The 139,902-nt window shown below is 52.9% G+C and overlaps 1 protein-coding gene across 4 annotated transcripts; it reads right to left on the bottom strand.

Annotated features, from left to right (window-relative positions):
• Positions 1-31,737: 31,737 nt before the first annotated feature.
• On the bottom strand, positions 31,738-115,239 carry LMX1B (LIM homeobox transcription factor 1 beta). 4 transcript variants are annotated; one of them, XM_010365876.2, is made up of 8 exons: positions 115,057-115,239; positions 114,069-114,255; positions 37,161-37,393; positions 35,108-35,289; positions 34,828-34,905; positions 34,578-34,683; positions 32,465-32,608; positions 31,738-32,155 (listed from the first exon to the last, which is right to left on the bottom strand). In XM_010365876.2, exons 1-8 carry the CDS (start codon positions 115,193-115,195, stop codon positions 31,998-32,000), a joined length of 1,227 nt encoding a protein of 408 aa, XP_010364178.2. In that variant the 5' UTR covers positions 115,196-115,239; the 3' UTR covers positions 31,738-31,997. The 4 variants fall into 4 exon arrangements, with proteins under 4 accessions (XP_010364178.2, XP_010364182.2, XP_010364179.2 ...); XM_010365880.2 differs by having other exon boundaries at positions 34,617-34,683; XM_010365877.2 differs by having other exon boundaries at positions 31,998-32,155; positions 34,584-34,683.
• Positions 115,240-139,902: the final 24,663 nt, after the last annotated feature.

Below are 139,902 nucleotides of genomic sequence, written 5' to 3'. Positions count from 1 at the left end.
AGAATTAAGCTAATGTAAAGAATCCATGTAGAATTCTGAATGCAGCAAATGGAGGATATACATTCTCTTCCTGAATATGTGGAATTTTGTAAAAATCGACCCATTCTGACACATAAATGAAGAAACAAAAGTAACCAAGAAGCACTATTGTGCAGACCTCATGAAATTAGCATTTAATTGTAAAAGGCTAACTAGAGTGCAGGACTACCTGTAAATAGCTAGTGGGTCAAAGAAGGAACTATAACATCCCTTACAAAAATTTACAAATATTTACCACTAAAGAACAATAAAAGCTCTACATAAGAAAATGTGTGGGTTTCTGCCAAAGTGGAACTTAGAACATTATAGTCTTAAATACCTGTATTAGAAAAAACAAGATGACCAACAATCGAACCAAATTTTCAACTCAAGAAGACAGAAATGAACTAGAAAACAAAGAAGCAACAGCACCAAAGTCAAAAATCCGTTATCTGAGAAGACTAGTAAAGTGGACAACCTCTAGCAAATTTAATTTAGAAAAAAAGAGAATATTTTTCAAAGGGACATATACAGTAAAGATGAAAATGATCATAAGAGACTACTTTGTTGTTGTTTTTGTGGTGTGTGTGTGTGTGTGTGTGTGTGTTTGAGACGGAGTCTTGCTCTGTTTCCCAGGCTGGAGTGCAATGGCGTGATCTTGGCTCATTGCAACCTCCGCCTCCCAGGTTCAAGTGATTCTCCTGCCTCAGCCTCCCAAGTAGCTGGGATTACAGGTCTGAGCCACCATGCTGGGGCCATAAGGGACTACTTTGACTCTTTGCCAAGTCATTTAAAAACTTGTATGAAGGCCAGACGCGGTGGTTCATACCTGTAATCCCAGCACTTTGGGAGGCCCAGGTGGGCGGATCGCCTGAGATCAGGAGTTTGAGACCAGCCTGGCCAACATGGTGAAACCCCATCTCTACTAAAAAAACAAAAATTAGCTGGGAGCTTCTGTCTCAGCTACCTGGGAGGCTGAGAGAGAAGAATCACTTGAACCCGGGAGGTAGATGTTGTAGTGAGCCGAGATCGCACCACTGCACTCTAGCCTGGGTGACAGAGTGAGACTCTGTAAAAAAAGAAAAAAAAAGAAAAAAAAATTGTATGAAATAAAACCTTTTTTAGAAATCTAAAAAGTGATCAACATCAGCTTTGGGAAAAAAAAAAAGAAAATTCAAGTAGATCTATAACCACTTATATAACCACTTAAGAATTTGACCTACAATTAAAACTTCATGGCTGGCCAGACACAGTGGTTCAGGCCTGTAATGACAGCACTTTGGGAGGCCAAGGTGGGTGGATTGCTTGAGGTCAGTAGTTCCAGACCAGCCTGGCCAACATAGTGAAACCCCATCTCTACTAAAAATACAAAAATTAGCCCAGCATGGTGGTACACACCTGTAGTACCAGCTACTCAGGAGGCTGAGGTGGGAGGATTGCTTGAACCCATGAGGTTGAGGTTGCAGTGAGCTGTGATTACACCACTGTACTCCAGCCTGGGTGACAGACTGGGACTGTTTCAAAAAAAAAAAAAGACAAAAACAAAAAAATCTCAGAACTTGGATTTATTTTTAGGTGAGCTTTACCAAAATTTTAAGAAACAGGTAACTCCTGTCTTATTTAAACCATTTCATGAATAGAAAGAGAATGAACCCTCACCTCCATCTCTACTGTGGTTAAGAAAACCTTGATATCTGATTAGAAGAAACAGTAAGAGAAATAAAAATGACAGGCCAATCTTACTTATGAACATCAATGTAAAAATCCTTTAAAAAATGTTGGCAAAATGGCCGGGCGCAGTGGCTCACGCCTATAATCCCAGCACTTTGGGAGGCTGAGGAGGGCGGATCATGAGGTCAGGAGATTGAGACTATCCTGGCTAACACGGTGAAACCCCGTCTCCACTAAAAACACAAAAAATTATCCGGGCGGGGTCGTCGGTGCCTGTAGTCCCAGCTACTCCAGAGGCTGAGGCAGGAGAATGGCCTGAACCCCGGAGGCGGAACTTGCAAGTGAGCCGAGATTGCGCCACTGCACTCCAGCCTGGGCGACAGAGTGAGACTCAGTCTCAAAAAAAAAAAAAAAAAATTTGGCAAAATGAACCTTAAATCTTATACTAAAAATACACCAAGACTAAATTGAATTTATCACAGGAACACAAGAATAGCTAACTGCTAGTAAATCTATTGGTTCAATCCACGACATTAACAGATTAAAAATAAAAATAATTTTTCATATCAATAGATGGAGAAAACCATTTGCAATAATAATAAAATATTTTAAACTCTCAGAAAACTACATATTACTAGAAAAACTATATTCGTAGAAAAACTGATATTAAAGAAAATGTTTTAACCAGATAAAGTGAACCTATCACAAACCTACTACAAAATAAGTGGTGAAATCTTAAAAGCAACCCCTTTGATTTTGTACTGAAGAGGAATAAGGATTAGGGATAGGAAAGGAAATACTAAATTTGATATTATTCATTTAAAAATGATCTATTGAAATAAGCACTGGGAGATATAGAAGTAAGTAAAACAGAAAAATTTTCTGCTCTTAAAGAGCTTACAAATTCTAGTGCAGGAAGCAGGCAAAAATAAACGAACAATTTATATCAGTCCTAAGAAGAAAAATAACGTAAAATAATGGAATAAAGAGCACTGTATACATGTGTATTACTTTATATAGGAGGTCAAGGAAGGCCTGACTGATTAAATGATATTTGAATAGAGACCTGAAGGTTGTGAAAAAATGAACTATACAGATATCTAGGATAAGTAAGTTCCAGGCAAAATGAAGAGCAAGTAGAAGCATCTTTGATATGATTCTCTGCATTGAAAATTTACAAAATATATTAGAATTAAGAAGAGAATTTAGCAAGGTTGCTAGATACAAGATAAATGTTCAAAAATCAGTTGGGTTTCTATACAACAGCAGAAACCAATTAAGACATATAATGTAAAAAAGAAAAATATTTAATTTACAATGGCAACAAAATCCACATAACAATAATTAAATGTAATGGAAGATACACAGACCTATGTATAACATAAATGACAAATATTAATCTAATAATATTGAATGAAGCCAAATCTAATAACATTTAATAATTAGTATCTAAGTAAGTGGACTGTGTTTATGAATGAAAAGACTTAGTATTATAAGAATAGTAAGTCTCCATAAATTAATATAGAAATTAAATGGAACTCCAACCAAAGACATAGCAAGTTTTTTTTTTTTAAGGAAGTCAGTCAATTGATCTTAAAATTCCTGTGAGGATAAGAGCCAAGAACAATCGAGACAATTTTAAAGAGGAGGAACAAGGGGGAGGGTAGGTACATATTTAGCTATGCTGTATTAGGGTAACACTAGTTGCTGAAACAAACAAACCTCAAGACATGTTTAAGGCTCAAGCATAATAAGTTTATTCCCAGGCCAAGGGCGGTGACTCACGCCTGTAATCCTAGCACTTTGGGAGGCCGAGGTGGGAGGATCACGAGGTCAGGATATCAAGACCATCCTGGCCAATATGGTGAAACCCCGTCTCTGCTAAAAATACAAAAATTAGCTGGACATGGTGGCATGTGCCTGTAGTCCCAGCTACTCAGGAGGCTGAGGCAGGAGAATCACTTGAACCCAGGAGATGGAGGTTGCAGTGAGCTGAGATTGCGCCACTGCACTCCAGCTTGGCGACAGAGTAAGACTCCATCTAAAAAAATTAAAAAATTAAAAAAAAAAAAATTCCCAGCTGGTGTGAAATCCAAAATGGTTGTTTCTGTCCAGTGGGCAGCTTTCTTTATGTAGCAATTTGGAGACTCAGGCTTCTTCCATTCTGGGATCCCATCTTTCAAGGTCATCATACTTGTTTGCATCAGGTTGTGGGAGGGGAAAGAGAATGAAAGGTCATGCATGGGAGATTTTATGGGCAATGCCTAGAAATGGTGTATGTTGTTTCCATTCACATCAGTGGTCAGAACTCACTTAAGTGGCCACATCTACTTACAAGAGAGGTTGTGAGATGGAGCCCAGTTGTGGTACCAAGAACAAGCAGAAATAGGTGTAGTGAGGAGCTAGCCAGTCTCTGTTGCATCTGTCCACTGTCAAGATTTCTTATACAGATACAATCATTAAAATTGTGTGGGTGGGGCAAAGGATAAATAAGTAGATCAACAGAACAAAAAGCAGAGCCCAGAAACTGACTTCCATATGTCAGAGAAAACTCTGCATATACTCTTGACAGCTTCACTAATCAGTGCAGAAGTGGGGAACCATGTAATATATAGTGCTGGAGAATTGGCTATCAATATGAAAGCCAATATAAAGTAATATATAATATTTGGAAGGTCATATAGAGCAATAAATTCTAGGTGATTGAAGGCCTAAATGCAAAAAAAAATCGAAGAATTTAAAATAAAAGAAATCAGCTGGCTGAGGTGGCTCACGCCTGTAATCCCAGCACTTTGGGAGGCCAAGGCAAGTGGATCACCTGAGGTCAGGAATTTGAGACCAGCCTGACCAACATGATGAAACCTCATTGCGACTAAAAACACAAAAATTAGCTGGGTGTGGTGGCATGCGCCTGTAGTCCCAGCTACTCGGGAGGTTGGGGTGGAAGAATCGCTGGAATCTGGGAGGCAGAGTTTGCAGTGCACTGAGATTGCACCACTGCACTCCAGCCTGGGTGACAGAGTGAGACTCCGTCTCAAAAAATAAATAAAATAAAATAAAATAATAGAAGAAATTATTATTATTATTATTTGAGACAGAGTCTTGCTCTGTCACCCAGGCTGGAGTGCAGTGGCATGATCTTGGCTCACTGCAAGCTCCATCTCCCGGGTTCACGCCATTCTCCTGCGTCAGCCTCCTGAGTAGCTGGGACTACGGGCGCCCGCCACCAAGCCCGGCTAATTTTTTGTATTTTTAGTAGAGACAGGGTTTCACCATGTTGGCCAGGCTTGTCTTGAACTCCTGACCTCAAGTGATTCGCCCTCCTCAGCCTCCCAAAGTGCTGGGATTACAGGCATGAGCCTCCGTGCCTGGCCACCAGGCATCCATATTTAAAAAAAAAAAAAAAAATCAGCAGTGGTTCTGATGGAAACCCTGGATAAAGAACAATCATCTAAGACCCTGGGTTCCAACCATGGTGTTGAATCCCTGGCTCAGGTAAGCGGGAACAAGCCTTTACCTGCCTAGCATGTGCAGGGGTAGGATCTCTTTCCTTATGACAGACAATCCCTGGCCTTTCCAGCCTGTAGCCACATGGAGACAAAGGCGAGGGCACACACAGGTGGACTGGTTCTGGGAAAGCTCCACTCTCAGACTTCACCCTCTAGTAATACCCTTGGCCATAACCACCCATGTTGGCTCCTCATGGGTGTGGCTTCGCGGTAGGTTAGGGAAGAGAGGAACCTGAGCTTTCCTAGAGGCTAAAAGTGTTCAATGTGGTGATTCTCCAAAGCTCCACTGTGTGGCGAAAAAGAATAGTAACGAAAACAATGACTTCCAGAGCACTTCCGAAGTGCCAGAGACTGTGCAGAAATGACGTACCCAAAGTCCCTAAGCCAGGGGGTGGCAAAGTCAGGATTCAAGTCCAGGTCCTTCATTCAGACTCCCTAAGTCTTAATCATTAAGTCTCTCTTAATCACTGTGACATAGGAACCTTGGGTCATTAAAAACCCTTCATGGTATGGCCCAAACCGGTTTCCTCTCCTTACTGCCTGCCTGCCCCAGAGAGTGTACTCTCCTCCAAGCATATGGAGCACCCTGTGGTGGCGATGATGCTGCTGAGAGCTGCACGCCTTTCTTCTTACTGTGGTCCTTCCTGTCTGGTGCCATCTATGTGGCAAGGCCTCATTGCTCCTCAAGGCTCTGCAGGATGCACCAGGCTCTTGACTGCTTACCTCTCTGCCTCCTCTGTTTCAGCTGTGCACTCTCAAAGGTGGGGACCGACTGACTCATTTCTGTATCCCCAGCTGATGAATAAATTGAGGGGATGAGTGATACACGAATGAGTGAATGAATGAATGGTAATGGTGATGGGAATCAAATGGCAGCAACGCAGAAGAGGGAGATGCGGTGCCTGTAACCATGGTAACGATGATATCACTGAGTGATAATGCTAGGAAGATGGTAACCATGGTAACACTGATGGTGAGACCTGCTCGGACAGTCCTGGCGCCGCAGCTGCGGTGGTCCATGCCAAGCCCGACCTGCTCAGTGGCCGAACAAAATGCTGAGCACAATTGGCGACTGCTGTTCTGTTCCTTGTCCCAAGACCCCTGCCCAGGGCTGAGTTTCACTGTAGTCACACCCTCTTCCTGAGTGGTTCCAAGACTTAGGAAGGAACACATGTTTGGTGGGCGAGGGGAAGGGGGCGTGCAGCCTGCATGCATGTGTATGTGCGTGCGCGGAAGACGCAGTGTGATGGGCAAGTGGGTAAGGTAGGTGGTGTGCGCTAAGGGCAGACTTGCTGGTGCGAACGCCAGGGGACTGGGAAGAGGAACGGTTCCCTGCGTGCGCGCCGGGTAGATGCGTGGGGGTCGCCGCGTGAGTGCGCCGGTGGCTGGGAGTCCGGCGGCCGCGTGTGTGGCAGCGGGGTGGTGTTTCTGGGAGGGGCGCCAGGTTCCGGGCTGCGGGGCGGGGAGCTCCGCCCCATCCATCACCCGGAGCGCAGCGAGCCAGGCGGATATCACAGTGTCAGGCGGCTCTGCTCGCAGATCTTATCCTCTTCATTTCCGCCCGAGCCGAGCCCGCCCGCGCGGGCTCCCTGAAGGCTCCATCCATCACCTGGGATCGACGGGGCGGCCCGTGGGGGGTCTCAGACTGTGCGGGGAGGGAAGGAGCGGCGGGAACCAGACCCACCATGGACACCGAGAAAGGAGAGGGACAAGTTGTTAGTGGGGCGGGGGTTTTGGGCTTGCTTTTCCACGTGGGGGAGGGGACGCTCTCTGCGGTGGACGGGGAGAGCTACTCCGGCCAGCTCGGCCCCAGCCTGGGACTGGGGCCGTTGGCTGGGTCCCGATCCCCGCGTGCCTGGGGCAGCGCGGGGAAGGGAGAGGGGCCTCGCCCGCCCGGGGAGAGGCTGCTGTGCGCGGGGCCCGCACCTGGACCCTTCGGGGTGACCCGGGGCCTGTGCAGCGCGGGCGGGGGCGGGCGCCCCGGGGGGGAGGCCTTATTTCATTTCCCCGCGCCGCTGAGGTTTCTGCGAAGTGTCTCTCTCACCTCTTTAAATTTTACGGCGCTTGGCCCGTGGCCGCCGGGCCCCGCCCTGGGGAGGAAGCGGGTGCGGGCTCTGGGAGCCTCCCCGGCCGAGGGGTGGCCTCACCAGGCTGGGCGTGGGTCAGGTCCGGGACGCCCGGACTCCGAGGGGCGCCTGGCCTGCGCCCTACTCTGGTTCCCCGGGCTTTCCCGGAGGGTGTCTGGACTGTTGGGGCCCAGGGGGCTGGGCTGGCCTCGGAATGTCTCAGGCCCGGCCCCGCCCCATTTCTGGGCTCCTTCTCGGGCCACGCCTCTTCCCTGCTCCCGGGGAGCGCAGCGGGGTGGACGGTGGGAGTGGGCTGCTGGGGGAGGGAGTCAGAGGAGCAGAAATGCGGGCCAGCCTGGAAGCCCAGTTGCCACCGCCACCCCCAACTTCCCCTGGAGGCAGAGTGGTGTCCCCAAGACCTGAGTCAGGGCGGAGTATTCCAGTCGAGCCAGGCAGGCCAGCCAGGTCCCTGAGGCCGGCCCGGGTTGGCACCTGTCTGGAGACCAGGTTGGGGGCTGGAGGTAAAGAGAGGGGCGTGGGGTGGCCTCTGGGCCCCAGCGCTCTTTCCTCAGAACCCTAAGGTGACTGACCAGTATCGATCTTTAGACAGTGGGGAACCTGCCCTAGGTGTGGGCGTGAGAGGCGTGTGGCCCAGGGGTGGGGTCGAAGGAGGAGAGGGGCCTGAGGGAAGATGGTCTGTGAACCACAGAGGGGTGAGGGAGGAGGAAGGGTGAGCAGAGGGCACGGAGGGTCTGAGGAGTCACTGCCCAAAGACACAGAGCCAATAAGTCAGGAGTTGAACTTGGTTCTGTCTGACTCCCAAGCCACCTGTCTTAGAGTTGCAGTCACGAACTTGATTCCTCTACAATGTATTCCTTATTAATTCAGCCCCAGGCTACACAGCAAGCTGCCAGAGACATAACTTTGTGACATGCATGTAACCAGAACAAGGAAATGGGACACGGAACAGAAATTTGGTTCCACTGGTTTGGGAGATGCAGGGGCCAGTGGCCCGGAGGTGCCTGGGGTGCCCCCTACAGAGGCTATGGGATGCCAGGGCTGGTGCAGTGCAGAGTGGGTGGGGCCCGGGGGCAAGATTGCAGCTGTTACTGCAATCTGTTACAGAGTGACTGGAACCTGCCAGAAGCCTCCAGGCTGAAGAAGGCTCTGGAACTTTCTTTTTCTCTATTGACCTGGAGAGAAAATGTCCTGGATGTCAGACTCCAGGGAGCTCAACTCTAGTATCTGTTTGAGGAAAACTGGTCACTTTCACATGACCCAGCGGGGTGGTGAATGGCTGCCACTACCCTAGTCCCTCCCTGCTCCTGTGCTCCTCTCAGGTTGATGCTGCCATCCTTTCTGCCCCAATATCTCACCAAGTCCAGCTGTTCTGTCCTCCTAAACATCTCTCCAGGCTGCCGCCCCCTCTTTTTTTTTTTTGAGACGGGTTCTGGCTCTGTTGCCCAGGCTGGAGTTCAATGGCCTGATCTTGGCTCTGCCTCCTGGGTTCCAGTGATTCTCCTGTCTCAGCCTCCTGAGTAGCTGGGATCACAGGTGTACACCACCACGCCCAGCTAATTTTTTTGTATTTTTAGTAGAGATGTTGGCCAGGCTGGTCTCGAACTCCTGGCCTCAAGCAATCGACCTACTTCGGCCTCCCAAAGTGCTGCAATTACAGGCGTGAGCCATGGCACCGAGTCAAATCTGCTCCTTCCTTGCATATCCCCTCAGCTACACCCTTTGTGTTCGTTACTGTGACTTCTCTTCTGCATTATCGCAAGAGGCTCTTTGCTGGGTTCCCTGTCTCCTGTCCATCCTTGATGCCATAAAGACAATAAGGCCATGTCATACTCTCCTAAAACCATTTAAGGCTGCCCACTCCTTCCCGGATAAAGCCCAAGTTCACAGCAGTGTCCTACAAGCTCCGTTGTGACTCTTCTCTGTGGTCAACTTTCCTGCCTCCCTCCCCTTGTTTTACTAAAGTCACTGCTGTTTTGTTCCTCTGAGCCCACCACGTTGTGCTTCCTTCTGCCTGTAACGCCCTTCCCTCCTTTTTTCTTTTCTTTCTTTCTTTTCTTTCTTTTCTTCCTTCCTTTCTTTCTCTTCTTTCTTTCTTTCTTTCTTTCTTTCTTTCTTTCTTTCTTTCTTTCTTTCTTTCTTTCTTTCTTTCTTTCTTCTTTCTTTCTTTCTTTCTTCTCTTTCTTTCTCTCTCTTCTCTCTCTTTCTCTCTCCTCTTCTTCCTTCCTTCCTTCCTTCTTCCTTCCTTCCTTCCTTCCTCCTTCCTTCCTTCCTTCTTCCTTCCTTCCTTCCTTCCTTCCTCTCTCCTTCCTTCCTTTCTCTTTCTCTCTCTCTCTCTCTCTCTCTCTCTCTCTCTCTCTCTCTCTCTCTCTCTCTTCTTTCTTTCCTGCTTTCTTGCTTTCTTTTTGAGACAGAGTCTCACTCTGTCCCTGGGCTGGAGTGCAGTGGCACAATCTTGGCTTACTGCAACCTCCACCTCCCAGATTCAAGCGATTCTCCTGCCTCAGCCTCCCAAGTAACTGGGAGTACAGGCGCCCGCCGCTATGCCCAGGTAATTTTTTGTATTTTTAGTAAAGATGAGGTTTCACTATATGATGGCCAAGCTGGTCTTGAACCCCTGACATCGTGATTCACCTGCCTTGGACTCCCAAAGTGTTGGAATTACAGGCGTGAGCCACCGCACCTGGCCCTTCCCTCCCTTTTCTACCATGCTTTTTTTTTTTTTTTTTTTTTTTTTTGCGGCTTGGCTCAAATATCTTTGCTTTGGAAAGTCTCCTTGCAGGGAGCACTCGCTCTTCTGTGTTCTCATGGCTTCTGTGCTCTCTTGTCTCCTGGTTGTAATTGGCTTTTAGGGCCTGTCTGAGTCTTGCACTAGCCAGATAGCTCACCGCAGGCAGGGACCTTCATCTGTCAGAGGATCCTGGGGACCTGGCCAGAGAAGGCCTGAAAAGGCTGTTGCTGAATGAAAAAGGTAGAGCTGGTATTGTGTGGCACCTAGCAGCAGGCCAGCTCCAGCCTGTTTCTGGACTTCCCTGGACCTGGGACTCTGGGGCCATCATAATTGGGGTATGGGCAAAAAGAAAGGGGCTAGCAAGTGGCATTGTGGCTAGTTTGAACATGACCCCTTCACACAAATTCTTTCTCTTCTGAGCCTCCCTCACACTGTCCCCAAGGCTGCAGGAGACCCACCTGTAATGAGGGCTCCAGATTCAGGAATGTTCCACTCACTGCCTGTGGCTTTTGCATCTCATCGCACAGGGTGACTGGTTGCCATGGAAACCCAAGTGCCGGAAGCGCCTGCTGGCTCTTTCCCAGGGTGGGAGGAGGTGCAGGCTGAGTGGCCCGTGCAGACTGGCTGAGTTGGTGCTGGGTGCCTGGGGCCTGCTCACTCTGGGCTGGGCTGGGTCTCCTCATTCCTCCTTAGCAGAAGTTTGTGGGTTTATCCCCGAGCATTGGCCAAGGCTGCAACCCTGAAAATACATTTCCTCTTATTTGGGGAGCAGCAGCTTCTGGTTAAACACTCACCCTGAGTGTTGTGTGGTCTCCAGCAAGATATTTGATTTTATGAGCCTCGGTTTTTGATCTGTAAAATGGGGATCCTAGTAGCACCATGGAATTTCTACTTTTGGCAAGATGGCGGACTAGTGCTCTCAAAGATCACCCCATGAAAATATAACTGGATTCTGCATGAATTAGAAAAACAAGGCTGTGTGTGGTAGCTCACGCCTGTAATCCCAGCACTTTGGGAGGCTGAGGCCGGTGAATCACCTGAGGTCAGGAGTTCAAGACTAGCCTGGCCAATATGGTGAAACCCCATCTCTATTAAAAAAAAAAAAAAAAAAAAAAGGCCGGGCGCGGTGGCTCAAGCCTGTAACCCCAGCACTTTGGGAGGCCGAGACGGGCGGATCACGAGGTCAGCAGATCGAGACCATCCTGGCTAACACGGTGAAACCCCGTCTCTACTAAAAAATACAAAAAAACTAGCCGGGCGAGGTGGCGGCGCCTGTAGTCCCGGCTACTCGGGAGGCTGAGGCAGGAGAATGGCGTGAACCCGGGAGGCGGAGCTTGCAGTGAGCTGAGATCCGGCCACTGCACTCCAGCCCAGGCGACAGAGTGAGACTCCACCTAAAAAAAAAAAAAAAAAAAAAAAAAATACAAAAATTATCTGGGCATGGTGGCGAACACCTGTAATCCCAGCTACTCGGGAGGCTGAGGCAGGAGAATCACTTGAACCCGGGAGGCGGAGGTTGCAGTGAGCTGAGATCACGCCACTGCACTCTAACCTGGGTAACAAGAGCGAAACTCTGCTCTAAAGAGAAAAAAAAAAAAGAATTACGAAAACAAAACAAATAAAAAAACCATTATTTTAATACATGCTGGACTCCAGAGAGTAATGGAAATCTCTAAGGACTAAATGTCCTCTGCCAAAAGCTGGCAAGACAGTGGGAACTGAAACTAAAGCATGGAGCTACTAACAGGAAACAAGAATGAGCTAGTGTTAATAAGCACTGCAATAGACAAATTAAATGTAGCACTAGGAAGGACGATAGGCAGAGGCAGGTGAGAGAACTTGAGACTCCTGCCTTGTGCCAGGGTCACTCAAGGTGGTTAAGTCCTCCCAGGTTAATAGCAGCTCCTTGGCTCCTGGCAGAAGCAAATGCAAATGCCTCAGTAGGAATGTACCTCCAGTGTAGGCCCTCAGGATTCCCACAGATTAAGTTCAACAAAATATGAGCTCACAGTCAGTGGTCACCAAACTGCACGGAAATAGCCGCTATGAGTGAGAGTCAGCAAATAAAACAATATGTGTAGACATCCCTTTAAATACTTCAAGCGTTGGAGTGACCAACTACAGAAAGCATAATTTGTAGAATATTTAAAGAAATGAAGATGAATTCACACACACACACACACACACACACTGAATGCAGATACAAATTTATCAAAAATGTCCAGGAAGATTAGAAAATAACCAAATCTTGCGATAAATGAAAGTTATAATTGATGATACAAAAATCTCATCAGATGATTAAATAGCAGATCGGATGCAGCGAAGAGAAGAATGAGAACAAAATAATGTTATCTTCACATGAACCAAAACTGAGGGAATTTACCACTGTTAGACTTTTACTAAAGGAAATGAAAGGAAAATGATCCCCAAAAGTAATTCTAATATACAAGAAGAAATGATGACAAAAGAGTTGGCAAACATGTAGGTAAATCTAAGTAAAAATTGTCTGGACAAAATAGTATCAATAGTAATAATAATGTCTACTTTGAGGACAAAAAAGGGCAGAACTCAAATACTGGATATCAGTTGTATGCAAGTTGGACGGCATGATTGGAGTTAATACGCTTTAAGCTCCTTGCATTATTCAGGAGGATAAGCTAATTATTAACTTTAGACTTTTTTAAATTCGCAAGGCAAAATTTCCAGGGTAATTACTGAAAGAATAAGAAAGGAGTATGAAACTACCAAATATGTACAGGAAAATAAGTGGAATAAAAGAGAGAAAATCGTCATTTTTTTTTCCTTTTTTATATTAAGTTTAACTCCTTCCTTCCTTCTTCCTCCTTCCGGACATTGTGCTAGCCAGTAAAGGAAGAACAAGAAGGTAAAGGCTCCTGGTTCCTTCGTCCTTCAGGCCTTCTTCCTTAAATTCGCCCGTACCTTCCTTCCTTCTTTCCCTTCCCTTCCCTTCTCCTTCCTTCCTTCCTTCCTTCCTTCCTTCCTTCCTTCCTTCCTTCCTTCCTTCCTTCCTTCCTTCCTTCCTTCCCTCCTTCCTTCCTTCCTTCCTTCCTTCCTTCCTTCCTTCCTCTCTCTCTGTCTGTCTCTCTTTCTCCCCTTCCTTCCTTCCTTTTCTCTTTTCTTTTCTATTCTTTTCTTTTTTTTCCTCTGTCACCCAGGCTGGAGTACAGTAACACAATCACAGCTCTTTATTAACTTGAACTCATGTGTTCAAGGAATCTTCCTGCCTTAGCCTCCCGAGTAGCTAGGACTACAAGTGCATGCCACCAAACCCAGCTAATTTTTAAAATTTTTGTAGAGACAGGGTGTCCCTGTGTTGCCCAGGCTGGTCTCCAACTCCTGACCTCAAGAGATCCCCCCAGCTTAGGCTACCAAAGAGCAGGGATTACAGGTGTAAACCACCACACGCCCCCGGCCACCACCAATTTTTTAAAAAGTAAAAGAAGTAACAAAAACTATGAAAAAGATGGGTGAATCAAGAAGAAAGCACTAAGTTGGATGGCAAATGCAAGTCCACACGTATCACTAGTTTTTGGGGAATGTAGATGTGCTACTAAACTCTTTAGTTAAAAAAAAAAAGAGGATTATCATATGTAAGATGTAATTTAAAACTTCAGTATAGATTGCCTACAAGAGCCACTCCTAAAATGCAAGGACACTGAAAAGCTGAAAATAAAGATATTCAAAGGTGTATGTCAGAAAAATACCAATAAAAATAAGAGTGCCTTTATTAGCATCAAAAAATAGTCATTAAGGTCAGTATTAGTATAAGAGATGAATAAAGTTCCTAATAATGATAAAAGTTCTAGCACACCTGGAAGATAGAACAATTCAACTAATAAAGTAGCCTCAAAATATACAAAGCTAGAAGGGATAGAACCACAGAGCACAATTGATAAATCTATAATTATTATGGAAGAGTTCAACATATCTCCTCTAACTATTGATATTTCAAAGTAAAAATTAAGAAAGATATAGAAGGTTAAAACTACTTAATTAACAAACTTGAACAAACGGACATAAATCCTAAATCCAACAATTAGAGAATACAAATGTATTCATAAACATATAGGGAATTTATAAAAAGTGACTGCATATTGTGGTCAGAGAACATAATGTAATTCTCAGCAGGGCATGGTGGCTCACATCTGTAATCCCAGCACTTTGGGAGGCAGAGGTGAGCAGATCAGGAGGTCAGGAGTGCGAGACCAGCCTGGCCAACATGGTAAACCCCGTCTCTACTAAAAGAACAACCACAAAAAATATATAATGTAATTCTGATCAAATTATAATAACTAGTATACAGATCATGTTTCTGTGACTCACAATGCAACTAAGTTAAAAGTTAAAGACAAAACAATAAAAAAATTCCCATATGTTTATAAATATGAAAAACATCACATTGAAATTTTTTTTTTTTTGAGACCGAGTTTCGCTTTTGTTGCCCAGGTGATCCACCCACTTCGGCCTCCCAAAGTGCTGGGATTACAGACATGAGCCATCGCGCCCGGCCCACACTGAAAATTTAAAAGATACTTAGAACCGAATGGAAATATTACATATCAGGCCAGACAGGGTGGCTCACATCTGTAATTCCAGCACTTTGGGAGGCCGAGGCAGGCGGATCACTTGAAGTCAGGAGTTCGAGACCAGCCTGGCCAGCACGGTGAAACCTCATCTCTACTAAAAATACAAAAAAATTAGCCCGGTGTGGTGGCACGTGCCTATAGTCCCAGCTACTTGGGAGGCTGAGGCAGGAGAATGGCTTGAACTCGGGAGGCGGAGGTTGCAGTGAGCCGAGATCGCACCACTGCACTCCAGCCTGGGTGACAGAGCAAGACTGCATCTCAAAAAAAAAAAAAAAAATTACATATCAAAACTTATGTAATGATGCAAAAGCAGTAATTTGTGGAAAATTTAGAGCTTTAAATGCTTTTTTAAAAAGGCTAATAACTAATGAGCTAAAGCATGCAACTTAAGACATTAGAAAAAGAACAACAGAGCTCAAAGACAGTAGAAGAAAGGATACAATAAACCAATTAAATAGAAAAATAAAGACAAAATAGAGCGAATCAACAAAGCGAAAAATTGAAAATCTTTGAAAAACTAACAAAATAGATAAACATTTGGCAATATTTATAAAGAATAAAAAGATACATGACATAAATAAATATCATTAAGAATGGGAAAGGAAATATTGCTACAGATGGAGCAGAGATTAAAAAGATAAAGAAGAGAATATCTTGAGCAGCTTTGTATTAATACCTTTAAAAACAGGCAAAATGGATAAATTCTTTCAAACACAAAACCTACTAAAACTGACTCAAGAAGAAATAAAAATCCTGGATAGTTTCATAGCCATTAAACATAATTAGGTGGTAGTTAAAATATTTTTACATAGAAAACACCAAGCACTGGCCAGGCATGGTGGCTCACACCTGTAATCCCAGCATTTTGGGAAGCTGAGGCAGATGGATCACTTGAGGCCAGGAGTTCCAGACCAGCCTGGCCAACATGGTGAAGCCCCATCTTTGCTAAAAATACAAAAATTAGCCAGGCCTGGTGACGCAGACCTGTTGTCCCAGCTACTCGGGAGGCTGAGGCAGGAAAATCGCTTGAACCCGGGTGGTGGAGGTTGCAGTGAGCTGAGATCGCCCCTCTGCACTCCAGCCTGGGTGACAGAATGAGATTCTGTTTCACACACATACACATACACAAAAGGTTTAAAAAAAAAAAAAACACGAAGCCCAAATGATTTTAAACATTCAATGATTAGATATTATAATTTTATATAAACTCTTTTAGAGAAAAAAAATGAGAGAACACTCATCAGCTTGCTTTGTGAAACAAATATAACCTTATCACCCAAACCAGGACAACCTTATGCATGTACCTAGGTGCAAAGATCACGACATAATAGTAGAAAACTGAATACAACAAAACACTTTAAAATGCATGGCCAAACTGGGTTAATACCATGGATGCAAGGGTGGTTAAACATTAATACATGTTATATAGCAACATCATATTAATATCAGAAATGTAGCTTATATATTGTTTATATATAACATTATATTACACATTAGAATATCATATATGTCATATAATACTATTTTTATGTGTATGAAATGTGTAAATATATGCAGTGACAGCGGGTTGAAGGAGAAAGTCTGTACAAAAATGCATTTAATAAAAAGCAATACCCTTTCATGATTAAAATTTTTATCTCACTAGGAATACAAGGGAATTTTTTTAAGTTGCAAAATTTAGCAAAATCACATCTAGTAGTAAAAAGTAAAAAACATTCTCCTTAATAGAACAAGGCAAGGATCCCAACTGATAGCTACCTAATCAACATTTTATTGGAAGTTCTAGCCAAGGTGTTTAAAACAAAAGAAAGAAAGAAAAGGTATAATGATTAGAAACAAACAAAACTATCATTACTTCCAGATTATATGATTATCTACGTAGAAAAATCCAAAGTAATGTACTGAGAGTTATTAGAATTTATGAAAAAGTTAATCGAGGTGGCAGGATATAAGACCAATATTCAAAACTAAATTGCTTTTCCCCACACTTGTTTATAAAAGTAAACAATTCAGGAAAAGACAATATTTAAAATAGCAACAGACAGAAAGGAATCTAAAAATAAATCTAATAAAAGTTGTGCAAGACCTGATACAGAAAAATGACACAACTTTATTTTAAAAAATTAAAGAGCTGGGCATGGTGGTTCACGACTGTAATCCCAGCACTTTGGGAGGCCGAGGCATGTGGATCACTTGAGGCCAGGAGTTTGAGACCAGCCTGGCCAACATGGTGAAACCTCATCTCTACTAAAAATACAAAATTAGCCGGGTGTGGTGGCTCACACCTGTAATCCCAGTTACTTGGGAGGCTGAGGCAGGAGAATCGCTTGAAGCCATGAGGCGGAGGTTGCAGTGAGCTTAGAATGCACCACTGCACTCCAGCCTGGGCAACAAGAACGAAACTCCATCTCAAAAAAAAAGAAAAAAAAAAAAAGAAGACCTAAACAAACAGGGAGATTTATTCTTTTCAAGGAAGGAAAGACTAAAATTGTCCATAACATTATCAATTCTCCTTATATTGATCAAAAGAGTGATTACAATTTCAATCAAATCCAAACCGAATTTTTCAAGGTACTTTACAAATTTTCTAAAACCTATACGGAAGAGAAAAAGCTCAAGAGTAGCTGTACACTCCTGAAGAAGAAATGGTGGAAGAACCGGTTCTAAGTGCAATAGAGACATTATAAAATATTAGTAGTTAAGATTATGTGGGACTGGCACAGGAACAGGCCAACAGAACAATGTAACAGTAATAAACACACTGATGAGAACCTGACATATGACAGGATTGGTAGTTCAGATTGCCAGGAAAGTCTAGACTATTCAATGTAGGGTGCTGGGATCATTTGTTATCCACATGGAAAAATAGGACATTGGATCCTTCCTTCATCTCTACCCAAAAAATAAATTCTCGTGAGCTGCGATCGTGCCCCTGCACTCCAGTCAGGGTGACAGAGAGAAACTCCATCTCAAAAACAAAAACAAAAACAAATACAACAACAAAAACAAACAGAATGTCATTAATATATAGCTTAGTGAATGGTGGCAATGTGAATGCAGCAATGTGGGTGAAAGCTAGAAACGATCTTGAGGGAAAAAAGAAATTAGCAGAAGACTGCACATATTTGATATCACTCATAGGAAGCTCAAAAACAAAACTGAACAATATATAATTAGAGGATCAGAAGTTATTTTTTAAAAAGCAAGGCAACTGGCCAGGCACGGTGACTCAAACCTGTAATCCCAGCACTTTGGGAGGCTGAGATGGGAGGGTCACTGGAGCCCAGAAGTTAAAGACCAGCCTGGGCAATATAGGGAGACCCCATCTCCACAGAAAAATAAAAATAAAAAATTAGCTGGGTGCAGGAGTGTGCACCTGTAGTCCCAGCTACTTGGGAAGCTCAGGTGAGAGAATAATGTGAGCCCAGGAGTTCAAGGCTGCAGTGAGCTGTATTCGCCCTACTGTACTTCAGCCTAAGGGACGGAGTGAGATTCTGTCTCAAAATAATAATAATAATAATTAGAAATAAATAAAAACAACCCACTGATAAACATACAACGTACGATAGTGATTATCTTCAGGGGTGCGATAGGAAGATGGAATGGAGCGGAATACACAGGAAGGCTCAATGTTTCGACAATATTCTAGTTCTTATGGTTGGCATTGGCATAGGTATTCATTTTATTATGCTTAATAACTTATGTCAATTGTATATTTTCTTTGTGTATGTATCAAATACAACACAGTGAAAATAAACTCCAGTATTGTGCTGCTTTTATTTTATTTTATTTTTTCAGACGAAGTCTCGCTCTGTCTCCCAGGCTGGAGTGCAGTGGCGTGATCTCGCCTCACTGCAACCTCCGCCTTCCGGGTTCACGCCATCCTCCTGCCTCAGCCTTCTGAGTAGCTGGGACTACAGGCGCCCACCACCGTGCCCAGCTAATTATTTGTATTTTTAGTAGAGATGGGGTTTCGCCGTGGTCTCAATCTCCTGACCTTGTAATCCGCCCACCTCGGCCTCCCAAAGTGCTGGGATTACAGATGTGAGCCACCGCACCTGGCCTTGCTTTTTTTTTTAAGAAAGATAAGAAACAAACCAAAAGGCAAAGAAAGATTGTTAAATAAACGGCTGGACAAAGACAAAGATATAGTAGATTAAGGTAAACAAAAAATAATGTAGGAGTATCAACAATATTATCAAAGTGGAATTCAAGGCCAAAAGCATTCAACAGAACAAAGAGGGACAATACTTAATGAAGAAAGATACATCCTTCTCCAAGGAACATGAAACAATAATAAACTTTGTTGTATCAAACAACATAGCAGCTACATATATATCAGCAGCTGCACACACAAATATATACATATACACACATATATATGTATATATGTATATGTGTATATATACACACATATGTACCTACCTTCTACCTTCTCCAGTGATTTGGAAAGGGGCCAAGGAGTATGGCCACGCTCCCTAGTGATCCCAGTCTAGCCTTGTCCAGCCTCCCAATCCCAGCTCCTACATCCGTTCCTACACCTGGCCTCCCCATGGGATGATCCCTGCTCCTTCCTGCTTCTCCTGACCTGCTGCATTAGTTGGTTCTCATGCTGCTAGTAAAGACATGCCAGAGACTGGGTAATTTATAAAGAAAAAGAGGTTTAGTGGACTCACAGTTCCATATGGCTGGGAAGGCCTCACAATCATGGTGGAGGGTGAAGGAGCAAAGGCAAGTCTTACATGGCAGCGGGCAAGAGAACGTGTGTAGGGAAACTGCCTTTTATAAAACCATCAGATCTCATGAGACTTAATCACTATCACAAGAACAGCACCAGAAACAACCCCCCACCCCGCTACGATTCAATCAGCTCCCACTGGGTCCCTCCCATGACATGTGGAGATTAAGGGAGCTACAATTCAAGATGAGATTTGGGTGGGGGCACAGCCATACCATATCACCTGCCTACTGTTGGCCAATTTTTTTTTTTTTTTTTTTTGAGATGGGATCTTTCTCTGTCACCTAGGTTGAAGTGCAGTGGCATGATCTCTGTTCATTGCAACCTCCACCTCCCAGGCTCAAGTGATCTTCTGCCTCATCCTCTGGAGTAGCTGGGACCACAGGTGCATGCCACCACACCTTGCTAATTTTTTGTATTTTTGGTAAAGATGGGGTTTTTCCATGTTGCCCAGGTTGGTCTCGAACTCCTGAGCTCAGGCGATCCACGTGTCTCAGCCTCCCAAAGTGCTGGGATTACAGGCATGAGCCACCATGCCCATCTGTTCACCAACTTTCTAGGCTCCTACACTACCCAATGCCCTCTCCTGAAGAGCCTTTATTCTGTAAAAAGTGAACCCATCCTCTTCCTTTCTCTTCCAGCTCTGTAAAGCATTTCCTAGCTGTGCTTGGTCATGTGACCTTAGCAAGCTGCTGACCAGTCTGAGCTCTGCTTTTCCTCTCTCAACAGCACAAGGCAAGGATGTAAGGAGCCCAGACTGTTCCTGTGTAGGGCTGGGATGGGCCAAGAGAAGGAGCGTGGCTCTCCAGCCCTCAGTCTCCCTCTCTCCCTGTTCCTCTTGTCTTGTCATGTCTGAACCAACCTGCTGGCTGGTGCCCAGGGAGCAGCTTAGGAGGGGCCACACCTCCCAGCCCTCCCTCTGAGTCCTCACTGTAAAGAGGCCTTTACCCCTGTCCCTCAGGCCACTCCAAGGCACTCCTGGGCTTGGAGCCTGGGTTGGTGAAGGCTGCCCCATCCCACAGAATGGCATAGTTGCAGAAAATTTGGGGCTTTTCCTGTCTGGGTCTGTCCTGGCTTTTCTTCTAGGCAGAGTTGCTTATTTACGCTGGTAACCTGCTCTCAGGAACTGCTGTCCACAAGCTCTGTGAACTTGAACAAGCCCTTTCACCCCTCAGAGCTTTGGTGTCTTCATCTATGGAATAGGGATAATAATAACACTCTGAGTGAGAATTAAATGAGATAATGCCTGGGCCAGGTGCGGTGGCTCATGCCTGTAATCCCAACAGTTTGGGAGGCCAAGGTGGGGGGGATCACTTGAGGTCAGGAGTTTGAGACCAGCCTGGCCAACATGGCGAAACCGCCGTCTCTACCAAAAAATACCAAAATTAGCCAGTGTGATGGCGTGCGCCTGTAATCCCAGCTACTTGGGAGGCTGAGGCAGGAGAATCACTTGAACATGGGAGGCGGAGGCTGCAGTGAGCCGAGATCGCACCATTGCACTCCAGCCTGGGTGACAGAGCAAGACTCCATCTAAAAAAACAGAAAACCAAAAAAGAGATAATGTCTGAAGCACTGACCCATCGTGGTAAGTACTCAAAGCCCAGCAGCTATCATCGTTGTGTTCATCTTCGTTATTACCACTATTACTAGGTGTTGGCCAGGCATTTTATAAGCAAAAAGATCAAATGCAATAAGTTGCCTTCTTACAGAATTGCAGCTTCACTTCATTTTTGCAGAGCATGATTGTAGTTTTCTGCCCTTGTCACAATCATTCTGTTTGTGGACATTTTTGTGATGGGTATAAACTGATTATTTGCTTATAAGTAACTCAGCACCAATAATTCACTTTTTCAATTGAACTCTGTAGCATATGAAGTACCCCGCTGCCTGTCCCTGAGGCACAGACTCAAGTTCCAGCTGTGGGTAAATCAGAGCTATGCCTACTCTGTGTGTGTGAGGGGAACCCGAGGAGACCCCACACCAGGCAGGTGCCGGTGGACCACGAGAGCTGTGATGGCAGGAACCTCTCTTGCAGCGATGATATATGTTGTCCATTGTGTATTTTACATCAAAAAGCATCATTTTCATTTGTTCCCAGGAAATCTCTTGGCAATATCCTGTTGGATGCAATTTGCAGAAAAAATGTCTCCAAAGCAATGCCTCCTCTTAAATACCAGCTCAAAATCTGTGCACAGGTGAGGTGTAGAGTTTTTGCAAACCGTATTTGTATAAGTGAGGCAGAGTGATGTTGTAAAATGTGAAGGAGAAAGTGCAAAGACAGTTATTGTGTGCTGTTGAGAATCATTTTAGCTACTACTTTTTTTTTTTTTTTTTGAGCACTGATTTTTATACCAGAAACTTAAAAATATCTCATTTATTCACTCCAAAACTCTGTGAGATGGTGTGGGGTTTAAACCGGACTCTTTGGTGACAAGTGACAGAGACTCAAACTAGCTTAAGCAATTAGTGCTTTATTGGCCATTTATTTGTTAGCCCTTTAATGCCTCCATAAACTGAAGCCTTGGGGCCGCCCCTCTCTCTGACTCTTCCTTCTGTCTGTGAATTGGCCGTGAGCTCTAGGGCTCCCCCGCGTGGCGAGGAACATGGCTGAGCGCATCCCTGCGCTGTCATCGAAGAAGGGGCCCCGATTTCAGCTTTGGACGGGTCACAGGGAATGAGGTGCTCTGGCCACCAGGCTCAGAGCTGACTGACTGGCACTCACAAGCTCCCACTGCCTAGGCCTCGATGTCGCCTCTGGCGCGCTCCGTGCGGTCCAGGGAAGCCCAGGTGTCTGTTCCCTTGACAGCTGCCCATCAGCCTCAGAGATGGGGCAGGGAAGGCTGGTGTGACAGGAAACACAGCTGGCAGAAGCTTCCCTGGCCTAAAGGAGGTATCCACCTGCTCTGGAGGTATCCACAGGGGACGGCTCATCCCCTGGGTGGATAAGCCTTGCTGTGGTCGGGGACCCCCCTCATGTGCCCCGAAGCGGTCCTGGGGAAGGGGAAGCTGGTCTGGGGCCTGGGGAGGGCCTAAGCCTGCTGACCTTGCTCGAGGGAAAAGGGGCCGGCTGGGCTGGGGCTGTGGGTGGGGGTAGGAGGTGGCAGCTCAGGGGATGAGGTGGGAAGTGGGCGGTGGCTTCTCAGCTGTCCCCTACTTCTTCCTCATGGCCCTCCCTCTGGGCTCAGGGAGCGCCGTAGGCAGGGGCCAGGGTGCTGCGGGTAAGCAGCGCCCCCCAGGCTTTTAGCCTTCCTGATCCTCACCATCCCCAGCAATGAAGCGGGTGGCAACAGTCCCCGCCGCACAGGTGGGCGTGAGGAGTCCGTGGGTCGGGCATAACAAGGCTCCAAAGCGGTTGCTATCGTTTTTGGTTTTTCCCTGCCCATCTCCCTCTGTTTTCCTCCAGGACGTTTGTCTCTGCACTGCCCCAGCCCTGGTTCAGACCCCAGCCTGCCGCTTCCCAGCTGTGTGGCCTCAGGCAGGCTCCCTAACATCTCTGAGCCCGCTCTCCTGTCCTGGGAAATGGGAATGCACACTTCCATCCACTCAGGGTTGCGTGACGAATCCACGGTGTCCTCAGTGAGCAGCACCCATGCAGTGCAAGGCTCACAGAAGCCTCTGCGGAGGCGGCGTCCTCGCTCCTGCCTTCTTTGGCTACGATTAGGAGCCCCCGCAGTCCCCGCCGCCCCTCAGCGCTCCGCCGGCCACGTGGGCTACACCTGACTGACTCCTGATCGCCACCTCGTGGCCCGACGGGTGACTGCAGGTTTGTAGCGAAATTCAAACGCGCTTCTGGTCTGTTCTGGGGATTTAACAGCAAAGCGCCCCAAGATTTGATACGGGGAGGGGGGGTGGGGGCGAGGAGTGAAAGCGGAATGCTCCCCACAGCAAGCCACCTGCATGTTCGATGCAGAGGGAAGATGCACCAGGGGCCGCTTGCCCCTGGGCCCGTTCCCACGAGATTCTGAGCTTTCTGTGCTGTGGCTGAGCTACTGGGATCTGTTTTCCCAGTGAAGGAATGAAGGCTCTTGACACCATGGTGGGGGAACACCCAGGACTCTAAGGAATTAAAAATGTACATTTTCTTTAGGAAGTGGGTAAAGAGGTTTTTGTCATTCCTCTTTAGGCCATGAATAGGTGTGTTTGAGAATACATACACTCCTTTGTATTTCCAGTATCTCATAGTGTGCTCATTTTATTCCCTGCTAAATCAAAGAACAGGATGTGACGTGTTAAGTGTCTCTTGCTGCCAAGGACCTGACTGACCCTGGCATGCCCCGTGTGGTAGTGCGGGGGCTCTCACCTTCTGCCATCTCCAGCCTTCAGACTCTGAATACAAGTTGGCTGTGCCCTGCTGCCCCAGACTTCTGTAGCTCCCGCCTCTGAGCCTGTGCTCCACCTGCCCGCCTCCTCTCACCCCACGCATGCTGACTCATCTTTGCAGGCTCAGCCCGAACGTCCCTCCTTTAGGAGGCTTTCTCTGCTTTCCCAAGCACAGCCATCAGCCTGTCATTCGTTGAGTCCCTGTAAGTCTTTCTCCTAACTCCTTCTTAGGCTCCGCCCAGGTGGGCTGGGTCTGAGGAGGATTGGCCAAGCCAGGGCTGAAGGGCAAAGTGAGAAGCAGCCCATGGCAGGCCTCCCTTCTCCTGTTAGGCTGCAGGGGTTGCTCTGAAGTCAAAGCCATGAACAGAGTCCCTGTGTCCATCAATGCCTGGGGTCAAGGTCTGCCTGGCATAGAGTCAGGGGACACTCATGCCAAAGGGGGCTTCTGGGGCAGACGAGTGGCAGTTGGAGGACAGGGAGTCCTGGAGGAATGGGGATTGGAGGGCAGTGTCCTCGTCTTCCAAATGGACATAATTTGCCCCCAGGGCTGCAAGGTGTCAGTGAGGCAGGACACAGGAGGCTCAGCCAGTGTCAGGTGCGTGGGAGTGCTTCCTGGGTGCTCCCTTGCCTGCTGATGAGGAAGCAAGGGGAACCCAGCAGCCTTCTCCCAATGCTCTGCCTCTCCACCAGCTGACCACCCTGCAGGCCAGGCATTGACCTGCCACTGCACTGCCTGTATCTGGGGTGCCACTTACATGGCGTTAGGGATTGCATGGCCCTATGCGGTAGCCCTCCTCCTGACCATTCCCCACATGCCCATCTGTCCAGGCTGATTGTCAATCTGTACAGCTGCTGCACATACCTCACCTTCTCCAATCTGGGATGCGCGACAGGGGCTGGCAGCAGTGAGGGGTTCCAGAGGCAGGACTGGGGGCTCTCAGAGTCATTGAAGATAAGTTTTGTAGGGTACCTCAGAGCAATGTTCCTTGCCTGGGATCTCTCCTTTCTCAACTCCACAGGATCCATGGCCTAAACCTCCAACCCCAAATTCCTGGGAGGAATCATTCCAGAACAAGTTACTCTCCAAGCCTCAGTTTTCTTATCTGTACAATGGGCTAGGAGCTGTTCTGAGTTGTGAGGGCCAGTGGGCCAAAGTCTGAGACTGGCAGGGGCAGGCATTCCACTAGTGCCCGTCCTGTTTAACATTGGCCCCTGGGCTGGGCACAGTGGCTCTCTCCTATAATCCCAGTGCTTTGGGAAGCCAAGGCAAGAAAGTTGCTTGAGACAAGGAGTTCAGAACCAGTGTAGGCAACATAGACTTCAAGTCCACAGAAAAACTTCAAAAATTAACTGGGCATGGTGACGTGTGCCTGTAGCTCCAGCTACTCAGGAGGCTTGGGTTGGAGGATTGCTTGAGCCCAGGAGTCTGAAGTTTAGAGTGAGCTATGATTGTACCACCTCACTCCAGCCTGGGTGACAGGGTCAAAATAAAAAATCTGCTCCCAGGCCGGGCGCGGTGGCTCAAGCCTGTAATCCCAGCACTTTGGGAGGCCGAGACGGGCAGATCACGAGGTCAGGAGATAGAGACCATCCTGGCTAACACGGTGAAACCCCGTCTCTACTAAAAATACAAAAAAAAACTAGCCGGGCGAGGTGGCGGGTGCCTGTAGTCCCAGCTACTTGGGAGGCTGAGGCAGGAGAATGGCGTAAACCCGGGAGGCGGAGCTTGCAGTGAGCTGAGATCTGGCCACTGCACTCCAGTACAGAGCGAGACTCTGCCCCCCCCCCCAAAAAAAAAAATCTGCTCCCAGAAAGGGGGTTCAGAGGGTGACCGCTTATTCCCCGGGACTCAGCATACATTTTCTCTACCAATCCATGACTTTACCTTCTGGGCTAGGGGAAGAAGACAGGCAGGTGACAAGGGAAAGACGGATTAGCACAGCTCCTCCCCTTCACCCTTCACCCCTCACCCCACATTTTTCAGTGACAGGATTTTAAATGGTTGCTATAGGCAAGAGAGCTGTCAGCCCATTATGGGCGAGGGTGGAGCTTAGAGGGCTCCTCACATGGGCCCGGCCTGTGGCTTGGACAGGAAGCCTCATTAATCCTGCCTCTGTGCTGTGCAGTCTCGGCTGAGCGACTTGATTTCTCTGAGCCTCAGTGAAGCACTCTGAAGGTAGGAGTTCCCTTGTTCCCGGGGTCCTAGGCCTGATCTGGAGGACCGGATTGCCCGGCCAGAGAGTCTGGCCTTGGGGAGGCAGCTGGGATGGTGGCCAGGCCATGGGTTTGCAGCTGCACCTGGGTTCAAACCCTGGTTCTGCTGTCCCTTGCTAGCTTTGCTGCACTGGGCTGGTCGCTTTCATCTTCCGAGCCTCGGTTTTCTCGGAAACAGGGGGACCTGCCTCTTGGGGTTGTCGGGTTATAGATGGGGACATGAACCAGAGGTCCTCCACGTCGTTAGACTCTGGAGGCAGCTGGAACCGCCCAGGGCGGGCTGTGAATGGCGAGCCCAGAAGAGGGTGCAGGGCAGGGCCTGCCCCTAGGGGTCACTGGTGCCCGCGGGCATCCAGAGGGATGAGAGGTGGCCTTTGGGTGGTCTGCGCCACATGTGTGGGGAGAGGAGGCCAGGGAGCAACCAGAGGGCTGGTGGAAGGGAGAGAACACTGGGGCGTCAGGTCTGTGGACAGGAGGCCCAGAGGCCTCTCAGATGCAGACATGCAAAGATAGGCAATGACGCCCCGTGTGGGATGCAAATATCCCCACCAGCAGACTGCCACATCAGGGATGCGCGTCTCCAGGTGCAGAGACACGCGGCCTCGCCAGGAGACACAGCCATGCACGATGGCCTGTCACCTGCAGACCTCCAGCTTCATGCAGGACATATCCAGGCAAACCGGTCCATAGAGCTATTCCATAGACACACACACGTCCACACATGCACACACACCCTGAGAATTTCAAGGAACGCACCTTGAAAACCAAATTCCCTCGAGTCTCTGCCATCACCACCACACTCCCCATCCCTGCCATCATCTCTGGAGACCCCACAGCTACATCCCATCCCAAGTCCTCACGATTCCTCAGGATTTGGCTTCAGCTTCTTCCTTCTCCCATGTCTTACTCCTCTGGGGACCTCATCCATCCCAGGCCCCAGTGGCCAGCCACCTGGTTGAAGACCTGGGTGCTCAGCATCCCGTCCGGTCACTTTGACGCCCAGCCCTGGCCCAGGATGTCTCCACTTGGATGCCTGGGAGACCCCCAGCTCACATGCCCAGACCACACATCACCCCACTCCCTGTGCCTGCTGTGCCCCCATCTCCGTGATCCAGGGACCTAGATGTCGCCTGGACTCCTCCCTCACCAACATCTCTGGAATCTGCCCCCTCTTTTCTCCCCACTGTTGCCACCCTAGTCAAAGCCATCATCACCTCTCACCTGGTGACCCAACCGACCTCCCAGCTTCTATCCAGTCACCCTGATCTAATCGGATCTATTCTCTACTCAGCAGCAAGGCCCTGAATGGTCTGGCCCTGCCCTCAAACTTTGTTGTTCTTGCAGTTTAGGAGATTCACAAGATTTTGCCTGCCTCTGAGGTTTTGGACAAGCCTGGAATGTTCTCAGACACCCCTTCTCACTCCCAGTCCCCCCAGTGCCAGGTAACTTCAGATCTCAGCTTAATATGTAGCTTCTTCCAGGAAGCTTTCCATGATTCTCCACCCTCCAGACGAGGTTGGGTACCTGAGTAACAGGGTTTCTTTGTACCTCAAGTGAACTCATATCACACTGTTGATCTCCTTGAAGCAGGGATAGCCAATCCCCAGTTCTCAGCTTGGTGGCTGGCACTTAAGGGGCCTTCATAAACACTGGTTGATTGAATGAATGCAAGTGTTGGAGAATGGGGTAGAGTGAAATGGAGATGGGGCGAATGCATTTCTTTCAAGGTTGGAGATGGCTCGGGGCTGGGATGAGACAAGGGTGGAAGAGAAGAGAATCACGGGAGGGTTGGGCAAGAACAGGGACCTCAAGGCCTCCCACCTCCTGACCTGCTGTCCCGGGTGGCCATCAACAAATCTGCTAATGTCGCATGCAGGACCGGCCCAGGCCCAGGACAGCCCCTTCCTCCACCCAGGCCCTGCCCACCAAGGAGAAGCACCACAGGCGTGTACAGGTTGGTTTATTTACAAATATACTGATGTCTCATCTTTTTGTTGTTTGCATTTCTGCTGTTGTGGGAAGAGGTGGAAGGCGAGAGTGGAGGGCAGGGTGGGGGTGGTGGTGTGGTAAACGCTAATAAATAATTTAACAATGACAAGTTATTAAATAAAATGTGTCTGGGGATGGCAGGTGGGCAGTGAGAGTCTGTCTGTACAAGGAAAACAGGAATGGCCGGTGGCCCATCCCCACACCTGGCTGGGCTGGGCTCCCATGGGACCCCCAGGTAGGGTCGGGGGATCTAGCAAAGAGGCTCATTGGCAATGGCGCCTTCCAAGGGCCAAATGTTGGAGTGGTCTTTCCTGCTCCCCCAGTCCCCAGGCCACATGTGCCTGCGTGTGGGTCCATGAGCCTCCGCGTGCATCCAGGTGTGAGTGTGTGTGTGCGAGCGCGTGCGTACGAGCGTGGAGCCCTTTCCCCACAGGGCAGACTTAGCCCTAGAGCTGCAGGCTCTCCCTCACCCTAGGTGGTGCCCAGAGCTCAAGGATGGAGCCAGGCAGGCCTCAGGCAATCCTCCTTCCCGAGGCTCCCTGCATGCGACATGAAAAGGGCATTCAGATGGGGGCGGTGGGGAGGCAGCCTCTTGCTAGGAGGCTGCAGGGCTTCCCAAAGGAGAAGAGGCTTGTCCCTGCCGGGCTCTGCTCATCTGATGCAGCGCCAGGGCCTTCCCACATTCACCCACCCTCAGGAAGCCTCCAAAGATGCCCAGCCACATGCACCAACCCCCTCTCCAGGCTCTTTCCAGGCTGTGCTGGTACCTTGGTCTGACCCTTGTGAGCAGTGTCTCTGTGTGACCTCCCTGTGCGTTTCCCAGGATAGCAGAGTACCTGGGAGGCTTCACAGAGTAGGTGGATGAGGAACTCTGTGGCTGGGGCCATGAGCCCGGCTTCTTGTCCCTCCTCTGCCCTGTGTTACCCGGGGTGATTCTGTCCTCTTTCTGCGGCTTGACTTCCACAGCAGGGAAGTGGAACTTGGCCTTTTGCCAAGACATCCCCTGCCCACCTCTCATTCTTTTTTGCTCTGGAGACCACACAGTTATCTCCCTCTTCCCGCCCCAGCCCTCCTAGTGATGAAGGTTCCATGTCATGGCAGGGGTGAGGGGTGGTCCTAGCTACTCCCTGCCCAGCTCCCAGCCGAGGCTGCAGCTGCTCCCATAAAGTGGGAGAAGGCTGCCCGGCCCTGCAGGCTTCTGCTTGGTGGCCCTGAACACATTGTCTCCCTTCTCTGAGAAATGGGTCCCTGCCATGTCTGGACTCTCGCTGGGCCGGAGAAGAGTCTCCTAGAAGAGGAGGCCCCCCAAGGGCAGGCCCTGCAACTTGCTCATCTGTGTGCCACACAGTCTGGGGCTGGGCGGGGTGGCCGCTGGTGTCTGGGAGCCTGTGGGCAGCAAGGCACAGCACAGAGCAAAGGGCCCCGAGCCACCGCTGACAGGGTGCCTGCAGCACGAGTAGCTCTCTGAGGTCCCTTCTGGCTTTGTCTGTGGGTCACAAGTGTGCTGTCCCTAGACCAGCTTCTGGCACAGGGTCCCGACTGGATTTGGGGGCTTGTGAGGCCCCAGAATGGGAAGATGTGACCCCAGCAGCTGGCAAGTTTACTAAGAACAATTTGTGACCCCCTGACCTGGGTCAGTCACAAACCACAGGGGACAATGGGGCACGTCCCTGTTCTCAGCTCAGCTCTGTCACTAACCTGGACCTTGGACAGGCCTCTTTCCCTCGCTTGCCTCAGGGTTTCCAGCTATAAAATAAGGGGCAGATGAGATGTCCCTTCCAACTTATCGGGTCTGAGAGAGAAGGGCCGGGTCTTCTGTAGGGGTACGGTGTCTGCCCCTGCATCTGCCCAGAATGTCCCTGGCATGATTCAGATGGTGCATGTGCAAAGGGAGAAAGATGGGTGTCTCTCCAGAAGCCAGCGCAGCTGCTGTCCAGGGACCCATGGTGGCACGGACCCTGGTGGGCTGAGGCAGCAGAAGGACCAGGACATCCACTGAGGTCCTTGGAGAAGCTCTGTTTGTAAGAGCTGCTGGGGACCGATGGGTGACACGAGGCCTCATGTCAGGCGAGGAGGTTGGCCCAGGACACTCTGGGGGCACTGAGTTCCCCAGCAAACAGGGGAGCAAAACCACAGAACAGGTTGAACTTGGAGGATTCCAGAGATCCAGGCAGAGGGCCCCAAAGATGGAAAAGGACATTCATCATCCTTACTTGCTCAAAGGTTGGACCGGGCAGACTTTAGGGTGGTGGCCTAGGGCTTGACTTCAGAGTTAAAGGCAGGGTTGTGAGCACCTGAACAAGGGGACGCAGTGGTCACCAGGGGACAGGGTGGGCTCACCAGTCAGGTCCCAGCAGCCCAGCCTCCTTGCTCTGACAGGGTTAGAGTTGAGCAGACTGGGGCTGGGGATGGACCTAGTGCACCTGGCTTCCAGCAGGGCACCTGACACAATCTCCTGCAATCGCCCTGGAGGAAGGGGGCAGGAAATGCAATTGGAATGTGTCTCCCAAAGAGGGTGGATTAATGGGCCAATGTCAAACAGGGAGAGGCCACCGTGGTCCACAAACCTCAGGTGAGACACCCAGTGCCAACTCCTCACTGGGCAGATGTGCTGGGAGAGAGTAGAGCAGTGGTCACACAATCAGGGTGCAGAGAAATTCCACAGGCTGGAATCAATCGAGTAAGAGGGAACGGAAGAGGGAGATCACAGTGCCTCCCTCAGTCTAAACAGTAAGTGCCCCCATCCTGCATATACACAGAGAAGAGACGTGGCTTAGCTGTCACTTGTGTGTGGGGCCCGGGGATTTAGTTACAGCAGGGCAGCCTCAATCTCTTAAGGTCATGTGGCCAAATCATTGTGTTTTGGGTCACATTAACAGAGGCAGGGCGCCACAGCAGGAGAGGTGATGTGCCTGCTCACTTCTGGCCGGCTGACATCAGTGGGAAGGTGAAGTGATACCTGTTCCACACCTTTAGAGGGACAACTAGAGGCCCGCAGGGGGACAGTGTTAAGAGGGAGAGCCAGGGAAGCCTGGCTCTGGGATGCGGGACGGCACAGCTGCCTTGGGCTCGCTGACCTAGTGAGCTCCTTGTCCCTGGAGGTATGTAAGGGGAGGCAGCGGTGGCTGGGGAGAGGACCACATTGCAGATGGGGTGCCCAGCAGGTGCTTTTGAAGTCCCTGACCACATGGAGGCTCTGCTGTCTGGCCTGATGCTACCTGGTTCTGGGGGCTCCATCTGCCTCTAGAGTTGGCGGGGCCTGGGGCTGCCCTCCCTGCCCCCCATCTGGGCCCAGGCTGGGATACAACTGGGTCCAGTGCTTCAAGCTCCCCTCTTCCTCTCCCTTTCCTCCCTCTCCAATAGCTCTTAAGAAGTGGGGGGTCCCCTGCCCCTATCTGGCCTCCTTGTCCCTTTCTGACAAGGCAAGGCAGACCCGCTGAGCATCCCTATCCCTTCTGGTGTCCCCACACAGCTGTGTGTGTGTTTTCCTGGGTTTGTCTGGGAGTTTGCATGTGTCTGCATGTGGCTCTCTGTCCCTTTGTGCCTGCCCAGGCTCAGGCCCCGAGCCTGCCCCCTGACAGTGCCTCCCCCTCAGGCCCCTCCCCACTGCTGCTCCAGACTCAGGCTGGGGGGCGGTTGCGGTTCCAGGCAGTGGGCCTGTCCCCAGAGGCCACCCCTGCCCTTGCTGGGGCACAGGTACACACGCTTCTCAGGTCACTGCCTCATGACGCCATTGTCCTGGGGCTTGCATGGAAGGCCATGGACACAGAGAGGACATTTAAAAAAATAGAGAGAATTTAAGCTTCCCAAAAAAGAGATGGGGAGGAGGTGATGGAGGCCAAGGTGGGGCTGGGAGGCGAGTGGCCGTCGAGAGCTCTGGGTCCCTGGGGATGACAAGGTCTCTGTGGGCAGGACACAGCCCCTGCCCAGGCTGTGCCCATCTACCGATCTGGCTGTACCCAACGGGCAGTGGTCAGGCCCTGCCGGCCGAGGGGAGGGCACCGTATGGCTGTCTGTAGTCTGTGCGGAGAGCAGGGCGGGGGTGGCCAGGCTGGCCGCAGAGGCTGGCGGTCCCCCCCAGGCCCCTGCCCAAGCGTCCGTGCGCCCGGCTGGCTCTCAGGAGGCGAAGTAGGAACTCTGCATGGAGTAGAGCCGGTCGATGGGGTTCCCCACGCGGGCCTGCAGGGAGCCCACGTCTGAGGAGCCGAGGAAGCAGTCGCTGAGGCTGGTTAAGGAGGTATCGCTGTCGATGTCATGGAAGATGGAGTCGTTCCCTGGGGGGGCAGAAGGGGTGTCAGGACCGCAGAGCAGGCTGGGGCTCCTGGGGGCCCTGTTTGCCCTGTAGGCTGTGTGACTGGAGGCCAGGGAGAGACAGGATGGCCTGCTGGCTAGTGTGGGCCAAGAGGGGCCGGGGCCCTTCCTGTCAGCAGGAGGCAGGAGGGCTGTGCTGGCCATGCTGCCTGAGCCCTGGGGCAGCAGGTGGCTTTATGTTCCCAGGTCTGCCTGGCCTGGCAGAGGGCAGGGCTGTGCTGGGGTGGGCGGGCGGAGGTAGGGCGGCTTACCATAGGGGTTCATGTGGTCACCTGGCATTTGGGGCGGCGTGAGGCCCTGCTGGAAGGGGTCGCTGCTGCCATACGGGCTCTGCTCCATGGCCACGATCTGCTGCTGCGGTGGGGCCAGTGGCGTGTAGGAGGCCATCATGCCCTCCATGCGGCTGGACAGGACCTCTGGGGGCACAGTGAGCCTTCACCCACTGGCCTGGCCCACGCCCTCCCAGCGACACCCCATGGCCCAGCTTCACCGGCAGCCTCCCCAGTCTGACCCCCTTCTGACTGCCCAGGCACCCCACTCTGGCTGAAGCTGTCCGGACACTGACTTCCCATCCCCTTCCCCAGGTGCACATTCCAGCTCCTCCTCCAGACACAGTTTATCAAAAGCCAGAGGCCTCCCCTCCCCACCTTCCTTCCTCCCACCACTCCACCCCTCCAGGGGATCCAGGGAGGAGGCAGACCCCACACAGGCAATAGTGATGCTGCCCTGCATCTGGGAGCACCAAGGTCCCAGACCCAGGCCAAAGAGGCCCTGGGAAGACTTCCTGGAGGAAAGGGCCCTCACCCCGATGTGACTTAAAGAACTAGCAGGGGCTCAACAGGCCAGAGCAGGGAAGGCAAGCCAGGCTGAGGGGCGGCAAACGCATGGACGAGACAGACCGCCAGGTAAGTGAGGGTGCAGCACGCGGGGCCGAGAGCCAGGGAGACAGGTCGGTGCCGAGAGGGACCACAGGTCATGGGGAGTCCTGGGGCGCTGAGCTGGGTGGGGGTCCCCGAGGCCGCTGGGAGCCGCAGGAGGGTTTGGTAGACAAGGGTGAGAAAGGCTGGAGGAGGAGACCCAGGCTGGGGCCAGTGGGGGAGGAAGCCAGAGGAAGGGTGGGATCTCTGTCAAGGTAGCTGTAGAAGAGACAGCTCCTAGGAGGGTGCGAGAGACATGAGAAGACTTCACTCCCCAACTTGGCACCTCAGCGGTTCAGCAGCATGGGATGAGAAAGGTCAGAGGTGACTCCTGGTTCCTGGTTCGACAGGGCGGATGGTGCTGCCATTTGCAGAGAAGGGTGGGGAGGAGCAGGGCATGCCATGTGCATGTGGGCAGGATGGAGGCAGGATGGAGGGTATGGCATGGGCTGGGATGAGCTGGGGGGACTGTGGGACCTTCTCAGGGAGGCTGTGTCCAGGAAGTAACTGGGAACACTGAGGGGTGAGACACAGTCCAGGACCTGGCTGGGAGACCAGAGGCAGTAACTGCAGCCCCAGGAGGGGCAGAGGGGGAAGCGAGGAAGAAGCAGGCGCTAAGGCTGTGTCCTTAGAAGCCCAGTCCAGCCTGGGACACTGGCCTGGCCCCCAGTGCCCGGGTATCTGCCCATTGGTGTCCTGGCACCTGCCCAGAAGCCTCCCTGTCACCGAGGCACAGGCAGCTGTCTCCCACCCGCTTCAGCAGCCCCAGGGAGCTCCCTGCTCCTCCCTCATGGCCTTGAAGGCCCAGGAGACCAACCCTGGCTCGAGATTCTGATATGGAAACACAGTGTTTGGTAAAGCAGTGATGAGGGGGCCTGACTCATGCCCCTGAAACTAGTCCCTCCCAACTCAGCAGGCCCCTCACGCCCTGACAAGCTTTGTCTGCAGAATTCCAGCAGGGTGGTAGCGCCATCCTGTTAAAGGTACAGGCTTTGAGCTCCAGGCTTGGGGCTGAGGTCCAACTTTGCGCCTTACTGGCTGAGGGATCCCAGGCAGTCCCTCAGTTTCCTCATCTGTGAAACGGGACATGGCGATACCCTTCCTTGCAGTGATCTGCGAGGACAGGGCAAGATGGGGTGTGCTGAAGGCTGAGACCCATGTCTGCACGCAGTGAGTGTGAGGAGACCGTTGCTGTTTTGACTGCAGAAATTCTGCCAACCCTCCAGGCCACCACTCTGCCATCTCTCCTCCCTGGGTCCCCTAGTCCCCATGGCTTCTCTATTTCTCTGTATCTCAGTGGTTTTAAAGCAGAAGTTTCCTGGGATCTGATGGCCTTGGTGGAAGGCTTTTCAGAAGTTTTGTTAAAAGAAACACCCCAGGCCCCTCTGTCCCTAGCCCGGGGACAGGTGCAGCCCTGGTCCCAGCCCTGGCCCAGGCTCACCCAGCCCCAGCCCCTGTCCCAGCTCACCCAGGCCCAGGCCCAGCCCCAGTCCCGGCCCTGGCTCACCCTGGCCCAGCCGCTGGGAGTTCTGCTGCTCCTGCTGCTGCTGGTGCCGTCGCGCCAGCTTCTTCATCTGCAGGGATAGCGCAGTTCAGGCCGGTGCTGCCCCTCGCCTCCAGGCACAGCCAGCCCTACGCCCCCTGGACCATAGTCTTCTGGCTGCCCCCTCTACTCCCACCCTACCTGGGGCCAGTGGGGGTAGAGGGTGGCCTCTTACCTTTGCTCTTTGGTTCTGAAACCAGACCTGGACCACACGTACACTGAGGCCCGTCTCAGCTGCCAGTGTCTCTCGGACCTGGCCCAGAGAGAGGGGGATCAGGTCAGGCCATCCAGGGGCAGCAGCTGGGAGATGGCGGGTTTAGGGGGATGATGGGATGTGGGGGGAGATGGAGGATGGAGGGATTTCCCTGCCCCCAGCAGGAGCAGGGGGTGGTCTCCAGAAAGGCAGTGGGTGTGTGGGCACCAGCCTCAGCCCTGCTCCCCTGGCCGCCCCTCACCTTTCGGCAAGGCTTGGACGAGACCTCGAAGGAGGCCTTGAAGGCTCTTCGCTGCTGCGTGGTGAGGATGGTCCGGGGTCGCTTGGGCCTCCGCGGGTCCTTCCCATCATCCCCGCTGCCCTTGCTCTGGCTGCCCTGCCCCTTGGCCGGCTTCATGTCCCCATCTTCATCCTCGCTCTTCACTGTGGGGGACACAACCCGGCCTGTGAGGAAGGGGCAGGGGCAGCCCGGGCCTCAGCCTTGTCCCCTTAGGCAACCTGCTGCTGCCCAACAGGAGCCTGTCCCCTCTGTTGATACCTGCCATGGCTCCCCAGTGCCCCCAGGATAAGGTCTCCTTCCCTCCCCTGGCCCACAGGCCCTGCCTCGCCTGGGCCCTCGTCTCCTGCCTGCTCTACCCTGCGAGTACACATGGTTATGCACATGGCTGTGTGGACACACACCAAAGTGTGCAAGCAAAGACATGCGCCGCAGATATTCACACAAGAGTGCTAGGGACCACGGCGTATGCACGCACACACTCAAGATGCACACTCACCCGCTGGCACATGCACATGGGCCCACAAAGGCCTCGCGCATGCAACTCACAGGCGTATTCACACACATGGGCCCATGCTCACGGGCAGGAACGTACAGGCATGCATGTATCTGGACAGACACAGACAGTGTGCGGAAGCATATGCACTTCAACCAGCGCTACAGCCACACCCACCACACACACACGGCATTTCCCTGCCCCAGGTTTGGGTCTCAGAAATGTCAGCAGCCCCAGATGGATGGCCAAGCCTCCCCAGCCACCACTGGGCCTCCCACTGCCCCCACCCAGGCTGGTCTTCCTGTTCTCCTTGGAGTGTGAGAAGGGTGATCTGCTCCCACTGAGACCCCCTCTGCTGGGCCTGGCCAGCCTCTGCTCTTCCTCAGGAGCCATGGGGCTGGCTGCAGCGGTGCCCTGCCCAGGGATGGGTAGGGACAGATGGTGGTGGGCTCACTGCCTCCACGCAGGCCCTGGCCATGGAAAACCCTTTCCATGTGGCAGATCCTGTTGCCAGAGGGCTCCAGGTTACCCATGGGGCCTGGCAGACCAGGACAACTCCTCTTCATGCCCCCTGTTCCAGTCCTTCCCCACTGTTCCCAGGACAAGGGCCAAAGCCACCTCCTGGCCTTTCCCTCCTTAAGGCTCACTCCTGGTCGGGCTCGCCCTGTCTGCCAGGAGGGCTTCAAACTGCCCTTGTCCTTTTGGGGGCTAGAGCAGAGCAGGGAGGGTCCTTCACCCTGGGAAATGGGGTCTTCCCCTCTAGCACAGAGGCCTCAGTCCCCTCCCCTCAGCTGGGAAACAGAGGCTGGCTTGGGGCTGTTTGCTTCCCACTGCTGAAGGCTCCAGGGGGCTGAGGAGGGGAGGGCACATCAGATCCCTGCCTCTCAGGCATCCCCAGCCTGTAGGCCGGGTGCTGGTGAAGACCCCTGTGGCGCTGGGCTGCGGGTTGGGGGGGGGCATCAAAACAGAGAGGGCAAGGGGGGTGGGCCAGAGAACAAGAGGTGTGTGTGCACACAAGCACAAGCCACAGGACATGTGAGCATGTGGACAAACATGTATGTGCAGCCATGTGGATCGGTGTTTAGTGCACAAGTGTGCGGTGTCTGTGTGTGTGTGTGTATGCTTAAGTGTGTACACTTGTGTGTGTGTACCTGGGTGTGGCTTTTGCATTCCCAGATATGTGAACACATATCTCCACATATATGTACATGTATCCATGCTCAGGGTAGGGGTATTCAGGCGTGCATTTTATGTGCTTATGTGTACACATGTGATCACACATGTGTTTATGTGTATGGATGTGTAGGTCTCAGGGGTAGTGTGCCTGGGAACATGCACGTTCGTGTCATGTGCACGCAGGTGGACACATCAGTGCGCGTGTGCATCTGGATATACATGCACCATCTGTATGCAGCTCAAGTCCTGGAAGCAGGAGGTGGCTTCTCCAGCCAGGACTCCCCGCCAGGACACCCCAGTGAGCCCTGTCCCCGAGGCCTGCCCCCAGCTCAGGCCAGGCCTCACCGGAGTCGGACTCGTCGGGGCTCACAGAGCTGAGCAGGTCCTTCTCCTTCTCGTAGTCACCCTTGCACAGTAGCTGGCCCTCCTTGAGCACGAACTCGTCGCCCTTGCGTAGCTGCCGCTCACACACGCAGCAGCAGAAGCAGCCCAGGTGGTACACGCACTCCAGCGCTCGCATCACAAACTCTGTAGGGGCGATCTTCTCCATGCAGCCGCTGCACTTGGCCGCGAAGAGCCTGCGGATGCACAAAGCGGGTGTGTTGGCTGCACTCACAAGTCCCTCCCAGGGGCCACTCCCCTCGAGGGCCTCTCCCTCTTGCCGCCCTGACCCTCAGGCCCAGGTGGGAGGGAGAGGCCCTCCTTGGGCACTGGGCCAGACAGTAGAAGGGCCCTGCAGCCCTATTCTGCCCACAGGCCCCCAGAGGCCCTGGGGTTAGTGTTGGCATCCTGCCTAGGGTCACCTGTCCCAGGCATGGCAGCTCAGGGCCCTTCCAGCTCAGAGCCATGGTGGCCACTAGAGGGCAGTGTGCAGGCTCCACCCAAACTTTCCCTGGGGGCCAGATCAGCCCCTGTCTGGAAAGGATCCTTTCTCCCTCAGCTCCCTGGTCTGCCTCTCCTCTGATCCTCCCTCACCAACACATCCAGCCAATTCCCTGCCCAACCCACTGCCCAGCCTGGGCCCCTCCTCTCCTGCCTGAGCAATTGCCTGGTCCCCTCTCTGGGCTCCTGGCCCCTTCAATCCTTCAAACCACAGCCCACACAGGAGCCGTCATACACACAGGAGCCAGGGGATCTTTCTAAAATACAAATCGGATCAAGCTGCTTCCCTGCTCCAGACTCTTCCATGGCTCCCTAGTGCCCTTAGGAGACCATCTGAGCTCCTGAGGCTGGCACTCAAGGCCCTTCATGATCCTGCCTCTTCCCTCTCTACCCTCTGCCTCCCCAGGCTGCAGCCCCAAAGAACAGCCTGCAGTTTCTCCAGAGCACCATCGTGGCAGCCTTTCAACACATCTTCCTCTGTCCTTTGGCTTGGCTAACACCTTCCCATCCCTCCGTCTTGGCTTATGCATCTCCATCACGAACAGATATTCACTGAACACGTACAGAGTGCCAGCCCGACTCTAAGCATCTTACGTGCAGAGATGCATTTAATCCTTGCAACAACCCTACAAGAAGAGAATGAACATTAGCCCCATTTTAGAGATGAGGAAATTGAGGTGCTAAGAGGCAGAGTCACTTGCTCAGAGTTACATGGGTAAATGCTGGAGGCAACTCCCAGGCTGGGCCTAATCCAGCTCCCGCATGACAACGTGGTCCCATCTCCCATCATCTCTGCAGACAAACGAGGGCGGCGGGGGCTGGGGGGGCGGTCTCTGGGCCCTGGCCAGCACTAGCGGGAGGGGCTAGGTACCACGGCCCCTCCTCTGCTGTGTCTGCTGACCGCTCCTCCCGACACTCCTCCACCCTGTCACGTGTCCTGCTCTGTGGGAACTCAGCTCAACAACACTTTGATGGAAAAATTTATGAAGAATCAAATTATTGCTGCTGGGAGGGAATTAAAATCATTTTTCATTCCCGGCGTCCCCGGGCCACGTCTGCGGGCGCCACCTTGGGAGCGCTGTGCACATCCCATCCCTCTTTATGGCCCGCCATCACGGGCACAGATTACAGCTGCAATTCTCTACTAATCGGTTCTGGAACAGAAATGGCCATAAATGGGAGGCACTCGCCTGCCTCCCTTCCCGGGGCTGCCATCAGAACCGCCCACGGTGAGCTGGTGGGGCGAAGTGGGTAGGGCCGCTTTGAGCTCTGCATGCTGCCTGGGCACTGGCCAGAGCACTCAGCAGGGGGCACCCCCAGCGACCCCTGCCACCCACCTCTATTCTACCCAGCAGGCTCCTACTCATCCTGCAATGCCCAACTCCAATGCCACCTCCTCTGGGAAACCTCTGATGCCCCAGTCTGGGGGAGGTGGCCTTCTCTATGCTCCCCTGAGCTTCCCCCAGCCTCAGTTTACTCCTGTAAAATGGAGATGTCAAGCCCTTCCTGAAGGCTGTTGTCAGGATTCGAGGATGCTGAGCATGTAACTCAATGCACGGGTATCACAGCAGAATGACAATGCATGTCTCTGCTGGTGCCCAACTCTACCAACTTTACTGGGGTTCCCTGAGACAGGACCTGGTCCCATCTGATCCTCAAGGGGGCCTCCGTGAATGTTTACAGAGTAGGTGAGTAAAGGCCTGGGGTGAGCTGAGGCTGAGGCCAGGCTCTGCTCTGGGCATGCTGGACCCCACCAGCCTGCAGGGCATGGCTCTGCAAGGGGAATGTGGGCTGGATTTTGGCTTTAATTTGGCCCTCTGGCTGAATCCCCTTGTTCGAGGCACAACCTACCCAACTGTCAGGGATAGCTTTAGGTAGAGGCCCTAGGAATCTGGCTGGCTGTCCAGCTCTACCGAGGGGCTGAGGAAGGAGCCTGGGTTTGTAGAACCTGGTGCTCTGACATGGAGGGTGGTCCTCCCCCAACCCCCACTTCCCCTCTGTCCCCTCCCCACACTCCATCTGACCTAGTGGCCACACTAAGGTCTGCAGCCTGACCTCTGTGGCCTCCGAGTGAACAGACACTGGCCGTGTCGCTGCTAGCATGGCAGAGCCAGGGTCTCAGGGTCCCAGGCCAGGGTCAGCACACCTTGGGTGACTCCCGGAGAGGAGACCTTCTTAGGCTGGGGAGAGGGCAGCAGGGCGGGTGACCTGCATTTGCAGTCAAAGCCACAATGCTGGCTGTGTTCAGAACAGCCGCTAATGCCTTGGCAGCAGGGGGTCGATTGCTACTTTCTCCAAACTCATCAACACAATCTATTATTAATACTTCTCCAAAGGCTCGGTGCCGCCATTACGGAGGCAGCGCCAGCCACTCAGGGCACCATCTGTTATCTAGATTGCAAAAACTCGGGAAATAAAACAAACTGCACGCACTTTATAAACAGCGTGCGCCATCCGTTTGGTCTCCAAGCATCTCTCCACCCAATAAAACATCGGGGGGGAATGCATGAAATACTCACTCCCAATTATGGGGCTGCCTTTGTCTACTGTGCTGGGGTGAGAGCGACTAATGGCGTGTGTGGGAGGGGTTGGGGATACCAGCGGGGTCCCCTCTTCTCTGTGGGTCCCCATTCCCCCTCTCTTCGTGTTTCCCACCATGGAGGACTATGGAGCCAGCCACTGAGAAGCAGGCCCAGCCACAGACAGGTGGCACTGGAATCACATGGACATGAGTTCCATGCCTTGTCCCACCACTTGCTAGCTGGTGACCGGGCGAGTAATTTGTCTCAGCTCACTTATCTGTACAATGGACTGGACAACATTGCCTGCATCTCAGCATGAACATGTAGCGAGTTGTTGGTGTAAAGCAGCAGCTGTGGCGGGCACAATCTCCATAACTTCCTCACTGTGTGGCCTTAGGCAAGGCATTTGACCTCTCTGAGCCTCAAATTCTTCATCTATAAAATGGGAATGATCAGGCCAGCGCGGCGGCTCACGCCTGTAATCTCAGCACTTTGGGAGGCCGAGATGGGCAGATCACGACGTCAGGAGATTGAGACCAGCCTGGGCCGGGTGCAGTGGCTCACGCCTGTAATCCCAGCACTTTGGGAGGCCGAGATGGGCGGATCACGAGGTCAAGAGATCGAGACCATCCTGGCTAACACGGTGAAACCCCATCTCTACTAAAAATACAAAAAAATTAGCCAGGCGTAGTGGCAGGTACCCGTAGTCCCCAGCTACTCGGGACGCTGAGGCAGGATAATGGCGTGAACCTGGGAGGCGGAGCTTGCAGTGAGCCGAGATCACGCCACCGCACTCCAGCCTGGGTGACTGAGAAAGACTCCGTCTCAAAAAAAAAAAAGAAAGAAAAAGACCAGCCTGGCCAACATGGTGAAACCCCGTCTCTACTAAAAATACAAAAATCAGCCGGGCGTGGTGGTGCACGCCTGTAATCCCAGCTACTCGGGAGGCTGAGGCAGAAGAATCGCTTGAACCCAGGAGATGGAGGTTGCAGTGAGCCGAGATTATGCCACTGCACTCCAGCCTGGGTGACAGAGAGAGACTCCGTCTCAAAAAATAAAAAAAAATTTAAAAAATTAAAAAAAAATGGGAATGATCATCCCGACCATGGGGTTTTTGGCAGGGGCTGGATGCATTGAAAGCCCTCGGCACCACGCTGGCATGAAGAAAGTACTCCATGTTTCTTTCGTTCGGTGTGTGCCCAAAACGCATTTGTTGCTCACCTTTGCTAGGGTCTCCACAATTCCTGGAGGCAGCCTCCCTGACACTGACTGGGTTTACAGGGCCCCGCTGTGCCTCCTTCTCACCACCACCCCGGGTCCTGGCCAGCCCTTCTAGCTTGTTTGGCCTGATCTGGACAGAGCACTCCTGGCTCCATTATCAGTCTCAGAACATTACTGAGGACTAATAATGCTCAGTTATCAGCTACCTGCATCACTTCATTCAATCCTCACAGAACCCTCAAAGGACGATGCTGTTTCCATTCCCATTTTACAGATGAGCACAGAAAGGTGCAGAGGCCGGATCACTCCTTCAAGGTCACACAGCAGCGTCACCAGATACTCCAGATACTCCCTTCCTGATCTGTGCATCTCCGTGTGCCTTTGCTCATAAGCCGCCCTTACCCTGGGCCCTGGGTATCATGCCCATGTCTGTCTGTTCCTGAGACTTGGGGCCCGATTCACCCCAGGTTCTTATTACTTAGCATGAGCCCGGCCTCCAGAAGGTGGGGCTGGCCATACACATCTCCCCCACCTCCAAACACATTTTTCCCCTCCGTGGTATCATCTGATATTATGGAGTAAGAAATTCCATCTTCAGGGATGTCCCTCCTTTGAAGAGTCCAGGCTGTGAGAAGATAGCTCCATATCCTCTGAGTTTTTATGGGTTTATTTGTTTAATGCTCAATTTATTAAACTCATAAGGCTAATAAACAAAACTCTGAAAACCAATTTTTTCAGGAGCATTTGAACACGGATTACAAATCTGATTAATTTCTTTTTTTTTTTTTTTTTTTTTTGAGATAGAGTCTCGCTCTGTCACCCAGGCTGGAGTGCAGTGGTGCGATCTCGGCTCACTGCAAGCTCCGCCTCCCGGGTTCATGCCATTCTCCTGCCTCAGCCTCCTGAGTAGCTGGGACTACAGGCACCCGCCACCACGCCCGGCTAATTTTTTGTATTTTTTAGTAGAGACGGGGTTTCACCGTGTTAGCCAGGATGGTCTCGACTTAAATCACTGACAACTGCAGAGACACACAGAGTATGGCTGATTCTTTCACCTCCAATAACATTGGCTTTCCTAGTGTTCTGGGAGCACTCCAGCTTCTCCAAGCAGGTCTTCATGCCCAGATCTGAGGGTCCAGACAGCATGCACTGGACTTGGAATCCCAGCTCTATCACTTCCTGGCACTGGAATCTTGCACAAGTCCCTTCTCTTGAGCCTCTGTCCCCAACTGTCCAGTGGGGATGATGACAGAGACTGCCTGACAGGGCTGGGCACAGGAGATGGGCTCAATAAACGGCGATCATGATCACTGTTATCAGCTCTCCAGGACTTCCTGCTTACCGCCCTTGCTGAGTCCAGATCTCCTACCCTCCTCTGAGGGTGCCATTCCCATACCCCATCACTGCCCTTTACAGTTTATGTGGCTCTTCCTTAGGTTCTCAGAATAATTCACACTTCACACTCCACTCAGGTCTCTCTACTCTCAATGGGCCTCTTTCACCCCTCAAGGCAACCCCATCCAGCCCCTCTGCCACAGCCTAGGGGCAACTCCCAGCCTTTGTCCAGGACACTGCTACCTCCCTCTTCAGAGATAAACCAGAAGGTTACGAGAGAGACACCCAAAGTTTGGTCTTGCCTCCTCATCAAGTTAAATTAGATTACACACCCTCTTCATTTCTGAATGTCCAAGAGCACCCCAAAATGTCAGGATAAGCCCAAAGACCTCGCTGTGGCACTCGAGGCCCCACCCACCCCGTGACACCCGGCTCTCACTGCCAGGCTTCTCACTGCTCTCTGAACATAGCAAGCCCTTTCTTGCCTCCTTAGTGCTTAAAATTCCATCTGCTTCCAAGGCCTGGCTTCTCTGCCCCCTTCCTTTGCTTCTTGCTAAACTCCTCTTCATCCTTGAAGACCCAATTCAAGTGTCACCTCCTCTGTGAAGCCTTCCCTGATACCCAGAATCCCAGCCTCTCTCTAGTTATTTGTGCGTCTGAAGTCCCGACCAACCTAGAAATCAGACACTGGGTCTAATTTACTGGCATGGAGGAGGTGGTTAGTGTTTGTCAAATGAATGCACAACCTTGTGTGAAATGAAATGGGCAGCCAGGTAGCACAAGAAAACGCCAGGTATTCTGCTCCTAAGGGTCTGAAACTGCCACCGCGTAACAAGGTAAGTGAACTCGCCCTCCGGCCCCCAGCCCCTTCACAAGGACACAACTTGGGTCCAGTTTGTTAAATTTGTATTGGTGGAGTTCCACGCATGCTTCCTGCAGGACTGGGAGTCCCCAACCCCAAAAGCACCCTCATCCCCTGTACCAAGGGAAAGACCCCGGGGGTACCATGTTTGTAATGATTCTTGTGACCGGAAGTGATTGGACCAGGCCTGGACATCTGATTCAAGAGGGGCCAGTCAGACCCTCTGTCCTGTGTGCCTTCCTTCCCCTGCTCACTCAAGAGCTCTGTCAGCCCCCACTCCATCTTCAGTGGCTCCCACACCTCCATCGCCAGCTGCACAGCCCCGGGTGATTCACATCCCTTCTCCAAGCCTCAGATTCTTGTTCTGTCAAATGGGGGTTTGACCTGTCCCTCCCTGGGTAATTGAGAATCTGGTGATTTTAACCCATGTGGGAAGGCTTGGCCCAGCATCTGGCACAGGAAGGATCTCAATAGGTGTGTGCTGTCTTCTTCTCCCCAATCTAAGTCTCTGGAACTTTCTCTTCCCCACCTCCGATTTTTATCTGAAGCCCCATAATTGCACTGTTGGGTTTGTGCTCTCCCTGTCTGCCTGTCTGTCTGTCCCTTTATGGGTATGCGCCGCACTGGGGACCAGGCAGATTCCAGGCTGGTTTCCTTTAGGGCCGCTCCATGCCCAAGACCCATGGCCCCTGCAGCAACCACTGCTGGGAACACCCTCCTGCCTCCAAGGGGACCACGAGGTTTGGTCCTGCAACTGCAGCCCTTCTGTTCCCACCGGCTACACCCTCTCACATTCACCCAGCAAACACCCGTGGAGGCTGACTCTCGGCTGGGCGATGGAAGACACTTAGGGCATGGAGTTAGACGGAATCTCATCCTGTAGAACACATGCTTGGATGGGGTACTGGGGCATGCTGGGCAAGCAGAGAGGCACAGAAAGCACCAAGAATCTATCTGGGAACTTCCTGGAAAAGGTGACATGACACATACTTAAGAACCTGGTTCTGGACAGAAGGAATGGGTTTGAATCCGGGCTCTGCCACTTCCTGGCTGCCTGACTTGGGACAAGCCACCGCTGCTCTCTGACCTGGTCTTCCCATTTGAAAGCTGGCGATCCCAATTCCCACCTTACGGGTAATCATCATAATGTGTTGACCTCCCTGTGTCACACCTCCTTCCTAGGCTGGTGGCGAGGTGCCCAGGACAGCATGGCTGTAGAGCATGTCGGACAGTAAGCACTCAGTGTGGTGGCTGAGGTTATGACTGTGGGCGGGACTGGGCTCTGATGATGCGGGCTGAAGGATGAGCTGCAGTTCACAGGAGCTAGGGGACAGGACCCTAGACACTCCGGGGGTCGCGGCTGCTGCTGCTAGAGTCAGCCTGTCACTTGGAGAGGGAGCCGCCTGGCCTCCTCCCTGCCGGACTCGCTGACATCTCCCCCACGTGCCTGCCGCGTCCTTATCATTCCGGGCGTAGCTGTTTTTTATTTTGAGACAAAAAAGGGCCTGTTGACGGGGATCCAACTCAAACCAGCTGCAAACATCTGCTTTGATGCGGCGGCCGCGGGCCGGGCGGGCGGCGGCGGGAGCCGCGGGCTGGGGCCCCGGTACGCGCGTCAATCACGCGGCTGGAATGCGAGGCGAGGCGGGCGCGCTCTGCGGGCCTCGGGGGGCCTCTCCCAGCCTCCCGGCCTCCCCAGGCCTCCTCGCCGCGTCGGGGCCGGGCCTGCAGCGAGGGCTGCCCCGGCGCTTCCTGCGGCCCGGGCGCAGACGCAGCTGTGCGGGGCCGCCGGCCCCTCGGCCCTTTGATCCGCGCCAGGAGAGCTGTCGGGAGCCCCCAGCCGGGGCTGGAGGTCACGGGCCAGGGACAGGGAGGGACGGGCACAGCCGGGAGCCCGGGGAGCCATCCCGGGCCAGCCTGGCCAGGGAGGCCCACATGCACATTTGGCGATTCCACAAATATTTTTCTTTTCTTTTTCTTTTTGTCTTTTTTTTTTTTTTTTTTTTTCTTTTTTGAGACAGAGTCTCGCTCTGTCACCCAGGCTGGATGACACTGCAGCCTCCGCCTCCCGGGTTCAAGCGATTCTCCTACCTCACCTTCCCCAGTAGCTGGGACTACAGGCACGCGCCACCGCGCCCAGCTAGTATTTGTATTCTTAGTAGAGACAGGGTTTCACCATGTTGGCCAGGCTGGTCTCGATCTCCTGACTTCGTGATCCCCTCGCCCGCCTCGGGCTCTCAAAGCGTTGGGATTACAGGCGTGAGCCACCGCACCAGGCCCCACAAATATTTCTTTACCGCCTGCTATATGTGGGTCAGCGCTGTCTGGAGGCGGGGCTAGAGCAGCTAGCAGAGTCAGCCCCTCCCAGTGCCCCCACCCCCAGTTCCTTCTTATCGGTGGAGGACATTCTCATAGGCGGAAGGACAGTAACAATGATCTATTTTAACACGTAGATAAATCCATTTCATACAGAGTATGACGAATGGTGACTACAAGGCAAAGAAGAGTGAGACAGGGAAGAGAGATGGGGCTGCAGGTTTAGAAGGGACAGTCACAAGCATGAACGAGACACACATTCCAGCAGGCACCTGGGGGGCGGTATCTACAATACTGGGGGAGGTGGTTCCTTGCAGAGGAACTGCTTGCCCAGTGCAAAGGCCCTGGGGAGGCCGGGCTCCGTGGCTGACCCCTGTAATCCCAGCACTTTGGTAGGATGAGGCTTGTAGATTGCTTGAGCCCAGGAGTTTGAGACTAGCCTGGGCAACATGGCCAAAGTCCATCTTTATCAAAAATAAAATAAATAAATAAATAAATAAATAAATAAATAAATAAATAAATAAAAAAGAAGGGCCCTGGGGACCAAATATCTGGGGTGTGGCTGGAGCAGATGAGTGACAGGGGACAAAGTGCAGGTAGAGCTGGGAGGCAAACGGGACAGATCACATGAGATAGGGACCCTGGGAAGGTTGTGGGGGGGGGGCTGTTATCTGATTGGCATTTTATTTTTTAAAGTTTTTATTTATTTATTTTTTGAGACAGTCTCGCTCTGTGGTCCAGGTCAGAGTGCAGTGGCGTGATCTTGGCTCACTGCAACCTCTGCCTCCTGGGTTCAAGCGATTCTCCTGCCTCAGACTCCCAAGTAGCTGGGATTACAGGCATGCACCACCACACTCGGCTAATTTTTGTATTTTCAGTAGAGAAATACAAAATTTCTCTACTGAGAGAAATTTCACTATGTTGGCCAGGCTGGTTACGAACTCCTAACCTCGAATGTTCCACCCACCTCAGCCTCCCAAAGTGTTGGGATTACAGGTGTGAGCCACTGCACCCGGCCCTGACTGGCATTTTAACCAGGTTCCTTAGGCACCTGTAGGGGGAAACCGGGTTAGAGGGAGGAGCAGGGAGTGGCTTTGGGAAGTTAGCACAGCGAAGGTGTCGGCTCAGAGCCAGGAGGGCGGGGGAAGCCTTGCGAAGGCAGACAGGGGCCCGAGAGGAAGCAAGAGAAAGGATGGCATTGGGGATGAGTCCAAGATCTCCCGGCCTGAGCACCCGGAATGACGGAGTTGCCACTAAAGGACATGGTGTCTGTGGTGCTACCAGGGGAAGAACAGGGAGGGCAGTCCTGGATGTCTTAGGTCTGAGTTGCCTTCTAGGCAGCCATGTGGATAGGTCCAGGGGCAGCTGCTTGTGTGAGGCTAGAGTTCAGGGAGAGGTGCAGGATGGAGATGCTGTGTGGGGGCTGCCAGGATGCAGACACACCCAGAGATATACATCACACAGACACACTGCTACAGGGTGGGCAGCCGTGTCCATGTGGCTTGGCACCTGACCACTGGTTTCTCACCTTTGGGGTTCTGACTTCTGATAGGTGATGGGGATATTGAGGCTTCTGTGGGAACCAGAACTTCCCTGGTGACAGACAGGTCAGGTGCAGATAGGAGGTGGAGCATCACATCCCTCTGACCATCCTTCCCTGCATCCTTTCTGGCTGAACTTGGGACTCTAGTCCAGGCTAGAAGAGTCACAGGAAGTCCCGGGCCAACGGGGCATCAGGGAGGTTGCAAGCTATGATGCGCCAGGCACTGTGTGAAGGGCTTTACCTGTACTATTTCATGACCTTTGGGTTCACCCTCTTCCCCCTTCTTTCTGCCCCTTCACTAGTGAATTCAATGCATTTGATGATTTGGTGATTCACCCACTTATCTAACATTTACCGGGCACCTACTATGAGCCAGGCTCTCTCCTGGTCTGCAGTAGGAACATTCTCTTCCCACCTGCTCATCAAACCGTTTGAGCTAGTCCCAGGTACCTTCCCCCATTCTCACTGAGGTCACCAGCTCCTGGTCGCCAAATCCAACATTTATTATTATCATTATTATTGCTTACTATAATGTACTGACTGTTTCCCACATAGCAGGCTCTGGGCTTTATTTGCCCATGGCTCCTCCTCTATAAGACCCCTGCGAGACAGGCATCATTGCTCTCTTTGCTAGAGAAGAAGGTGCTGCTTGAAGAGGGTACACAGCTACTTAGTGTCTGAGCTGGGGTTTGAGCCTGGCACGTTGGGTCTCCCAGCTCCTGCTCATCCTCCCAGTCTCTGTGCTTGGTTTCCTGGACCTCCCTGTTCTTGAAGCCCTTTCCTGCTTTAACCTCATCTGCCCTGGTCACCTCCCAAAACAACTCCACACTTGCTTCATCAGCACGGAGCTGCTGGGCCTCTCTGGCCTGGGCTGGGGGCACCACGGTTATACGGTGATGATGGCACCCACAGTCCAGAGGGCTGACAATGCACGTGGAAGGTGAGAAACCCCGGGCCACGGGAGGCAGACGCCTTTGGATTTCTCTCCAGGGCCCTGCATGGCCAGAATAGGCCAGGCCCAGAGCCAGGTGCCCAGGAAGGGGTGGGGGATCCACGGCAGTCTGAAGACATGCAAACTCAGCCGGGTGGAGGGCGGAGTGGTGTGGCAGGAAGGACTTTCTGGAGACTTCAAAGAGTTCAGAGGATTCCAGTAGGGGAAGTGTTGGGGCTGGGATGGGAATGTGTGTGTCTGAGGCCAGAGTCAGGCTCTGTGTAGAGGTGGAAAAGCAGAGAGCCCATTCTGGGAGGGAGAAGTTGAAAAACAGCAATGGCATGAAGGAAATGGAGGCCATTTTCAGGGTTAGGAAGATAGTGGCTCAGGTTGGGAGACAGTGGGTCAGGTTGGAGTGTGGGCGAGAAAGAAAGATCAGGCTGGACACCTTGCATGTTGGGCTAAGGAGGACAGGTCGTATCTTTCTTGTTCTCATCAAATCATCCATTTATCCACTCATCCATCCATGTATCCATCCACCCATGCATCCACTCATCGGTCCATCCGCCTACCCATCTATCCACCTGTCCCCCATCCACCCACCCCTTCAACCATCTATCCACCCATACAAATATCCACGTGTGCATGCATCCATCCTTCCACTTACCCATCCATCCCCTACCCATCTATTACCCATCCCCCACCCATCTATTACCCATCCCCCAACCATCCACCCTCTCAACCAGCTACCCATACAAACATCCATGCCTCCATCCGTCCAACAAATACTTAGCCACTTGCTCTGTGCCAAACCCCAAGTAGTGACTCAGTTCCTCCTGAAAGGGCAGAAACTTTCGCTATATGATTTGTATGATTTGTCTATTCTGTAGGCACTAGCGAGCGTCCATCATGACTAAGCTCTGTGCTAGGTGATGGGGAGTCAGCAGGGTCACAATCTTCAGGGGGCTCCTGCTACAATGGGAAAGCAGGTATTCCATGTGAGCGGAGTGTCAGATCTCCAGGGTACCACTAGAGTGTCCAAGTGGCTGACCCAGCTGATACTTTGACTCCGCCATTATGACTTTAAGGATTTTGGACTGCTGTACATAGACCATAGCATTTTAATTAGGGTTATAACAACACTAATAAACTTTCTTTGAGCAAGTGTTTTCTGGAACAAACTCCATTAAAGCAACTTTTTGATCAATGTTCTTTCTAGTACAGTCAAATAATTTTCTACTTTGCCCATTATTTCCCTAAAATTATTTTCATTGAGATAAATTATTTTTCATGAAAAATTTTCCATAAAGCTTTGCTCTAGCATCAGGTTCTTGCCTGTATTGGATCCTGCTGATGGACTCTTTGGTTAATTTGTGGCCAGTGACACATCTTACCATGGTCATTTCACTGTTGTTAGTTATATTTTGTATGGATGATTTTACCAAGTTAAATTTTCCCCAGGATCAGGATGAGTGGTTTTCAATGTTAACAAAATTACCAAAGTGTATTACTACAAATTTTACCAGGCAGGTGATAAAAACATGCTCAGGGTAAAAACCATGGGGTTCAGACAGATTCGAGGGTGTCATATGTTGGGTTCAAATGTCTGGCTTCAGCGGGGGCCCCACAGACTAAGGGAGCTCCTTCTTGCCCTTCAGAGACTCAAAGACAGTGACATGTCCCTTTCTTGGTTAGGCTCCTGTGGCAGCTTCTCCAGTCTTTTCTTTTCTTTCTTTTCTTTTTTTTGAGATGAAATCTTGCTCTGTCGCCCAGGCTGGGGTGCAATGGCACGATCTTGGCTCACTGCAACCTCCACCTCCCAGATTCAAGCGATTCTCCTGTGTCAGCCTACCGAGTAGCTGGGATTACAGGCACAGGCCATCACGCCCAGCTAACTTTTTGTATTTTTAGTAGAGATGGGGTTTCACCATGTTGGCCAGGCTGGTCTCAAACTCCCAACCTCAAGTGATCTACCTGCCTTGGCCTCCCAAAGTGCTGGGATTACAGGCGTGAGCCACCATGCCCAGCAGTTTCTCCACATTCTAATCACCCTCTGAATGAGCTGAGTTTATCCTTACATGTAAGCCCTTGAGGCATGGAGTCCAGTAGCTCTGTCCTCCAGAGGGAAAGACCAACCATCTCCTCCCTTATTTCCCAACCTATGCTCCTCTGAATGCAGCCAGAGATAGCACCAACTTTGTTAGCCTAGTCATGGAGGGCCTTACTACCAAGTCTCTTTCCTGAGATCTGGACTAAGCTTCCTCCTCCCCGCAATGCCCTTGAGTACATGCCCTGTGCTCCTGCTCAAATGTTTGAACCCAGGCTGTGAAAGAAGCTAGCAGATGCTCCTAGTACACCTTACACTCATGGGAACCAGCCCAGCCCTGTGCTCAGAGCTTCACACTCAGGGGCCTCACCGAGACCACTACCGGAGGCAGTCTCTTCCTTCCATGGGTCACCCAGCTGGTGAAATGCAGAGCTGGGGTCCCAAGTCAGGGCTGTAACCACCACACTCTCCTGCCTTCCTGGAGGTTGGGAAGGTAGTTGGAGACCAGGAAGCAAATGACCCAGAGGTTTGGGAGCCTGATACCTGCTTCTAGCCAGTGGCCTGTTGGGCTGGGCTTTTTGTGGGGACATAGCAGTGGTGGGTGGGCAAGATGAGTCCCCTGGCTGAGTCATCCACAGAGGCCTGAGAGAATATCCTGAAAAGGGGGTGCCAGAGAGGGGCAGGACTCCCTGCTGAGCCCAGGGGAGCCCGGAGAGGAGGGGACAGGAGCAGGAATTAAAAGGAGGTATATGAAAGTGTGTTGGCCGGGCGCGGTGGCTCAAGCCTGTAATCCCAGCACTTTGGGAGGCCGAGGTGGGCAGATCACAAGGTCAGGAGATTGAGACCATCCTGGCTAACACGGTGAAACCCCGTCTCTACTAAAAAATACAAAAAACTAGCCGGGCAAGGTGGCGGACGGCTGTAGTCCCAGCTACTCGGGAGGCTGAGGCAGGAGAATGGCGTCAACCCGAAAGGCGGAACTTGCAGTGAGCTGAGATTCGGCCACTGCACTCCAGTTTGGGCGACAGAGCGGAAAAAAAAAAAAAAAAAAAACCAAAGTGTGGGTGCCACTCATTTCCTGCCAGAGACAGGGACCCTCTCCCAGGGCTGGAGAAGAGAGTCTGGAGGACCACATCCCTAGGTCTCCTGCACTCTGGCTGGGGATGGGCAAAGGGCAGGCGAGGCAGGTCGGGGCCCGGCCTCCGGGACAGGCAGGGCAGGCCGCCCGCCCATTTAGTGGGTAACTGATCACTCCACGCCCCGCCCCAGCCGCCCGCTGCCTGCCTCAGCCGCTTAATCACCGCCCGCCCGGCTGCATTAGCATAGTAATGGCCTTTAAATTGAGCCTCTTTGTTTTTTAATTAAGCTCCCAGCAGGTACAGAGAAGAGCGATTATTGAGGAAGCTGCCAGTGCTAATCGCCCGTAGTCATTTGACAATTAAAAAGCGCCTAGCTTTAACCCTTTCCCCTCGCCCGCAGCAGTTCCCCAGCATTTACCCAGCGCCAACTGTGCGCATGCTCTCCCTACGGGATCTGCGGACCCTACCCCTGGCAACTCCGAGAGATCTGAATGGTCTCTGCCAACACCTCCACTTTGCTGATGAGCACACTGAGGCTCAGAGAGGGCAGGTAACTTGTTCAAGACACCCAGCTTGGGCATGGAAGAACTCGAGGGGCAGACAGGTTGCTAGAGAAAGTCAGCCGCCTGGTCTTTGCACCTTGTCTTGCGCTCTGCTTGGAATACTGTCCCGCTGTGAGTCTGGCAAAATGCTTCTCATCCTTCAAAGGCCAGATGGGCACTTCCCAAGCCCCATGGCATGGAGTTCCCAGGGTATCCTCCTCTTCCTGCCAGTTCATCCATTCCCCCGAATACTGATGCAGCGCTTACTGTGTGCCAGGTGCAGTGCTGGGTGCTGGGGACAGCAGCGAACAAGTCGCTGGGAGACAGCCCATCCTGGGGACTGTGGTGGGGAGCAAGTCAGAGAAGGCCACTTTTCGGAAGACAGAGATTTGGGCTGAGACAGGGAGAGGAAGGCGAATCAGCCAGGCAAGGATGGGAGGTGACGGAGAGGCCAGGCAGGAGAGAAACACTGAGTGCAAAGGTCCTGAGAAACAATGAGAATTAATGAGAAATAAAAGGTGCAGAGGGCTGCAGGGAAGGGAGGGTGCCTGGAGCAAGAGGAAGCTGGGGGAGTGCAGGAGCCTGCCTGAGTGTGCAGGGTCTTACACACTATTTACTTAACATTTTTTATCTTAAAAATAATTGAATTTGTTTTCGAAGAGGTAATGCATTCCATAATTTAATACTGAAATGTACAAATACGAAAGGGTGTTCTCTGCATCCTCCTCTACCCCATGCCTAGCCATCGGTCCCCTCTCCAGATGCAACCCAGGTCTTTCATTTGACCCTCCTCCAGAGATATGTCACACATACACAAACCCACATACACCAAGCTGAGTGCATCTGTCATTCCCCTCCCTGGCCTGGTTTGGGGCGTATTTTGGGGGTTTTGTTTTAGTAATGAGGACTGATTGGGATTTTTGTCCACTTTGTTTTTTATACAAACACTAATATGCTCTACAACCGCCACCCCCACCCCATGATTGGAGATGACTCTACGTCGGGACAAGAGCACCTGATTTTACAGCTGCCTGATCCTCTATTGCAGGGCAAACCCTAATTTATTTAACCCATGCCCTGTTGATGGCCTTGTGGGCCATTTAAAGGATTTTTGTCTTAATCTCAAGAGCCATGGGAAGTCATTGAAAGGTTTTAAGTAGGGAGTGGCTTGAGTGATTTACATTTTTGAAAGATTCTTTGTGGGGAGACTCGCTAAGAGGTTCCAGGCTGGTGCCCTGCAGGTGAGAGGCACAGCGGGTCCTGGCTGGGGTTGTGGGAGTGGGAGGGGTGGGTTACCATAGAGCCATGTAGGGAGTTCCTGAAGTGGACAGGGGCTTTGGGGGTGAATGGGAGAAATGGGGTGGCCCCCTCGGCCCTGTCGGGTGCCTGATGGACATGGATGGGGAAGCCCTGCCTGAGATGGCAGCACAGGGTGGCAGATGGGGGACCACGTGGAGATGCCAGGCAGGCAGTCACCTGGCTCACTGCACTGACTGCCAGCACAGCATCCGTTCATCCCTGGGTCGGGGACTTCGCCACGCCAGGCTCTCTGATGCCGAAGAGGAGACAGATGGAGCTTAGCTGCCCCACAGGTGGCCCCAGGCCCGGTCTCTGCCTGTTCACACTTAGCAGGGGCCTGTTGCTGGTGTCCCTGAACACCCCCCCAACCTCCTCCACCTCACACCCCAGGCGGAACAGGAGTTCCTGAAGAGGAGCAGCCCTGAGAAAGCCTGGCAGTGACTTTTTAATAAAGGAAAAGGAGCTTCCGCAGGGCACGGTGTTGGGGAGAGGAGGGCTCCAGACACTCAGAGACATATTCTGCCCCTAGTCACCACTGGGGGAGAACCCCTTCTCCTCTGTCCTTGGCTCCCTGGTGGGGGGAGGAGCAAGCTGTTGATGCCCTGGAGCCCTCCTCACTCTGTCCCTGACTCAGAACTAGAGGTGTCCCCCTAGAGAGGAGCTGGGGGCACAGCCAGGACCACCTCTGGCTGCCTTGTACCCCACAGACATACATAGCAGTGCAGGCAACAAGGGGTTAACAGTCTGCCCATCCCCATCTATCAGCCAGCATCTCCCAAACAGACGGACAGACAAGGCAGCTGTCCAAACAGGCCTGTGTACCTGGCCACGGCCGCAGAGAGGACAGGGCAGCGGCTGTTTACTCTGCTCCCACCACAGGCGCACACTCACACACACACTGGCAGGCCATTTCCATCCAATCTCCCCGTGGGGATGTGCCCTCCACCCCTGCCCCTCCCACTACCCCTGCACAAGCAGATTCCTAAATGCTCATCTCCCAGACAAGGGCTGGGAATCTCCAGGAGTCAGGGAGGAGGTGAGGTGCCCAGGGAGCACAGTGCTGGCCCCTAGCCTTGCCCCTGATGCTCCCTCTCTGCCCAGAGCGGGGTGGAGTGTCTCAGAGCCTGGGGACCTGGTGAAGCTGGGTGCCTGGGGAACGACCCCCTCAAAACCCCTCTGGTCTGTTTGGCCCCAAATCTGTGTCCCCTTGTCCATCTCCATCTCCCTGATGGTGTGAAAAGCTACCTTCTACCCCACCTGAGGGAGCCCTAGGTTAGCCTCTTTCTACACTGGGCCCTGAGCTTGACCCCACTGGCCTCCTGTGCAGCTCTCAGATCTGCCCAACTCCTTGGTGCTGAGTTGTTTGTGGGGCCTGGTGTGTCAGACATCCAGAAAGTCCAGCCAGCAGCACGCAGAGCCCTCCCTACCCTCTGTGGGTGGTTCCCCATTCACTCTGACAGGTCCCCTCTATGCCCTTTCCCTAGAGAGGGGCTCCCTGTGGTGTCGGGGGCTCCCCCAGACCCCAGCATGGATGCCTGCTGTGAGCCAGGCTCTGGGTTGAGCTCCTGGAGTTCTCATCTCCTCTCCACCCTGGAAGGCAAGGAGAATGAGTCTTCCCATTTCTCAGATGAGAAAACTGAGCCTTGTGCCAAGCCTCACAGCTACAAAGTGCCAGAGCCCCCAGTAAGAGATAGGTCAGCGTGTGGTTGGGCAAAAGCCGAAAAGAGCCTCTTGCTTTGTGTGTGCAAGTCCACAGGCGGGCAGCAAGAGGTGCATCATTCTGACCAAGTCCTGTGCCAGGTGCCATGTGCCTGGGCATGTCACTGGCCTCACTTCTGGCATCACTGGGGCCGGCAAGTGATAAAAGCCAAGGCTCCTGCTTACCAGTGTCTCTGGGAGGGAAGCTCCTGCCAGCCTCAGCTGGCCGGGACATGGTGCAGCCAGGATTCTGTCCTGGGCTGTGTGCGCCCCCCTCCCTAAGGCCAGGCCCTGGACTGTTCCTCAGGCCCCCGCACCCCATGTGACATCTTTACGGCACATGCTGGGTCTGAGAAGGCCTGAATGGGGCGAGAGGGAGGCAGGACATCCCTCAAGTAACGGATTGTAAATTCCTGGGCCCCGGCTTTCCATCCCTAACAGCCCCTCCCGAGCTCACAGTGCCTGTCCCTTCGCAGCCAATTTAAATGAGGGCTCCCAGACCCGGGGCGTAAAGCATTCCAGACTCGGGAGAGGGGCAACTATTGTTTCTCTGGGAAATAAAATAAAATAAAATAAAATAAACTGAGTCTCTGCAGCTTCTAATCACTCTCACATGTGCTGCGCGGGTCCCGCCAAGGACAGCCCTCTACAGTGTGTGAGCCCCGCATGGGCACAAACCCTGCCTCACCCTACAGCCTGTGAGGGAGGCCCCTGATCTCCATTATTCCATGGGAGAAACTAACTCAGGGGGAGCTGCCAGACACTGGCTCTCACTTGGTCCCTCTAATAACCTCACACTGTCACTCATCATCCCATTCCACAGAGGGTACAACTGAGTGCCTTGCTCAAGGTCACCAGCCAGTACTGGGCCAGCCGGGATGACCTCCAGCAGACAGGCCCAAGGGATTTGAACCCGGTCCTTCCGACTCCAGAGCTGGAGATCTTCACCCCTTGCGGTGTGGCCTCCCTATGTGAGAAGCATCCACTGATCGCTTGGAAGGAGCCCGGCCCCAGCAGCCCTGCCCCGGGCAGGTCCCACCACAGCCACAGCTGGGGCCCGGGAGCATCAAGGCTGGTTTTTAATAAGGAAGATGAATTTACTTGGAAACCCCGGTCCAGGAGAAGGGGGCGGTGGAGACTGCCGACCTTGATTCCCTCTGCCTTTCTGGAGGGAGGGGAGTGGAGGCCTGGCCAAGTGGCCTCTGGGCCGCTGGGGGCCTGGGCTGTGGGGGGCCACTGCCCCGGCCTGGAGGGAGCTGGCTCACTCTCTCTCCCCGAGTAAGCCCACAGGATATTACACTGCCTTTGTGTGCCTGGTGACCCAGCTGCTGGTTATTGAAAAATTCCACCGCTCGGCACAGGGCAGGCCCGCTGACCCCTCATCCCGGGGCGCGCCTATCTTTCAAAAGATACAGGATTAGAGAGCCAGAGCCGGCCTGGAGCGGTGCCCCGCCTGGGGTGTCTGTGTTTTTGCGGCCTCTCGGGATACTGGCTGGAGTGGGCTCTTGGCGCAGGATTTAATTAGTTGGAATCAGCCTGCGATTACTGCGGCGACTATTTACCCAGCCACTCTGCAGTCTGAGCTCTGCTCCGAACAAAGATGGGCCCCTCGGCCCTGGCTGGCCAGGCCAGGGGCCCCAGCTGAGCCCGGGCCCAGCTGCCGGGAGGGGAGGGCTGCTGGCCTGGCAGGCCTTCTGCTGGCGCACCTCATTTAGCTGATATTTGTGGGTTTTCGCAATGCAAAGCATCTACATGGGGCTTTTAAAAAATTAAAGCATCTCAAGAAATTTATGACCGATTTCCGAGCGGGGTCCCCTCCCCCCAGCTCAGAGCTCGGTGGTGGCGAAGCAGAGCTGGGTTTACTGGGGTGGGATTGAATTCTTGTTGACGGCTGGTGAGCTGGGCATGGGGCTGTGCCCGGGGGCCAAACTCTGGAGAGTAGGGGAGGTGCCCCAACTGACGGTTCTCTTGCCTCCTCTGCCGCCTGGGATGGCCCCTGGCTGTGTATCTGTCCTGCACTCCCCTCCAGACAACCACAGTGGTGGCAGCTAGCGTGGGAGGTCTGTGTGAGCTGTGCTCCCAATCCTCATGCCTACCCACAGCTACGCCCACACCCACACCCACAAGAATTCACCTGTGACATGCACAGTAAGTCTTCACTTACCCTTGTGGATGGGTTCTTGGAAACTGCGACTTTAAAAGAAATGCCATATAATGAAATAAACTTTTTTCATCTGTGTTATATGGAAACGTTATTCGAGGACCTGCTGTCTGTGGTTTCGCTTAATGTCACAGTTTCCAAGAACCTATCCAGGAGGGTGAGGGAGGACTGACTGCACTGCCACCCACAGCACCCAGGTAACATGTATGTGTGCACACCTGTATTGCCTGTGCCAACAGTCCAAGCCCTCACCCGTGTCCACCCACACATGCCTGCCAATACATACGTGTATGTTGACAATATGTGTGCATACCTGTACTCAAGCATGTCTAGCTACTCACACCTACCTGTCCATCTGCATCTGCCCAAGCCTGCTGTTTACATGTGCCCACATATGCCAGCACAATATGCTGGCAAATCTGAGCTCGTCTGCACCCATATGCACATATACTGGCCACATACACTCACATGCACGCTGATAAGCACCAAGGATGCATATGTGCACAACTCTACAGGCTGCTCTCTGAGTGTGCTCGCACATTTACACACACACACAACTGCTGATGTATTTGTACATGCACATGCACATGTTTCCACCCGTGGGGAGTCTGCTGCCTCTACTCATGTATGCACATGTCTAGCCATGGGACGCAGCTATGGGGGCTGTTTCAGGGCTCTGCCCCTTGGAGGGGGTCACTCAGACCCAGCATCAGGTGACTGCTCTGGGGGCCCAGCTGGTATATTCTGGGAGACTGAGGCACACGCCGGGGACTCTCTTGGGAACTGGGATTTGGGTTAGGGGCCTCTCAGTGCCAGGTTTCCGGAAAAGTTGCCAGGATGGGGGTCTCCTCACTGTCTGCTGGGTGACCTAGCCCCTAGTTGTCACCAATCCTCCGCCCAGGAGCCCTGCCCTCAGCCTCCTCGGAAGGCTTCATTTCTCTCCTGCCTCCTCTACTTCTAACCGTGGCCACTGTGGTTCCTGTCCTGCCTCGTGGCCTGGGGAGTACCTGGGGGCCATCCTGGGGAAAGGACAGAGGAGAGGACTGCCCAGATCCAGAGGAACTTTGGGCGCTGATGACCTCCTTTTCTCCCTGCCCTGGAGACAACTGACCCTAGCCCTCATCCCATGGACATACACCTTAACACATGTGCACACATTTGAGGTGACCAGAATGGCACCTACTTACACAGAGAAACACACTGCCATATACAGAGGCACACACAGGCACCTGGGGTCACATGCACAGACACACCCAGAGGAGGACAAAAGCCCCAGGCATACACTCACATACCTTAACACGAGATGCTGGACGAACAAGGACACATCAAAACGAAGACCCCCAGGCCCACACAGATGCCCAAGCAGGCCAGACACATGTGAACACACGAACACACACACGCTCATACAAATACACAATGCAGACCCCAAGGAAACTCTTTTCTCAGAAGTCCAGGGAGGCCCAGGCAGAGAGAGCAGTGACCCACCCACAGTCTGAGACTGGTGGGTGGCGAGGCCAGGGCCCCCGACTCACGGGCTGGCCCCTCCCTCTCCCTAGCCCTCATCTGCCGGGAGTCCTCATATCCACAGGAGCCCTCATCCCTGTCTCCACCCTCATGGCCAGGCCCTGTTTCAAGCCTCACTGTCTTGGCCCCAGGCAGCCCATGCCCTCTCAGGTGCACCCTCGCCGCGTGGAATGCCCTTCCACCTTCCCTGCCCATGCGAGCCACAATCTTCCTCTCATCCCCTCACCCTCTGCCCTCGGGGTCCAGGACTGCTCAGGGCTCAAGCTGCCAGAGAGCCCCTTGGCAGGGTTGGATCCCAGGCCTGCTGCCGCTTCCGTGTCCATTTCTGAACAGCAAATGAGTCTGGCCGTGACTCAGTTTCCTCACCCAGTCAAGCATTCTTGATGGTGTAACAAAGGGCAAGTGCAAACATGCTTTTCCCAACTGTGGATACAAAAAGCCAGGTTCCAGAAGGCCCCTCTCCCTGCCTGTCTATCATCCCCTGCCAAGCACCACCCAGGAGGGCCTGGTGGATGTGGGGGTTAGGGTGACAAGAGGTGAGTGGGGCCTCTTTGGGGTCTGAAAGATGTGGATTTAAATCCTGCTTCTGGGCCAGGCACAGTGGCTCATGCCTGTAATCCCAGCACTTTGGGAGGCTGAGGTGGGTGGATCACCTGAGGTCAGGAGTTGGAGACCAGCCTGGCCAACATGGTGAAACCCATCTCTACTAAAAATACAAAAGTTAGTTGAGTGTGGTGGTGCACGCCTGTCATCCCAGCTACTCAGGAGGCGGAGGCAGGAGAATTGCTTGAACCCAGGAGACAGGTTGCAATGAGTTGAGATGGTGCCACTGCACTCCAGCCTGGGCAACAGAGGGAGACTCCATCTCAAAATAATCAATCAATCAATCAATCTCGCTTCTGTATTTGTGTCTTAGCTTTGTGACCCTGGGCCCATGACTCCCCTTCCAGATCCTCAATTTCCTTGTCTGTAAAATGGGAGGTTATGATCTGCCTCTGCAGCGTTCTGGTGAAGGTGTGATGAGACAGTAAGCACTGAATGGCCAGAATGGTGCTCAGGAAGCGACAGCTTGACTCAGCCACCTTCTCCAACCCAGAGGAACCTTTCCCTGCAATGCTGAGGTCTCTGCAGGCCCCTGGTCTCAGTAAGAGTCTCTGTCCCTGAGCCCCAAACAACAAAGTACTTCCTCAGCAGCTCTTCTTCCACCCCCGTTTCCTAACCTGCAGGACACTCAGCTCCTTTCAACCCCTCAACCTGCCCTCCTCTCACCCTCCCTGGCCAGCCCTGCTCTGGCCACACCCAGTGCGACTACATCATCACCTGCACTTCCTTCCTCAATAAACCTGCTTTCAGCTGCCTCTGCTTTCCCTAAGCCACCACTCAGCTAAAAACAACACCTTCCAGACCCAAGTGTCTCGTTCATTGATTTATTTATTCAACCGGCCCTCGCTTACTGAGCAGCTACTATGGGCCAGGCACTGTGCCAGGGGCTGGACAACTAAGCTCACACTGCCCTCTGCCACTGGCCACCTTTGGCCATCCCTTTCTTTTGGAAACTCTATGAAGGCACATGGTCTTGGTCTCTCCCCAGAGACTTGCAGGTTGCTAGTTCTCCGTCTGCTCTTAAATGCCAGGACCCTCAGGGTTCTTGTTCTCTTATGGCTTTGAGTGTCATTTAATGCCAAAAGCTCTCAAACCACCACCTCCAGATCTATAGCACTGACCCCTCCGTCAAGTTCCCACCCTCTCTGGAGATCCAGACCCCTTTACTGGCCTGCTTCCTGGGCTGCTCTGTAGATGCCTCCAAGGCAGCACCGCCCAGTGTGTTGACACTCCAGCTCCCGTCATGTGGCACATGTGCCTAAAGATATATGTACCAGGATGCTCACTGATGTATGGTGTGTGTGACAGCAAAGCACTGGCAGCTGCCCAAAGGGCTGTCAATAGGGAAATGGGTTCATAAATCAAAGTTCACCCATTCCCTGGACTGTTATGTCGTGGCTGCAAGATACAGCAAATCTGTGTGTAATGATATGCGCAGGTGTTCTCAGTGTGTGCTCAGTGGGACAAGCCAGTACAGAGCAGAGCAGTTTAGAGAAAACATGGATCCCGTCAAAAGGAAAACCAAGTGGATGTGCACAGAACATGCTCCTACATTGTAGGAAAGGCCTGGAACATTACCCATCTATCAACTGACTGCCTCTGGGAGAGGGGTGGGGGAAATGGATGAAGACTGTCCCATTTTATTTGACTTCTGCTTTGCCTGAATTTATTTTATGAGCAACATGATTTTGTAACATAAAAAAGAACAAATCTATAAGAAATACAGAGAAGAAAAAAATGACCCATTTGTCATTTCCGCCTAAGCTCAGTTCCCTCTGACCAGCTCTTCTGGAAGTGACACCACTGTTCTCCCAGGGCTGAGAGAGAAGAAACCTTAAATCCTTTGCCCAGGCCTCTTCCCCTCCCATTCTTCCCACGCGGCCCCTCTGCACGCCCTTACCCCTGTACACCTGCCCTGCCCAGGCCTCCTGGTCGCCTCTGCTGTCTCCTGTCTCTTTCAGAATGAAAATCAAACTGTATCACAGCCTGCTCAGAAGTCTTCAGAGTCTCTCCACTTACATGCAACAGGACAGAGCAGCCCCGACTACCCAGTGTGTTCTCAGCATACAGCACATAGAACACGCATACGTAAAGCACGTAGAATGGCACCAGCGAGGTTATTATTAGCATTGCTATTATTATTATTATTATTATTGTTATTATTTCTTTTTTTGAGACAGAGTCTCGCTCTGTCACCCAGGCTGGAGTGCAGTGGCATGATCTCAGCTCACTGCAAGCTCTGCCTCCCAGGTTCACGCCATTCTCCTGCCTCAGCCTCCCGAGTAGCTGGGACTATAGGCGCCTGTCACCATGCCCGGCTAATTTTTTGTATTTTTAGTAGAGATGGGGTTTCACCTGGTCTTGGATCTCCTGACCTCGTGATCCGCCCACCTCAGCCTCCCAAAGTGCTGGGATTACAGGTGTGAGCCACCACGCCTGGCAGCACTGCTATTTTAACAACCTGTTTTTCGCACTTCCCTTCTTCCTTTTGCCCTCAATTTCCTTTCTTTCCCCTCACTTTTCCACCCTCTGTCTCTCTTCCTGCCTCTCTTTCCTCTTTCCAGAAATGAATCTGCAGCTTCAGCCACACCACAGCAGGCTCTCCCTAATCCCATCAGCCTCCATCACCTGGCTCAGCTGCTCTGGACTCTGAGGTCTGTGCCCTCAACTCCGCACCTTGGCTCTCCCTGTCCCCTCTACTGGGCCTGCCCCCTGCCCCTCCAGGGCTGTCAGCTGAATGCTTTTCATCCTTCCAGGCTGGATTCGATGGGCGCTTCCTTCAGGGAGCCTGCCCGCTCCCAGCATCTTCCAGCGGGCTGCCCCCAGGAGGTGGTGAGCAGAGCACCAGATCTGGGTTCAGACCTGTCTTGTGCCTCTCAGCAAATCTCTCAAACCTCAGTTTTCCCATCTGTAAAACAGGCCGGACGTAGAAGCTGCCTGGTAGGTTGTTCTGAGGGTTACTGAGGCGCAGGGCAGAGCGCCTCGGCACAGCGCCTGGCTCGGGAACCTCTGCGTGGGAGCTGTGATGACGGGCCTCCTCCTCTGATCTTTGTTCACCAGCACATCTCAGCCTCTTCGCGCATGCTGCCTTCTGGGTTCCGGTCAGCGTCTGCATTCACCCTGGAGACAATGGTGTAGCCCTCGGGGAGGGCCCACGTTGGCCTTGTTGGGGCTGTGAGGAGGTCTCCATGCAGGGGGACACAGCTGAGCTGCCCCGGGCTGGCATGGGTTGGCCCCACCCCCGGAGGGTTGGTAGGGGGCAGCTGGTGCCTACTCTGTTCAAAGGCCAGCGATTCTCCACGGCTGGTGAAGCGGGTGGGAGGATGTCCTGTGAGCCCCTCCTCCCAAAGACACACCACCCAGGGGAAGGAAGGGTCCAGATCAGAGACGGCAACCCCGCCCCTGCAGACCAGCACAAGGAACACCGGAGGTGCTTTTGTTTCTCTGGTAAGAGGAGCCTCCCGCCTCCTCCAGACTCACCCTCCCGGAGCAGCCCCGCCGGCCGCGGCCGCCGAGCTCCAAACTGGGCGAGCCTTTTCTCCAACACTCAGTAAATACTCAATACTGCATTAAAGCAATAAATAGTCATTTTAAGGAAACCGAGACTCAATTTAGCCACCAGAGTCAGGAGCAGCGGTTAGCAGGGCTGCGGAATGTCACTGCACAGCTGGCAGCCCCGCCCCCGCCACCCCAGCCCCGGCTCCAGGGGGAGGCCCAACAATGGGCCGTGCCAGGCTGCACCGCCCCTCCCCCCAAATCAGGTTACGATGGACCGTGGAGGAGGGGGACCGGCTCAGCCAGCAGCTCCAGGGAGCTGGAGGAAGCCAGAGAGGCGCGAAGGCATGGAGGAACACCCCACCTCCACCTGGGGATAATAATAATAAAACTAACAAGAACAGCAGCACAGGCAGGAAGAAGACAAGCAATTCCTGAACGGACTGGACACTTGCCCAGCGCAAGCACAGCGCTAAGGCCGGTACAGGCATCCCTGTGTTTACCGCTTCAGCCCCTCCAGTGAGAGATACCTTCATCCCAACCTCATGGGTGGAGAAACTGAGGCTCAGGAAGCTGAATTACTTTGGTCAAGGTCAGGAAATACTTGCACAACGTGTGCATTTATTTATATTTTTCAAGATGGAGTCTGTCTGTCGCCCAGGCTGGACTGCAATGGCATGATCTCAGCTCACTGCAACCTCTGCCTCCCAGGTTCAAGCGATTCTCCTGCCTCAGCCTCCTGAGTAGGTGGGATTATAGGCGCGCACCACCACGCCCAGCTAATTTTTGTATTATTTAGTAGAGATGAGGTTTCACCACATGGTCAGGCTGGTCTTGCACTCCTGACCTCATGATCTGCCCACCTCAGCCTCCCAAAGTGCTGGGATTACAGGTGTGAGCCACCGCGCCCGCCAACTTGTGCATTTATTAAGTACCTAGTACGGGCCTTGTGCTATCTCCGTGACATGTTCCCATTCTACAGACAAGGGAAGTGAGACTCCCAGCAGGGAAGGAACTTGGAGGTGACACCTCTTGGCTCCTTGCCCACATGGTCCCTTGGCCTGGTTCAAGGGGAAGGGGTATACTGCCCCCCCCCAATCCCTGGGCCTGACCGTCTGTTTGGGTGGGGGATTGGGCTGGGCTGCCGGGCGGAACTTGGGGGGCCTGGTCCTGTGATTTGGTCTCCAAGTTATGTGGGCGAAACAAACAAGGCTCCTCTGTGCAGGGCTGGGGGATTTGTGCTCCACCGCCATGGAAACTACACAGAACATGGGGGGAGGGGAGTGTGGCGCGGCTCCCCTTTACAGATGTCAGACGCCCCCCACAGCCTCAGACCTGGGGCCAGCTGTGGGTGGCCTGGAGGCGGCTGGAGGCAGACGAGGGCTGGCTGGACAGGCATCCTCCACCTGGTATCCCCTGGGCTGGGGTTGGGAGACAAGAGCCTGGCACAACACTCAGACTTGGGCTCCGTGGGTGCAGCTGGCATGGGAGGCAGAGGAGCCCTGGCAGTCAAGATGTGCCAAAAATACCAGGCAGAGATAAGAGCAGCAACTCCTACCCACCTGGCTAAAAATAGCCCCATACTGGGAGGCAGAAAGGCCCCCGGGGATTTCCCAAAGACAGCTGGCCTACTGCCCCTGACCCATGGGTGGCCTGGTCTGGGATGAGCCCATTTCCCAAGCAGGGCAACCAAAGCCAAGGAGAGGGCAAGGGCCAAGCACATCGTCTTGGGAAAAGCATTCTCAAGTACCGTGTGTTGACTATGTGCCAGACACTGCCTGGCAAGGGATCCACAAGCCTGGTGTCAACCAAAACAAATTGAAATGGTGATAACAATGGAGGCAGGCGTTAATGTTTACTTCATACTCATTAGGTGCCAGGCACTACTCCAAACATCGTATGTGTTTATCTCATTTTAGAGACAAGGATTACTATTATCCACATTTTATAAATGAGAAAACTGAGGCTCAAAGAGGTCAAATCCCTTGCCAAGGTCACACAACTGTGGAAGTGGCAGAGCTGGGATTTGAACCCAAGTTCCTCTGCTCTCAAAATTTTTTTTTTCTTTCTTTTTCTTCTTCTTTTTTTTCTTTTTTCTTTTTTTTTTTCTTTTTCTTTTTCTTCTTCTTCTTCTTCTTTTTTTTCTTTTTCTTTTTTTTTTTTTTTTGAGAAAGAGTCTTGCCTTGTTGCCCAGGTTGGAGTGCAATGGTGCAATCTCGGCTCACTGCAACCTCTGCCTCCCAGGTTAAGTGATTCTCCTGCCTCATCCTCCCAAGTAGCTGGGACTACAGGCATGTACCATGCCTGGCCATTTCTCTGTATTTTTAGTAGAGATGGAGTTTCACCATGTTGGGCAGGTTGGTCTCGAACTCCTGACCTCAAGTGATCCACCTACCTCAACCTCCCAAACTGTTGGGATTACAGGTGTGAGCCACTGCACCAGCCTCAACATTCTTAAGCCTTAGGTTGTTCAGCTGAGGCCAATAAGGCTCAGAGAGGGACATTCGTTTGCCCTGGGTTGCACAGCAATAGAGCCAGGACTGGAACCCAGGGTTTTCTGACTCCCAGGTTCAAGCTCCTCTCCAGATCCCAAGTGAGTCACCATTGCCAACGCCACCCTGCTTGCCAGCAGTGTGTTTGGAATGTGTCTGTCTGTCTTCCTGACGGGTAGTCCTGCCTCTGCTCCAGCCTCCTCTGTCTGTCAGGTCCCATTTGAGCTGAGGGCACAAGGCTCCCTATCTGCCCCCAGTGGCACAGCCCCACCTGGAGGAAGCTTAGGCAGGGCCTAAGCTGCCCTGTCTAGACACTTCTTGAAACCCGACAGCGGTGGCCGCTCTCGTGGGCCTGGCCTGGCTGAGTCCAGCAACAATGGGCCCTCTGTGCCCAGCTCGGGGCCTGCTCCAACAGGCCGCCCACCGGCTCCCAGCCCAGCCCACACTTCCATCCATACCTCTCTGGGCCCCTGTGCCCACCCTGGGAGCAGGCCTCCTTCTTCCCGAGGGCAGGGCGTGGGAGCCTCCCACGGTTAGACCAGGGAACTGGTTCTGCAGAATTCTCAGGGCTGCTCTCCCAGGCTGGGCTGGGAGCCAGGAGGTCTCCAGGGGCAGGAACCAGTCCCTGCCACTACCCTCAAGCAAAGAGATCCTGGCCCCACTTTATAGCCGAGGAAACTGAGGCTCAGAGGGAATTCCCTGACAAGGATCACTGGGAACTACACACAAACGAATGTCTCCTGAGAAGGTATAGTGATGATAATCATTATTATCAGGCCACTGTGTACTGAGCAGTCACTTGCCCCAGGCCTGTGCTAAGCACCACACAGGGGCCACGACTCTTAATCAGCACAGGCTCCCAGTGCAAGGCACCATATTAACCCCATTTGTACAGACGAGAAACCTGAAACCCGGAGAGGTAAAGACACTTGCATAAGGACACACAGCAAGCAAACAGCAAAGCAGGGACTGGTAGCAGCAGCCCTGTGTCTGTCTGACTCCAGCTTTCTTTATCCTGCAGGGTGCTAGGTGGGGGAGGACTGAAGGGGGCTGGCTGCCCCGCAGGTGTCCCATGCCCAGTGGGCCTAGCCCAGGAGAAAGGCCCTTTCCTGCTGCAGTTCCGCCTCCACAATCCCTGCATTGTTGATTCATTAGGTAATTTCCCTGGAAGCACCAGCTGTTTGGAGGGTAGGGAGATGACTGATTGAGGCGGCTGAGAGCTGCAGGGGCGACTGGGTCAGGGGGCGCTGCAGGCCTGGCCAGGTGTCCCCCCTCCCCTCTGCAGCAGCCACACCTTGCAGGGAACCCTCAGGTCTCCAAGGATAGAGAGGGGCAGGCCCAGCACCTCCCACTGGGGCCTGGCATTCTCAGGTGCCTGCTCAACTCGGGCCACAGCCACACTGCAGGCTGGCGGGTGGGGAGGGCGGGGCCCCACTGGGCTCCACAGAGCCCCAGGCTCCTGGTGGCCCAGCTGAGCTGGGGCAGTTGGGGCAGGAAGGAGGGGCCTCCCTCGTCCAGGGTTCCTCTGAAAGCCGCCTCTCCATGGCCTCCGGGGCTGGCCCATTAAACCTGCTCCTGCTGCCCCACAAACAGACAGCAACCATGTGCTTGGGCTCAGCCTCCGTGCCCCCAGTGGCCCTCCGCCCACCATACCCAGAGCAGCTGCTCCATCCTGGCTGCCTAGTCTGTCCTACTGCTCAGAAACCCACTCTGGCCCCAACAGACAGAGTTCCTGGAGAGAAGCCAACAGGGCCTTGAAGGGGGTCACACATGAGGTGTCCGCATTGGCCTGAGAGGTCGCCCTGCACAGGGCGTCCACGCTGGCCTGAGAGGTCGAGAGGTCACTCTGCACGGGGCATCCACGCTAGCCAGAGGGGTCACCCTGTGTCAGGGTGTCCACACCGGCCTCAGCGGTTGTCCTGTGTGTGGGCATGTCTACTACGGTTAGAGGCTGTCCTGTGTGAGGCTGTCCCATGTGGGATGTTTTCCAAATTTCCCTTCTTCTTCCCCTGGCTACCTCTTACCCATCCCAGATCTCAGCTCTTCGTTTAGATGTTGCTTTTGTAGGGATATCCTTTTTGAGGTCCCTTGACTGGTTGAGCGCTCCTGCTCTGACTCTCCAGCAGCCGCCTGTGGGTCCCCTATCATGGCATCTCCCGAAATGCCCCGTCACTGCCTGTTTCATCATGTGTGTTGAGTCCAGCCCAAGAACCACAGCAGGCATTGACTTCAGCTGGCTTGGTTGGAGCTGCCTTCACAGCCACACTAAGGGCTCCGGAAATACTGTTGTTAGGCGAAAGAAGGGGCAGATAAATAGAACAGTTGAGTGGAGATCACCCCAGGGGTTCACGCCAGCCTTTGCAATCCCCCTGACATGGATTTCAAGCTCTTCTATGGGGTTACCATGTTCTAGGCTTTGATACAAGCCTTTCACAATGTTAACTCAGTTAACTCTCACAGTGACCAGTGGAGGTGGCTGCTGCTACTAACTCCAGTTTACAGATGAGAAAACTGGGGCACAAAGAGGGTAAGTGACTTGTCCAAAGTCTCACAGTAGTCGAGCTGGGGTTTGACCCCAGGCCACCTGGCTGCAGCATCCACATTCATTGCCATACTATTTACACTGGCCTTAGAAGTCACTTCTTGGGCAGCTCCAAGCAGTTGTACATGGACCACAGAAAGCTTACATGGCCTCGGCCACACCAGGACAAACTATAAGGTCGATGTAGACACACACATAGGACAACCTCTGAAGCCAGTGTAGAGACACACACACAGGACAACCTCTGACGCCAGTGTAGACACCCCCACACAGGACAACCTCTGACGCCAGTGTAGACACCCCCACACAGGACAACCTCTGACGCCAGTGTAGACACCCCCACACGGGACAACCTCTAACGCCAGTGTAGACACCCCCACACGGGACAACCTCTGACGCCAGTGTAGACACACACACAGGACAACCTCTGACGCCAGTGTAGACACACACACAGGACAACCTCTGACGCCAGTGTAGACACCCCCACACAGGACAACCTCTGACGCCAGTGTAGACACCCCCACATGGGACAATCTCTGACGCCAGTGTAGACACCCCCACACGGGACAACCTCTGAAGCCAGTGTAGACACCCCCACATGGGACAATCTCTAAGGCCAGCGTAGATACCCCCACACGGGACAGTCTCTAAGGCTAGAGTAGGTGCCCCCAGATAGGACGATCTCTAAGGCCAGTGTAGACACCCTACACAGGACAATTTCTAAGGCCAGTGTAGACACACACACAGGACAATCTCTAAGGCCAGTGTAGGTGCCCCAGATAGGACAATCTCTAAGGCCAGTGTAGACACACACACAAGATAACCTCTGAAGCCAGTGCAGACACTCCCACATGTGACAATCTCTAAGGCTAGTGTAGACAAACACACAGGACAATCTCTAAGGCCAGTGTAGGCGCCCCCACACAGGACCACCTCTGAAGCTAAGCCAGCATCATCAGGGCCAGCAGAGCCCCTGGCCTGAGAGTGTGTGGAGAGGCTGGATGGGCCATGCCCGCCCTGATAGGATGAGGAGGGATGGGGGTCTGCAGGGCCGACCTAGCCCTGGCCCAGCTGGAGCACAGGACAGCCTCCTGGGGACAGCGTGAAATTGCCATTCTCCACTAAGGGGCCGCTGCTGGAGGGAGCCTTCCCAGCCCAGCTGGGAGAGGGTCAGCAGCGCCCCTGGACATGTTCTGCCCAGGCCTGGGACGCTCCTCACCACCTGCCCAGCACTGGTGGCCAGGACAAGAACCAGACAGGCTTGGGGCACGAGTTGCCTGAAGCTGTCACTCTCTACGGGGGTAGGGGGCCCATTCAGGCCTATGACAGGGCTCTTCTGGGGCTAGACAAAAGGCCCCGGCTCCCAGCAACAGACAGTAAGAAGTGTGCCTGTGAGTGCGTCTGAGCGTCTGCATGTGTCTGCATGCCTCTCTGTGCATGCATGAGGGAGAGGATGCCTCGGCAGACCCCAGCCCCAGAACACCCGCCTCTCAGCCCTCTGAAGGGCCTCTCCCACCCTGTATCCCAGACTTGGATCAGGCCTGCCTCATCCTATGGGGGGCCTCTGGGTGCCTCCCGTATGGACTTCTCATGTCCCCAGGAAGTCCTCATTCCCTCCACAGCAAACTAGGCCTCTCAGGGACAGGGGGCTTTCCGAATTTGAACCCCTGGTCTCTCCTGCTGCAATTAATGCAAATGACTCTCCCAGGTTTGGGCTTGATAATTTGATTATTTGTTTGGCATTTATCTTAAGCAAAGTGGATGACAAATAACTGCAAACTAATGTGATAAAAGCCATTTATAAAGCTGCCTCGTTCGGGGGCCTTCCCCTAACTATTTATGACAAGGTAATAACGCTGCCGCGTGCGGCCGCCTGCCTTTAAATTGGTTACTTAGAGGCATGATGGATGAGGGGCGAGGCCACCTTCTTCTGAGGAGAGCTCCTGATTTCTGATCTCATTTTTGAGGATAATGAATTATATCTAATTAGTCCTTCCCAAATCTAATCAGGAGCTGGGAATGTGGACCAGAGGGAGGGGGCTGGCAGGCGGCAGGGAGGGCAGGGGGTCAGCAGGAGGGGTGCCCCGGGCCTGGCAGCCTGGGGGAGGGCCAGCCCAGTTTGAGGCTGGCTTGCTGCTACCCACTCCCCACACCCTGGTCAAAGGGATCTAGAGCTGATAAGTCCCTCCCTCATTTTAGAGACTTCTTGACTCCCTTTCTCCAAACCCCAAGCCTGGCATTTGGTACCCTGTGCAGACTCACCCCCCCTGCCCTGTTCCACTCCTACAACCCAGCCCCCACATTCCCCAGACACAGCCCCCTGACCTCTGCACTCGGCTGGGGATTCCCTCTCTGCCCTTCATACCCAGGAGTCTCCGGCTTGGTTGTTCCCACTCAGGTCCCTTGGTCCCTCTTCTGAGACCTCCCCATCCCGCTGCTTATTGCCCCAAGCAAGGACCTAAGTAGAGCCTCTTGCCCATCCGCCTCTGGAAACTCTAATCACTGAACAGCTAGCCCACACTGGACTGTGCTGCTAAGTGAGGCAGGCACCCCTTCTTCTGGCCAGACACAGCCCTGTGCCAGGTGAGCAAAGTACCAGGTGGAGTCCAGTCCCCCACTCACCCCTAGGCTGGGTGCCTTGATGCAGGGAACATCCTGCATCACAGAAATGGACAGCCCTAGGTCATCTCACAAAACCGGGAGCTCCCTGTGGTTCCTTGCCTTATCTTGGTACGTTCTTCATCTCATATGCTGGCTGGCGCATAAGCAAGTCCTCACTGGTGGCCGAATGCTTGCCTGAATGAATGAACGGACGCATCAAGATCCTCCCACTTCCAAAACTCTGGCCGGGAGCTGCAGAGCCAGGGCATGCGTGCCCCTGTGGAAATGGCAAGGACTCTGTAGTGAGGACGCCCAGCCAGCCTTCCTGAGGAGGCTTCTGGGATCCAAAGTCTGTGGATCTCCTCCTGCAACCCCAGTTCTGACCCCAGAGGCAGGCAGGCAACCCCAGCTCCCAAGGATAAGGTGATCCTGGAAACATGTCACCACTGGGGAGCAGACTTGCACATAAGCAGAGTTCTGCTTGCAGAGAACTGAAAGTATGGTCAGATTCTCAAATATGCTTTGCCTATTTCATGCATTTTGTGCGTCATATCAGATACCTGACCAAGAAAGATACTTGCTAGCATTTTATGCTCTACCATATTCATGTGTTTAAATGTCATTATTTCTCTTCACCATCAGACAATCTTATGTTCACTTTGGCAAGCTGGTGATGTCTACCTTTGCGGGAAGAATGTTTCTTCTTACTGGTGGTAGTGCTTTTATTTTGCCCAGTTCTTACTTGTTTTACTTTCTCAAAATCTCAGAACAAAATGCAATAAAATATTGGAAAAAACTGCACAAGTGCTGTTTAAAAGGTGGCAGTAGGGCCAGGCAAGTGTTAGGTGATCAGGGCCATCCCTAAGAGCGTGAATCCTTTCATCAGGTGATAGGCAAAAGCCAGATCTGGGCTAGAGGGAGGTTTGGGGGTCTAGCACATAGAAAGTCAGAGGGCCTGGTGTCTTTCCCTACTCAGTGCTTCTCAGTTAGAGGTGATTTTGCCTCAGGGGACATTCAGCCATGTCTGGAGACCTTTTTGATGGCCATGGACTAGGGGATGCGGTGCCAGTGGCATCCTGTGAGTGGCAGCTGAGATGCTGCTGAATACCGTACATGCATAGGATAGCCTCCTGCAAAAAAAGCACGAGCTGACCCACCATATCAACGTGCTGAGCCTGAGAAACCTTGCAGTCTACCTGTTTTAGACTCATGTCAGAGAACTCAGCTCTTACCTGCCGAGAGCGTGAACGCTTGAGGGATGGGCAGGAGGAACATGCCATTGCCCTACAGCTAGGCTCCCACCTCTCCCCATGTCCCAAGAGTTCCCTGAGACATCACATCCCTTCCTTCCTCAGCCTAGTGACCTTCAGAAATGTCTCCTCCAACTGGCTTCTGAGGCCTTTGTCCTTGTCTGTCTGAAACCATGAGCCTGGGGAGATAGCCTCTGAAGATCTATCTAGCCTATCTATTCTATCTATTCTATCTATCTACCTACCTACCTACCTACCTACCTACCTACCTACCTACCTACCTACCTGTCTGTCTGTCTGAGACCAGATCTCACTATGTTGCCCAGGCTGGTCTTGAACTCCTGAGCTCAAGTGATCTACCTGCTTTGGCCTCTCAAAGTGCTGGGATTACAGGTGTGAGCCACTGCGCCCAGCCTGAAGATCTTGTTTAATATTTCACTTCAACAGAGGTGCTCATTGACACCTGTCTATTTTCCATTCCTCGTCTAAGGAAACTGCAAAAAATAAATTTGGTAAAAGAAAAAAAAGATTCTCCCAATGAACTCATCAGCCTCCTGTGGTCAATGTGAATTCTCTCTCTCATCCCATTTTTCCTTCCATCTGGGCTGCCAGGATGCTCAGAGTTCAATTTAATCCTCGACTTTAGTGGAGATTGGCCTGGGCATTTGACATACTTCCCCAGCACACTCTAGGGATTTGATCCTCTGCTTTTATTTTTGAGAACCTGACTGACTCTTTGCCTCCTCTCGGAAGCTGTCTATACCCGTTTGGGAAGTAGCAGGTGTGCATCATAAACGAAAAGACAGCCCAGCATCCACAGTGCAGCTGTGCCAGGCACTACTTTCAATGGTCAAAACGGCAGCACTCAACTTTGTGAGCACCCTAAAAACCGCTGAATTGTACACTTTGAAATGGTGAATTTTATGTTATGTGAAATTTTATGTTATGTAAACAATACCTAAAATAAAACAAACAGCATAATTACATCTCCATTTCCAGGGAAAGCTTAGCAAAGTGATTCAGCCAAGGTTGATTCATTCATTCAACAAGCACTTTTTTTAGCCCCTACTATGTGCCAGGCATTGCTCTGGGTGCTAAGAATACATCCGTGAACAAAACAGGAGAAACCTCTCCCTCCTTGCTGCTTCCGTGGTGGAGGGCCTCTCAGCTAGCAGGGGACAAAGCCGGGATTCCACTCCATGACACAGTCACCTTAAAGCTCCCCTTCCCGTCTGTTTGTCTTCCCTCTTGAGACAGAATTCCTCTGTGCTGGGCAGGTGTCCCTGGCCAGCTCCCTCAGCCCCACCGGCATCCTCCTCCAGCAACTGCCACTGCCTCCAGTGCTGGAGGGGTGGTCTAGGGCAGCCGGGACCCTTAGATCCCCCCATCGAAGGGGGCCACCACATCGGGTGAGGGGCAAGGCTCACAAGGCCTCCAGGGCCGAGCAGTGGTGAGGGCTGAGCTGTGGACAACCTCCTGACAGTGGCCTGAGGCCAGTGAATCTTTGGGTACCTCCAAAAAGTTGATTATCCCATGGCAAAGCACAAGTCTTCATCACATTCACTCCTACCACCTCTTCTTCTGCTTCTCCCAGGAGTGCATGAGGAAGATCCTACCACCACCATTTCACAGGGTAAAGGGACTTGCCCCAGATCACAACAGGAAGCAACAGACCCGGGACTGGGTGTCACAACTGTGGGGGATTGGGGTATGGCAGTGAGTGCTGGGTAGGTTGGCAGGACCAAGCCTGGGGGCTGGGAGCCCAGGTCGAGTGGAGAGAAGGGGAGAGTTCCAAAAATGATTAGTAGGGTGAATGTCTAGGCCTGGATGGCCAACCATTGACTTGATGCAGGGGGTGGGGAGTAGAGATGAGAGATACTGAGCCTACCCCCTCCTCTTCTCATGGGCCCACCCGGCTCTCCATGGTATGCTCAGAGTCTGGCATCCAGCAGGCACTCAGCAGTTGCTCCTCATTTCCTTCTCTAGAGCCAAGTACTCAGACCTCGGCAGTGGAGTCACTGGGAAAAGACAGAGGGCACATGGGAAAGGCTCCATTCTGGGATGTGTGGCTACAGTTTGGACAAGAGAGAAGCAAACAGTCCTTCCTTCTACCTGCTCCAGCCCCTGGCTGATTGCCTCTACCCTAAGTGGGGCATGCCAGGCAGACCTGGTAACTACCACCAACCTACCTGTTCATCATTCACACAAACTAGATTCAGGTGCCCGTTCCCCACCTCATAGACAAGCTCACCACACTAAACCAGACACAGTCTCTGCCTCCAAGTTATTTGCTCTCTCTGGGGAAGGCTGCTGAGTAAACAGACCATGACAATACATGAAACCAGGGCTGGAGTGGGGGAGGCACAGGGGTCTGTGGGAGCCCAGCCAGGGGGCAGCAGCCCTGAGCAGAGTGTCAGGGATGGCTCCCGGGATAGGATGCTCGGCTGAAACCTGCGCCAAGGGCAGGAGCTGCCCAAGAGGAGGAAGCTGCCAGGACAGTGTGGCATCTCGGGAGTGGCTCAGAAGGGCTGCAACAAACAGAGTAGAGACTGGTGGGATGAGTAGGGCCCCAAGAGTGGTATATTCCACATTCTTATCCTAAGAATGGTGAAGCTACAGGGGATCGGGGTATGGCGGTGAATACTGGGTGGGTTGGCAAGACCAAGCCTAGGGGCTGGGAGCCCAGGTCCAATGGAGAGAAGGGGAGAGTTCCAGAAATGATTAGTAGGGTGAATCTCTAGGTCTCGATGGCCAACCATTGGCCTGATGCAGGGGGTGGGGAGTAGAGATGAGAGATACCAAGACAATGTCCTAATGTTCAGCTTGGGGGCCTGGGAGGTGGAGGTGCCATTTAATAAGATTAAATAACAACACAACCCAGGGGGCTGGGGATGGAGGATGGGAGTGTGGTCATGAAAGGGCAGCAGGAGCGATCCTGTGGGGGCAGATCCAGAAACGTTCACATGTGATGAATTTGCACAGAACTCCACGCACAAACACACGCAACACTGGAGAAGTCTAAGTGCAATCGGCACTGTGTGGATGTGGACGTCCTAGCTGTGATGGTGTCCCATAGCTGTGCAAGACTGGGCAAAGGGTACAGGGACCTCTCTATTATTTCTTGCAATTGCCTATGAATCTACAGTTATCTCAAAATAAAAAGCTGAATTAAAAAGCATCTACTTAGGGCCAGGCATGGTGGGTCAAGCCTGTAATCCCAACACTTTGGGAGGTCAAGGCAGGCAGATCAATTGAGCCCAGAAGTTCGAGAACAGGTTGAGCAACATGGCAAAACCCCATCTCTACAAAAAAATACAAAAATTAGCAGGTGTGGTGGCGCTCACCTGTAGTCCCAGCTCATCAGGGTGAGCTGAGGTAGGAGAATTGCTTCAGCCTGGCAGGTCAAGGCTGAAGAGCGCTGTGATTGTGCCACTGCACTCCAGCCCGGGTGACCAAGTGAGACCTTGTCTCAAAAAAAAAAAAAAAAGCATCTACTTGAAACAAAACACTGAGAGGGGAATGGGTTTGGATTTGGGATGGGGGATGGGTTTTAAGCTAAGTCAGCTCCTAGCACAAAAAGACCCAGGCCCCACTCTGTTCCTATCTTCGGGCAACCCTGGGCCCCTTTGCTGGGTTTGTTTTCAGTCTTGCCCAGCTCTCAGCTGGCCCATCCTGCTGCCCTGATCTAGTCCGTGCCTTGGCCTCTCCACAGGCTCTTTCTTCTCCATCAACATTTTCTGGGGCCACACCTCAGCATCCATGGAGCCCCTTCCCCATTGTCCCTGCTGTGCCCACAAGTGAACTGTGATGCCACAACCTCTGCTCCTGACCCATCCCCTTGTTCCCACAGGGTCCAGGTATTTCACTCTGGAGACAGGACACAGGTGGGACTGGCAGGGACCCCCATCATGACGGATGCCAAGCAGTGCCCAGTCCAGTACAGGCCCAGATCTGAGTCCCTTCTTTATCTTGTGCCAAGGGCAGGTGTACTCTGTGCCCACCCACACACACACTGTCACGCACAGGTGGGAGCACAAACTGGCCTGGAGACATGCACACACAGATAGACCTGCACATGCAAAGACCATAGGGTGCACACTCATGTAGCATTAGCGGTAGCCATGTTCCTGCGTGGACACCCTGGAGCCAGCTCCGCCCAGGCAGCCGCGCCCCCACCTGCAGGAAGGCTTCCCTGCCAGGTGCAGTTATCGCTCCAAACAAATCCCCAGCTGATAAGGAGACTGCCTTTGAACGGGAGCCCTTCCCTCCTCTGTGATCAGATAAGCAGGCCAGGAAGAAAGAGAAAATCCCCCCCTTTCTCCTCCTCAGACTCCTGCTGCTCCACACAGGGGCTGCCTGGGGGCCTGCAGCCCCTCTCCTGCCACGCCCCCTCTCAATCATGCCTTGGATCACAGGATCACAGGCACCGTGACAGGCAGCTCCTCCGGTTTGGGTTTCAATCGGGGGAGCTGCAGCCTCAGGCAGCCAAGCTGGGCCCCTCCACCTGGGTCTGAGGGGCCACTGGGCCTCTGTTGTGAGGACCCTGCCTCAAGGGTCCTGGCTGTTGGGACCCCCAAGCCTTGGAGTATCCCACTGCAGACAGGCCCACACCATCTCAGGCCACTATCTGAGACCTGTGGTTTGGTTTGGGTTTCTTTTTGTCTTGATGGCCCTGGCTTGCAGGGTCCCCATTCAAACTAGATTGTGGGATCCTCCACCTAGGACCCTGACTTGTAGGGTCCTACTCACAGGGGACTCACCAGTTTGTCGGATTCCAGTTGCTCAGACCCTGGTCTGTGGGATCCTCATCTCAGAGATGCTGGGGACAGGGACCCTGTTCTCAGAGGCTCTAATCTCTGTTCATGTTCCTGAATCTGGGTCTGTGGGACCCCTCTCCTCCCTGCAGCGAGAACTGAGTCAGCCTCAGGAGAGGAGCGGGGGCCCAGGGGAGAGGGGTCAGGCAGTGGGTTATAGGGCAGTGTTCCCACGGCCCTGCCTGGGGCTAAGGCGTAATTAGAGGTCTCAGGTGTGTGTGTTGTGGGGGGTGGGCTCCAAGGGCCTTCGTTTTGTTTATCCTTCACAAAGACCCCCAACAGGAGGCCACTGTCCCCTTGAGACAACCCTGCAGTCTCAGGTCTAGGCTGACCCCCGCCCCCTGTGCCCCACCCCCTGCACCTGCCAGTTGCCTGCTGAGGAGGATGGCAGCCCTCGGGGTCTGGGGATGGATAGGCCAGGCTGCCCTGCCTGGGGCAGCTTGGAGCCACCCCCAGTCCCTCCTTCCAGGTGCCTCCCCCACTCAGCTGACTCAACAGAAAACCCTGTGATTTATTTATGCCCAGGAGCGGCCTCTGCCCAGGATGGAGGAGGATCAGTCAGCCCCAGCGAGGAGAGAAGGAGGGAGAGAGATGGGGAGAGAGATGGGGAGAGAGAGATGGGGAGGGAGAGGGGGCAGGCCCTTCTCCTCCACCCTGGAGCCCCATTCAGGCCCTGTCCCCATGTCCCTACATCCTACGGAGTCCTTCCCCATCATCGCCTCATCTGGGCCTTAGCAGACCCAATTACTTATAATAAACAATTCCGTTTATCTTTATCAGAATCATTATCTAAATTGGCTACATGACACATACTGTTCTCTAAGTGCGCCCCGGGGAGGAGGGGCCATAAAAGCTGGGTTCTGCACTCTGTAATTATCCCTCTATGGGCCATAAACCATTACACTGGTGTTTAAAATAGGTATGCCGAGCAGTTTCCCTGCCCGAGGAGGGCCGCCCAGGGCACCCACAGAAAGGATGCCCAGCAAGTTTTGCTGCGGCCAACAACTTCCAGCTGCTTGGAGGCTCCTAGTGGGCTCCTGCCTGCCCCGGTCACACTGGCCTCAGGAAGGGTGAGGGACTGGCCTGAGCGGTGGGCAGTGCTGACAGGCCAGGAGTGAGGGGGCCACTGGGCCTGCCTGGGGCTTTCCCGCTGCCCTCCCGGCATCATTAACATCCTCTTTCCAGGACGACTGGCTCTTCTCCCTGACCACTGCTGACTCGGGTTTCCCTCGCTGTTTGCAGAAGCGCCTCCACCGCCCGCCCGTGGGGCTGGCCTCCCCTTTATCGTCCCCAGGGAGGGCCACATCAGCATTTCACCCATGATTAAAACAAAACAAGGCTGCCCCCTCGGCGCTCCTGCCTGCCTCTCAGCTGACCGGCCAGAGCTGCGGCTCTGGTCTCAGCTTCCCAGAGGCCTCCGCTCCCTCCGGTCCCTGGAAAAGATGACCGAGGTCTGTGACCCTACAAATGGCCCACATCCCTGGCAGTCAAGTCCCTTGCTTGACGTGCCAGGACACGCTGCCAACTTCGGGGCAGGGCAGGAAGCTCCTTATCTGAAGTCTCCTATGCCCAGCCCTCCTCAGTGGGCTCAGGAGTCCCCAGCGTGTAGGACCAACAGAGACAAAAGGCTGCTGAACAGAGGGGCTCCTGGCCGCTGCCTCTGCTGAGGGTTGTAGGAGAGGATGAACAGGGGCTCACCAAGCTGAGAAGGGGAAGAAGGAACATTCTCAACAGCAGGCACAGCAGGTGCCAAGCTTTGCAAGCAGGGATGAAACTGATGTTTGAGAACAGTACAAAATTTGGTGTGCTTGCAACAGTGGCTCTCTGCCAGGCTCGGTGGCTCACACCTGTAATCCTAGCACTTTGGGAGGCCGAGGCGGGTGGATCGCTTGAGCTCAGGAGTTTGAGACTAGCCTGGGAAACATGGTAAAACCTGGTCTCTACAAAAAAATATAAAAATTAGCCAGGCATGGTGGCATATGCCTATAGTCCCAGCTACTCAGGAGGCTGAGATGGGGAGGATCACTTGAGCCCGAGAGGCAGAGATGGCAGTAAGCCAAGACTGCGCCACTGTACTCCAGCCCGGGGGACAAAGCAAGACCCTGTCTCAAAAAAATAAGAATAAAACAATGGAGGTTCTCAAGATAAGGGTCCCCCATCAGTGGCCTCAGCATCACCTGGGATCTTGCTAGATATGCAAATTCTTGGGCCCTAGCCCAGACTCACTAAATCAGAAACTGGTGAAGTAGGGGTGGCAATCCATAGTTGAACAGGCTTTCCAGGGGATTCTGAGGCCTGCTCGAGTTGGAGAACTCTGGTTCTAGAGCACACAAGGGATGGGGCTGGGAGGACACAGGGAGAAAAAGCAGGAGACATGCCTCTGGAAGATTCCTAGAGGTCTTGAGTCTAGGGTGGTAAGAGCATGGAAGGCTTTTAAGCAAGCGAGTGACAGGATCAGACCTTAAAAAGTTCACTCTGAGAAATGTCTGTTCATATCCTTTGCCCACTTGTTGATAGGGTTGTTTGTTTTTTTTCTTGTAAATTTGTTTGAGTTCTTTGTAGGTTCCGGATATTAGCCCTTTGTCAGATGAGTAGATTGCAAAAATTTTCTCCCATTCTGTAGGTTGCCTGTTCACTCTGATGGTAGTTTCTTTTGCTGTGCAGAAGCTCTTTAGTTTAATTAGATACCATTTGTCAATTCTGGCTTTTGTTGCCATTGCTTTTGGTGTTTTAGACATGAAGTCCTTGCCCATGCCTGTGTCCTGAATGGTATTACCTAGGTTTTCTTCTAGGGTTTTTATGGTATTAGGTCTAACATTTAAGTCTCTAATCCATCTTGAATTAATTTTCGTATAAGGAATAAGGAAAGGATCCAGTTTCAGCTTTCTACTTATGGCTAGCATACAGCCAACAGACACATGAAAAAATGCTCATCATCACTGGCCATCAGAGAAATGCAAATCAAAACCACAATGAGATACCATCTCACACCAGTTAGAATGGCAATCATTAAAAAGTCAGGAAACAACAGGTGCTGGAGAGGATGTGGAGAAATAGGAACACTTTTACACTGTTGGTGGGATTGTAAACTAGTTCAACCATTATGGAAAACAGTATGGCGATTCCTCAAGGATCTAGAACTAGAAGTACCATATGACCCAGCCATCCCATTACTGGGTATATACCCAAAGGATTATAAATCATGCTGCTATAAAGACACATGCACACGTAGGTTTACTGCGGCACTAGTCACAATAGCAAAGACTTGGAATCAACCCAAATGTCCATCAGTGACAGACTGGATTAAGAAAATGTGGCACATATACACCATGGAATACTATGCAGCCATAAAAAAGGATGAGTTTGTGTCCTTTGTAGGGACATGGATGCAGCTGGAAACCATCACTCTCAGCAAACTATCGCAAGAACAGAAAACCAAACACCACATGTTCTCACTCACAGGTGGGAACTGAACAATGAGATCACTTGGACTTGGGAAGGGGAACATCACACACTGGGGCCTATCATGGGGAGGGGGAAGGGGGGAGGGATTGCATTGGGAGTTATACCTGATGTAAATGATGAGTTGATGGGTGCTGATGAGTTGATGGGTGCAGCGCACCAACATGGCACAAGTATACATATGTAACAAACCTGCACGTTATGCACATGTACCCTAGAACTTAAAGTATAATAATAAAAAAAAAAGTTCACTCTGTCTTCAGGGCCAAGGAGGCATACAGCAGGCAGGGAGGCCAGGAAGAGGCTGATGCAGTTGTTCAGAGGAGGGATGAGGAGGCCTGGGATAGGGGAGGCGAAGGGGACGGAGAGAAAGGGACAGATTTGAGTGATGGTCAGGGGATCAAATGTTCAGCCTGTAGGTGAGGGAGAGGGAGGACCAAGGAAGACACAGGTAGCTTAGAGGTAGGAACCTGGGAAAATGGTAGGTGCCTCTCACCAAGGCAGGGAGCAGGCAAGCAGGCCAGGTTCTAGATGGGCAGGTGTGAGGACCCTGACTTCAGATCATGCTGCCTCTAAAGGAACACCAGAGCCTCCCATGCAGCATGGCTCGATCTGGGTGGACCTCTGCCTCTGGGAGTTGCCCATGTGCAGAGGAGGCTGCAAGCCATTGCCTCCCTCCACTCAATTACCTGGTCCCAACTTCCAGTCCCTACTGTCACAGCCTCCTTAGTCCTGGTAACCTCTATGGTGCTAGGCAGCCTTGTCACCCCTGGTGCCTCCAACGGGCAGCCCAGCATCCCCCAGATTCCAGCCCTCACCTTCACCTGAAGAGTCATCACCCACGCACCTGTCCATCAATCTATCCATCCAGCTTGCTGTGCCACAACATGCCCAATCTCTGTGCTCCTTGCTTTATATTAGTGATCGTCCCCAGTCCTCTCATGCCCCCTGAGATGGATAATTAACACCACTTTACAGATGAGAAAATCAAGACTAGGAGAAGCCAAGTCACCTGCCCTGGGTACCACAGCTCACAGGGGGGAGGAGTTGAGATTTGAAGCCAGATCCTGCCCCCAACACTCCATCAAGATGGTGCTTGCATTTTGTTCTAGCACAGAGCCTGGCATGGTTCTCCCAGGGCAGGAAGGAGCCAGTGCCAGGGTGGGCAGACCTGCAGGGCTGGGACCTGCCTTTGAGGGAGGACAGGGAGCCTCGAAGCCTCCTTAATGCACCCATAACTCATTTCCTGGGCTCACTAATGTTCCTTAGTGCTGAGCACAGTTAAGCAAACTACAAAATATTCCTCCGACTCAACAATCAATTTCCATATTGTTACAAATGGAGTCCACGCCTGCCATGGTTCATTTTTCTTCCAGGCCCTTTTTTCTCCCTTCCCTTTTCCCAGTTCAGTGAGGAAGTCATTACTGGGTGTTATGAATTTCACAGAGTGCTGAAAAAATAAAAATGTATAGTGCATAGAGTCAGGGCCACAAGCTGGAAAGCTGCCTTTCCCATCACGCAGGGAGCTGCCAGGGTCAGGAGAGCAGAGGGGGAGGGCACAGATGGCAGCTCCCTGGGGACAGGAGGATGGAGGGTTGGGGGCAGATGTCAGATCTCTGGGGAGAGAGATCTGTGTCCCTGTGAACTCACCCAGTCCATGCCTGGAACTGCCACGGGCTGGCTGCTCTTGAGGCTTTGGATTTCCCGAAGGACACAGCGTGGGCTTGTGGAGTTGGACCTGGGGTTGTGCTAACATCCCTGGGCTTCCCCAAGACGCTAGCAACCTCATGCTTGGGCCAGGGCTCCACACTGCCCTGTGCAGGAGCCATCAGTTCCAAGGGTCCTCCCTGCGTGGCTTCCTGGAAGGAACTGCTGGGTCACGGATTTCCTGCTGAAGCACACAACGCTTCAGCAACCTGAGCCACTGACCATTCTTAAACCAGGCAGGTTTGAGTGAGAGTCAAGGGGTCAAAAGGCCAGGATGCAAACCCCACTGTCCATCATCAGGAGACTAGCTAAATGAATGCTGTGCCAGCACACGGTGAGGAGGAGCTGAAGACGCCAAGGTGAAAGGAACGGGGAAGTGAAAAATGCAAGCTGCCAAACAGCGCGTGCGGCACGGTCCCGGTGTGTCCCAAAGTTATGCATGTAGAACAGAATGTAAATGTATAGAACAATGTCCAGAGGAATTTATTCCACCTTCTAAGGGAGTTTATCTTCAGGGACTGGGCTTGGCTGGAGTAGGGGGAAGGATCTTTCATTTCTTTGCTTATATAGTCTGTATTGTTTGAATTTTTCCTAGCATTTTTTTTTTTTCTTGAGATGGAGTCTCACTCTGTTGCTCAGGCTGGAGTGCCGTGGTTACTCACAGTGTGCCCTCATAGCACACTGCAGACTTGAAGTCCTGGGCTCAAGTGATCCGCCAGCCTCAGTCTCCTGAGTAGCTGGGAACAGGTGTGCACCATACTGCTTTTGTAATAATTTTTAAGAGGATATTTGATCAAAAGAGTCATCTCATTTGTTTTCTCTTACATAAGACCTTCCCTGATCCACCAAAGCAAAATGTGTTAGTCTTTCCTTTTAGCAACCCCTTGAACCTTAACGCTAGAGCACCTATCACACTGTCTGTGTGTTCCACTCCCCTGCCCCCTTGTTAGACTGAGACCTCAGTGTTAGGAGCCGGTTGTTCAATGTACCTTAGCGATTCCAGAGCCAGCACAAGGAGCAGAGGGTGAGCATGAACAGGAACCTTGTCTGCTGTGTCTCAGTGAAAGGGCAGGGTCTGCACAGGGCAGGAGCTTGACAAAAATTTGCTGACTGGACCAAGACTCTGTTTCTGGGAACATGGTCTCTGGCAGACTCTGCTCATCCACCAGAAATAGAACACAGGGGCTGAGGGGCTTATCTTACAGGTGTGCAACCTGGCTCTGGCCCCATGGGAGAGGGGCAGGCTGCACCTGGCCACCTGGCCAATCTCTCCCCTGGACTATGGGCCCCCGAGGGCAGGTGATGCCTGTAGGTTTCACTGTTGCGTCTTTATTTGCCTAACATGGGGTCTGTATGAAGTGGATCCTCAGTGACTACTGCATGGATGGAAAGACAGATGAGGGGAGGGAGGAAGGGATGGATGGATGGATGGATGGATGGATGGACGAACGGGTAGACTGATGAACAGGTAGGCAGATGAGCGGATAGATGAGTGGATGGGTAGGTAGATGGATGGATAGGTAGGTGACTGGATGAGTAGGTGGGTGGATAGATAAATGAGAGTGGGAGGGGTCAGCACACACCTTCCTGCTTTTTTAAGACATGCAGACTTCCCTCTTGACATCCATGTTGTTTTTTTTTTTTTTTTTTTTGAGACAGAGTCTCGCTCTGTCGCCCAGGCTGGAGTGCAGTGGCCGGATCTCAGCTCACTGCAAGCTCCGCCTCCCGGGTTTAAGCCATTCTCCTGCCTCAGCCTCCTGAGTAGCTGGGGCTACAGGCGCCCGCCACCTCGCCCGGCTAGTTTTTTGTATTTTTTAGTAGAGACGAGGTTTCACCGTGTTAGCCAGGAGGGTCTCGATCTCCTGACCTCGTGATCCGCCCGTCTCGGCCTCCCAAAGTGCTGGGATTACAGGCTTGAGCCACCGTGCCCGGCCGGTCATCCATGTTTTACCCTAACATGTCACTTCATATCACCATAGAGCAAAAAGGTTTTCTGAGAGGAGGAACAGAGTTTAGCCCAACATTCTGCCCTGATCACGCTGCCAAGAAGGCAGGGATCTCAGACCTCAAATGAGAAGTGAGCCAGGATTCTAACCCTTTCCCCTGGTTTAATAATCGGCTCAGGAAGTAGTTCTCAAGTGCCTAATAGGTGGCAGATACGGTACCAAGCATGCTCTGTGAGCCAGAGCAGGCCCTACCGGCACTGGACTTCTATCTCAGGGGCACGATGGGGCTGTTTCCCTGACCTCCCTCCCTCAGCAGCTTCTCCCCTACCCCATCCTCCACAAAGCAGTTTGGGTTTCAGAGCTCTTTTGCTGGAAATCCCCTGTGGTTCCCTTTGGACTCGAGAGTCAACTCCAACTCTTAAACATGGAATTCATGAATTTTGAGGACAGAGCCCACTTCCTCACTAGCTCCTCCTGAAATGGTTCTCCGGAGACATCATCCCCTGCCCTCCCTCCTTGTGTGCTCCTTGCCAGCACCATCTCTGACTTAAGGGATCTACACTGTTGACTTCTCCTCCAAGGATCTTGTTCCCCCAGCAGGCTGCCCTGTGTGGTTGTGTAGGTTGTTCACTAAGCAAGATGCTCCTCAGAGGGGTGAGTGGGTTGAAATTCAGTCTGTGCTCAGCTTGGGAACAATGTCCCTTGCAGGAAGGGGTGGGTTAGAGATGGCCCTGCTCCCTGCCTGGCCCGAGGGCAGACCTCAAGTGCAGCAGGGATTTGGGATCCATGTATGTCTCCCTCACAAGACTGACAAGACTGGGTGCTCCCCAAGGACAGGCTCTGGGTCTGAGTACTCCCCATGTCCCTCCGCAGGGCTGACAGGGCCAAGGGAGATGCCAGGGAAGAGGTCTGCCAGGGATCAAGTGTAGAGTTCTGGAGAAAGGTGCGCATCTGGTGTGGGAGAGGTGGTCTCTGGGAGGTGGGATCCCTGGTCTGAGCGATGCTCTTCCACAGGGACCTCCAGCGGGGCAGGGGAACAGCGGGGGCAACCCAGCCAGATGGACACGATTCCAAGCGAGCTGGAACAACGCAGCGCAGCAGGACGCCTATGCCGCTGGGCCAGGTGGGACAGAGGAGCCGAGTGTCTCCATAGGGTGGGGGCTCTATCAGGGCAGACTGATAGCAGGTGGGCTGGGAAGGCAGGAGAAGCCCCCAGGCCCTCCGTCCTTGTCAGCGCTTGGCAGGAATTCTAAGGAACTCAACATAATTGCTGAAAAGGCCTGTCTTGGTTGAGAGAATCGCAGGTGAAACACGCCTGTCTCCACCAGCTCCCGCCTAAGGAAGCTGCAGCCAGGAACTTCCCTCAGCTTCAACCCCCGACTACATAGCCTGCGAGGGTTGTGGTCCCATTTTACAGATGAGGAAGCCGAGGCTCAGGGAGGGGCAGTGACACGGCCAGGAAGTGGCAAAGTAGAGTTCTCACTCGGCTGAGCCGGAGGGCAAAGCCATTCTCTTCCCCACGCAGTTTCATGGAGGGGCCATTCTGAGCATTTCACTCTATAATCCCACAATGCAGGGGGCCATGGGCTTTGCAGAATGAAACAAGGAGGCTCAGACTAGGGAACAACTGATCCCCAAAGATAACTATCCTAAGGCTGTGAGAAGGGCGGGCACTCCCTACCCCCGTCCTGGAGAAGGGAGCCAGTTATGGGGGAGAATAGTGTGGGAGAGAGTGAACTTTCCCCCCTCCCTCTTCTGAGCCTGACCCCACCATCCTCTGTTGGCCATTAAGCTTAAATGCTGACTTGGGAGGGGCCAGTCGGTTGATCAATAGCTCACCCAACAAACAGGTTTTTCCAAACTCGCACTTTATGGATTTCTCTCCTCATCTCATTCTTTAATCCTGACAGCTGCTGAGCTGATGGGGGAGACTCTCCAGCCTGGGAAACGACTTCTGCAGATGCCCCGCCGGTGGGGGCGCAGGACACCGAGGACCCGGAGAGATCCGCGTGGGCCCACCAGCCCCGTTACCTGGCAGGGTGAGATGACTCCCACCTGGCCTCCAGATGGCCTTTATCAGCCGGGCCTCTGCTCCTCTCTGCTGCTGGGCAGTGCGGGCCAGTGGCTGAGACTCCCACGGCGGAGCTGGCCAGAACTGCTTCTGGTTCTGCCCCTTTCTGGCTGTGAGACCTTGGCAAGTCATTTGACCCTGAGCCTCAGTTTCCTCATGTGCAAAGTGGGCATAAAAGTGTCTATCTGGTAGGGCTACTGTGACAATTCAATGAGAAAACACAGTGCCTGGCATGCAAGAAGTGCTCCATAAAGGTTATACAGTATTGATTCAAGTTCATTCCTTTTTAAGACCCCAGGAGCCCTTCACCCACCAACAAGTACCGGGGAAAGACAGGGGAGTCCATGGACACACCCTGTGGCCCTGTACTGACAGGTGGCCAGAGATCCCAGGATGCTCAGGACAGTCCTGGCTTATAACTGTGGTCCCAGCATAATTACTAATGACATCCCCTTTTGCTTCAAAAGTGTCCCAGCTGGGATAATGAATGATTGATACATACACCTAATTTGCTGAGCTGCTCAGTTGTGTCAGGGACAAACAGGATATCACTAAATCTTGTCAACAATCCAGGGGAGTAGAGATTGTGCTTCCCAGTTACAGAGGAAGCAACGGAGGTTCAGAGAGGTTTTGTGATTTGCCCAAGGACACACAGCAGGAAGTGACTGAGCGAGGGTCACACTGCTGAGTCTGCATGACCCACTGCACTATGCCGTCCCCATTCATCTGTTCTGCTGGCTCTATCAAAGGTGCATTGAGCCTCAAAGTCAGAGAGTTGGCACTCCCAGGGGCAGACAGAGGCCCGGAGACCCCCAGTTCCTCCTGCAGCTGTCTGGAATGTACCCAGCTCCTCACCCCACCACAGGCAGGTTACTGAGAGCTGATCCAGCTACCTGAAGAACTGCCCCCCAGCCTCCACCCCTAGCCCCCAGCTGTGCACACAAGTCAACCTGACCCAGGATAACAAGCTGTGAAGATCTTATCAGGTCCCTGATGGCTCATACTGACACCAGCAAGCTGTCCCCCTGCCCACCGCAGCCTCAGCTCCTCCCAGGCTGGGGAATCCTGTTTTCTTTCCTAAGTAGAACATCAGATTACTCAGGTTTGATTTCACTGACTGGGGGTGGGAAGAGGGCGCAGTCCACTTAACACCTAGACACAGGGTGAGGTCGATTCCCGATTTTCCGGGCTGCCAATCCGTCATCCCTGGACGGGGTCCCAGTCCACACCCAGGAATGATGGGGTTTCAATCCATTTTCCCTTCCACCCCAGGGTGGCAATTTCTGAAAGAGCAGAAAGCCAGTCTGTCTCATGCCTCCAAGACAAGGAGAACGATCTGAGATGATCAACAGAAGTGTTTCTTCCCCCTTGTTTCACTCCGTTCACTCAGCACACCCTCCCCAGTGTCTATGTTATGGCAGTAGAGACCCACCCTCAGGGAATGCCCGCACAGTGAGGGAGACGGTGGCAAAGCCACATGACAAGGGCTGGGGCAGCTGGGGGTGCCCAGAGGAGTCAGGGCCAGCCCCTCCAGGCAACTGAGGCGGCTCTTCAGCGGATGACCTGGGAGAAGCAGAGTTTGCCCAGTGAAGAGAAGAGAAAAAGCGTTCTTGGTGGAGGGAACAGTGTAGACAGGGAAAGTGGGAGTTCGGGTGGCACTGAAGCTCTGGTGATAGCACTGAGGGCGGGTGGAAGAAAGACGGTGAACCACCTGAAGCCCTAGCATCGGGGCTGCAATCTGTCTGGAAGGGGCCAGGAGATCTTGAAATGGCTGTGAGGAGAGGTTTGGGACACAGGCTCTGGGGACCTCGCTCACTCACGCACACATGCACTCACTGGTCCGCTCAGCCAGCTGCATGCCCAGGAATCTCTCCCAGGCCCAGGTGTGCCAGGCCTTGTTGTAGCAGCAGCAGGCAGACTGCGAGCAGGACAGACCCTGCTCCAGCCTCCTAGACTGGCCAGGGACAACATATGAGCACAAATTGCCTTGGCATTAGGTGCCACGAGACACACCACAGAGCTGTGGGGTGGAAGAACTGTTCCAGGTAGGGGGAAGGGGTTGTTGGGGGGAAGCTGTGAGTCCTAGCTAGGACCCCAGCAGGAATGGGTCTGCTCTGAGGCTATTGCGTCATCTGTAAAACCGGGATAAGCTGGTCCCTACTCAGAGTTCTGAGAGAATGTGGGTGAAGTGTGACCACAACTGCTCATGCGTGAGTGGCAAGAGGCTGGGGTGGGGCTGGTGCTGTGGACAGTAGCTGTGTGGAAGGTGGATTGGATCCAGCAGAAACCTGGGAGAGATGGTGAGACTGGAATCCTCCAGGAGGAGGAAGATAGCCCCCCTGGGCACAGGATTCCCTTGAAGACAGAGCCTCCCCAGTGCAGCTTAGCAAGCAGCCTCGTGGGTTCTGGGGGTGGGACTGGCTCAAGGACAGAAACTTGAGCTGCTGAACAGGAGTGGGAAGAGGCAAGATGGGGAGGAACCCAGCTGGGTGGGGGTGGTCTCCCCCTGAGCAGGCACGCCTAGCCCAGCCCAGCCCAGCTCAGGCCCGAGAAAACCATACTATCAGGCACCACGGCTAAGTGCAGGGCCTATGAAGATATGCATACATGGGTTCATGTCCTGTTCCTGCTATTAGCTATGACCTCAGGCAGGTGACATAAAATTCTCAGAGCCTCAGTCCGTGCCTCCATAAGACGAGGATACTGATGGTACCTATGCTTCCTGAGGATGCAGAGAGATGATGCTTGCAAGCACTTAGCACAGTGCTCAGCACACAGTAAGTGTTCAGTCAACGGCAGCTTGAATTATAACTATAATCTCAGAGGCCTGGACTTCAGACTCCTCTGCGCTCCAGGAAAGGGGGCTTTCCAGACCAGAACTTGGGGCCCACAGACCACAGGAGCCTGCACAGACCTCCCCAGAAGGCCCACGGCTGTTTCCCAAAGCTCCCTCCACATGCCCCCATGCCAGGCTGCCTGCCCAGCTCTGTGCCCCATGGAGAAACTCAATGTACTTGTCTTGGACCATTTCCCCTGGTCACTTCCAGGCAGGTCACTTGGAAGTGCTTCCGGAGTCTCTCTCAACTTCTTTTCCCCAGAGGCTGTTTTAGAAAGTCCAGAACAATTGCTGGTAGTCCAGCCCAAGCTGTCCTCCTATATGGCTCTCCGAGTGTCCCCTCTGACCCCACCCTCCTATCTGAGGGCAGAAGGCCATCCCTGGCTGGCCACCCAGCCTGCAGACTCTCTGTCAGGAAAGCAGGAAGCTTAGCTTGGGGGAACTGCCCAAAGAGATGGGAGCCTCCAGCTTGCTCTGGGACACCAGCATCCTCTCTGCCCTCAGTCCAGCCTGAAAAAAGGACCAGCACAGCCTCCAGGAACTGAGCTCTGGGACTGTAACCAGCCCTGGTCTATCCTGGCCACGCTCCCACACCTACCCTTCCCAAGGAGGTCAGGACAAGGAGAGATGCAGGTGGGGACAGAGGTAGAGACACCCCTGGCCTGGGAACTTGGGAAGAGGACACAACTGGTGAACATGGGGAGACCCCACAAGGACTTGTCACATACATGACAGGCATGTCACAGAATCACCCCCACCCTCAAAGGCCCAGGACTGGTGCAGCCCCTGCCCTCAGATACAGGACCCAAAAACTGGTGCCAGTGGAAGGACTGGGCTTCTCGGCTCTGCAGCTGCCCAGACTGGGTAGGACAGTCACCTGAAGCCACTTGGAGGGGTCCCATAACAAGGCCTACAGGGCACAGAGCTCAGGATACCTGAGGCACAGGGCTGCCTGCTGGCCCCTCTGCCTGAACCTTGGTACCACCACCAGCACCCCCACACCTCAGCCCCAGCTCCCTAGGCCAGCCCTCAGAGGTCCCTGCTCCAGAGGCAGCAAACATCCGGGCCCCAGGGCCTAAAGGGCTCCCTCTTCAATGGACACATCTTTAAATATATACAATGGGGTGTTCTCTTTTTTTTCTCCTCCCTTCTTTCTATACATTGGGTTCTAAAATCTGGGCCATCCCGCCACCCGCATTAACTGCGTTAAGGAGGAATTATAAAAAGAAATCAAATTTCCCATAGCATTTGAGCGCCATTAAAATGCCAAACAATAAACTACCAGGCTGCAAATTAGATCAGTGAAAATATCAAACACATTGAGGTATAAAATCCATAATTGCATTTAGTGGCAGCCGTCCCTGGAGAGGCCCTGCTAAAGATCATCACAGCCCCGCATATGAGAAGCTATTGACAGAAGAATAAAAATCGACAGGCCAACCAAATAAACCGCGCGGGCCTCATTAAATATTCAGCAACGGAAATTTGACTATCCTGGGCCTCTCCCCTTGGTCCCATCCTGAGCCCTCCTCTGCCCCTCCTCAGTCACTAACAGCTTGCACAGGCAGGGCCAGGGGAGAGTGTCAGCCGCAGTTGGTGGGAAGGGGCCAGGCTGCGCAATAACAGGGGGACTCCGCCGGGATTATTATTGCTGGGCGCGTGTTATTAGCTTTCACCCCAGAGTAGGTGGCCCGAAGTCTTTAATTAGGTCATTACAGGGTAATTTCCAGGGAGGTTTTAACTCCTTAGCAGCTGAAAAGCCTCCAGCCCAAGCCCAGTGGAGCTTAGGGCGAGACCCTCTAGGCGGGTAGAGGGGTGGAGCATAGGCCAGGCTTTGTTCGAGGCCCCTGGAGAATCAGATTCACCTGCTCCAGGCCAGACAGATGATGGAGGGGCAGGTTGGCTGGGAGCCCCATTACCGAGCCCTCGGGGACCGGCCCCAGGATGCAGAGGGACCCTCACCCGGCAAAGCGGGGCTCCAGCCCATCTGGGGGCCCCATCCTCTGGGGATAGCTTATGGCTCTGCTCCTGCTTCACCGTCTCTCCCTCCCCTCCTCTCTTTCCTCTCCTTTTCTCCTGTCCAATTATTCCCTTCCTTCCCCTCCCCTCCCCTCCTCTCCTACCAGCCTCTTCTCTCCTCTCCAATTCTCCTTCCCAACTCTCCTTTCCCCTCCCCTTTCCTCCTCTCCTCCTCTCCCCCTCCTTCTCTCTCCTCTCCAATTCTCCTTCCCAATTATTCCCTCCCTCCTTCCCTCCCTCCTCACCTAGAGCCCGGCGATCCGCCCCTCCCTCCGTCCGCACCTAGGAGCTGCCATGTATAATGCATGCAGTGGAAGCGCCCAATAGGATTAGGCACCTCCGCCCGTCCTGGGGAGAGAAAGTTTATGTAAATGACTGATGACAGCGCTATTGTGTGAGGAATATCAATGGAGTAATTACAGTTACATCGGGCGCCCGCGCCGCCGGCCCGTGTTAATTTTTCACCGGCTCCCCCGGGAGAGATCGGAGCGCGCTCCGAAGAGCACAGCTAATAATGGGAGCTCCGAGCCGCCGCTGCGCCACGCGCCCCGAGGTCTTTCTGAGCAGACTGCTAAGCACTGGCTGTCTCCCCGGAGAGCCGAGAACAGAGATAAAATGATTAAAAACTGCCAAGCGGGCCTGGCAATCACTCGCTCCGCTGTCAGCCCCAGACAAGACAAATCTCTGCGATTTTGCTCTTCCCTCCTCTCCCTTTGTGAGCCCCTGAGCTGGGACGTGAGGGACCGGGTGGGGTCGGGGTCAGCTCCCCAGGGTGGCAGGGCCGCGGGCAGGGCAGCCAGTGGCAGCGGGGAGGGCGCTGGCCTCCTGGGCTGCAGGTTGGTGCAGAGGCTGCAGGGAGTCCTGGGGCGCCCCGGAGGTCTCGCCGTTCACCTTGTTCCTCCCAGGGAAACTCCATCCGGGCACACCTGTCAGGGCACACCTGTTGGGAGAGATGGGCAGGGGCACCTGGGAGGGCACAGCAGTGGGGCACCCCCACCGGGGCATACCTGTCGAGACCCACCTGCCAGGGACACCAGCAGAGAGGGGCTCACCTGGGCCAGGAGCTCCCTGGACTTCAGGAACCTGCCCCCTGTCCTGGAACTGCTGCTCCCTCTCCCCATGCTTCCCCAGGCAGCCTGGGCGCTTCCAGACCCTTAGATCCCAGCCTGGACAAGGTTCCTTGCCATGGCCCAAAGCAGGTCCGGGCAGGGCTGCAGAGCGGGAGGTGTGGGGTTTGTGCCTCCTCTGGAGGGTGTAGGGCCCGTGGTGAGAGGGGGCCCTGGGTGTCCATCCCTTTGGCCCTGAGGCTACAGCAGGGTCAAGTTCCTGAGAAGACAGACAGGAGGGGAGGGGAGGGGAGGAACTGCCGCTGTTCCCAGTACAGGGTTGGGGTGGGGGGGGGGAGAGGAGACAAGTACCACAGTCCCTGAATCCAGTCACCCATCATCACCCCGCCCTCCCCTGCACGTGAGAGAGGTGAGAGGAAATTCCCGCTGAAACCTGGGCTGGCTCTTGGAGTCTTGGCCAGGGACGTCACAGTCCAGGAAGGGCCATCTGCTGCTCTGCCTGTCACACTCAGCCCACATCCATACATCACACCCGCAGGGCCCACAGTGACAGAGGTGCACACCCTCCCCACGCCCTGACACATTAGCCCACAATGGCCAACACCACACGGACACCCAGACTCACACAGCATCCTCAGGATAAGCCTGTATGCCACACACCACAGAATCACCCACAACCACACATACACAAATGCACACCCACACGCCTGATTGCACCAGTGCACACAGATACAGGGTACCCTGACTTGTGCTCACAAAGTGACAAGCAGGCACCCTGAGCCACAGGCACAGAGGGTGACGTGCAGGCTCAGGGACACACCCACAGCACACACAGGGACACACACACTGACACAGGCGCCGCCCCTGCCGTATGCTCTGGCATCTGAATTCAGAAGAATAAGCCAGAGTCCCCAAGGAGGAGCTGAGCCTGCCTCTCCAGATGCTGCCGGTTCCAGAGCACAGTGTCACTACCTACCACTGCCTGTGATCAGCTCAGCTGCAGTGAGTAAGGCAGGTATGCTTGCAGCAGCGACAACTCCCTGACTGATAGCATGGGCACAAAAGCTAAGCAGAGCTTATGCTGGTGACCTCTGGCTGGGTGCAAGGTGTCTGCCAGGCTGGGCCAGTCCAGACCAGGCCAACAGCTGCCTACCCTCTTGCCCAAGGCTTCCTGGGTCCCACCCAGGGAGTATGGCCAGAGAGGTGCCATCTCACCAGTTGTCACGTGCACACACATCTCTAGAGACACACTCACACATACATGTGCCTGCATGCATGCACACACAGACATGGACGCCTGGTGCCCACTGAGATCTGAACCGCACATATTCACTGAGTCTCTACCATGGGCCATTCCCTGTGCCGGATGCTGGGTGACAGCCCTGACCTAGAGGACAAGGTCGGGCTCTCATTCAGCTCAAATCCCTGACACCCCCCACACACACCTACGCACACGTGTACTCGCAGTCATGTGCACTAGGGTGCACACACTTGAACACTACCTTGTAGCGCCCCTCTCCCCGTGTCCACAGCCTCCATCCACTCTCTTCTCTGGCCCCTCACATCCCCAGTCCACACAGCAGCCAGAGTGCATGTTCTAACCTCGAATTTGACATGACACCCCCCCGCTTAGAACCTTTTCATGGCTTCCAGGGGCCCTGGAGTAAAGGCCAGACTCTGTAGCACAGACTTCAAGACCTTTTGTGACCTGACCTCTCCAGGCCCTTGTGCATGCTGATCTTTGCCTGAAACCTGCTCTCCTGCCTTCTTTCCCTGGATAATTCCTCTGCTCTCAGCTTCAACAGCTCTTCCTCCACGAAGCCCTCTTCCATCCCCTAAGACTGGGTGAGGAGCCCTGTCCTCTGGGACCACAATGTCCTGTGTTCCCTCCATCAGGGCCTTTACAAGCTACTGCCACTGGGCAGGGCTGTGTCTGCCTTGTGTCTTTAGTACCCAGGACAAGGCACACATAGGCTTCTCAGCAAATATCAGAAAGGAGGAAGGGAGGAAGCTGCTTGTGGGGTGCTAGCTCCTGAGTGAGAGTGGGGCCTGCAGAAGGCTTGGGTCCAAAAGGGTCATAAAGGGGAGGGCTCCAGTGTGAAGGATACCCAGGGAACTCACTGGGCTGTCTTCTAGCAGGAAGTGGCTGTCACTCCCATCATTCGTCCCCAGTGCTGGTCCCTGGGCCGTGGGAGTGGGACGCCTCTCCCTGCACACCCCTGAAGGGCTGGCAGCCCACAGGGCAGGTTCTGGCTCAGCCTGCAAGTGTTCAGTTAAGCCTCAGGCCCTCCCCTCCTTTCCTTTGAGAGGCCACAGCCCATGGCACTTAAGATGCGCAGCCCTTGGTGCTCTTTAGTCAAGGCCCAAATCCAAATAACTCACTCCCCAGCTGGGTGGCCTCGGAGCAGTTACTTAACCTCTCAGAGCTCCAGTTTCCTGAGCTGCAATTTTGTGAGACTTGGATAATAATTATCTAGCAGCTATCATTTCCTCATTCGCCAGAACCCCTGATTTGGGTTCTTAGAATAGCAATTTTACAGGTGAAATAAAACAGGGTAAGTGGCAGAAAATGATGGAACCAGCCTCCTCCGAAACAGTTATTCCCCTAAATCTCAAAGGTCATGTGTGTGACTGTGCTGTGACATCAATCATCAGCGTGGCTGGGCTTGTCAGCCTCCACACCTTTGCCCAGGCAGCGCCCTCAGCCTGGAGTTCCCTCGCCACAGCATCTCCTCCGATTGCAACTTGTTTTGCAGAAGCTTCTCGTGCTCGCCTCCTCTATGTAGCTGTTCTCAGTCTTCCAAGTCCCAGCGGTCTACCTCCCCTGCCTTTGTTTAAGTCCCGGGACATCTTGCCTGCTCCCTGTGTGGGCCATGAGCGAGTGGGGTCAAGCAGCTGACTAGAAGAGGAGTGGGAGGGCTGGGGGAAGTGTGGACAGGAGCTGGAGTCAGACCTGGTGGTGAAGCTCCCCAGCCGTGTGGTCCTGGGTAAGTGGCCTCTGGGTTCTGGCTATGAGTCCCCTCATCTGTGAAATGGAAATGACAGTAACACCTGTCTCCCAGGCATGTCAGGAGGCTTCATATGGTGCTTGTGCCTGGCTGGCATGCAGCTGGTGCTAGGGCTTAGAAGCCAATCTGCAGAGCCACACTGGCAGCAGCTTGAGGGTGAGAGGCCAGCCAGGGGCAGAGAGGAGAGGGGAGGGAAGGGGAAGCCCCGTGCTTCTAACAGGCCACAGGCTTCCACGTCTCTGGGCTTTGGCTCACACTGTACCCCATGCCTGCAAATCTCTCCTCCTCGCCTTTCCTGACTGTCCAAATGTCACCTGCCTGGTAAAAGCTCTCCCACCTCCCCGGGCAGCACCCCTTCTTCCAGGTACACCTGCAGCAGGACCCTCCCATGGATTAATCGCTACAAAATTAATCCCTACAACAACCTGGACAGTAGGAACAGCTGTACCCATTTTATAGATGACTAACTTCAGGCTCAGAGAAGTCAAAGGACTCAAGATAGTGGCTCATGGATGTGGCACTGGGTGGGGGTGGGGGACCCAGAACCTGGCACCAGGGGCTAATGCAGGAGGTGGGCAACTGAAAATCTCCATGGGGACGGTCACTGAACACCTACTGTGCACCGGGTCTGCTCCTGGCATCTGCCGTCCCTTGGCTAGACTCGCCCTGTTCAGCACCATGGTAGCAGCTGAGGGCAGGACATGGAGTGTTTTCTTCCCCATGCCTTCCTGATACCCACACAGGGTGTGGAGGGAGGAAGTTCCACATGTGGTTCTGGAATGCTTGTTTGAAACTGACGCTGTCTTCAGAGACCTGCCCATTGAGGCCTCTCCATGGTCCCCCCGTCACTGCTGGGCAAGGAGGCTTTCCAGTCTCAGGCTTCACCACAGTGACTTCCAGGTGCCCTCTTGTGCCCCATCCTGCCAAAGTTGGTGCTTCTCCTCTGGGTTTCCCTGCCCGCTCCTCATCCCAGGTAGGCCAGGCTGGGACTATCTTGCTCATTTGGGGTCCTGGCGTCATTCCAGTCCTGCCTGGAGCAGGGGTCCTTCCGGTTGGATGAGGGAGCTGGGCTTCCTTCTTCTCTCCCTCCTGCCTTCCCCAAACATTCACTGAGTACCTATTGTGCCAGGTGCATCCCTAAGGTATCAAAAGCGGGAGCCACAGGGGGAACAAGGCATCTCAGAGGTCAGTTGGCAGAGGGGTCACACAAAGCTGTGTGAACTTGGACTGCCAACTACTCTTTCTGTGCCTCAGTCTCCATATCGCTGAAATGGGGATGATAACAGACTCTGCCTCACAGGCTATGAGGCTTACGGTTGAATGAAATAATGTGATCCTTAAATCAGTCTGCACAGGGTAAAGGCTCTGGAAATAACAATCAAACCCTCTTCTTCCATCATGCTGTATAATTATGTGCATGCTGTATAACTATGTCAGGAGTGGGTAGTCCTTTCGGAGGAGGGGAGAGCTACTGGGAGGATGTGCTGGTGGACTCCGTGGCCTCTGCCCACTTCCCGTCTCCCAGAGGGTACTAATTTTGCCCCTCTATCCCCTAGCCTGGCCCCCATGTCCCAAGGTTTCAGGAAGGAGAAGAACTCTGCCCCAGCCAGTCCCCAGGATCGGCCAGGTGTCCTCCCAGTTGTCTTGTGGAGCCAGAATGCTGCAACCCACCCACCCATGCCAGGCAATGAGCCAGGCCCAGGGAGCGTCATTCATCAAGACGGACAGGTAACCACAGTTCATTCATTCATTCACAATGACATGACACACGGACACACCTGGGCAGAGGTTCTCAGACCTCAGCATGCAAGGCTTCCCCCAGGGGCCATCTGGGAATGCAGATTCATGGGCTTCACCTCGAGAGTTGGAGTTTTTTCACAGACCTAGGATTCTGCATGTTTAACAAGTGATGCAGGACAGACCCAAGCCTGGAGGACAGGGGTGGGGCTCACAGCCAGAGAGACTCCATGAAACCGGTGACTCTTGTGCCAGGCCTTGGGAGTAGGGAGAGTTTTCCAGAAGAAGAAAGGATGATGGGCCAGGGGATGCTTCCTGGGCAACCACCACGGCCTGAGCAAGACCTTGATGTGGGCAAGTGTCTGAAACATGCAGGAATGGCAGGTGAGCTGGGGGCTCGCCTGCAGGGCTCAGCACAGAATGAAAAGGCAGGGGCAGGGCCACTTGTTCAACAATTACAAATTTCAAGAGTGTGAGAGCAGAGCATTAAACCAAGCTAAGGGCCCTTCTGGGTGTGGGGCCCAATGGGGCTGCACAGGTCAAGCCGGCTCTTCCAGGGACCCAGTTAAGTGGGTCACCCCTGCTGGGACCAGCCCAGAGTGCTTAGGACCCCAAGGCCTTAACCAGGCAGCTGAGTACCTGGGTTCCAGCCACCCCAGCTCCAAGCCCCAGGCCTCTGTGACCCTCCCTGTGCCCTGTTCCCTCTCCGGTTCCCGTAACTAACCTCACCTCCAAGGTGGCAACAGCCTCCTCCTACCGATCTAATCCCAGGCACATGTTGTCAGCATCAGCTCCATAAAGTGCCTCTCCAGTTCCTGTCACTCCCCTGTCCAATAACCTTCAATGGCTCCCTCCTGCCCACAGGATAAAATCCAAATGCCAGAGCACAGCTACGGGCTCTTGCCCTGCTCTGCAGCCTCCAGTCCTAGAAGCCCCTCCACCAGACTCACTGTCCCAGCCCACCCATTTAACCCCCAATATTCCTGCTGCCAGGGACCCCTCCTGGAATGCCCTCCCCAAATCCTCCCAAGCTACAGCCTCCCATCTCATGGGCACCTGCCCGTGGTAAGCTGGCACACACTCTTGCTGCCTTCTTGTGTGACTAATGAGGCCCCTGCCCACAACCCTTCCCTCTAAGAAAAACGGCTCCCATGGACTGGTATGGCTCTTTGAACACGGCATCTCATCTCACTCTTCCCACAACCTGGAAGGTAGGTTCTTTATGTGCATTTTGCTTGCGAGGGAGTGGAGACTCTGAGAAGCTAAGGAATTCGTCAAAGGTCACACAGCTAGAAAGAGGCCAAGCCCAGAGTCCAGCCCAGCTCCTGACCCTTATACTTTCTTTCAGTATGAACTGAGAACCTACCGTTCCCTGTTCTAGCTGAGACCTGATACATATGGTCAAAGGCGGCCCCCTTTGTGGCCCGGCACAAAGGACTGTGGGAACATCAGTAGCAAAATCAGCAGGAACCACTCACCTAACGAGGACTGGCAACTGCTCCCTCTGTGAATCATCCTTACCCAGAGGCAGGGGTCTGGTCCTCAGTAAACTTTGAAGAAACAGAGGCACAGAGAAGTTAAAGCCTCTAACCTAAGGTCACACAGCAGCAAGTGGTAAAACCTGAGGTTCCAACGCACTGGTGAAAAATCTGGTTAAGTTCTCGGCCTCCCAAGGAAATCAGTTCTGGGGTCACAAAATCCAAGAGCCAATATCTGCAGGCACAGGGAGTGTGCTGGCCTGATTTCTGCTCAACTCTGCCCTCGCCCCCACCCCCAACTCACCCCACCCACCCACTTAGCCTGGGAGCTCTCTGAGGGCAGGGTAGGCCTGCCCCATCCTGGCCTAGTTGAGCGAGCACCTGGCTAGGAAGCTGAGCAACTCAAAAGGCCCCCAGCTGGACTCCTGGGAATCAGCAACCCAGACCTAATAGGCATTAGGTCTCTTACCTAATACCTCTTCTTCCTGACCTCCTGCCACGAGCACTCCCCAAGCAGAGCACAGGCTTGGGTCCCTGATACTCCCTGTGCCCCAAGGCAAGATGTTTCCTTTTACAAATCATTATTATTACTATCATTACTGTTATTTTAATTTAAATCTTTTGACGTTCAGGCAGATGTTTCTCTGCAGCCGTAAGGGCATGTCTGTGGGAGGATGGCACCTCGGGGACTGGCCTGAACTCTTGCCACGTGGGACAGCCCAACCAGTGGGCGGCCAGCTCCATCCTCCTCCAGGGGTCTGTCGCTGCTCACTTATCAGGCTGACATCCCACAGGGGGGCCACTGCCCTGCCTGCCCCTTCGGCTCCACGCCTGCCGACTGGAACCAGAGCTGGAGGGGTGGGCAGGCGGGGGCACGTGGGAGGGGGCTGAGCCCTCACCACAGGCCCCTTTGCAGTTCAAAGTGACACATTCAGGCAGCCGTCCCTTCAAAGGCCAGACAACGCCTGCCCTGAATTGCTGCACCGGCAGCCCGGAGCCAGGAAAGCACTGCAGGGGTAAAGGTGGCCCTGTGAGGGCTGGCCACGCTCCCATCCATGGGATGGACTTCCACTATCCTGGGCAGGAGGACAGACCCTGACCGGCCCCATCCTGTGGTGTAATCCTTGGAAAATCACCTTCCCTCTCTGAATCTCGCTGCTTTCACTATGTATTGGCAAGGTACTCAGAAGGCGCTCAGGGGTGGTCATGCATAAAGCTGACAACACTGATGACGAAGATGATGATTCACAGCCTCTCTCTGAGAGGCACCGCCCCAAAGACAGGCCACCTGAGTGTGGTTCCCATCAGCTGCTCACTAGCTGTGTGACCTAGGGCAAGACACTTAGGTTCTCTGTGCTTTAGTTTCCTCTTCTGTAAAATGGGGCTCGGAAGGGGTGATGCCATGCCTGTTTGGCACCAGACAGGTCACAGATAACAACCCTTCCCCCAGTGCTGAAATGTGCCCTGCTTCCTGCCAGAAGAGTTGGTCAGGCCAAGTCAGACCCACTGAGAAGGCTCAGTGCAAGTGCTCCATCAAGCCTGGGTTCCCGGGAGCTAAGAAGTGGTTCCAAGGGCAGGTTGTGGCACCTGCAGATGCTAACTCCCAGGCAAACAAGAGTTTTTTTTTTTTTTTTTTTTTTTTTTTTTTTTTTTTTTAAGACGGCGTCTCGCTCTGTTGCCCGGGTTGGAGTGCAGTGGCGCAATCTCGGCTCACTGCAAGCTCCGCCTCCTGGGTTCACGCCATTCTCCCGCCTCAGCCTCCCGAGTAGCTGGGACTACAGGCGCCTGCCACCATGCCCGCTAATTTTTTTTTGTATTTTTAGTGGAGATGGGGTTTCACCGTGTTAACCAGGATGATCTTGATCTCCTGACCTCATGATCCGCCCGCCTCGGTCTTCCAAAGTGCTGGGATTACAGGTGTGAGCCACTGTGCCTGGCCAACAATAGTGCTTTTAGGAAGTCTCATCACGATCTAGGGTACCATCTGAAGCTGGCAATGATCAGCTTGCCATTGGGGAAATCACTGCACCCAAGTCAAGCTTCGATGTTGGCAAAATGGGAAATAATATTAATAAAACCTGCCCCCAGAGCAGTAAGAAGATTCAATGAGCGAATCCCCATCAAAGCCTTATCACAAGCAGCATGAAATGAACACCGGCCATTCATTAGGAGCCATTTCTTCAACAAACAACATTGAGTTGCAGTACCAGGCTACCACCAGGGCACCAATCCCAGTCAGAGGCCAGACTCCACCCTCCCAAAAGGCTGCTGAAAGTTTTCTCACGACACAACGCCTGGGTTCCATTTACCAGCTGTGTGGCCTCGGGCAAGTTACTTAACTTCTCTGTGCCTTGGTTGTCTTACCTGAAAATGAAAATAATAATGGAAGCCATGTCATAGTGTCATTAAAGAATGCAAAGTGCTGAGAGCACTGCCTGATGGCCCACAAGTGCTAAACAAGCATCAGCTGGGGTTATTATTGCTGCTGCTGTTGTGCACGCTCCAGGTCTTCCCCGCCCTTCAGAAAGCGTCGTGCAGCTAGGCTTCCTTCTGCGGCTCACAAACTTGGGAAGTGTTAGCTCCTGAGAGGTGCCCCAAGTACCCTGCAGAATGGAGGCTTCTGTGGGCTTCCTCTCTGGTCTGTTTCCCTAGCAGCTGGAACGCTTGGAAAAAAAGCACCCAGCCTGCTGGGCTTGTCAAAGCAGGGCTGACTTTACTAGAACCAGGTTTGGATGGTAATTTTGTGGTCATAACAACTATTTTCCTTACACACTGCTACAGAAAGGGGAACCCCTGCTTTTTTTTTTTTTTTTCCCCTTAACCTAATTGAAGACACTATCAAGTGTAAATATGCTGGAGTTTTTAATAAAAACACGATGGAGAAAAATATTCAAAGCTCAATAATCAGAAGCAATTTGTGTCGCTAGCAGAGATGTGTCATTCCTCCCACACCCCCCTCCCCGCTTGGCTGTGCTTTGTGCGGGACTGGCTTTGGGGATGGCAACTTTAGACCTATGGCAAAAATAATGAACAGCAGTGAGGCTTAGAGATAGCCTGAAAAATATCCTGGAAAAGAAAAACATATGCCAAAGAGTGTGGTGTAAAAGTCATATTTCATGCCTGACTTTAGAGAATGTTAATAAGGATTAGAACCATACTCCAACAGAACAACTATCAGTCAAGGCGGGGTAATTAATTTCGCTTCAGATCTCTGTTTGGGAAAATGAAAGCAGTAAGTGTTGTTTCGCAGCATGGAGATTCCATCGCACTAGAACAACCCAAAGAACTTCCAAAGCCATGTCCTGAACCCAGCTGAGACCTGGCTGTTGCTGGCAGCCTCTCCTGATCTGTTGCCTTGTAGATTTGGGGACCTTTTCCGAATCATAACATATCAAACTCCTTTTTTCCCCCAGGATTGGCTAATAAATATGATTAAGATAACACGACCCAAACCACATGTCCTCTGCTTGGCCTGCAACATGTGGAGGGCAGATGTGTCTTCCGTGCACAGATGACCCAGCCGGCTGCTCCCCTGAGGCAGGGACCCTGGGAGATGGAGTCCCGAGAGGTCCCAGCAGTCCACTGGCCCTCTGAGTACCCAGCCAGGCCTCTGGCCTTCCCATGACCCACTATAGAGAGGAAGGGCCAAGCCCAGGGTGTCTGGGAGTCAGAGACAAGAAAGATGGTGGGATGTGGCACTGTCCTCACCTGGTTTTTGTCCCCCAAGGTCCCAGTTTAGTAGACAGAATTCCCAAGGCACATGACCCCGTATTATCCTCTCAAAATAATTTCATTGTCCAGGTCCACTTGTCACCCCCTCTTAAAGAGCTGGGATTGAAGAACCTTCCCGTCCCTGAGACCTGGGCCCAGGGAAGACAGAGTAGGCCAGTGTTAAAGCCAGAGTCTGGGAGAGGGTTCTCAAAAGGACTGTGGAGTTGCCACACAGCCCCCAAGCCTGGTAGCATGCAGCTTGGGATTTCTGCCTCTGCTCTGCTAGGACAGGACAAGTCGTGGCTGCACTTGGACCTTGGTCTTCCCATTTCTACTGGGATCTTGAAGAGCCCTTCAGCTGGGATATCCTAAAGTAGCCCAAGGTCCCTGTGAGTGTGGCCCTGCTGTACTCAACTGAGGTCACTGGAGGTCACGCAGAAGGCCAGGCCCTGGAAATCAGGCCAGGGAGGCCTGGGCCTGCTGAGGTTGACAGCCCTGCTCCAGCTCTGGGGAAAGAAGGGGAGCAGACTCAGAGGCCAGGGCTGGTCAGGGAAGAGCCCCTCCCACCCTGACCAAGCAGGGCTCCCAGCACCAAGGCAAGGCTCTGGGCCAAGGCATGAGTGAACCTCCTTCTCTGCTTTCCCTTGGGGACAGGAGGGAGAAAATAGAAAATAGAAGAGTCCCTCAAAGTTAGCTCAAGCCAAGCAGAAGGGCTCCAGCTGCCAGGAAGAAGCAGGGCATTCATTCTATCACTGCATAGAATCAATGAAGTCAGAAGTAAGCAGGCTGAGGGCCCGGCAGGGCACCTCTCTGAGTAAAAAAGGGAAGAAGGGTCCCTAGGGGAGGGGCACTATATCGTGGATGAGCCTCAGCTGCCTGCAGGGCAGGCACAGGGTAACCTGGCCACTGGGAGGAAGATGGAAGGTCTCTCTCCTGTTGGTCCCTGCTCAGAGGCCACTCTGGAGACCAGGCACATCAGGCTCCTCCTGAGCCCAGTAAGATCAGGACGGCCTGGCCGAGGAACCCTCTGACACCAGTCTCCGAGGCCTCCTTTCCTCTGGGGCCGACTGGGTGTGGACTGTTGCGTCCAGACCCTAATCAACGCTCAGGCGGGGCCTCCCCCAAGACCAAGGCCTCTTCCCTGCGGAGGAGCCCGGACGGACGGGCGGACGCTGCGGTCCCGGTCGGGCTGATAGGAACCATCTGCGTTGTCTTAGGCCGCCCTTCGGCCCACTGTCCCTCTGAACTCGGCCGGTTCCCGCGGGCCGTTTGATGCTCGCAGGGTCACAGACCCCCGCACACAAATCACCGCCGCGGGGCTGGGGGTGGGGCGGAGGCGCTGAAACCTAATCCGCAGAGTTTGCTCCGCCGCCGCCTCCTCGCTCCTTCCCTCGCTCGCTGGACGCCCCCCACCCACCCCTTTCCAAACAAGGCTTATTTTTCTTGCCAAAAAAACAAAGTTGGTATCAAGTGTTTTGAGGGAGAAAGTCTCTCCCCCACCCCTGACCTGGAAGGAAGGGCTGGTTGCCGAATGAGCCGGGATTGCAGAAGGGTCTCCAGGAGAGGACAGGCGGAAGGTGAGCTTGGGGCTTCTGGCTCCGTCGGTCCCCTTCCCTGTGCTCGCCTGCCCGTCCCATACTTAATGGCAGCGAATCCCATGGTCCCCGGCCCTGCCCTATCCCTCTAGTCGTCCTGCCCAGAAAGGGTTTCCTCCATCGGAGCTCCCGGTCCCTATGCTGTCAGAGATGGAAGCATCACTTCCTGCTCCTTCTCCCTCCCTATAAAACAGCCCTTGCCTGTCGCTTTTACGAGGTGACACCCTGCTTTCAGCCCGATCATCCCTGCGCCCGGAGTCTGGGCTGGGCGCGCAGGAGACTGCGTGCACTCTGGCGTCCCCGACCGCTGCCAGGGTGCACGGGGACTCAAGAGCGGATCCTCTATGAGCTCTAATAGGAGGCCAAGGAGCGGGAACATCAGAGACAAATTCCTCCGAAGTCCCCTCTCCGGTTCCGCTGACTGGAGCCTTTGGGCTGAAACCCCAGGAGCTCCCCACCCCTGTGTCCATGAGGGGAGCAAAACGGAGCCCCCGGGGGCACGCAGGCTTCGTTTGCTGGGTGTTGGTTTTGCTTTTGGTTTTTTCAGCCGGTGCAGCGACCCGGAACAGCGCGGCCGCTTCTCCGACGCCCGCGGCTCCCCACTGCGCCCAGAGGCGAGCGCCGCGGCTAAAGCCCGAGCCTCGGCGCCCGCTGCGCCTGCCGGAGTTCTGCTTGTCCGAGCAGGCAGCGGGGCTCAGGCACGGCGGCGACGTCGAAGGGCTAGTCGGCAGACAGGGCTGGGTCTCCGCGGCCAGGGCGCCGCAGGAAAGCCCTGCAAACGGTGGGACGAAGGTGGTGGCGGCGGCGGCGGAGGTGGCGAGAAAGGCGCCACGGGCCTGGCGGAGAAGCGGGTTTCCGCGGGGGTCGAACAAAGGAATTCGCCCTCGGAAGAAAGGGGCAGAGCATGCAGCCAGGAATGGCCAACCCTGGAGACCTGCAGGAGTGCGAGCGCTGCGGCATTAGTCCCAGGGATCCAACGAAATCTGCCCCGCTGAGGGCCCCAGCCTGGCATCTCCATTCGGCCTCTCTTCTGGTCAATCCCGCTTTAATGGGGGTGGTGGGTGTGCACCCAGAGTGCCACCTTTCCTGGGAAGAGGGGACAGAGCAGGACCCGTGCTCTCGGTCAGAGAAGGCAAAAACATCCCACTAACCCTCCCCCCATTCACCATCTAGTCGTGGGGTCATTGTCCCCATTTTCCAGACGCTGCCAATTAAGGCACCCGCAAAACCACCCCTTCCCCCGCCCCCGCGGCAATGCTCCGGCTCCTGAGGCCCAAGCGCGCTCGGAAACGGAAAGCGTCAGTGGGCTACAGGGCCGGAGCCCCCTCTTCCCACCGCCCTCGGAAGGGGTGGAGGGGACACGGTTGTAAGGTGCTCGGCTTCTTTTCTGTGCTTGACATGAATAAGGGGATTAGGACAGCAAGTTTCCGTCGTTCAGTCCGTGGGACAAAGGGCCCCGCGGTTTGAGCGGCACAGCCTCTGATTAAACGACAGAGCCCTGTCACTCAGCACCATCCTAGGTACTTGTGTTCGTGACATAATCTTATTAGAAGATAAAACCGGCGAAATCCTTTTCATAATGAAAAGTTACATTTAATGGCCGGACTCGCCCCCCACCTCCCTCCCCGGAGCCTGCTCGCCTTTCCCCGTTGCTGTTGGATATGGCTCGCCTATAATTGGCATTTAAAGCACCAAGTCCGGGAGAAAAACGGGGTTTAGGGTTTTTGTAATCCCCCTAAACTGTCTTTGTTCGAAATCTCCACAGATACAAGTCTGTTAAGAGTAAATATTTGTGGATTGATACAACCACATTTCCCCCCTACAAACCAAATCCAAAAAAAAAAAAAAAAAAAAAAAAACCCGCCGCTCGCCGCCCTTGGGCTGGGGCGCAGGAGGGAGGGGGCTGGGGTCTGCCCTAGCGTCCACACCGGGAACTCAGCTTTCGGGACGCCTGGTTGCCTCCAGGAGCTGAGGGACTTTGCACATTTCTCAGGCGGGAAAAGGGTCTTAGATTCTCCCCCGCAACCCCTAATTTTCTGTTCTCTCAATAAACAAACCTCCCTAACTTGCTGCTTTCGGCCAGCCAGAGGGGGTCGGTGGGAGGGCTTGGGGAGGGGCGAGGGCTGTGCTCAACAAGGAATGAAAATGCCAACTCTCCCCGCGAGCCTTACTCCCTCCAGCGGGAGCCTGCAGTGGCTCCAAGGAGAATCACTGGCTCCTTCTGGACCGCGGAAGGCCCCACCCGGTGGGGCACCCCGAGCCCAGCCCAGGAGAGCCCCCGAGCCACCAAGGGTCCCCGAAACGCTGAGGAGCCCGAAGGCTGCTGTAGGGTCCCGGACTCCAGGCTCCAGCCCAGCCCGTCTCAGGATCGGATTCCTACATAAATCAGCAGCCGGGTGAAAGGGCTGCGCTTTAGAAAGGGCAGGACTGTGTGCGCATATTAGAGTGCGCGGTTCCCAAATCCGGGCTAAACCCTTGGTGACACCGAAATTCATCAACCGCCGCTGGCGCCCGCGGCTCGGCTGCAGAGCCCAGGAGCCTATGCTTGGTGTCATCCCACTCCCAGGAAAGGAGAACGTGGTGCACGAACCGCCGAGAGTTGGGCCTGGAGGGATGGGCAGGTGGAGGCCGCTAAAAGCCGCCCCATCCGTGTGTCCGGACGTCGAAGGAAGCTCTCCCGCCCAGGGGAAGGCAATTATTCTAACCTTTTTCTTCCTCTGACCAGCGCAGGCCCTACAGGGGGCAATCCGCGCGGAGGAGGTCAGTGACACTCTGCCTCCCAGCCGTCGGGTAGCGACTCCCCCTCCCCACCCCTGCCAGGCTGCGCGTTCTGGGGGAGACTGGCAACAGTGTAGAGCCTGCACCTTCCGGAAGGTCGGCATAGGAGGACTTAGAGAACCCATCCGGCTTTGGGAGTTGGACCCGCCTGGGGGGAAATCTGCTACAGAGTAACTCTGGGCCGGGAAAAATCTGCTACAGAATAACTCTGGGCCTGGGGGAAGTTGTTCAACCTGCTCAGCCTCAGTTTCCTTCCCTAACCACAGAGCTGGGACGGTACAGTCAGTGAACTTCACAGGGGCTCAACAAACGCCAATGCCTTGCCCTTCTAGATACACTACTGCGTCCTGCCTCCCTGTTCAGTAAGGCTGTGCTCCTGCAAGTTCACATCTACACTGACCATGCTCAGGAGCCTCTTGGAAAAAATGGGACCTATGTGTCTCAGTAGTAATGAGGGCCCATCCACAGGCTGGCCTTGGCTCCCAGGAGCAGCCCCTGGCATCCAGGTGGGCCCCATTCCCTTTTCAAGGTAAAATAAATAAATAAATAAATAAAAACACAGGCCCCCAACCTGGGTGAGGAGCAGAAGGGTGGGCAAGACCCCTCTGGGAGGCCTGTTCAGGAGGCTGCACTTTCTGGGCCTCCCACACAGGACAGACAATGCATTCCTGCCAGACGGGGCTGCCTTGGGCTCATTTCCCAGCAGGAAGGAAGAAAACATACACTGACTGCATGCCCAACACCGGCTGGCATCTGGGTTTGTTCCACTTTATTCTCAGAGCAACCCTGTACGATTGGAATTACCACCCCCTTTTCACAGAGAAGGGAACTGAGGCTGAGGAAGAGCTGTCAGTCCTTCCCTAAAGGCCCTTGGCCTTTGTCACTAGAAGATGGAGACATTCTGGATCCCCATTCTGTAACTGCCAACAAGCTTGCTCTTCCTTTGAGAAAATGTGCTCCACCGCAGGACCCCTCCATTTGGAGGAGGTCACCCCAGAGCACCTTGATCCTCTGGAACCCCAAAGGCCTGGGCAGCTCAGTCCTCGTCCGGTGCCCACACCCAACAGCCCAGTAACTATAGCAATCCAGGAGTCACATGACAAGAGTCAGAGAATCCCCTCTGAAGGCAGGAGGCAGGAGAAGGGAGAACAGCAGTCACACCCAACTTGTCCCGTCCCAACCCAGTGCTGCTCCTCCCCTCCCGTCACTGCTGCTGAAGCTCCTGGGTAGGTGCTTGGGGAGGGACCCCTGGTGGCCCTGTGTCCAAGCATGCTCAGCTCATCTTCAGCTACCCAGCAGCTCGGTGGCCTCCTCATTCCTGCCAGACCCAGTGGGCATCGCTGTTGCTCTGGGTGGCCGTTACAACCTTCCCCAGCTAGCCACCTCCCCACAGTTCCTGGGGAAGCCTCTCTCACAGCACTGGCCTGGCCAGGAAGCAAACATCTTTGTTTCTTCTGGAACTAGGCTCCAGGAACCGGGTTTTTCCTTCAGCAACACTTCCCCCCAGTTCACCAAGTGCCAAGGCCAGCCAGGTGCTCTGCCATTAGCCAGGACATTCGTCCAGGGTTGGTCTGAGTCAGGCTCCCAATTGAGACAAAGCCTCCCTACAAATGTACCCACACATCCCCAGATCCCCAGCCCCTCATCCTCCCTTTGGGGCCCTAAGGTCAGCAGGGCAGGTCCAGCGGCTGCCAGTCAAGATGCTGAGCAGAAATGGATATAGTATTATCCAGGGAATAACAAAGGAAGGGCCCACGCAGAAATTTATTTGTACTGATCAGGCAAAGCAAAGGTAAAGGGCAGAGAGGAAGTGCTGTCAGCCGGCCTGAAACCCAAGAAAGTTGCCATTCCGAGCACAGTGGCCCCTTATGCCCCACCACTCCCCACCGCAGCAGTAGTTAAAGCAAACACAGGCCCTTCACTGCCCCATCAGTTACACCTTCCCCCCAAAATTACACAAACTTTGAAACATTTTTCTGAGAGAAGATGGATGCTTCAGGAGACTTGAGGTCAAGGCTAGGCTGTTTAAAGTATATTATTAACAAATAAACATTTACTGCAAAAAAAAAAAAAAAAAAAAAAGAGAGAGAGAGAGGGCGAGAGAGAAAAACCCTATAGGCCACCGGGGAACCAAATCATGTTGCTTTTGGCATCAAATGACAGGAGACATTTATGACATGAATGGAGAACACCAGCCGGTTGATGAAATGGCAAACGTCTGCCACTTTGCTTCCTCTACCTTCGTGAATCAACTTTTTCAAATATGGTTTTCAGCCTTAGCCCTCTCTCACTACCACCGTCTCTCCACTTCTGACTGTAGTGGCAATAAATATATATAATTTTGGTTTTGCTCTTTGCTGCCATCAGCACAGAATCTGGTTGGAGAGGGCCAGAGGAACTTCCGGCTGGGTCAGCCAGAGAGCCAAGGGCCCTGGGTCCTCGGGCACCCCCAACTGACTGACAGCTCACATGCGGCTCCTTGTATGAGTGGACTATCCCTCCCTTCCTCCCTCCCCTGGCTGAGGCTTGATTGTGGTGTCCAACAAATTGGAAGTTATAACTCATGTCAGTGAGAGTATCCTCCATCCTTCAGCCTAACTGATGCCAAAGTAGGACTGGTTTTTTTCCCCTTCCTTTTCTTTATTTTTTAGAAACTTCAGAGCCACAGGACAAAGGCAGCTCCTTGGAGAAGCATCGCCAGCCACCCATGGGTGGAAACCTCACAGTGAGGCCACAGAGCCTGAGCTGACGGGACTTCTGAGCTCCTGGAATGGTGTTTCTCCACCTTTTAAACCTCATCTTCCTTCTGAGAAATACACAAATTCCCGGATCTCTCCCCCACCTACCCCCTTCTCCATTGGCTGAGCTTTATTTTCTGTGGCTTCAATCACAAAACAGTAAGTACAAACAGTTCTTCAAATATGAATTATTAAGCTTTTCCAAGCTATATGCAGGCCCTGGAGATGCCAATTGTTTCCTGGTGGAAATACTGTTGCTCTGGACCACCCTGTCTGTCCCCAAAGGAAAAAGAGCCCAGCACACCCGGCCACCCTGTTGTGGCCCTTTCTGATAATGCAGTTGGCATCTGTGCACACCCACGCAATCAGGTTTTCCACCTCTCTTGAGGTGCAGGAGAGGATAACGGATCCCCCAGAGAATGGAATATTTATTGGAGTTCCACCAGGTGCCTGTGTAATCCTCATAACCACCCCGCAAAGTCACATCATCATCCCCAGTTTGTTGATGAAGCCCTGGCTCAGAGATGGGCAACCACTTAGCGAAGATCACACAGCTGCTAAGACTTGGGGCTGGGAGGTGAACTCAGGTCTGACTCGGAGTCTAAAGCTCTTTTCATGGCTGAGGAAGACAAGACTTTCACAGTGTCCTATGAAGGCAATGGCTTCCCCAGGGTGCTCCTCATCCTCCTGAATGGAGAGGCTCAGGGTAAACCTTGCGTACCATGGAATCTGGGTACAGAACCTGTTGGCAGTGTGGTGTGTGTCCTTGGAGACAAGGTATTCCCTGCCATGCTCATGGTGAGAACAGTAACAGCAATAACTTTCAGAGTATTAATAACAAGCCAGGCAAGATGCCAAGTCCTTTGGGGCACCTTATCTCAAGTCCTTATAAGAATACTTGCCCCCAGCAGAATAAGTCCCCATTTCACAGAGGAGGATCAGGTAGGTGCCAGGGCCATGTGATCTCTAAGCCTGGCTCCAATGGACAGGGCAGGAGAGAGCTGACAGTCACCAATCAATCACATACCCCAGAGGAGATCCTCCCAGCCTACTTACCCCACTCAAGAAAAATAGGGCAAACAAATGAGGCCACACCAGCCCAGTGCCCGGGAAGTTGAGGGTGAGCCAGGAGTCACTGTGAATAATGTCTCCGTTCAGCAGCAGGGGACTGCAGCCCCAGGAAGCCCTGTGCTTACCCCATTGCACACAGCCAAGGTGCTGGGGTTAAATGGAGAGGTACCCTCCAAAGGGCCAGAGAGTCCCCAGACTTGGGCTGCCAGGGTGGGCCCTTTGGGCCTCAGCCCCCAGAGACAGCACCATAGAAGCCTTTTTGTAAGGCAAAGTCCTGGCTCCTCCTCCCAAGCAGACAGTTTCCTGGACAGGCGCTCTGCAGCCCTGAGTGAGTTTGATGGTTGGGGTAGGGGAACTCGCTGGTTGGGGTACACACTGAGGAAGGGGTGCTGCTTGAAGTGGCACCCTGCAGGGGAGCCTATGGGAGGCCTTCCAGGCTGGGAGAAGTAGCCAGAGAAGGCCAGAGGCTGACTGCTCTCCCCCTGGGCCACACCCGAACATGGGAGTTGGATGGGGAGTGTGGGGGGAGAGGTGAGCCTCCCAGGAAGGTCTTCCCCGAGCTAAACACTTCCAAGGAAAGAAATGTGCAGGGCAGAGCGGTTGGGCCACTGGAGCCACAGCCAGCTGGGGGAAATTTTTTTTAAAACTCACCCCAGGACTCAAGAGGGCTTTTTGTGAAACTCAATCAAAGTCTGGATGCTCCCCTTCTGACAAGGTGGGCACATCCTACCTGGGCAGGCGAGCCCAAAGGGCCCCCGGCGGGCCCGGCGGAGCCCTGGAAGTCTGTGCGGCCGAGAGGCTCGGCCGCCCGGGCAGGCCCTGCGGGCGGAAGTGCGCCGCGGCCCCGCCGCCGAGATAGGAGCGCGGCCCGGGCCGGAGCCCCGCGTCTCGCCGTGCACAAAGGCGCCCACTTGCACCCCAGCGGGTCTCGGGTCGCCAAACCTGGGAGCTGTCTTACAAGCGATTAGACTCCATTTTGTGACAGATTTTTGGACTCTCCCACCGACCCTCCCCCCTTCCGGAGCCTCCTCTAGGAATTCTCCACCTCTTCAGGGTAAAACCCTTTCCAGACGAGCGACAGACGGCAAGAAAAGATAGTTACATAATTCTATTTGGCCAAGCCGCCAAGAAAAAAAACATGGGAGGGGAGAACGTGCCTTATTTTTCATTTGTTCTCCGGTGGAGGATGGTGAGAGGTGTTCCTGATTTGGGGGAGGCTGCGTGTCCTCTCCGTTTCCTAACCGGTTTTCTGTCCGAAAAGACTGCTTGTTTGTTGTTGTTGTTGTTGTTGAAGGATCCCCCAAAAATCACTCATGGGGAAAAAGGAGACTTTTGGAGTTAAGAGTGAAAATGCCCAAACGCAACGGCCGGCGCTCTGTTCTGCCCGCCAAGGATGTACAAGAGGATTTTTATCAAATTCGGCTCAATGTGCCCCAGTGTCAATTAATCACCCCCGTGGTGCGTAAAAGAACTTGGCACTTCTGGGAGTCTGGGATCTTTGAGAACAAATCGAAAGGAGGAAGAGACACTTACTAAAAACGGCAACCTCTTTTTAAGGATGGAGCCCTGCAACTCAACCAGGGGTGAGGACACATTTTTCAGAAGTTGTGTTTGGTTGGGGGGTTGTTAATTTCCCAATACCGCTGACTCACAGACTCGACAAAATCAAGAAGGCACGTTTCTGTGCCCGCTTGTCTGGATTCTTGTCTGAAAAGCATTTACGCACAAATGAAATAAATATGCATCTGCAATTCTCAAAGAAAAAAAGAAATGTAAATAAAAAATTTTTTATTGTGCAAAGAACATCCCTTTCCAGTGAGCTGCTGCCTGCCTGGAGCGGCGCTCCATCTCCCTGTGAAACGACTCACTGGGTGTTTGTCCCCAAGATTGTCTTGATAACAACCACCCCACAACCCCACCCCCAGCACATCCTGCCGGCCAGCCTAACACAGATACCTAATTGGCATTATTGGAAAAAACGGAATGAGGGAGGAGGAGTGAACTGTCCACAGCTAGAATAATGCACTCCCCACCCCAGGCTTCGGCCCCACAGGATCCAGACTGAGTGAGGTCTGCCGACCTGAGATTCGCCCTGTGCCAAAAATCATTCCCAACACACCGGACTGCACTGAAGAAGCCGGCTCTTAGGTGACTTTCTTTTTCTTTTTAAAACAAATATACTTTGGACAAAGCAGTCACAAATGTTTAACGTTTAATTGTTTTGTAAGATGAGGGGCTGAGCCGTTCATCTCTAAGGTAACATCCAGCTGAAATTTCATGACTTTACCATTCTGTGCCTGAAGAACCAGGGGGTATCCTTTCTTTTTTAAAAATAGAAGCTCCATAAATAATTATGGCGAGTGGGGGGGAGGGCAGACTACGTACAAGCGATTGGAAAGTCTTTTCAACATATTAAGTTTTTTTTTTTTTTTTTTTAAGCCGTGCAAATGATTCGGAGGCCTGTTTCTAGTTTCCTGGGCCCCCGTCCCCCCGTGTTGTCGTCAAGGCTGGTGGCTGAGCTGGGTGTAAGTGGCACTGCCAGAGCTCGGGGTCAGGCAAGCAGAGTGTGGCCAGGGGTGCAGGGCGTGGTGGGGAGGGGGTTGGAGGCTGGTGCACCCAGCAGAGGGGCTCCTCTAGCCGGCCCAGAGCCCACAGCCACATCTACCCCAAACTATTTTCCCCATTTAATTTGTGCTGCTGTATGCTTGGGCTGTGGCTGAACTGACTGGCGGCCTCTCCCTCTCCCGGAACTAGAATCATATTAGTCCAGAGCACAGCACAAAGCCGACTGACGGCAGTGTGCCTAAATCTGGGGTGCTTCCTACTGAGAGGAAGGCCTCAGCTGCACTCTGGGACCAGCAAAACAGCTGACCCTCTGAATGGACTCCAATCTCTACCCAAAGATCCCTCAGCTGGAAGAAAGAACTAGGTGCAAAAAGCGGCTCAGGCTCAGCCCCCAGACCACCAGGCACAGCCAGAACCTTTTGGGGTAGAATCCGACGCACTCTCTAGGGCTCTGGCCTGCACTATTTCCAGGCCTCAGTTAAATAGTTGGGCTGAGCTGCTTTCCACTAGGCCCTGGATTTGGGGACAATCCCTGGGCAGAGCACATAGGTTGCACTCACCACGAGGCACCGGCAGCCCAGCTTTTCTTTCCCTGGAGGCTTGGGCATACACAGCCCTCTCTGAGCACCAAACCACCTAAGCAGCCTACCGGCTCTGCAGCCTCATCCAGGACGGTTTTCTGGCATCACTAAAAACTTTTGCAGGCACCCACTATGTCTGCAACAGGGCTTTGGGGGATCCCTACACCCCTCTTTCAGTTGTGGCTTCTCACTGCCTCCCTCCCAATTGCAGTGCCAGGCAGAAAACCCAGCAGGTCAAAAGAAAAAGCCTGCATGTACTGTTTGTTATCTGTCCCCAACCCCGGCCATACAAATCCAGTCTCAGCTAAGAACTAGTTAGCAAGAAGGGCTCAACCCACATCTCTGGCCTCAGCCCTGAGGTTTGGGTTGTAACAGGGCAGAGCGGGCCAACCCCCTCTTAATACACACTACCAGAAAGGAGGCCTTCTAGGGAAGGCTGACTTGGTCAGCTCCTCACTCCCATTGGGAGCCCCAGACTGTAACTTGCCACCTTTTGAGCTCCTCTTCCTAGAATGCTTCTCCAACCAACGAAAATTGCCAAGTGCAAAATTCCCGCATGGAACGGTTTGGGGAATATGGACATTCTTTTCTCTCCATCAGCGACTAAAAGTGCAGCAGGGAGCCTGACAGAAAGGGGGCCTCCCTTGCGGCTCAGGCCGTTCAGTGCCCAGCGCTCCACCTCCTGGCTCCTGGTTCCTGGCCTCAGGCTCCAGGAATCCCAAACCCCCACACACCAGGCCCTTGAAGCAGTCCGCCAGGCCTGGCTCCCTAAAGCACTGTTTTCCTCTGGAAATAAATTTTGGGTTCCCAATTCAGGCCTCCGTAGGGCCAGACCCTACATCCCAGGACCCAGGCACCAAATCCCTCAGCCGACCCAGCGCAGGATTCCAGAACAACCGATGGCAACTGGGGGCCGTCCGGAGGCTCCCAGGACCCCATCAGTGCCGGTTGGGCTGGGTTGGTCCGCCCCAGCCCCAAGAAGCGCAGCTCTCGGAACCCTTGGAACTGCCCGGCCCAGTCGCGCACAGAGCCGGCGGCAGAGCGGGCGAGGGCCGGGCCCGGCAGGGGGCTGACCGGGCTCGAGTGCCGGGCGGTGGCGGGGAAGGAGGACGAGAAGCGCTTACTGTTGGTAGTCTTGTTTGCAGTACAGTTTCCGATCCCGGAAGTAGCAGCTGGTGGTGAGGGCTTGCTGACACGCCGCGCACTGCAAACACTCCTCGTGCCAGGACGACTCGTTGACTCGCATCAGGAAGCGGTCGGAGATGGGCCGCTGGCAGCCCTCGCAGACGGCGGGATGCGGGCAGTCGGAGCCTGCAGCGCACAGGGCGAAAGCCCGGCCGTCAGCGCCGCCCGGCCCAGCCCCGGCGTCCCGGTCGCACGGGGCCCACAGCCCCCGGCCCCGAGGGCTCGGGCCGCCCGGGATCACCTCCTGCCGCCTGCGCTCCCCGGACCGCCGCGCCAGGGGCCGGGAGGCCCCGGCTAGTCCGCCCGGGTCCGCGGGCTCCGGCGTGGAGGCCGCGGGCCTCGAGCCTTGGCTCGGCGCTGCGCTCTCCCCTTCTCCGGAGAATCCGCGCTCCGTGTTAAGACAAATGAGAAGGAGCACGGCACGGCGCAGGGTGGCCGGCTGGGACCAAGACAGGCGAGGTGAGGCTGGGGACGCTCGCTGGCTGACACGCCCCACGGTGGCATTCGTGGTCTTCTGTCCCCGATCTCCCCCAAATCTGTGGTTCGAGTGACCAGGGAGACGTTTTTCTCTTAGAATCTCCCCCACCCCAGGTGACCTGGCGCCTCTCCCAAGTTCGCCAAGGTGATTGCTAGGTCCTCCATCACCCCTGCCACCCGCCACCTACCACACCGGAGTGGCAGCTCTAGAACCTAGGCCTGTAAAGGATGGTGGGTGGCGACTGCAACTGTCCTGTCCCCTAAGGACCCCCGCCGGGGGCGTGCTTGCGGCCCTCTGGTGATCACTCCAGGAGTCCTGTCTTTCTGCCCCCTCCCCATGTCCTGTAAACCCATTTCTTTTATCCGTTGGCCCGGACGCCCGTGTCCACAGCCGGACGACGCCCCTGTCCCACGCCCGAGACCATTCGGGCGTTCCGACCCCGCACTCACCCAGCAGCACCCCCAGAGTGGCGGGCCCGGGGCGCAAGGCGTGCTCCTCCATCTTGATGCCGTCCAACATCTTGGCGCAGTCCGTCTGCCCGCGAGGGAAGCACCTCTCCAGCGACTCGGGACCTGTTGCTATATCCATGGGACGCAGGGCGCGCTGCGGACCCCGCCGGCCGGGCTGCTCGCCCGCCGGCCCGTCCACCCGCTCTCCGCCGCCGCGGCCCTGGAGCCGGGGAGGCGCGGCCCCCGCAGGGCAAGGGTTGCGCCGGCCCCCGGCGATCGTGGAGCGGCGACGCGCTGGCCCCGGGCCCCGGCGTCGTGCGGGCGGGCCGGGGCGGCTGCAGCCCGCGCCGCGCTCTCCGGGACACTTGCAGCCACGCGCGCCGGCTTCTCTGTCACCTGCTTGTCAGTCCCGGAGCCCGGCGGCGGCGGCGGCTGCAGACCCAGCCGCGGGGAGGAGGCGGCGGCGGCGGTGGCGGTGGCGGCGGCGGCGGGCGGGGGAGGGGGTGGGGGTGCAGGGGCGGCCCCGCGGGCGGGGGGGGGGGGGCGCGCGCGGCGCAGCGGGGTCCCGGGCGGGGCGCAGCGGGCCGCGGGCCTCCGGGCGCGCTCCCCGCGCTACTCCAGTGCCATGGTGCGCCCGCGGAGCCGCCGGGTTTAGAGCTGGGGCTGGCGGCGGAGGGATACGGGCCGCCTCACCTCCCGAAACTTCCTGACATTTGAACCCCGCGGTCCGTATCCCTGCGCCGGGATGCGCCGCCGGCTCCACGTCAAATAGTGCCGTCCCGCACCCCCCGCGCGCCCTGGGGCTCCGCGCCCCCGGCCTGCGCCCCGCGCCACGCCTGGCCCCGAGCGCAGGCCCTGGCGCCCTGGCCCGGCCGGCCGCCCCGTGGGCCCCTCGCAGAAGTTTTGATCGCCTTCGAAACAAATCCCTCTGCTCCACCCCCTTGAAAAATTGATTTGGGAGTTTGGGAGCGAAGGCTTTCTTTTTTCTCCCCTGCCTTCTTTATTATTAATATTTTGTAAAGCTCCAGCGCTACGAGAAGTGGCCCCGAGCGAGGCCAGACTGCGCGGACGGCGGGGAGCGCGGCGGCTCCGCTAGGGGACGGCGCCGGCCGGGAGTGGACACTCGGGGACCCCCGACTGTCGGCCGAGGTAAGTCGCGGGGGCTGAGTCGGCGTCCCCCGGGCGGCGGCGCCTGCTCGGGGCGGCTTGATCCGCGGAGAGGGCCGGCTCCCGGGAACGAAGGATGGGGGCGGGCAGACAGCGAAGACGACTGGTCCTGAACTCGTCCAAGGGGGGCCCAGGCCCAGGAACGGGGAGTGGGCCCAGAGTGTGGGTGAGGGGTCTGGAAAAGCTCTGGGCCTGGCAGAGATTGGGCGGAGGACTGAGCCGATGGGAGGTTGGGGCCCCGAGATCGAGAATGGGGGACACTGGGCCGACAAGGAAGGGCAGGCCTGGGTTCAGGCGACCGAGAGTTTAGAGGACAACTAAGGCTGGAAAAGGGGTCCCCGGACAGGGGCGGGAGACATGGGCAAGATCCGGGCCTCCTAGGGTTTGCAGTGAGGGGCGCTGGGAGGGAGTGGTGGCCCCAGGGTAGCGGCTCTAAAGAGGTTAGGTTGGCTGCCAAGATCGGCGTCCTTTGGCGGCCCGGGTGCCCGGCCAGGGGTCGCTGGGACGCGCGGATCAAGGACTGTGCCCTGACCAGCCTGGGCAAAGTGGGCCTCGGCAACGGGACGCGAAAGGCCGGCGAGATGGAGCTGCCGACTCCCGCGCCAGCCGGGCCTGGCACCCGCGTCCGGTGCGAGAGGCCACTGCGTCGGACCGGCTGTCTGCGGCCCGTGGTCCCCACCGACGCGCGTCTCACCGGGGAGCAGGGGGGCGAGTGCGGCCCGGGGTAGCAGCGAGCTGACCCCGGCGATTCGCTGCGGGGCGGCCCCGGCCCCCCCCCGGAGCGAGGCAGCGGCGCGGAGCCGGGTGGGGGCGGAGGGCATGGGGGGGCGGGTCCCCTGACCTCGCTGGAGGCGAAAGGGCGGATCGGATTTGGAACCTGCGGGAGGCTTGGGTCAGAAGTGGCTCCCTGCGCCGCGAGGCCCCGCGGAGGGGCCCGGCTTTGTGGAGGATTAGAGGCTCCCGCCCCACCCTACCTGCATGTGTGTCGGTGGGTATCTGTGTGTGTCTGTGCGTGTCGGGCCCCCGCCTCTGTGGCTCTTGCCTCCGTGTGCACCTTGGCTTTGCACACACAGTATGTGTGTCCCCGCAACCTTCCAGACTCCCAGGGGGTGAATCTGTGGATCTTTGTCTGAGTTCCCTGCACCGGTGTGTGTGAATGTGTCGGTCCTTCGTGCCTGTGTCTGGTGTGTGTGTCTGCATCAGTCCGTGCGGGGGCCTAAGTCTTTGTGCGTGTCTCAACCTCTGTATTGTGTCTGCGATCCTTTTCTGTAGGGGTGTCTCTGTCAGCTTTGCGTATCTGTGCGTATCTCTGGGGTTCTGAATGTTTCTGTGTGCTAGCGTGTCTCCCAGAGTGTGTGTGTGTGTGGGGGGGGGGGGGGGGGCTTTGTGCCTTCTTGTATTTCTAGGCGCCTTTGTGTGTCTAGGTCGGGGAGAGTGGACGAGTAAATGTGGAGTTTCTCTCCCGCATCTTGGTCCCCTCTTTGCTTAATCTGCAAACCCCAGGCCTGGACCCGCGAAGTTGGGCCTGGGCCTGGGCCGCCTTCTCCGGGCATCTGGGGCGGGGGCACGCCTGCTGCAGGGAGAAGCCGGGCGGGCAAGGCTTCGGCGCTCAGAGCCAGAGCCCCGAAGCGCGGAGCCCGGCTTGGGGCCGGCGGGCGGACCAGGCACTTTCTGCCCTCTGCTGGCCGCGGTCAGTCCCTGCAACCGGGGCTGGGCGACCACCTCCAGGCGAGAGTCCTCGTTCCAGGCCCAGACCCTCTCCCTCTGCTTTAGGGTGCACATGGGAATCCTCTCCAGTCACAGGCCCTGCACCCCCAACTCCTGGCGCAGGGTTCCATCCCCTCCTCACCTTCCCTGTGCCTGGCCTCTCCTACCCTACAGCTCTCCTTTCCCCCTCCTTGGTTGAATGAGGGCCCCTGCGACCTGGCCTCCCAGGCTTCTCTAACTCTTGGGTTGGCGTCCAGTGCCGATCCGGGGCCGCTGGCTGTGTCCAGAGGCGCATTCCCCCTACAACTCAAAGGCCTGATCTCACGGCAGGAGGACTTGTGGGCAGTCCCACTCCGTGCCGCGTCTGGTCTGTCCTGGGGCGCATAGATTTTCAGCGCCTCTCCCGCGCTCCTGCCAGTCATATCCCACGCCACCAAGGCGGATATAGATAGGGCGGTCTGCCGCGATGCGGCCCGCGCCCAGGTAGAGGCGCTGGCTCGGTGGACGCCAGAGTCTGGCTGCCTTCTCTGATCCGGGGTGGGGCTGCTGAGTCCACACCCCTTGGGCCCCTCTCCATGCCTTCCCCGCTGTCCATTCATTCCCCCTACACACACACACACACATACACACACACACACCCTCCCTATAGGCCCCGTTCCTTGCCCTTTGTCACTCCTCGTGTCCCGTTCTCCCTGCTGAGTTGGCCAGTCTCGGGTCCTTCGCACGCAGACGCGCAGAGGCCCCAGGTCTCTCCAGCACATTCGGGGCTCCAGCGCCTCTTCACCACTTTCGTTGCTGAAGAAGCGGCCAACCAGACGGCACAGCAGGGGCCGAGGCCCAGAGCCGGCTCTTGCCCGCAGGCGGCGAATGGCACCTTGCTCTGCCAGGCTACCGCGGGTGCGACCTGGGACCCGCAGATTCTCCTGGGCGCCTCCGGCCTACGACGCGGGGGCCGCTGGCTCCGCGCAGGCGGCTCCGGGATGCTCTCCCGCTCGGATTTCAGCGGCAGAAACAGCCTCGGATTCTCTCCACCTGGGGAAAGACTGAGTCGGAGGCTTCGAATCACTGGAAGAAGCGAGAATGGAAAAGGAGGCTCTGGGGCGGGGGTCCCGGTTCCTTCCAGTCTGCGGACGCCCCGGCTCCATTGAGCTGTGCCCTAGCCCCTCTCCTCTGCGCTACGCTCTTCCCTCGAGCACGGCTCTAGGAGTTTCCCTCCCCCACCCCACCCACCCCTGTCCATCCAGCCCCGGGCTGTCTGGACTGTTTTGTGCTTCTGAGCAGAGCCAAAGCCACACTGCCCCCTCCCAGTTTACCATCCCAGCTGGAGGCACGGATCTGGGGCAGCGCAGGGTGCAGTCCCGGCCAGGTTCGGAGGAGCGGGAAGACAAGGACCAGGAGCTGCGAGTGTCTCTCCACTCTGCCCAGAGAGCCAGGGCTGCAGAAGGCCTGGGCCGTCCCACGCTGCCCCGGCGCCATCAGCCCTGCCGAGCCTCAGATCCTCGAGAGGCGGTCAGACTGGCTGGATCAGAGCCGTCCCAAGCAGTGGGCCGGGTTGGGGCTGATATTCCTGGGAGGTGGCCCCGGGTCTAGGGTCCAGGGAGAACCACACTGACTCCGGAAGTGGAGCAGGAACACCCAGAGACAGCGCTGGAAACTTTCCAGCCAGCGGTGACCATGTTATGCTTTTTGGACCCCAGCGTGGCTGGACCCCCAGAGCACATGGGCCAAAGAGTCAGGCCCCTTCTCAGCTAGAGATGGCCATGTGTGATCGTCACAGAGTAACACGGCCACCTTGCCGCAGCGCGGTGCAAGTGTCTGTGGTCTTGCTGTGCCGGTGGGAGACCTCACAGCGACCTTGAACTCAGGTGGAGGCCCACACAGAGTGAGGGAATGGGGCTCAGCTGGGGTCCTTTGAATCAGGACTGGGAACTGATTCTCTTTCCCATTGGGGTTTTCCAGCCTGATGGGAGAGGGCCTGCAGGGAGACAAGATTTGTGGCAGAATTTGCTGGTGAGGCAGAGCTCGGGCTCTGAGGCTGCGCACAAGTGTGTGTGTGTGTGTGTGTATGTGTGTGTGTGTGTGTGTGTGTGTGTGTGCGCGCGCGCGCGCGCGCGCGCGCGCGGCGGGGAGACAGCCAGCCCCAGCAAAGCCCCTAAGTCCTTCCTGCAGCTTCCCCTTCAGTGAGTAGGCGTTCTGGCCACAGACCCATGACTTTCCAGCGCAAGATCTGTGTCGTTAGTCGTGGGATTCCTCCACCCTGGGTCAGGAGACTGGGCTCCCTTAGAGCCCAGGCTGCTATCAGCTCTCAGGACTGGAGCTCTGAGGGAGACGGTGCCCTGGCTGGGTGGCCCAGTGCTGAGGTCTGGCAGTGGCTAGGAGTGGTCAAGAGCAGGTCTTGGGGAGGTACCCAGATCTGGTTCAGGATCTGGCCGCGGGACTTCAGGAAGGTCCTGTCCTACTCTCCGCACTTCAGCTTCCTCATCTGTCCCACAGGGTTGTGGAGAGGCTGAAATGTAAGTGCTCACCACAGCACCCAGCACCTACCAGGCCTCTATACATATTTGGTAAATAATTGGATGGACACTTTGGGAGGCTGAGGTGGGTGGATCACGAGGTCAGGAGTTCAAGATCAGCCTGAACAACATGGTGAAACCCCGTCTCTGGTGCAAATACAAAAATTAGCTGGGCATGGTGGCACGTGTCTGTAATTCCAGCTACTTGGGAAGCTGAGGCAGGAGAATTGCTTGAATCTGGGAGGCAGAGGTTGCAGTGAGCTGAAATTGCACCACCACACTCCAGCCTGGGTGACAGAGCAAGACTCTGTCTTAAGTAGTAATAATAATTGGATGGAAGAGGGGCCTTGCTACCAAGACTTGGGGAAATCACAGCTCCCTCCTCCTCCTCCAACCAGGGCTTAAGGGCAAACAGACCCCCTGGGCTCTCCAGGGCAGGTGATGCTCAGCTCCAGACAACTGTGTGCTGGGCATGGGAGACCTCCAGGCAGTGCCCAGAGACCTGGCACAGCCTTCACCACTGGCCCTGCTCTAAAGCCTGGGCCTGCAAGTAGCTGCTCAGAGCTGGACCCTTGCAGGCACACAGAATTAGGTGCGTTAGACCATTACATCAAAAGCAACCATGTGGGATTCTCAAGGTGTCACTTATTTTTAAAATGTATTTTCTTCAAGAATATTTGGCTTTCTTGCCAAATGGATGGGCTGGATTATTTCTGCAGCCTGTCTGGAACCGGGGGCTTCCCCAGCTGAGGACCGGAGTGAGAGCAGAGAAGGCCCAGGATTGTATTATTTGAAACCATAAAAGCCACATTAAGACACTAAGAATAACTCGCAGAAAGACATTTTCTATAAATTGGACACAGAGTCACAAAACCCAGAAAGTTCCTTGGTCTCTCTCTCTCATGCGCTCGTGGCTGGGGACGGGGACCCAATGTGAGACTGGGACCAGTGCCCGTCCTATTTGATCTTTATCTTAAATCCACTTCAAAACGCTGTGGCTCGGCGGATTGGAGGTTCGCCCCTTCCTATAATGATTTGGTGTCTAGTAATGTTTTTATCAGCATACAAATACATGCACTTGATGAGCATTTGTTTTGGTTAGTACCACTTTATGTTAGGAGGTGTGTGCATCTCCTGTTGGCCCTCAGAAAAGAAAAGAAAAATAAAACCAAGACTTCTGGACCAGGCAGAGGGGTGGAGCTGGGGCAATTCCACTGCCAACCACGACCCCTGTGATGTCAGGGGCTCTTGGGCACCAGTGACACTACCAGTTGAGTTTGTAGCCTTTGAGTTTACCTCGTGGGGGTGATCAGGGCTGGCAGGTGGGCTTGGTGAAACCCAGATTTTAGGAAGCCTTTTTTTGGAAACATAACTGGGTCTACCTCTTTTGTTTTTTTTTTTTTTTCCTTTAAAGACAGAGTCTTGCTCAGTCAACCAGGCTGGAGTGCAGTGGTGTGATCTTGGCTCACTGCAACTTCCTTCTCCCAAGTTCAAGCAATTCTCCCACCTCAGTCTCCCAAGTAGCTGGGATTACAGGCACCCGCCACCATGCCTGGATAATTTTTTTTGTATTTTTAGTAGAGACGGGGGTTTCACCATATTGGCCAGGCTGGTCTCAAACTCCCAACCTCAGGTGATCCACTTACCTCGGCCTCCCAAAGTGTTGGGATTACAGGCGTGAGCCACCACACCCAGTCTGAGTCTGCCTTTTGATTACTGTCCTCTGGGCATTCTTGGTAAAGTAAAATGTATAATAAGGGTGAGTTTTTGGGGGACTTTATCATTTAAGTGACAGAGCTTGTCTGTTTCTCTAGAATGTGAACTCAGCAGATCTGGCCGAGAGGAGCTGTGGCTGTCCAGCCCTCTCTGGACAAGGCAGCAGGGTGGGGCAGGATGGGCGTTCCTCCTGTGTGGCTGAGGAAGTACCCGCCCCCTAAGGGGGTCAGGGGCCAAGAGCACCTGTGCCTGCCTCACGTCTCCAGCCCAGAGTCAGAAGGCAGCCTGCAGGTGTGTTCAGCTTGGCCTCCGTAGGTAGTCTTTCCTCCCAGTACTGCAGCCTTGATTTGTTTTAAAATTATTCTAGCATTTTTATTGAAGTATAATACACATGTAGGAAAGTTCACAAAGCATAGGATTACAAAGAGGACATTCCCATGCTACCAACACCCAGATTAAGAGAGAGAATGTTGCTGGGTTCCCGAAATCCTTCATGTCCCCTCCCAGGCACCACCCACCTCCCTCCAAGGAAACCACTATCTTGGTTTTGCCAGTTTTGAATTTTATATAAATGGAATCATCCTATATACTCCTTACCATATTTTAATCATGAGATTTTGCATGACAATTTTGCGTGGATTTTTCTCCTGAATAATCAGAGGAGGTCTGATCACTTTAGACCCTCATTCCAGCAGCCTGCCGACAAGCTAGACCTAAATTTTTCCCTCCCACCTCCATCCCAGGCAGGACACCCACTGGATTCCGTTTGCCAGGGAGCATTTGTCTTGGTCACTCCAGCTGTCAACGTTCTTTGGCTTCTCCCCTGGTCTTCAGCCCATCCCCAAAAGGGATCACTGGATGTAGACTGGGGAACTGTATCCAGAACCTTCTCTCACCCCACCCCTCCATCTGCATCCTGTACCCTCTGAGGCAGAGATCAGGCGAGGAAATTGGCACCTCAGAGAGGTGAAGTCACTTGCCCAGGGCCACACAGTGTTGTAAAGGTCAGATCCTGGATTCAAACCCGACTGGCCTGACTCCAAACCCCAAGCTCTTGTCATCTCCCCACAAGGCTCCCTCGGGCATCCAGACCCAGGCGTGAACAGTCCGCTCCTGCCTCCTTCCAGTGGGGAGGAAGCTGGACTTTTTCCAAAGGAAACGCTGGGAAACACAAAGCCCCAAACAGAAAACAGGGCAGGGATGGTTCCCAGGCCCTGGCTGCCTAACCTTGGGTGATGCAAGTCTAGTCTGGGCTAGGCTGGTCTGGACTGGTGCAGCCTCCCCAGATGCGTCAAGGGAAGGTGGCATCATGCCATGCACTGAGTGTCCACCATGGGCCAGGCACTTCATCTGTCATTCCCCAATACTCACAATGTACCTGTGAGGTTTGTATTATTATTTAGCCCCATTTTACAGATGAGAAAACTGAGGTTCATAGAGGTTGAATGTCCTGCCTTAGACCACAGCGTCTGAGTGGCTGAACTGGGTTTGAATGCATTGAGAATGGCTTCCATGTCATGACACTGTGCTACCCTGACACTGTGCTACCCTGGCCCTGTTCTTCTCCCTGGCCTGCCTCTCTTCTCGAGCGACCTCCACTCTCCTGTGGTAGTGAAGCTGTGACCAGGTGCTTCACCTTGGGTGCTTAAAGATTCCAGAGTCTGGCTGGCCTGGCTTGAGGTTTAGTTGCAGGAGCCACTTGGTGATTTTGCAAGTGGCTCCTGCAATTAAACCTCAAGCCAGGCCAGCCAGACTCCAGGCCTGAGATGGATGGCCTCAGTCTGCTCATCTGGAAAGTGGGGGATAATATTACTACTTTCTATTATTTATTTATTTATCTATTTATTTAGGTTTTTGAGACAGAGTTTCACTCTGTTATCTAGGCTGGAGTGCAGTGGCATGATCTCGGCTCACTGCAACCTCCACCTCCCAGATTCAAGCCATTCTCCTGCCTCAGCCTCTTCATTAGCTGAGATTACAGGTGCCTGCCATCACACCTGGCTAATTTTTGTATTTTTAGTAGAGACGGGGTTTCACCATATTGGCCAGGCTGGTCTTGAACTCCTGACCTCAGGTGATCCATCTAGCTCAGCCTCTCAAAGTGCTGGGATTACAGACGTGAGCCACCATGCCCGGCCTACTTTCTATTATTATTTGGAGGTTTAACAAAGTCTGTGTACTTTTGAATCTGGAAGAATTAGCAGTGGTCTGTTAGAGTGGGAAGAGGGCTCACGGATGTGCAGAGGTCCTGGAGCAGGAAAGAACTTGATCCGCTGGAGGCCCATGTGGCTGGGTCAGAGCAGGCTCTGGTGTGGCTGCAGGTGTGGACAGTGGCCTGACCACAGAGCACTGTAGGTCACAATGAGGGGTGTGGACCTGAACCTCAGGGGAACCTGAGTAGGAGCCATGGAAGAGTTGAAACAAGGCAGTGTCCCGGTCAAGTTTGGTTTTTAGGAAGATCTCTCAGGCCGCGGTGAGTGGTGAGAGGCTGAGAGGTGAGCGGTGAGAGGTCCTGGAGGCCAAGGGATGAGGCCTTTGGGTTTCAATATCCCTTTTGTATGGAATGAGGTTGGGCGGTTCACAGACCAGACCTTATCCTCCAATTTCCCATAGAGGCTGTGTTTCCAGATTCAGGGTTTCATGTTACACAGAGTTATTCTTTCTGGAATGTGTCCCCCAAGCAACCCCGCTGGACCCTCTGTGGAAGGAGGGGCTCTTCTGAGTGCAAGATTCGCATGTATGCAAGAAAGCGAACATGCCAGCCCTGCGCCTTGCTAGTGTCTGTCCCTGAAACAGACCAGCAACCAGTGGACAAAGCAGTGCCCAGGAGTTGGGCCAGGCTGCAAACATCAACAACAACAGTAACAGTAATAATAATAACCTTTATTGATAAAGCCTCTGACCTAGAATGATCTCATGGCATCCTAGAGTAAGCCTGGGACATAGCTGTCATTACCATTGTATGGATAAAGAGACTTATGGGAAGGAGTGCCTTGTCCAAGGTTGCTGAGTGGCAGAACAAGGCGGGTGGCCGTAGCCCTGACACTGTCACCTGTGGGCTGGGCAGCCTCAGAGGGGTGGTGAGTCAGGCATATTGTTGAGCTCTGTGGGATCTAGACAGCCCTGCAACTGTCCCCAGTGTGCAGAAAAGCCAGAAAATTCCATCTTGGCGTCCTGACCTCTACCTCCACTCCAGCTCACACAATCTGCCCAGTTGAGTTATTCTCCCTGGAAGAGCTCGGCACTTTGGGCTTTTCCAAACCCAGCAAGAGCCTCCAAGTCTAGAATCCTCCCTGTGGCCTCTCCCTGGCCCTGTCTCTTCCTCCCTCCCTCCCCTTGGCTCTCCACGCAACACTGAGTGCCGAACGCATCGGCCTGATTCTGTTTCTCAAGCTGCTCATACTCTGTCCTGCCTCCAGCCTTTGAACGGGTCGTTCCCTTCACCTGGAAAGCCGTCTTCACTCCCTCTCCCCAGCTTACTCCTATTCATCCTTTCTGTCTCAATGTAAAGGTCACCTCCTCCTGGAAGCCTTCCTTTACCTCCCAGGCTAGCTTAGAGCTACCTCTTGCATTTTCTCAGCAACCTGTGATTGTGATTCTCCATGGTGAGATGGGGTTGCATGTCGTATTCTTTCTTTCTTTTCTTTCTTTCTTTTTTTTTTTTTTTTGAGATGGAGTCTCGCTCTGTTTCTCAGGCTGGAGTGCAGTGGCACAATCTTGGCTCACTGCAAGCTCCGCCTCCTGGGTTCATGCCATTCTTCTGCCTCAGCCTCTGGAGTAGCTGGGACTACAGGCACCTGCCACCATGCCTGGCTAATTTTTTGTATTTTTTAGTAGAGACGGGGTTTCACCATGTTAGCCAGGATGGTCTCGATCTCCTGACTTCGTGATCGGCCCGCCTCAGCCTCCCAAAAAGTGCTGGGATTACAGGTGTGAGCTACCGTGCCCGGCCTGCATGTCTTTTTCATTCCTCATTCTATGCCCTCACAGTCTCAGAGAAAAACCCAGGAATGATGAGAAAGGAGTGATGGGGAGGTTGCCCTTCAGTGTCAAAGCAGTGGAAGGGGATCTATGAGACAGAGAAGGGACATGTACTCTTGAATATTACATAGTCCACATTGTGCTGGTTCTGTAGTTGGGGATATACCTTTCCCATGTAGATCAGCCAAAGACTCAAGGCAAAAAACAACAGGCCAGCTTCCCACTGGGACCCATTGTGGGGGCAATTGTGAGGTGACAGTCCTGAGAGGACTCTGCAAAAGGAAACCTGCACTTTCAGGATATGGGGGTACAAGAGCTTTTTAAAAAATATGTTTTCTACCATTTGTTTGAGCAGCTCTTCCCATTTATTTATTTATTTAGAGACAGCCTCCATCTATTGCCCAGGCTGGAGTGCAGGGGCGCCATCTCAGCTCACTGCAACCTCCGCCTCCTGGGCTCAAGTGATTTTTGTACTGGGCCTCCCGAGTAGCTGGGATTGCAGGCATGCGCCACCATGTAGTAGAGATGGGGTTTTGTCATCGTGGCCAGGCTGGTCTTGAACTCCTGACCTCAAGTAATCTGTCCACCTCGGCCTCCCAAAGTCTGGGATTACAGGCTTGAGTCATTGCATCCCGCCATCTCTAAACTTTTAAATAAAAGATTATTAACAGGTGCAACAGAGCCTGGCATGATGGCTTGTGCCTGTAGTCCCAGCTACTCAGGAGGCTGAGGTGAGATGATCTTTTGAATGCACTTCAAGGCCAGCCTGGGCAACATGGAGAGACCCTGTCTCTGAAAAAAAAAAAAAAAAAGTATGTGTGTGGGTGGGGCAACAAAATACAAGCTTTTTAAACAGTAAATACTCTCTGCGTTTAGGAAGTGCCCTGTTGGAGAGGAGAGAAGGCTTTGTGAGAATCTTGGAGCCCTGAGCTCTGGATACTCGTCTATGTGGAGCCCAGAACAGTCCAGGACTTTCTGAGAGAGCCAAGGATGTCTGGGGGAGAGCCTGGTGATGATGGGAGATGATTCCATACATGCCCAAAACATGCCAAGAGCAATGGGAGGTACCTTTGTATTTTCCTAATTAAAAGATACCCGCCCCAGGACTGGGCACAGTGGCTCATGTCTGTAATCCAGCACTTTGAAAGACCGAGCTAGGAGGATCGCTTGAGGCCAGGAGTTTGAGACCAGCCTGGGAAACACAGAAAGACCTCATCTCTACAAAAATTTAAAAGTTAGCCAGGCATGGGGGCATGTATCTATAGTCCTAGCTACTCAAGAGGCTGAAGTGGGAGGATCGCTTGAGGCCAGGAGTTTGAGATTACCACTGCACTCCAGGCTGGGCAACAGAGCAAGACCTTGTCTCTGAAAACAAAACAAAACCAAAAAACCCAAGTATTTTTTGGCCAATTTAAGTATGTAAAAAACCCTCACAAACTCAAGACAATGAAACTGTCACATACCTACTTAAAAACTACATTTACGAGTTTGGTACTACCTGCAAAATTACAATTTTTATTGTAATTTTGGATGTTTATAGCAATAACCTGAAAAATAGGTTTAAAATAAGATCATATAAATAAACATCGGTTTTTCTTTTCTTTTCTTTTCTTTTTCTTTTTTTTTTGAGACAGTCTCACTCTGTCGCCCAGGCAGGAGTGCAGCGGCATTATATCGGCTCACTGCAACCTCTGCCTCCTGGGTTCAAGCAGTTCTCCTGCCTCAGCCTCCAGAGTAGCAGGGATTACAGGCACCTGCCACCATGCCTGGCTAATATTTTGTATTTTTAGTAGAGACAGGGTTTCACCATGTTGTCCAGGCTGATCTCGAACTCCTGGTCTCAAGCGATCCGCCTGCCTCAACCTCCCAAAATGTTGGAATTACAGGCGTGAGCCACCACGCCTGGCCTTGAATGTTGCCTTTTCCTGTAGTTTCTGAAACAATTTAATTTCAAACCCTTCACCTGCATTTTTTTTGTTAATTTTGGTGAAGTATACATAACATGAAATTTACCATCATCACCATTTGTATGCGTACTGTTCAATGACAGTAAGTGCATTCCCGTTGTTATACAACCATCACCACCATTTATCTCCAGTACTCTTTTCATTTTGTAAAACGAACTGTATGCGTTAAAGAATAACTCCCCAGTGCCCTCCCCTGACCCTAGTCCCTGGCAGCTACCATTCTGCTTTTTCTGTCTCTGCATTTGACTACTCTTAGGTACCTCATGGAGGTGGAATTGTACATATTTGTGCATGTGTGACTGGCTTATTTCACCTAACATAATGTCTTCAAGGGTCATCCATGTTGTAGCATGTATCAGAATTTCCCTCCTTTTTAAGGCTGAATAAATAGTTTATTATGTGTATATATCTCAGATTTTGTTTATTCATCTGCCAGTGGACCCTTGAGCTGCTTCTGTTGCTTCATTATTGTGAATAATGCTGCAGTGAACATGGGTGTGCAAATATCTCTTTGAGTCCTTGCCTTCAGTTATCTTGTGTATACACCCAGCAGTGGTTTGCTAAACCTATAATAATTCTATTTTTAAGATTTCTAAGTAACTGCTGTACTATTTTCCATAGTGGTTGCACCATTTTATATTCCTTTCAATAGGAATAGTGCACAGGGTTCCAATTTCTCCACATTCTGTTTTTGTTTTTGTTTTTGTTTTATAGTAGCCATCCTAGTAGGTGTGAGGTGGTATCGCATTGTGGTTTTGATTTGCATTTCCCTAATGATTAGTGAAGTTGAACATCTTTTTTATGTTCTTATTGGCTATTTGTATATCTTCTTTGGAAGGATATCTATCCAAGCCCTTTCCCTATTCTTTATTCTTTATTTATTTTGAGATGGAGCCCTGCTCTGTTGCCCAGACTGGAGGGCAGTGGCACGATCTCAGCTCACTGCAACCTCCTGCCTCAGCCTGTGGAGTAGCTGGGATTATAACTGTGCACCACCACGTCCAGCTAATTTTTGTATTTTTAGTAGAGATGGGGTTTCACCACGTTGGCCAGGCTGGTCTCGAACTCCTGACCTCAGGTGATCTGCCCACCTCAGCCTCCCAAAGCGCTGCGATTACAGGCATGAACCACCATGCCCGGCCCCCTTTCTCCATTCTTTAATTGGGTTGTTTGTTTTTTTTTGTGGTTGAGTTGTAGGAGTTCTTTATATATTCTGGATATTAACTCCTTATGAGGTATAAGGTTTGCCAATATTTTCTCCCATTTCACGGGTTACCATTTCACTTTGTTGATTGTATCTTTTGATGCACAGAAATTTTACATTTTGACAAAGTTCAATTTATTTTTTCATTTGTTGCTTGTGCTCTACCTGCTCTGTGTGTATGTGTGTGTGTGTGTGTGTGAGAGAGAGAGAGAGAGAGAGAGAGAGAGAGAGAGAGAGAGAGAGAGAGAGAGAGAGAGAGAGAGAGAGAGAGAGAGAGAGAGAGAGAGAGAGAGACAGGGTCTTACTCTGTCTCCCAGGCTTGAGTACAGTGGTATGATCTTGGCTCACTGCAGCCTTGAACTCCTGGGCTCAAGCAATCATCCCATCTCAGTCTCCAGAGTAGCTGGGACTACAGGTGAGTGCCACCACACTGGCTAATTTTTGTATTTTTAGTTGAGACAGAGTTTTGCCATGTTGCCCAGGCTGGTCTTGAACTTCTGGGCTCAAGCAATCTGCTGGCTTCATCCTCCCAAAGCGCTGGGATTACAGGTGTGAGTCACCTTGCCTGGCCTCTACCTGCATTTTTGAATCTGTGTCCTTTGTCATTACCAGGCCACTTTTTGAGATGTCGATCATTTTCTAGCGCACCTATCTCTAGTTCTCTAAGTTGTTTGTTACAACTTCTTACAGGGTGCTAAAATTATCCCAAGCCAAAAATAACTGTTTGCTGAACATGAGGCTACTAGGTTAGTTTTATTCTTCTGGTAAGTATAAATTCATAATCTGCACACCTTTTTTATTGTGTTATACAATGGGCAGTAAAAGGCTTGTTTACAATAATGCCATCCCCTGTGTGCATGAGACCACACTCCCTGGAGAAATTCTAAAGCTACAACAAAATTACTTTATCTTTCTTTTAGCCCATTTGTCAGGTTACTGCCATTAACATCCAAATTGAGCATCTAGTGAGACCATTTCAGGCTAATGCATCTTTCCCAAATAGCATTCTATTGGTCAAAATGAAGTAATTGGGAATGTGTCCCATAATACAGCATACTCTCTAAGCAGTCAAATCTAAGGAATAATTTTTGGGGAAAAGCCCTACTTTATATTCTGTCTAGGCTCTAATAACCGTAACAATAACAGCAATAGAAATAACCACCATATGTTGGGTGTCACTCCAGCCTGGCACTGAGCTCAGCGCTTCACACATACTCTCACACTGAATCCACAAAACAGCCTGATGAGGAAGATTCTCATTGATATGGTTTGGCTCACTGTCCTCTCCCAAATCTCATCTCCAGTTGTAATCCCCATGGGTTGAGTGAGGGGCCTGAAATCCCTATATGTCGAGGGAGGGAGGTGATTGGATCATGGGGGAAGTTTCCCCTATGCTCTTCTTCTGACAGTGAGTGAGTTCTCAGGAGATCTGATGGTTTTATAGTGTTTGGAAGTTCCTCCCTCCCTCTTCTCTCTCCTGCCGCCTTGTGGTGAAGGTGCCTGCCTCCCCTTTGCCTTCCACCATGATTGTGTTTCCTGAGGCCTCCTCAGTCCTAAGAAACTGTGAGTCAGTTAAACTTCTTTTGTTTATAAATTATCAAGTCTCAGGTATTTCTTTATAGCAGTGTGAAAACAGACTAATACACTCATATTGTTCCCAACCTACAAATAGGGAAATTGAGGCTCAGGCAGGTAAAAGGCACATGCCCACCAGCCACACAAGTACTGATGGGTAAATCTGGAATTTGAACCCATGTTTCTCGGAGACCAGGCTCTTGTTTGTTTGTTTGTTTATTTTTGAGACAGAGTCTTGCTGTGTCACCTAGGCTGGAGTACAGTAGTGTGATCTTGGCTCACTACAACCTCTGCCTCCCAGGTTCAAGAGATTCTCCTGCCTCAGCCTCCCGTGTAGCTGGGATTACAGGTGCCCACCACCATGCCTGGATAATTTTGTATTTTTAGTAGAGACAGGGTTTTACCATGTTGGCCAGGCTGATCTTGAACTCCTGACCTTGGGTGATCCGCCCACCTCAGCCTCCCAAAGTGCTAGGATTACAGGCATGAGCCACTGTGCCCAGCCTATTTATTTATTTATGTTTATAGACATGGAGTCTTGCTATGTTGCCCAGGCTGGCCTTGAATTCCTGGGCTCAAGTGATTCTCTCGCCTAAGCCTTCCAAGTAGCAATCTCTTAATCATCACATGACTCTGCCTTTATCTATATGATTTATGCCTGCTGTGAGTGCCCTAGCACCACACGTGCCCCAGAGAGAAGCCTGCCCAGGTAGCTGGGTTTGCAGTGCTCCTACCTTGAACTTGTCAAGTCAGCTGCAGTGCTGGGGCCCAGACCCAGCCTTGTTCCCTCTGCCCCATGGTTGCTGGTCCTTCCTGGGACGCAGGCTGATCCAATGAAGGCACATCGCATGTGGCTCCTCCTCACCCCTTCTCAGGCAGCTTGGAACCAACTCACCAACACACTTGGAAGGAAAGAAAGAATACTGGGAAGAAAGCTGCCACTCACTGTGGCCACATGTTACACACAGTGGTGACAACATAAAAACATCCGAGGCACAAGAGATCCTGGTTGCCTCTGGCTTTGTTTTGGAAAAGGAGTTTTCCAAAACGTTTACTTCTGGTAAGCTTTTTATTTTTATTTTTATCATGGAATATTTCAAACATATATAACAGTAGAATAATGCACTGGTTACTCAGCCTCAGAGTGACAACTCATGCCCAGTCTTGTTTCCTCTACTTCCCACCCCCATACCCTTATCTCATTGGGTTATTTTAAAGCAAATCCTAGGCACCATAACGTTTCAACCATGACTATTTTGGTATATATTTCTAAAAGATAAGGGAGTCTTTAAGAGGTAATAATAGCCATAATGCCATTATCACTCCTAGAGAAATTATCATCGAACTGATCTAGTCAGCATTTACAATTTCCCTGATTGTCTCATACATGTTTTGTACATCTTATTAAAAAGGCCATGCGTGTTTTCAGTCTCTATAGTTTCTAGATACCCAGAAACTAATTCTAGATTAGTTGAAGTCTAATCTATAGTTTCTCTCTCCCCACGTCTCTGTCTCTCTCTCCACCTCTTCACCCTTGCCGTTTATTAATATTTGTGGAAGAAACCCATTGTTTGTCCAGCAGCGTTTCTCCCAATCTGGATTTTGCTGCTTGTATTCCTGTGGGGTCCTTTAACATGTTTCTCTGTCTTCGGAATTTCCTGTAATTAGATCTAGAGGCTTGATCAGATTCAGGTTTGATTTTTGGCAGCAATACTTCATAGGAGGTATTGTGCTGTGTCCTTTTGTCAGGAGACCCTTAATGTCTTGTGATCTCTGTTTTTGGGTGAAGTTTGTAGTTGTGGATGTTCACTGCCTAGATTCATTATTTCATTAAGGACTGCAAAATGATGATGCTTTTTTTTTTTTTTTTTTTTTTTTTTTTTGAGACGGGATTTTGTTCTGTCGCCTTGGCTGGAATGCAGTGGTGCGATCTTGGCTCACTGCAACCTTAATCTCCTGGGCTCAAGTGATCCTCTCACCTCAGCCTCCCAAGTAGCTGGGACTACAGGCATGTGCCACCACACCCAGCTAATTTGATGTTCTAATCCTATCTTCCTTCTTCATTTATTAGCTGGAATACTTGAAAAAGGGCGTCTCCTCATTAACTCTTTAGTTACCCCAAGGCACAGTATGCTCTCTTTCAGTATATACACTATAGACAATGAAAGACTTAGTTCTTTAATGGTTTTCAAATAATGAGTTTGTTTCCTAGCATCCTAAGAGGTTTTTTTAAAAAATTGATTTTTAAAAAAATATCATTATGGGGCCGAGCTTGGTGATTTACACCTGTAATCCCAGCACTTTGGGAGGTTGAGTCGGGAAGATCACTTAAGCCCAGGAGTTCGGGACCAGCCTGGACAACATAGCAAGACCCTGTCTCTACAGAAAATACAAAAATTAGCCATGGAGTGCATGCCTGTAGTCCCAGCTACTTTGGGAGGTGAGGTAGGAGGATTACTTGAGCGCAGAGGTTGAGCCTGGGCAACAGAATAAGACCCACCCCCAACTCTCTCAAAAAAAGAGTGTCATTATGAATATAGGGACTTAATGTTATTTGATGTGTTTCAGCCCCCTGTGATTCTTATTCTTATTGGTGCTCAAATGATCCTATTCAGCCAGAGAGAACCTCTTTGGATTAGTTCTTGATGTCTTTGACCCCAGTTGGCTTTGATGGCTTCCTTGTTTTCTGGAACAGCAAGTTCCCCCAGACTCATCTTGTACATTTTCTACTCCAAACCTGGAATGAGCCATCTCTCTCAGGAGTCCTGGTTCCTTTCAGTGAGGAACATTATTTAGAAAGCACAATCTTGTTTTATGCAATGCTTGTTACTATTGGGTTGGTCATTGTTTCTGGGCATTTTGAGTGAATAGAGCTCAGAAATACATTTTTTAAAAGGTAAAATGCATCATAAATTATGCTTACCCAAACTTGGAAGCAGCCAAAATGTCCTTCAACAGGTGACTGGGTAAACAAACTGTGGTACAGCCAGACCATGGAATATTATGCAGCGCTAAAAAGGAAGAGTTACCAAGCCATGAAAAGACACAGGAGAACCTTAAATGTTAGGTGGAAGAAGCCAGTCTATAAAGGCTACAAAGATGATTCCAACTATACGAAAAACCAACACTATCAAGACAGTAAAAGACCCATGGGGCCAGGCACGGTGGCTAACACCTGTAATCCCAGCACTGTGGGAGGCCAAGGCGGGCAGATCACGAGGTCAGGAGATCAAGACCATCCTGGCTAACATGGTGAAACCACATCTCTACTAAAAAAATACAAAAAATTTAGCCAGGCGTGGTGGCTGGCGCCTGTAGTCCCAGCTACTCAGGAGGCTGAGGCAGGAGAATGGCGTGAACCTGGGAGGCAGAGCTTGCAGTGAGCCGAGATCATGCCACTGCACTCCAGCCTATTCAACAAAGCGAGACTCCATCTCAAAAAAAAAAAAAAAAAAAAAAAAAAAAAAATCCATGAATTCCCCGTGTTTGGGGGAGGGAGGGCTGGAGATGGGGAACACAGGGGATTTCTTTAGAGTAGTGAAACTGCTCTGTATGATATTATAATAGTAGTTATATGTCATTATACATTTGTTCAAACCCATAGAATGTAAATCAAGAGTGAACCTGAATGTAAACTATGGACTTTAGTCAACATCTTATTATTGATGTATCAGTTGTAACAAATATATGCCATTATGCAATGTCACTGGTCTGATTTTTAAAAACGAGCACTCCATTACTGAAAGAGGTTCACAATAGGGGAAACTGGGAGGGGATGGGGGAGATGAAGGGATATATAGGAACTCTCTATTTTCTGCTGAAATTTTCTGTAAACCTAAAACTGCTAAAAAAATAAAGTCTACTAATGTACTTAAAAAATCATGAGTTCATATTGACACTTCTAATTTAAATTCAGGTTTACCGTGTTTTTAACTTAGCCTCGTCTGTTCTTTCTCCCTTGAGAAATGCCCTTTCTTTTCAGTTCCCAGTGAAAGATAAACTCATCTGTTGAGTCTCATTTGAACTTCACGCTCTCAGATAAGAATGCCAGTACTATCATGTCTTAGTCCATCTGGGTTACTGTAACGAAATACCTTAGACGGGATAATTTATAAACAACAAAAACTTCCTGCTCACAGTTCTGGACGCTGGAAGTTCAAGCTCAAGGCCCAGCAGATTTGGTATCTGGTGAGGGTTTGCTCTCTGCTTCAAAGATGGCACCTTCGGCTGGGCACCTTGGCTCGTGCCTGTAATCCCAGCGCTTTGCGAGGCTGAAGCAGGTGGATCACTTGAGGTCAGGAATTTGAGACCAGCTTGGGCAACATGGTGAAACCCCATCTCTAGTTAAAAAAAAAAAAAAAAAAAACCACACACACACAAAAATTAGCCCAGCATGGTGGTGCGCACCTGCAATCCCAGCTACTCAGGAGTCTGAGGCACGAGAATTGCTTGAGCCCTGGAGGTGGAGGTTCTAGTGAACTGACGTTGCGCCACTGCACTCCAGCCTGGGCAATAGAGTGAAGTCTTGTCTCAAAAAAACAAAACCAAAAGCGAAAAACAAAGATGGCGCCTTCTAGCTGTGTCCTCACATGGTGTAAGGGCAAAGTGACGAACAAGCTCCCCCAAGAAGGGCACTAATCTGATTCGTGAGGGCAGAGTCCTTATGACCTCATCACCTCCTAAAGGCCCCACCTGTTAATAGGTTTCAACATAGAAATTTTGGGGTGACACATTCAGACCACAGCACCCCAACAGTATGATTATTATTTTTTTTCTTTTGTAGTTTATATCTTTATTTTTGCCTTTTCTTTAGGGAATGGCTCATTAGGGAGGGACAGTCAAAACGACTGCGTTTTAGTGACCTGGGGTAATTCTCTATGTGGCGATGTCACCAACTTGCCATAAGTTAGCTTTTTGGGTTTGTTTTGCTTTTGATATTTGAAATTTCTTTTCCAAGCATTTCACATTATTTTATGATTATATTAAATATTTGTCTGGTTTCCAAGTCAGGTCTACAAAGCAAGAAATATGAAGGGTCTGTCTCCCCCTCCACCCTGTTTCCTTCCTCTCCCTTTAGAAAAATGTTGCTGCTTCAAGTTTTTGTTTTGTCCTTCCATTTTAAAATTTAATGCCTCTACTTTTCTTAGATAAATGGGAGTATAAGCTACATACTCTTCTCCCAAATTATAAACCACATTTTTTCAAGTCAAGCTCCCGATGCTTGCAGAGGAAGGCCTGACCTCAGATGTTGCACATCATCATCATCTACCCAATTTGAAACTAAGTTATTTCTGCTTTTTGTCAAGGGTCTATTACTGTTTCTAGGCATTGCTTTTGTTTTGTTTTGTTCTGTTCTGTTCTGTTCTGTTTGGAGACAAGAGTCTCTCTCTGTTGCCCAGGCTGCAGCACAGTGGCACAGTCTCAGCTCACTGCCACCTCTCCCTCTTGGGCTCAAGCGATTCTTGTGCCTCAGCCTCCCAAGTAGCTGGGATTACAGGAGTGTGCCACCACACCCAGCTAATTTTTGTATTTTTTTGTAGAGACAGGAGTCTACCCTGTTGGTCAGGCTGGTATCACACTGCTGACCTCAAGTGATCTGCCTGCCTTGGCCTCCTAAAGTGCTGGGATTTCAGGCATGAGCCACCGTGCCTGGCCAAGGCATTGTTAATTGAGCTTTCAAACAACCCCAGTGGGATAGGTATTATCTCTGGTTTTTGTAGAAGAGGAAACTGGGGCTCAATGAGCTGGGATTTGAACAAGTGTCTCCCTGGTTTCACTTACTTGTTCATAAATATTTCTGCAGCACCTGTTTCAGACCCCATCCTAGGTACTAGGATACAGAAATGACCCACAGAGGGCCCTGTCCTCCTGGAGCTCACATCTAGTGGGGTCACCATGTCTGAGCAGATAACTGTGGTGTGGGACTGTCCATCTGCCCACCTCCTGCAAGGCAGCTCCTCAAAGGAATCTGCATCTGATCCACTCTGGGTGAGAACCCAGCACAGCTAAAATCAGCAGATGTTTGTTGAATGAATAAGTAAATAAATAAAGTTAAAAAAAAAAAAACCACAAAGCTTGAAGTTGTTAATGGAAGTGTAGTGCCTCTGAAACTAGCAAACCTTTGTAAAAAATTTTAATAACATTTAAATAATGAATATAATATACTTTATTATAGAAAAATTAGAAAGCATAGAAAAGCACAAATGAGAAAATAAAAATAATCCATAATACCAGCCCTCAGAATTAGTTTTTTTTGTTGTTGTTGTTGAGTTGGAGTCTCACTCTGTCACCCAGGTTGGAGTGCAATGGCGCCATCTATGGCTCAATACAACCTCCGCCTCCTGGGTTCAAGCAGTTCTCCTGCCTCAGCCTCCCGAGTACCTGGGATTACAGGTGCCCACCACCACGTCCAGCTATTTTTGTGTTTTTAGTAGAGACAGGGTTTCACCATATTGGCCAGGCTGGTCTCAAACTCCTGACCTCGTGATCCACCTGCCTTGGCCTCCCAAAGTGCTGAGATTACAGGCTTGAGCCACCGTGCCAGGCTTTTATTTTTTAATATTTATTTATTTATTTTGAGACAGAGTCTTACTGTGTGTCACCCAGGCTGGAGTGCAATGGCGCAATCTCAGCTCACTGCAACCTCTGTCTCCCGGGTTCAAGTGATTCTCCTGCCTCAGCCTCCTGAGTAGCTGGGATTACAGGGAAACACCACCATGCCTGGCAAATTTTTTGTATTTTTAATAGAGATGGGGCTTCACCATGTTGGCCAGGCTGTTCTCAAACTCCTGACCTTAAGTGATCAACCCGCTTCTGCCTCCCAAAGTGCTGGGATTACAGGTGCGAGCCACTGTGCCTGGACTTATTCTGGTCTTTTTTCTGTAGAAACATCGTTTAAGAAAAAAATTTGGATCATACCATCTACATAGCTCTGTTGTTTGCAATGAGAAAAATCTCTAACAATGTATCATGACCATTTTCCTAAGCAAATATCCCATTAAAGCTAAGCTTCAACTTAGAGGTTGAATTTATTTTTTGCCAGTGATGACGTCCTTCCCCACATAAAATACTTACGAACTCAAGATTAAGGCTGAAATCACAATGGAAAGAATAGCAGGCTTTGGGGCTGCACGCTGTGCTTCAGTCTCAATTACACAGTCCTTCCCCAGCAAACGCCAGGGAAATTCAACGAAGACATCCGCCAGGGGGGATCAGTCTTCCTTGGCCCCTTTAATATTACGCGTTGTATTATCAGCACAACCGCTTTCTGCAGTTCCGAACTTTGCAGGTACCACTAACATTTCCTCTTGTCTGCAGAGAGGAACTATCATACAGTCATTAGAGCATGTGATTAAGGGCTGGCTCTGGAGTCAGACCTCCACCTGAGTCCTGCTCCACCTGAGATGGTCGTGTGACCTTGGCAAGGGACTTCACTCTGTGGACTCTAGATTCCTCATCTGTAACTCAGGGCAGCTACTGTACCCACCTCTTCAGGGAGTCATGAGGAATCAATAGCACAGTGCCTAACACATAAGCCACCCATAAATATCAGCTATTGTTATGACAACTTGTGTGTTTGGAGCTTTTGCTCTTATTTTCTGAGCTGCACTTGCCATTCGCTGGTGTCAGGGCTGCTCTTGGCAGCTTGTCTTGATGGGAAGATAATCCAGGCCTTATGAAGTACCTGGATGGCTGCCATCATCTTGCCTGGAGGCACTGGGCATGGGCGTCTCAAGCATGCTCTGACCCCACCTGCACCTTAAGCAGCCATGTACCACAATTCCACAGACAGAGGCTTATGATTTTATTTTATTTGTTAACAAGTTCATTTATGACATGATTACATTCATTATGATGTGATTACTATATATATAATCAGGGGAGGCAAGATCATGTCATAAATAAGTTTATGGTCTTTGGAGTTAGACAATATGGGTTCAAATCCCAGCCCTCTTACTTAATTTTTTTTTTTTTTTTTTTTGCAACACAGAGTCTCACTGTGTTGCCCAGGTTGGAGTGTAGTGGATCATGGCTCACTGCAGCCTTGACTTCTCAGGCTCAAGCCATCCTCCCATCTCAGCCTCCTGAGTAGCTGGGACCACAGATGGCATCTGCCACCACGCTTGGCTAGTTTTTTTGTATTTTTGGTAGAGACAGGGTCTCGTCATAATGCCCAGGCTGGTCTCGAACTCCAAGCTGAAGTGATCCACCAACCTCAGCCTCCCAAAGTGCTGGGATTACAGACATGAGCCACTGCACCAAGCTATTTATTTGACTTTGAACAAACAATTTCCCATCTCTGAGCTTACCAGTTTCCTCATCAGTAAGTTGGAGATCATAATTGTGAATGGCTTTATTTTCCCCCATCTAGCATCCATTACCATGATTTTGCTTTTCCTTTGGGAGAACCAATTCTCTCCCACCCTGAACCATGATTCAATCCTGGGCTCTGAGTGGGGCATGTGACCCAGGCTTAAGCCAATCAGAACACTCCAGCATCTGACTGCAGAGATTCGTCTGTGGGTGGTCATGTGGCTCAAGCCAGTCCAATAGGAGGAATCTCCAGGCTTTTGCTTGAAACACTTCTTTTCTATGGCCTTGCCGGTGTGAGGATGTTAGAGCAGCTGCTAGAAAGCCATCTTGCTCCCAAGTGGGACTGGTTGTCTGAGAATGGAGCTGCAATAGAGGAGGTAGAACCAAGAGAGCCCACAGTATGTGCATAACTTTTGAGCTCCTGCATGAAACTGATCATGATTTTCTGTTGATACAAGCTGATTAATTTTCTTTGTTTGCTTAAGCCAATTTGGATTGGGTATTCTGTCACTTTCAGCTGAAACAGTCCTGGCTGATAAAACAATAGTATGTATTTCCTAGAGTTAAAAGGGGTAGGCAAAGAAACATATAAATCTAAAGCCCTCGATACACAATGCCCTTGGCACAAAGTAAGTGCTTAATAAATGGGAGTTGTTTATATCGTTGTTATAAATTTAACTGTAGAAAAACAAGAAAGTCCAGG

This window comes from Rhinopithecus roxellana, chromosome 16, assembly GCF_007565055.1.
Source record: "Rhinopithecus roxellana isolate Shanxi Qingling chromosome 16, ASM756505v1, whole genome shotgun sequence".
Lineage (NCBI taxonomy): Eukaryota > Metazoa > Chordata > Mammalia > Primates > Cercopithecidae > Rhinopithecus > Rhinopithecus roxellana.
This window is presented reverse-complemented; position numbering and strand designations above follow the sequence as displayed.

What these genes read in the sequence shown, in the direction of transcription:
- LMX1B (XM_010365876.2), bottom strand. Translation starts at nt 115,195, where the DNA reads ATGGATATAGCAACAGGTCCCGAGTCGCTGGAGAGGTGCTTCCCTCGC. An exon ending in TGCAAACAAGACTACCAACA is followed by an intron (nt 37,394 to 114,068) that starts GTAAGCGCTTCT and finishes GTGCATCCGCAG; the next exon opens with GCTCTTCGCGGCCAAGTGCA. An exon ending in GGGGCTGGGCCTGGGCCTGG is followed by an intron (nt 32,609 to 34,577) that starts GTGAGCTGGGAC and finishes CTGTGCCCCCAG; the next exon opens with AGGTCCTGTCCAGCCGCATG.